The 144,179-nt window shown below is 40.0% G+C and overlaps 1 protein-coding gene across 1 annotated transcript; it reads right to left on the bottom strand.

Annotated features, from left to right (window-relative positions):
• Positions 1-51,902: 51,902 nt before the first annotated feature.
• htr2aa (5-hydroxytryptamine (serotonin) receptor 2A, genome duplicate a) lies at positions 51,903-140,170 on the bottom strand. The gene is made up of 4 exons (XM_059343190.1): positions 139,485-140,170; positions 138,825-139,337; positions 88,895-89,095; positions 51,903-57,391 (listed from the first exon to the last, which is right to left on the bottom strand). Exons 2-4 carry the CDS (start codon positions 139,279-139,281, stop codon positions 56,559-56,561), a joined length of 1,491 nt encoding a protein of 496 aa, XP_059199173.1. The 5' UTR covers positions 139,282-139,337; positions 139,485-140,170; the 3' UTR covers positions 51,903-56,558.
• Between the last annotated feature and the right edge of the window lie 4,009 nt (positions 140,171-144,179).

Here is a 144,179-nt window from a genome sequence, read left to right as displayed (position 1 = left end):
ACGATGTGGGACCAGGATCCTGAGGCTATATGAACCACTGGCCAGCTACTTCAAGTCTGCTAGTATGGTCATCAATTTTCAATTTCATTATGCAGCGACTACATGGATTGTTAGTCACATACTTATTGACAACCTCTTGTTTTATGTTATTTATTGATTGATTCAAGATGAGTCACAGGCAAGATTCAAGAGGCTTGTGCAGGCATTTACTGACCCCATGACGGCAGTGTACCTGCTGTTCTTCCAAGCCACCATACCAACCTTCACCGATTTCAACTTGCTTCTGCAGAGAGAGAAGTCAGCAATATATTTGTTACATGATGAGGTGGGTTTGGATCTTGCTGTTTTTTTTCCATTCTATGTTTCTTGCCGATATCTGCAGGGATCTAATACTATTTTTGTAAATGTCTGTCATAGATGGTGAAATTCGTACGCAAGCTGTGCTCCAAATTTATGGTTCCAGCAGCTCTGCAAGGCCATGGGGATCCATGTGAAATAGCCTATAAGGAGAAGGCAAACCATTTGCCAGGTTAGAGTTTGACTATTATTATGATCATACACTGTGATATGTAATAGATAAAATATGATATTTAGCCTTGTATCTAGCCTTTTGGGTAGAAACCTATGGTTTGTGGCAGTCCTTCCAACAGTGAGCCTCTGGTTGGATTTAATGCCCTATGTGTCAACCTGATATTGCTGCATCAGTATGTTAAACCATTTATGTTAACCTGATGTTGTATCTGTTCAGGAAAAAAGTTGAACATTGGGTTCACAACCAGGGCTAAACTCAACAGACTACTCGACGAAGGTGATGTCACACCACAGCAGGTGGTTTCATTCCATGAAGCTGCGTTGGGTTTCCTAACAAGTGCTGTGGACTATGCACTTAAGAAGCTACCACTTAAAGAGCCACTGATCAAACACACACAATTTGTAGATGTACGGCAGAGGACTGAAAGTGGCATTGAAGATGTCCTCTACTTTGTTGAAAGGTTAGTTTTTTTCTTAAATTATTGTCTATCATCTTAGCTAAAATACATTTTATGATGAGGTATGTTCACTCCTAAACTGCACATGAGTTATTCCTATATAGCTTTTCCTCAAAGATGTGTATGAACTGCTGCTGGTTGATGACAGTTTACCTAAAACTTAACAACCTGTAACTCTACTTTCATAAATAGGTTTCCCCATCTCCTCCCATACCATGGGCCAGAGGAGCATGACAGGCTGGGTGAGGAGTTCCTGAACTTTCAGACCATGCCAATTACCTCTCTTCAGGATGAATCAGAGATGGAAAGCTTCTGGGCTGAAATGGCAACGCGGATACATAAGGTACACATTTTATTTGTCTTTCTTTTTGGCAGGTGTGGCTTATTGGCTACATCTGTTGCTTTTAAAATTGATGCATGCATATATGATGCAAACTATGCATGCTGTACTGTATCTGAACTTTGTTACAATATGCTTACAGTATTAATTAATGAAAAATATGGTATGTTTCTCCATTTTGTTCTTGGTTCATTTTCCATAGGTGACAGGAGCCAAAGAATTTAAGAGGCTTGCTGCCGTCGCCAAGCTGGTGCTGGTGTTGCCCCACTCGAATGCAGATGATGAGAGGGTGTTTTCACTTGTGGGGCTCAACAAAACCAAAACCAGAAATAGCCTGGCATTGGATGGCACCCTGTCCTCCATCATGGCCACAAAGATGGCAGGCCTGGAGCCCTGCTTCCGATGGGAGCCCCCCACAGAGATCATCAAGGCCTCCAAGAAGGCCACAGGCCAGTACAACCTGGCCCACAGATCTCATTTTTAGTTATTTTCATGTGTTATTCCGTTGTATCTTTTAAGCACGTTAAGCACCTTATTTGTTGTTTTGTTGTTGTGGGAGGCTTTGAATAATGAAAAATATTTCTCCCTAACTTATCTTGTGTCATTTTTTTGCTACACATAAATCATTAAGTGCTCTTAAGAAAACAATTAATAACAATATAGGTTAGGTTTCAGTGAAGAATTAGTTGAGTACCATTGTAATCAAAATGTCAATCAACCTACCTTGGTCAAATCTTAAACACAAGTCTATAATTTAATAAGGCTATATTGTGGTACATAGACATTCATTGAGGCACAACAATAGTTTTCTGGTTGACTGTTCAGCTCAAGTTTAGAAGGCCCTACAAGTCATGATCAGATGAACAAGTTCAGGTATGACACATCTTTAGCATACCACCCAAAAATCCACTTGAATGCAGGAAATCACATCAACTTAAACCAAAATTTCCTGGGGGTGGACCTTCAGCTATGTCTTTGCTTCACAGAACGTAACCAATGTTGTCCATCTCCAGTAGGCCGCCCCTATCAATGGCTTTGGGCCCCACAAACCACCAGAGTGACATGGGTACAACGCCAAATTAATTCTAATTCCCTGATATTTGAGCCACCAACATGTGTGGCTGCGTGCAGGGAAAAATTTTGGTCACCCCCGACAAAATCTCACTCCAAGGTTTTTTGAAAAGTTGGCAGCTCTGGAAAAAGGAAATGTCATGACGCAAAAGTGGCGTCGCGTCTTCACTTTTTATTCCGCGTTTAGATTTTTCAGGAGGAAATCTGCGTACATACGGTGACGCAAAAGTGTGTGGAATTCAATTGGGTATGCATGCCAGACGGCTAGCTGGCGCTGTGATAAACTCGACACACAACGCCGCCATGTCCGCGCACATGCGTAGAATCCACCATGTTTGTTTATTTCCCTGTACTGGCACATGTATGTGACGTAAACGCATACGCGACATGAGCAGATCTGAGCAGAGTTTTGCGTCTTGGCAGTGTAGATGGACAGGCTACGGCGGAGCATATTTAACTTTTCCACTTTGGAGGGTGGTTTCAGATTTTTGCGTTTTTAAGCCCCAAAAACGTCGTCACCGTCTAAACGAAAGGCACGTCCGATAAAATATTTTGTCATTTTTACCCGCAAGCGTCCTCGTGTAAACGGGGCCTAAGAAGTGAAAGCAGCTTTGTGCATTTCCCCTCCTGGCCAACCAGGGTGTGGTGATGCCCTTTCCTGAGGGCTTAACAGAGGTGGAGGATTGTGCACCAATGGCACTCTGATCTTTTCCTCTACTAAATACAGACCTTGCTGTATTTAGTGGATAGCAGCTGGTCTTTACACTGCAAAAAAAGAAAAGTTGGTTGAACTCAAAATTTCAGGGCAACAAACTTCGATAAAATTGTAAGTTGGACAATTAAAGTAAATATTTTAAGTTTTGTTTTTGAGTTTGCTTAACTCTGAATTATGATTTTTGTCAACCTAACTGTAAGTTGCACTAACTTATAATTTACATTAATAACTTGTCAGCTAATATTGCGACCACAATTTTGAGTTAGCATTGATACGCTAATGGCTACTCTTGTAGCTGTAACATGCAGTGCCGCTAGCATCAGTTAGCCGCTAGCATCAGTTAGCCACTTGCATCAGTTAGCCGCTAGCATTAGTTAGCCGCTAGCTTTCGCTAATGACCGAATTTCACCGCTTTCCTGCATTTCTCAACAAAGAAATAAGAGTTAGCAGAACTATTGTCCTTTGTTGTGAACCCCAACTTAAAGATATAAGTAACAATAACTCACAAACATGTTTTTGAGCATACAACTGGCTTCCTTTGTTGTGCTAACTTACAATATTGCCCTAAATGTCAATAATTTATATTTCCAAGTTTTACCAAGTTAAATCACTGTTTTAGGCCAAAAAATACAAGTTGGCTTTCTTGCAGTGTAGGCCCTTTTATGAGTTTTGCTGTCTTCTGCTTTTCTAATTGAGGGTGATTTTGAGTGTTCAGGAATATTAAAGGAACACCTTTCCACCTGCTTGTTTTCTCATACATAATGATAACCGCCAGGCTTTATTTAATAATTATTATTTCTTTGTTCCACAAAGCAACACCAACTACATCCTCAGAAACTACCAAAGAACAAATTGCTTTCTGAAAGTGTGTTCAGGACATGAATGCATTGCATCTTTACACTAAAGTCAGTCACCATTTTGACTACCCTAACCAACTATTATCAAGATACTTTCTCCTCAAAAATAATTATTTTTAAAAGAATCACTAGAGCCACAAAAACAATCATCAGTTCAGTAGTTAGCAGAATTACAAAAATTCTTTCCCACAAGACAGCTTGAATTAGTGGGTACTCTTTTTCCTGCACTTGAAAAATGTTCAGAAAAATTGGCCTCATTCCACAAAAAAGGCGTTTTTGCTGCATGATATTTGCATTCCGTGTGAAAACAGAACAGTTAAAAAAAAAAAAAAAAAAAAAAATATATATATATATATATATATATATATATATATATACACATACATATATACATATATATATATATATATATATATATATCAGTGGCGGTCGGTGCATTTCACACTTAGGCCTTCAGTGATGTCCAACTTAGTAAATAAATACTTTTCATTTTGCCAGCATTTATAACACCAGGACTGGAGAGTAGTTAGAAACACACTTAAGCACTACTAGGCATTGCATCACCTCAGTTGTGTAGCCTACAAAATGGGCTATTATCCGGAGCATCAGCAATTAAAACATATCTGATATGCTACTGTCAAAACTTCAAAATAAAATGGTCTTTAAAATTATCTTTCCAAAAAGTTTTATTAAATGAGTCCACAAAGAATATGCAAGCTTTAACAAGATTGTACAATACATTGCAAAATCGCAGTTTAATATCAGAAAGACACTAACAAGACGGCCATACTTTGACGACAGCGACACAATAAACAAGTCTCTTTGTAAAAAAAACTTTTTCATGTCAAAACGTGACGTATCACGACTTTCTGTGACCTGTTGCTTTGAGTACAACCACACAGCTGCGCCAATGCGCCAGATTATTTACATACCGTTAACAGTCCTGGCCGGGTGTGACTCTGTTGATCTGCATAGCACTGCCGTGGCTCAAACTAGTAAGTATCCATATCCAATCACAGGACGCGTAAATGTCACGTTCAACGTGAGGCCAGCTAGAGGGCCTTACTGACACAACTCGTGATCTGATTGGCTATCGCAACTATCTATCAACTGTATTTGCCCGTTCACTTACAGTGCACAGACGCCCGCATTGTTGATTCTGAAGGCCCGGGCAGATTTCATACAGCCTGGCAACATAAGATAGCTGAATTCTGATTGGATAAAAACTCTAACCTAAAAACAACAGCACTGGAAGGAGCATAATATGACATGAAGAGAATATGAATACTTTTAGATATTTAGGGAAAGAAAATTAAAAATTAAATTAACCTTTATCATAATTATGATCATGATTTCTGGTTATGTTAGGCCAGCAGAGAAGGCCTTGCTGGCCCTGACGGCCCACCACTGATATATATATATATATATATATATATATATAAACACCATGAAGGACTACAAAATGTTAACCATAAAGACATTTTGCTTAATCATCATTTTATTTAGACATCTTCACATTTGAAATAATTTTTATCCCTCAAACTGAAATTGATCTGTTTTTATAAACATCCACAAACTGGCTGTACAGCAGATGTCCTCAAGCCTGAAAAATGTAAAGATACTAAAGTTTTCTTTCTGTTGCACATACTTCTTAAACTGAGGTCCAGGACCCCAAGTAGCAGGTTATCTGAAAACCCTGTTTCCGCGGTAACTGACTCTGAGAACCTAACCTGCTTGTGAGCAGGTTTTCTTCAGTCTCCTCCCTCGTTCAGAGACAGACACAATGTTTCATTTCCTCATTGATTCAAAGCACCGAAACACATTATTCAGCAGGTTACTGTATGTCAGAATTACAACCCTGTTTGGATATTAGTTTGTCACTTAGTGCCTGTCTAAGGTTTACACTTTCATGCCATGTATATGAACCCTCCACTCTGACTAGGGCCCTTTTTACACTGCAAATGAATACGCAGGTTTTCTATTAAAAAAAAAAGATCTTTTCCCGTCTCCTAACTCTAACTGATCCTAAAGAAGCTCGCTGCTGTCATGGGCTGTCCTTTTCTCTTGTCCTGTTGATAAGGAGCTGTTTATTCGCACATAGCCTTATGTCGGGAGAGGACCTGAAATCCATAATTAATGTGCTTGGTACTCTGATAGTTTCCTTTTGGAACGTTGCTGTTTTTCCTCACAATCTATAATTTGTCTCAACATTCTCCAGCCTCACATCTGCAACTCAACACACATGGACATTCTCTCACATCAGAACTAATTATTTGCTTTGTGGTTTTTTAAATTTTTTTTATTGGTGATGCAGAGCATATCAGAAAAGCTATAGTTTGCAAAGTGAAAAAAAGAACGTGACCCTGGCACTGAAACATCTACGGCACATTGAAATAGCCACTAAATTATATTTACTTAAATCAGTCAATTATGAATCAAATGAAATAAGCCACGAGCCTATTACACCTCAGTCCTACCTGATGTTGTTATATTCCATTTTAAGCTGATCCATATCCGTCTTTCGTTGGCAGGATTACAACTAAATTAATAAAATTTAGGTTCAATACCATTTCACCAGTTATTATCTGTATCATTATACTTGTGATTAAATTTAATTATTCTCTCTCCTTTGCAGCTGCAACAATGTTGCTTTTTCCCCCTAAAAAAATGTGTTCCAACTTACCTACGTTCGCGTGAGGATCTATAATTCAACCATTTGTTTTAGCTTAGATAGCTAAGATTTAGCTAAGATTAATAATGCCTTTTTATAGTTGTAGTGCACGCACGTAACTCAGAGTGAACCTACTCTGAGTTGATTGAACTCAGATCAGCTTTTCTGGAAACGAAAACTCGTAGTTTCTGAGGGTAAATCAACTCAAAGTTCAGGTATAGATTCAGAGTTTGTTGAACATTCTACTTGTAACGGGGCCCTGGAGTTAATAGGTAGAGGTGAGGTGAGATATAATCTCTGCAGGAATGCATAAGTTTCAAGTTCACTCACTTTTATTTAAGGGCCACTGCTGCAGCCCTCCGCCTGAAAAAGCCCAGAGCCAGCTTAGAGGTGAGACCAACTATATTTTGCTGTTATTGCTCCACCTTCCGCAAATGCTCCAGTTCCTTTCTTTCCAGAGAGGTGATGTTCCACATTGCTGTTTCGGGCTGAGCCCAACAGGCCCGGCCGGCAGCTTGCTGGCGAGCTTGCCTCCTGGGTTTAGCTCCAGAAGGGAGCCTCGGTTTCCCCTTACCTTGCGAGGTTTACAGATTGTTATGGTTCCCTTTCAGCAGAACGACTCTAAACTATATCATAAATGTTGAATAAAAAAGGCCCTTAATTTATTAGCATTTCCAGTGGTCATTGAAATTGTATTCGGGCCATGACTGAGCCGGAACCCAGCTGGATCCACTGTACATTCAATGTTAAGTTGATAGTAAAGGATCAGGGCCTCACCTGAACCCCAGTAATTCCAACCCATCTCTCACACTGTTGTTTGGTGGTAGGACCAGGTGCTCAATCAGCAGATAAAAGCTCTCAAGGTTGCTGCCGGTTTTTCTTCATTGCTGTTAAAATATAAACACAGAGAGAAATTGAACCGAACAACTTCAGGGATGAAGGTTATAATTAATCTTCTACCATGGTCTCAAGGTTGCTGAGACACCACTTAGTATTCCACAGTGCTGCCCTCTGAAAAGCTCATCAATAGGACAACAACCATGTGAACGCGACAATATTTTCAGTATTTTTATTTTTCCTTTCACAGCATGCATGCAGCAGTAAACCTGAAGCTAGAGTCCTTACAAACAATTATCTTCCAGCTGCTCTTGTATCTCAATTTGCAGAAAACAGCAGCAAGGATGGAAATGAGGATACTTTGTCAACTTTTTCTTCAAAAAACATGGAAGAAAAAACTATATCAAAAGAACGATGCCCAGGTTATCCCAATTTGGAGATTTACTACCATCAACCTTTCATTCAGCTGAATTTGGTCTTCAGAGAGATGATTTCCTCACATTTTACACAGAAGTAAAAGGATGAGCTGACTGTGTGTTGAGGCTGAGAGGACCCAGGCTTTTCATGAGGTCACTGCGCTGCTGAGTTTGTAAACACATCCATCAAACTGCTGACACCCAGACCTGACCCATCATCAGAGCAGAACATCATCACCATGCGTCCTCCCGGCTCTGACTGATACACAGGGTTTAAAGTCTGCAACACGAGGACCTTATACGTCACAATATGAGTCTCACTGTTATGTCGTCGTGTGACGCATGAAAGATGTCTTTGCCTCTTCGCCGTCTGTGACACACAGAAACATGATGGATGGATTTAATTCTTAAAAAAGATTACAGTGGCCTCTAAAGGGTGTTTGTCATCATGGAGTTTCAGTCCTTTATTTCCTTTTTTTCTACAGCAATGCCAGTCCGTCCGTCCGCCACTTTGGTCCAGACTGAAATGTCTCAACAACCAATTGTTTTTGTGCAGATATCCACGTCTCCCAGATGATGAATCCTGACAACTTTGGTGATCCCTTAACTTTACCTCCAGCAGCTTGAGGTTCATTTATGAAATGCATTATGATGAAACGTGGTTCAGCAGCCAGATGGCAATGTCTGCACTCACAGGGTGGTACATTCCTTGTAAAGTCGTGATGTAACCGACACTGCCCACATACTTCCATGCATCCCTGAGAGTTTTTTTGAAAATGTCCAAAGATGCAGCATTGCAAATTTAGGCCAGGATAGAGTTTGAAAATGCCAAGGTTCCAAGACGGGGTACAGGGATGGATGAGATCAGTGAGGTACAGGGGAGCGAGGGGGCGTGGAGGAGTTTGTAGATGAGGAGGAGTAGTTTGTAGTGGATATATGACTTGCATATAGACAGAGCGCACTTAAGCCCCGCCCCCACCGGAGGGGAAAACACTCCAGAGTTCTCCATTGACTTTGTATTGAAAGAAGGAACCTCCTTGTCAATTCCATCTGCTACAAACAACAGAAAAATGTCTAAAAGCTGCTGTGTGGTGAAATGCACATGGTGAAGAACGCATAACTAAGTTTTTAGAAGCTGACAAACCAAAAAATTTAACTTTAAAGAGGACAAAAGTAAATGGACCTGCACCTTTTGAAGTCGCTTTGTGACAACTCAAAGCACTTTACACTACAGACTGTGCTCATTCACCCATTCAGACCGTTCATACTGGTGGCAGAGGCTACCCTAAACGGTGCCACCTGCCACCATTGGGAATTCATTCACACATCAATGAACGCAGCATCGGGAGCAATTTGGGGTTCAGTATCTTGCTCAAGGATACTTCGACATGTAGGCTCATGGTCAAGAATCGAACCACCGACCTTCCGATCAATGGTCGACCGCTCTATGACTAAGCCACAGCGACCCATGGACATCAGCCGTTACAACAGGGAAAATTGTGCAAACCTGAAACACAGTATATTTAACAAATGCACAGCATGTTAACATACATCCAAAGTCAGTTTTAGGCTAACTAAGTAAATTTCTGTAACTTGAGCTAAAGTATTTGACACGATGTAACTTGTAGAATGCGTTTAAGTTCAGAATTATATGTAGTATTAAGTGCCTTAGCTTGCTAACATAAAGCTACCATTAGTTTGCTAACAGCCAACTTGCCCTCTCTGGTTGATACAGAGAGCTTTTACAACCCAAAGTTTAGTCCCTTTCAACTGAAGTCGAGACAGGGTATAGGGGTGGAGGAGATCAGTACGGTACAGTGGGGCGAGACCGTGGAGGAGTTTGTAAGTGAGGATGAGTAGTTTGTAGTCGATACGTGACTTGCACATAGACAGAGCGCACATAAGTACGGTGGCCCTGAAGTGCAAACCACACCAGCAATTCACACAACACACCAGCAATTCACACATGCTTCAATAGTGTAGTTATTAAATATTTTCCACCTAAAAGATTCACATAAGTTACATAAAAGCATATTTTCCCAAAACAATAGTTGTAGTATTACCAGCTGGGATGGATTATTGTGTGGATGGATAATTTTTACCCTACACCCTTCCATGGTAACATGCACTTTGCAAACGGTCCCTGCACATTCGAGCCACAGCCGACAGCGCATAGTAGTGTTGCATTTCAAAATCCTTCTCAGAATACACATTTATATCATCCACTGTGCTCAATAACTGTAGAGTCTCACCATGTCTCAAATCAAGCTTAAAGTAGGATTTAATTGGGTCCTGTAAACAAGCCATAGCCCAATCTTGCCTCACGTTTTTTGTTATAATGAAATAACGTGAAACTATTATGTTATAACCTGATAAATATATTGTTATAACAATAAACTTTTCACGTAATTACATGATACTGAGTCTATTTTTTTTAGTGTAGCAGTAATACATTTCTGTAGCTTTCCCCTTCACTGCAGATGGAGAAACTGCCGTTGCCGAACATTATATTAAGCATTGTTAATGACAGTCCGTGCAACCAATCAGGAGGAATATCAGTGTCCATAATGTACCTACCCTTTCCGTAGTGCAGATCACTGTGTTAGTGTTTTATTGCATTCTTGTCATGTTGGTTAATAAACCAGGTTGTGAGTACTAACCCTGCGTCATACATGAGAACACAAAACATGGTGTCAGAAATAGAGGATTTTGGAATTCTTGCACGCATTTTTTCCGGCCGAATTTTTTATTTATTTTTCAAGTGAGGACAACTGAGCCACCTAGGCTACAGAGCTAGTCAGCGAACATGGCGGACAGATTTCGGCGGCCCGACCCTCTCGTCTTTGATGGCAACATCAGTGAAAACTGGCGTATCTTGGAACATTACTCACAAGGACACAGCATGGACATGGCATGAGCAGCAGCTAAATGCTTTTGAACAGCTAAAACCACATGTGTCTAATCCACCAGTTCTGTCATACTACGCTGTCGATACTACGATTAAATCTCAGAAATATACCACGTGACACAAAACTTGGATACCCTGCACCTGGTTGGATCCTGTAAACTGAGTGGCCCATTTTTTGCTGTGTGATGATCTGGCAGCCATTTTGCTTCATGATTACAAATATCCAAGTAGAAGGAGCTGATGGGAATGCATTTTGGAGTTTTATCTTGGGTGATTTCAGGTGGCACAAAAAATAGATTGACATTTAGAGTGAAGCAAACATTTAGGCACACATAAGGTAATTTACATATAGATACCATCGCAACACAATGTTGTACTTTTGTATCCGTCCACCTGCCAGCGTCCATTAATAATAATTAAGTCATTTTCCAATCACCTGTGTCTGAGGGCAAATTAAAAGTTTCATTCGAGTGCTGAAACAGTTCTGACCTCTGTCACTGGAGGTGAGACGCTGTTAATAAAGGTTAATTGACAGTGTAATTGTGTTCTCCACATAGAGATGTGTCCTTAACAAGGTGAAGACATCATTGCACCAAAGTAATTTGCTTATCTTTATTCTCCATTCCCACTGCTTGTCACAAACCATGTGAGTCTATAACAACAATTGCACAGGCCATTAAACCCTGTGGGAGCATCATTGGGTTTTTTCACGTCGCTGCTCATGGATGTTTTTTTTTCCTTCGCTGTTAATTTATCTTTCAGAGCATAGCGCTGTTTTGCTCTGATGACTAAAAGAGAAGTCTGGATGCCAGAGGGTCTAACTTTAATAACGCATAGACACCAGCGCAGAGGTGGAGCACCGTAGAAAATAACACTGGAGGGGAATGGAGTGTGACAGTACTGTACTATTAACCCAGGAAGGTGGCACACCTCTCTTTTTAGACTCTGGAGGTGTGAAAAGGCTGAAAGATGTGTCTTGGAAGGCACCTGGAGAGGACAGAGTCCCCACACTGTTCAAGAAAAGAGGACAACCTCAGTGACCTGCAGGTGATGTGACTGTCAGCTGACAGCCTAATATTAGAAATTGTCAATAGTGATATTTTCATGTCTTCTTTTTATATCGCAAAACAAGTCTAGAAGCTTACTGTGAACATATAAAAACACTCAAACCACATAGAACTACTCACATACAGAAGAGGATTGGGGCCAGGTAGGAGAATAAAAATAATGAGAGGACATTTTTTCCCATTATGCAGTTAGAGGAAAAAGTAAGAATGTCAAGAATAAAGTCGAAATAAAGTTTAGAGGAAAAAAAAGTAAATTTGTCAGGGAAAGTCAACTTTTTGAGTTTGATAAAGTTGGGAAGAAATTCACAGATTAGTTGTTCCCGTGTCAATATCATAAAATGAGCAATAACCACAATATTTTAGAAGTATTGAGGAAAATCAAGTTGTAGCTTTCAGTCCACTTTACCCAAATCAAAACATTGACTCTACTGTCGACATTTCAACTTTTTTTCTCGAACTGCATAATGCAAACTTCTTTTCCTCTCAATATTTTTTCTCTCCTACCTGTATGGAAGAATTATCCTATCTTTATTCAAGAGCGTAGATTTTCAGTTTGAGAGCATAATTTGTCTTTCTCGTGCTCAGATTTGTTCTCCTCATGCTCACATTTTGCGCTCGCACTCAGATTTCTGCTGCTTTCTTTCAAAATGTGTGCGTGCACTTAAAAATCACATGCTTGTGCTCACATTTCTTCTTCTTGGACACAAACATTTCGCTCGCACTCAAATATGTCCTGTGCACGCTCAAATCTAAAGTCTACGCGCTCAGATCTCAACTCTGCGCTCTCAAAACTTTTGTGCTCACACCCAGAACACGCACGTCCTCTCAGATTGAGGTGTCTGCTCAGACTGAACGATGTCCCGCCCTGCGCTTAAAATAGTGTGTTTCACCAGCCAATAGGGAGACAGCTAGATTGTGGCCCCGTCTTGGGTGCGTTCCCTCGCCTTTTTGAGCGCTCCGTCAGGGCGGGTATATGGTCTGTTTGTAAAACTGCTTCTCTCTTAAAATACACCAATTTACTATATTAGCCAGCTATTTGCATTGTCACCTATTTAATACGCAGCATATTTATGTAGAATTTATCTTAAGTAGTCCTAAAAAGAGTGGTGAAGGACGCTACCATCTGTTGCATTTTAAACCATGGGACGCCGGTTCGCATCCCATCCGCTGCACTCTTGCTACATGTCTTATTATGATTTACATTTTTAATTGATAAATTAATGTAACAGTAATACAATCCGTGTAACCAGCTGCTTCTCTTATTGAAACGTTTAACAAGAGATGATGGGTAAATAGACTTGGCTACGTGATTAAAAAGGTATAATGAAAAATACGCTATGATGATGATAATGATTTGAGGATAACATTTGTGCGTGTAATGCAGTGTATCACCGTCCTATTTACGGGGTCAAAGCCAGGGAGCGCGTAATAAGGCTAATGTTGGTAATGCTTTCACAAGAAGGAGACTTTGAGCAGGATTCGGAGCGCGGCAGCGAATGAATGGGAGACGAGATAGATCGCCAAAGACCTCAAGTAAGTTCATTGCTAAATGTTGCTACAACTCAAAACACATCGACCATATACAGTAGTTTCAATAACAGTACCGTAATCATTTTGACACTCATACTTATCAACATATATAGCGGGCCTTCATTGTAACATGTGCAACGAAAGTACAATAATTGGCAACGTATGATCGTACCAGCGGCAGGTAGGCACACATAATGATGCGCGAGCTGAAGGGAATCCCCGCTGACGTCACTTCATTCATAATGAGTTGCTGTCCCTAGTGCCGACAAAGGCCCGCTATATATGTTGATAAGTACGAGTGTTTTGAGTTGTAGCAACATTTAGCAATGAACTTACTTGAGGTCTTTGGCCATACATCTCATCTCCCATTCATTCGCTGCCGCGCTCCGAATCCTGCTCAAAGTCTCCTTCTTGTGAAAGCATTACCAACATTAGCCTAATTACGCGCTCCCTGGCTTTGACCCCGTAAATAGGACGGTGATACACTGCATTACACGCACAAATGTTATCCTCAAATCATTATCATCATCATAGTGTATTTTTCATTATACCTTTTTAATCACGTAGCCAAGTCTATTTACCCATCATCTCTTGTTAAACGTTTCAATAAGAGAAGCAGCTGGTTACACGGATTGTATTAGTTACATTAATTTATCAATTAAAAATGTAAATCATAATAAGACATGAAGCAAGAGTGCAGCGGATGGGATGCGAACCGGTGTCCCATGGTTTAAAATGCAACAGATGGTAGCGTCCTTCACCACTGGACTATCGTGACACCACTGTACAGGTGAATATATATATATATAAATAATAATTAAAAAAAAATATATATATATAATCTAAACTACGATAACTCTTTTTAGGACTACTTAAGATAAATTCTACATAAATATGCTGCGTCTTAAATAGGTGACAATGCAAATAGCTGGCTAATATGGTAAATTGGTGTATTTTAAGAGCGAAGCAGTTTTACAAACAGTCCATATACCCGCCCCGACGGAGCGCTCAAAAAGGCGAGGGAACGCACCCAAGACGGGGCCACAATCTAGCTGTCTCCCTATTGGCTGGTGAAACACACTATTTTAAGCGCAGGGCGGGACATCGTTCAGTCTGAGCAGACACCTCAACCTGAGAGGACGTGCGTGTTCTGGGTGCGAGCACAAAAGTTTTGAGAGCGCAGAGTTGAGATCTGAGCGCATAGACTTTAGATTTGAGTGCGCACAGGACATATTTGAGTGCGAGCGAAATGTTTGTGTCCAAGAAGAAGAAATGTGAGCACAAGCATGTGATTTTTAAGTGCACGCACACATTTTGAAAGAAAGCAGCAGAAATCTGAGTGCGAGCGCAAAATGTGAGCATGAGGAGAACAAATCTGAGCACGAGAAAGACAAATTATGCTCTCAAACTGAAAATCTACGCTCTTGAATAAAGATAGGATAATTCTTCCATATACCTGGCCCTAATTCTCCTCGGTATCTCACATGCTATATTAAGAAAATGGGGCATTAAACACGCCATCAGGACTCCTGTAAGGTTGAGATGTCACATCTCTTCTACACAGAGTTATAAAGTGAACCTACAGTGGTGTTACAGTCATTCACCAGCTGCAGTGACAATGAAGAGATGCGGAAAAGATGAATAGCTGGCAATGTTAGTAGGCGTCCACTTCCCTGCTGTTTTTTTTGGACCATGAAGGTGTTGTGTTGTGGATAATCCAGGTATTTCAAGATGGACTCGAACATCTTGACAGGTCATCCCTCCACCACCTCCTCCAGTGTGTCCAACCTGGCTCCAACCACAGAACCAGCTCTTTAGACCAGTCTGTCCAACCGCCTTGCATCTCTGTGTTTGATGCTGCCTCCCCAGCAGAATGCAGCATAAAACAACACACTTGCCACCACAGACTGATAAAACATCTGCAGCATCTTACTACAATGATAATACATTTCATGCATGTTGTATGTGAACAGAAGACTGTTAAATGTGATAAAGAAGCTGTGTCTTCATGCTGCTCTATCTCCTTATGTCCTCTACATGCACTACTGGCTTAGATTTGTATCTCAACTTTAATACATCCCTCATGTTGTACTTGTTCTCTTCTGCTGTAGTTTTATCTGTCTTTATATTCTTTTGTTGAAACCCCCCCCCCCCCCCCAAAGCTTCTTATCTTATCTCTCTTCTCAGTTTGTAAATTTTACTGTAACTTTATAAAAAATGCACCCAAAAAGAAATCCAAGGCTGACTTATATTGTGCTGGTCATTATGCAAAAACTGGAATTGACTGCTGCAAGTCTCGGCAGCCAAGAAAAGTAGCATTGATTTTTTTTTTTTTTTTGCTTATTACATATTTTTTTGCAGCCATGCTGTTGGTCCACCTCTTTGGTCCAGACAAAAACATCTTAACTAAGCATTGTGCCTGCAGCCTCCTAGAGCTGCTAGATCAGATCTGGGCATTGGGCAGCCCGCGGGCCAAATCCGGCCTGTTGGCTGTCGTTGTCTGGCCCGTGTGAGGTTACCCAGAAATTAGAAATCAATACAACCGCAGTGCTTTTATTTTGAAGGCGGTTTACGTATATATGCCCGATGTAAGGTACCTTAAAACACATGTTGCTATTGCATTAAGTTAACAAATTACTGGTTTACTGCATAACATACATGCTTTATATTGTTTTAGTGGTCTGAATGTATGTTTAGCAGAATTTCTGGCTGAATGACGGTCGACTCTTTAACTGATAGTTCATTTATTTAAAAACGTTTCTGCATGAAAATGAAAATCACCTTGTGAATCCACCGTAAGAGCTACGAGGTGGGGAAAAATAGCTAGCATTAGCACTTGAGCAAACAAGCACTTTACTATAGTTAAGACAACAAATATAGCTACTAATATATATGACAAAAGAAAAGAAACTTTAACAAACCTTGTGCCCTGTCAGCCAGTCACTATAGAAGCCTTTTTCATATTTTATATCAACTTTATATGAATTACGACACACTCATTACTTACCTGTCGTTTTTTCATTTTACCGTTCCACCGGTTATTTCCTGTCACTACCTTGCAAAATTAAAGCACCCGTTTCACACTGGACGGCACCTTTTCAAAATAACAGCATCACAACATTGTAAAACACCTAGAAGATTTACAAACATGAAAAACAAGCTAAATAATAATAAAAAAAACCCAATAGAAACCTTGCTAAAGGTCATTTACAGTTGTGTTTAAAATAAATGGAAAAGTGATATAGGTATTGGTGTATTTACTACTTTTTACTGCTATATTTGATTTACTCCACATTAGCGGTCTTATCATAACATGTATTCCTATCAGTAGCAGCTCAAAACCAGATAATTTACTGTATTTTATAAAGCGATTACATTAATATTGAGCAGAATTTAGTTCAGAGTTTTGGTCCGGCTCCCGCAACCTAAATTAACAGGCAATAATGGTGCGAAAGCTACAACAGATACACCAACAGGGACAGTGTGTAGCTGTGAGGCTAATAAGCAGTTGAGGGGGTCAGGTTGGCCACAGAGGAGGGAGAGTCAGAGGAGGTGACAGATAACGTAAGAATCTGAACCATTTCAGGAAACACATTGTGAGACAAAAGAACCAGAGCCCTGTTGTGTATTTTCGCTCTCTCTCTGTAACACATGAAATCTGAAACAGCTGAAGGCTCTCATGTCGCTGTCTCATTAACACATCATATACTCAAAATTACCTTTACAGCTGAGTCTGTGTGCTGTGTGATCTGGTCTGGCAGTAATTAGGAAAACACAAAGAGTCCTGAGCTTTAAACATGAACTGGGAACACAGAATATACAGAAAGACATCAAACACACACAGGTTTTTCAGCTATCTTTTTAAGGACATTGCATTGACTTCCATTCATTTGGACAGCCTAACTCAAACCCCAACTCTAACCCTAACGAAGTCATGCCGAACCCTAACTTTAATCACAACCTCAAAATTATGAATTGGCATTCAAGAACTTGTCTTTGGTCCCCATGAGGACTTATGGTCCCAACAAGGTCATCTTTATACAGAATTAGTACAATTAAGAGCATATCTATATTTACTAAATAATAATCATAATAATAATAATAATAATAATAATAAAGCTTTAGCCTAGTTTTCATTGGTTTTCATCATAGAAAAAAGCAGAAATTGCACAAGAAGTCACAGAACTATAACAAGCCGGAAAGCAAGAAAATTTCCAAATAGAGCAGAAAAACCCCATGTTATTAAATGTAAATTTAATATATAAGTAAGCAAGTCATGAACGTTTACCTTGCACTGCAGCTCTGAACTTTGAGTGAGTTGTAGTGTGAAGTTCAGAATGTTATCTTACGTGCAGGGAGTGTTTTCTGCTTTCTGTCCACAGGGGGCAGTGATGAGCTTTTACAGCTTGGTGCACCAGAATGAGGTTATGACTTACAGTTTTTCTCAATTGCTAAAATCCTCCTGTCCTTTTCTCAGAATTCTAAATATCTTTTTTCTCACACTACATTCACAAAACCTCTGATTCCTTTAGCAAAACCATCCCATCGCCTCAAAATTGTTTTTAACTCTTCTCAAAACCAAACAATGTTGTCAGATCTTGAACTAATTAGTCAAAATAGAAAAACTGCTGAGCAGTCATTACACACTACACCAAAACATTGAAAACACAGTGTTCAAGGCATGTAGCTAATGGAGAAATGTTTATTGGTTTTGAATCTCAAAAGTAAAAAAAAAAAAAAAAAAAGATTGCACAACCCAGTGGATTCAGCATTTACTCTGCATTGAAACATAGGTACTGTGGAAAAAATCATCCTGAAATTGACAATTACAAATGAAAGTGTACAGCCTACAATGTACTGTATAAGGTAAAAAAAAAAAAAAACACAGGTCTTTGGCCTGCCTCCCTCATGGTCGTGCCATGCACCAGTACATGGTCAATGACAGTAGCCCAAATTTCGTCAGAAATGGCCACTCTTTGTCTCTCCCTCCTCTTACACGTGTTCATGTTTTGTCACCTGTTGTTACCATTATGTATCACAAGTGCATCACAGTGACAACTGTGTCTTATTGCATGAGAATTGTGTTTAGAGTTTTGCAAAAGGAATGACTCAGATCTGCAAATAGTGTTTTACTAGATGAGCTTAGATAGTTTATGGTTTTGTCAAAAGGATGTTCGATTCGGGGAATGAGTTTAGACAACTGAGCAATTGATTCACACAACAGGAATTAGTGTTTTAGCAATTGAGAAAAACTGTAAAAAAACAAACTTTGACAAGATTGGTAATATGGTAAGCTCCATGCTTAATTGGAAGTGTTATAACACAGTATGTTTTGTTTTTTACAAGAGAAGACTTGAACTATGAGAACAAACAAGTCAGTTGAGGAAATGCATGTTTGGTTAACTTTCTCACCTGTAATAAAGGGCCTTCCAGGATTATCCTCCATTCGTACAGTTTGAAACAGCAGGTTTCTGTCCCTTACCTGATGGACGATACAGTTAATAAAATATAAATCCTCTCATAATGAATGAGCTCCTCTTCTCTCTCCATCACAGTCCTTCTTGTTTCTCTCTCAGCACATGTTGGCTTGATTCCCTGCGGGCCGACACATTTCCTTCCAAACCAGCGATTTGCAACATGAACTCATGACCTTTGTAATATCTGAGTCAGACTGAGTCACTTAATAGAATGAGTGGAACGTAGACAGCATTGCTCCCTGAACCCCGTGAGTCATGATTTACACTTTGTGTGCTGCTGTGAATATTCATTCACAAGCAAATAATAGCAACTCATTTAAAAAATGGAGCTGGACTGAACCAGCACAGAGCATGACGACAGCCAAACACACAATGAATATAAACATAAATGCGTTTAATCCTGCAGGTGGTATGGGTTGAAACGCTTGGTGAGCTGATTGGCAAGAATTAAATCAAAAGGAAGTTCTCTGAAATGAAAAAGCTTTTGGGCTTTGAATATAAATGATGTCAGCATTTAGCTCAAAGCACCTATGTCTATGCAGCCTCACAGAGCTGCATGAAGACTCTTATGTTGTTTTCACACCGAAGATTTTTGCCTCGCATTACTCTTGTTAGTCTTTACATCATCAACCACAATAGCAGACACACTGTTCATAGCATCATCCTGAAACGCACACAGATAGATGAATTTATCTACCATTTCCAGGAACTACGTCTGGCTGACTGCAGGTACCGCGGTATAAACCTGAAATAAACACATTTTGCTGTGATTTAATTGTCATAATGGATCAAACATATGCCGAAATAACAACACAATGGTAGCCTGGGTATACCCAGACTGCCTTGCGCGCTCGAATTTAATTTCGAACTGCGGCGGGGTCTGGAAACTAGGAAGCATTCTTAGCCCTGTTTTAGGGATCCAATCACAGAGCGGGGAGGGACGGCAAGATGATGACGCGTACTACTCGGCACTTGGAAGCTTGTAGTTTTCCGGATCCAACATGGCTGCTGCAGACGCGAAACTCTCTTTAGCTGTAGATGGTGTTTTAAATAGTTTAGAGCGAAAGTTGAAAGGCGAAAGGTCTCTCGACGGCTCCGCTGAGATCACCGGCGTTATGGTAGCGGGGCTATCAGCGTCGCTAGCGGCTATTAGCGCTAATAGCTAATAGCCGCGGACAGCGGAGCCGCCGAGAGTCCCGCAGCAGCTTGTTTATTGCCCATAAAATCAGTGGATGTGTGTGGCTGAATGACATGAGGGGGAATAAAGCGTGAAAATAAATAATCGTGCAGAAAGCGAGAACTGGAGGAGCAAAGCAGCAAACAACACTCTCTCACAGACACACACACAACAAACATCCATTTCTGTTGCTCTACTACGTCATCTGGTATAACTGATCTGATTGGCTAAGAGCTACCTACAGACGCTTTTGATAGACATTCTAAGCGTCCAATAAACGGCTCTGGAGGATCGTAAACCACACCTCCTCTACGGAGAAATCCATTGCTAGTTGCCAGACTAGACCTCATTTGAGAATAGTCTGGTGTTAGCCAGGCTAACACAATGGTGCTTATTTGTAAAATGCTTGGTTTTTGAATGGAGTTTGGCTAGGACTTTCTATAAAGAGTGCAAAAGTCCACTTAGTGATAGTGGGTGTAGTGAAGGGGTAAAACAAAGCTGTTGCAATTTTAATCTTAAAGTCAATTAATTTCACATACTACGTCATGTTCTATGTCATCTACGTCACTTGCATAACTAAATCATGCACGGCAATAGTTTTTAAGCCTCATCCCGTTTCTTTTGTCCTTAACCAGTAGTTTCATTGCCTAAACCTAACCATTTCTCAATTTGGAAGTTTACTTTGAAAGCCACTATGCAAGCTTCTGTATCTGACAATTTGGTAGTGAGAATATGTTTGCTATGCAGGTGAATCTCAACTTTGATAGGCTTTGTGACACAGCATCACAATATTCTTGCTCAAGTAAAAAATGTTTTTGAAAATGCCTAAAAATGTGAATGACGCATCTAGTTTCCATTGACGTTCTATGTTATTGTCTATGTAAATCTGTATTTCTTAGCTAAAAGATTCACATTATTTACATTAATATCATATTGTATTTTATTTGAATACATTAAAAATTAAAGTAGAAAGAACTGGACATGTTCATTATTCACATTACAGCACCAAATCATCATGTCCACACCTGTGTGTGTGTATGTGTGTGTGCGTGTGTGTGTGTGTATGTGTGCGATCTTAATTTTCAGCTGATGTATTGTTCTTATTCCCTTTTTATTTAAAGGGCTATTTATGTTGCATTTCCCAGCAGCCATCAGCAGGCCGAAGAACTGATTAGAGAGTCACCATGACAACTTCTCGCTCTCCCTCTTTATCTCACTATGGTCACATCAGCAGTTCTGTCCACACATTGTTGCATCTATTCCAGTTATCCTCTGTCGGTGGATTTCCTCTCTGCAGCGAAGTGCTTTTTTGTTTTGATTTCAACTCTTGATGAACTTTTAAGACATTAATTTTAGCTCCTGGCTCTTTCAGTTTCATACAGTTTTTTATTCTCTGTGGAGGCAGAGACTCATTCCTTTGGGATTTTTGTCCCCTTTCTTGTCAATTAACAAAAAATATGATGTTTTATTTTCCATGTTTTTCTGCTTTTCCATTTTTCACCCTCCTTGATTTGTTTTCTCTATTAATTGTTTCTGTTTTTTCTTGTTTTGTTCTTTGTTTGCATCTTACTTCCCTAATATTCCTCCCTTAGACTCTCCTTTTCTTCCTTCCTTTACCTGATCTGTCATGCTGTCTTTCGCTGATTTCCTTTTTTGCTTTCTTTGTTATTTAGTGCACAACAATTGCAGGGAAGCAGTTGTTGGCAATAAAAATCATAAAGCGCAGGAACCCTTCCAACAACACTTTTTAAATAACATACAGTAATTGCAAACTGAATAAACTGTAATCTATCAGTTGTAAAAGTATATAAAGGTGAAGCATTTCTTTCTCTAACATGCAGTAAATTCAGCATGCTGCACTGTTGGAATCTGTCAGCCAGCATGTGGGCATGCTGGATTTCCCAGGGCATTATTTATCTGGAAAGTGCTGGTAATGCTATGAATTGTGGGTAAACAGGAGGTAAAGATGGCTGGATTAATGTAATCTGGAGGGAAATCACAGCGGGGGCTTTGCAGGCAGCAGCAGGGGGACGAAGAGGCTCAGAGCTCTGTTGGATGATGACATAAAATCTGAGAAAATGGCTTTAGATAATAAGTCAAACATCACCAAAGAGATGACAGTTTATCCAGAGATTAGCATGAATGCCTTTCAAAATTTAATGATAATTCATTCAATATTTGTCAAAATATTTTGGCCTGGACCAAACCACTGAGCCATGTGAAACAGTTCTATTTGAACTAGACGTCTAAAAACGTTCTCTTTTCAACATGCACAATGACGTTTGCAGCAGTTCAAACATGGATAGTTTTTTTAGTTAAAACATTTAGATATTCAACGTTATCTGTGGTTTGCAGAAACATACAATAGCAAAATTTATTCTGGGAACTTGGTTGGAAATATAAGGTTTTATTTGATCACCTTTGAATAAACAACAATTTTCTACTTCTATTCTACATTTATCTGCCAGATTTTATTACAAATTCTGATTCTGACAGAAGTTTATAAAATCTGATGTATATAAATTGAATTACCCAATACAACAGAAAATTAATTGGAAACTATTTTAATGGTTAAAGTTGTTGAAAGTTGGACAAAATAAACATTATGAAGGTGTCACTTTGGGTTCTAGGTAATTGTGACACCATTTCTCACTGTTTTCACACTTTTTTTTTACAAACCAAACAATTGATTAACGGAGAAAATAATCACTGGATTAATTCATAATGAAAATAAATATTAGTTAATTGCTGAAAATGAGCTCCATCTGTACTAACTGCAACAGTCACACAATCCCAGAACTTTCACCGCGGATATCAGGGTTTGTGTCTCATGTGAAACCAAAAGTAAATGTCTTTTGAATTAACATTGCTTAACTTCAGTGCGTCACATTTTTATGTAACCAAATTCTTGCATTAACGTTGCCCAACTACATGACTTTTGGCATTAATGTGGGTGAAAAATCACTCCCAAAAACGAGGATCTTGAAGTCAAAGTGTCTCTTTATTCAAACAGTGCACAAAATCACACAACCCAAAAGAGCTATGGGAGAGGAGCTCCCCAAACAGTGAAATTCAAACAGTATTTAAGCATAATACAGGATACGTATCACTGAGCTTAGCAACAGATAAGTTATCTCCAGTCATTTCTGTGGCATGGGGGAGACACATCGCCTGGTTTTGTTTGAAAACTCACCTGACCGTGGCTGGTGTGCAACTGGGTATAAGGCACAATTATTTCTCCACTGACCTTCAGACTTCTGCAGACTCAACACTTTTCAGCACAGTGTGAAGATTACAAAGTCAAAGAGCATCAGAGTTACAATCAATGAATGTTAATCCATCAATTAACATGCATTTATTTTACATTTTAAACGATCTTTTATGTCAGGAATCACAAAATGGCAGGCAAGAACCCAATAGCACGACACAGGGAACAGTTCAGGTGAAGAATAAACGTTTAATACAAGCAGAGGTCAAACCAGGAAGTCAGTCCACGTGGCAAACAAATCCAGAAGGAGCAGGCAAAAAGGAAGGTCCAAAGTCCAAAACAGGCAGGTCAGTACACGAGCAAGCACGATCAGAAACAGGGTAACAGGGTAACAGGATGCTGGAGAGCTAGGTTCACACACTAGACAATCTGGCAAAGAACTGAGAGAAATGGACCGGTATATATACTGAGGGACTGATTGGCAGATGAGGAGCAGGTGAGTATGGGGGTGGGGCAGGCCAGGTGAATGAAATCAGCAGGTGACGCAGAGCAGGAGGGAGTGGCCGAGTCTGAAATGATATGAAAGTTAGTGGGGTAAAAACAGGAAATAGACAAATGAAAAACTAAAGCCTGGCAGAAGTTGTGACAGAACCCCCCCCCCTCTAGGGACAGCTCCTGACGTCCCACTGGGCTGGTCAGGATGGTCCCTATGGAAAGCAGAGATGAGGTCAGGGTCCAAGATGTGACGAGCCGGAACCCATGAGCGCTCCTCAGGGCCATAACCCTCCCAATCAACAAGGTATTGAAAACCCCTTCCCCGCCGTCGTGACTTGATGAGGCGATGGACAATGTAAGCAGGGCCCCCGTCAATGAGCAGGGGGGGTGGCGGGGGTCTGGAGGGGGGCTGGAGCTGGCTCTCCTTAACAGGTTTGACCTTGGAGACATGGAAGGTGGGATGAATCCTCATGGAGCGAGGAAGGCGGGGACGGACTGCAGCAGGGTTGATGACCTTAGTGATGGGGAACGGGCCCACAAACCTTGGGGCCAACTTCCTAGATTCTACCCGGAGTGGGAGATCCTGTGTGGACAGCCAAACCTTCTGACCAGGAGTGTAGCAGGGTGCAGGGATCCGACGGCGGTTGGCATTCCTCTGGTACCGGCTGGATGAACGCAGGAGAGCAGAACGGGCCCGCCACCAGGTGCGCCGACAGCGCTGGATAAACGCCTGGACAGACGGGACACTGGCCTCTCGCTCCTGCTCCGGGAACAGTGGAGGTTGATATCCCCGGGAGCACTGGAAAGGAGAAAGGCCCGTTGCCGAACTTGGAAGCGTATTGTGAGCATACTCAACCCACAGAAGCTGTTTGGACCAGGAGGACGGTTCCTGGGACGCGATGCAACGCAAGGCAGTCTCCATTTCCTGGTTCATCCGTTCAGTCTGTCCGTTGGATTGAGGATGGAAACCAGAGGATAGGCTGACCGTTGCCCCCAACAGTTGGCAAAACTCTGTCCAGAAATGAGAAGTGAACTGTGGCCCCCGGTCCGAGACAATGTCACAGGGGAGGCCGTGCAGACGGAAAACATGATGCAACATAAGTTCAGCTGTTTCTTTGGCAGATGGTAATTTGGGCAATGGAACAAACTGAGCAGATTTAGAAAACCTGTCCACAATGGTAAGAATGGTGGTGTTACCTTCTGAGGGAGGCAGTCCGGTGACAAAGTCGAGAGAGACGTGGGACCATGGGCGACGAGGAATAGGCAGTGGCTGAAGAAGGCCAGAAGGGGCATGGCGAGCAGTCTTGTTCTGAGAGCAAATCTGACAAGCAGCGATAAACCCCTTGGTGTCCTCTTCAATGGAAGCCCACCAGAAACGTTGCTTCAGCAGAGCTAGGGTGCGCCTAACCCCCGGGTGACAGGCAAGGCGAGAGGAATGTCCCCACTGGAGGACCTGAGAGTGGAGATTCACAGGCACATACAGACGATTATCAGGGCAAGCACTGGGAGCCGGGTGGTCGGCCTGAGACTGTTTTACCTTATCCACAATGTCCCAGGTAACCGCGCCGATGACCACCTTAGTGGGGAGTATATTCTCAGGTTGTGTGGGACAGTTGTCAGACTGGAACTGACGGGACAGGGCATCTGGTTTGACGTTCCTTGTACCTGGGCGATAAGACAGGGTAAAATCAAAACGATTAAAGAATAATGCCCATCTGGCCTGACGGGAGTTCAACCGTTTGGCTGACCGGATGTACTCCAGGTTTTTGTGGTCTGTCCATACCACAAACGGATGCTTTGCCCCCTCTAACCAGTGCCTCCACTCCTCAAGAGCCATCTTGACAGCCAATAACTCCCGGTTTCCAACGTCGTAATTTCTTTCTGCTGGGGACAACTTGCGGGAGAAAAAGGCACATGGATGTAATTTTTGATCCTCTGCTGACCACTGAGACAGGACTGCCCCCACCCCGGAGTCTGACGCATCCACTTCCACAACAAACTGGCATTCTGGGTCTGGAAGGATGAGAATGGGAGCAGAAGAGAACCGTGATTTTAACTCTTTGAACCTCTTTTCTGCAGCAGGGGACCACTGGAAGGCCACCTTCTGGGAGGTGAGGGCTGTCAGGGGAGCTGCCACAGAACTGTAGTTACGGATAAACCTACGGTAGAAATTGGCAAACCCGAGGAACTGTTGAAGTTTTTTCCGAGTGGTGGGAACTGCCCAATCCACCACAGCTTTGACTTTGGTGGGATCCATGTGAATACGTCCGACTGAAATGATGTATCCCAGGAACGACACCTCAGTGGCATGGAACTCAGACTTCTCCGCCTTCACGAACAGCTGGTTCTCTAGGAGTCTCTGGAGAACACTGCGGACATGCTGCACATGTTCCTGTTCAGACTTGGAGAAGATGAGGATATCGTCAAGATATACAAACAAACATGTTGAGAAAATCCCGGAGCACATCATTGACTAAGGCTTGGAATATGGCAGGAGCATTAGTGAGTCCGAACGGCATAACCAGGTACTCATAGTGGCCCCTAGGGGTGTTGAATGCCGTTTTCCACTCATCCCCCTCCCGGATGTGAACAAGGTGATAGGCATTCCTGAGATCAAGCTTGGTAAACACAGAAGCCCCTTGCAACAGTTCAAATGCAGAAGAGATGAGTGGGAGGGGGTACCTGTTTTTAATGGTGACGTCATTCAGACCGCGGTAATCGATGCAGGGTCCGAGGGTTTTGTCCTTCTTATCCACAAAGAAAAATCCAGCTCCAGCAGGAGATGAAGAGGGACGGATGATGCCTGCTGCCAGTGAGTTGTTAATGTATTCATCCATGGCCTTAGTTTCAGGGGCTGACAGAGAAAAGAGTCTCCCCCTCGGCGGAGATGTGCCAGGGAGGAGGTCAATGGCACAATCGTACGGGCGGTGTGGGGGAAGCGACGTGGCCCGTACCTTGTTAAACACCTCCTTTAAGTCATCATACTCGGATGGGACACCTGAGAGATCTGAGAACTCATTAGAGGGAGAGGTGTTGAAGGCAGGTAACAAAGCAGATTTCAGACAGACCGCATGACAATGTTCACTCCATTGTAGAATGGAACCAGTTCTCCAGTCAATATGTGGATTATGTTTAATTAACCAAGGAAACCCCAGGATGACTGGCTGCTGAGGAGCATTCATCAGGTGAAAGGTAAGTGATTCAGTGTGGTTACCTGATATGCCCAGATGAAGAGGAACAGTGCGGTGGGTTACTGTGCAGAGGAGGCGCCCATCCAGAGCAGTAGCCTTGATAGGCTTGACCAAGGGTTCCTGGTTAATACCCAGCTGCATGGCAAAACCACGATCCAGAAGGTTGGTGTCAGCCCCAGAGTCAATGAGGACAGAGACAGTGTGTGATTGTCCATTACAGTTGAGCTGGGCTTGAAGTAGTGAACGAGAGGGCATTTCAGAGGTCATGATATGGCTCACCAGCGCCCTCTGGATTCCTGGTGAGCCCTGTCTTTTACTGGACAGGAAGACACGTAATGACCTCCCTGCCCACAGTACATGCAGCAGTTCTCCCTTTGGCGCCGCTGTCGTTCAGCAGCTGACAGCCTGGTCCAGCCAAGTTGCATGGGCTCAACCGTGTCTCTAGGGGCAGCAGCGGAAGGAGAAAACATAGAAGTGGGAGGTGACGCTGGAGGACGTGCAAGACTCTGGGGAGTACTGGTAAGCGCTTTCTCTCGTCTCCTTTCCTGGAGACGTCCATCGATGCGGATGGCCGTGGCAACGAGAGCGTCTAAATCTGTCGGAGGGTCCCGAGCCGCCAGCTCATCCTTGATGCAATCAGAAAGGCCGTTGTAGAAAGCATCAGTCAGGGAGGAAGTGTTCCAGTCGCTCTCCGCAGCAAGTGTCCGGAACTCAATGGAATAATCAGTCACTCTCCGGCTCCCCTGAACCAGGTTTAATAGTCCACGAGCAGCCTCTCGACCAGGGGTAGCATGATCAAACACCTTCCGAAGACCCTCAGAGAAGGCAGTCACAGAAGAACAGAAAGCCGACTGCCTCTCCCACTCAGCGGTGCCCCAGTCCCGAGCCCGCCCAGTAAGCTGGGTGATCATGAAAGCCACTCTTGACCTCTCAGTGGGATATGTGAGAGGCCGAAGCTCAAAAGTCAAGTTGCACAAAGTCAGAAAAGAGCGGCAGGTACCTGGAGCTCCAGAAAAGCGCTCCAGAGCACTTAATCGGGGTTCTGGACCCGGGACAGTGGGAACAGAAGGACTGGTGGGAGGTGAAACCGCTGGCGTTTGACTGGCCTGCATGAGCTGCTGGAGCCGATCGTTCAGAGTCTCCAAATGTTGGTTGTGGCGTGCAGAAGATTCCCGGAAAGCCACCTCCATAGCGGTGAATTGTTTCTCATGATGGTGTAGAGCAGCAGCTTGTGCTGCCATTTGCTGCTTGATTTTCTCAACGTCGGCTGGGTTCATATTTGGCCAGATTGTAATGTCAGGAATCACAAAATGGCAGGCAAGAACCCAATAGCACGACACAGGGAACAGTTCAGGTGAAGAATAAACGTTTAATACAAGCAGAGGTCAAACCAGGAAGTCAGTCCACGTGGCAAACAAATCCAGAAGGAGCAGGCAAAAAGGAAGGTCCAAAGTCCAAAACAGGCAGGTCAGTACACGAGCAAGCAAGCAAGATCAGATACAGAGTAACAGGGTAACAGGATGCTGGAGAGCTAGGTTCACACACTAGACAATCTGGCAAAGAACTGAGAGAAATGGACCAGTATATATACTGAGGGACTGATTGGCAGATGAGGAGCAGGTGAGTATGGGGGTGGGGCAGGCCAGGTGAATGAAATCAGCAGGTGACGCAGAGCAGGAGGGAGTGGCCGAGTCTGAAATGATATGAAAGTTAGTGGGGTAAAAACAGGAAATAGACAAATGAAAAACTAAAGCCTGGCAGAAGTTGTGACATTTTAGGGCATCAAACCAGGAACTTTTAGCCCGAACCTTAGAGAAGTACTTTTGTGGCCTAAACCAAATAAAACTGCTGCCTTTTTTCGGGTTCCTAAACCTAACAAAATGAAATGTAACAAAACAGCGAGCAGCCATTAAATAGGCTGATAACAACCTAGTAGGCCACTACTTGCTGATACTTACAGTATGAGATGATAAGTGCCATTAATTGATAAATTAATGGCCATGATGATAAATGGCCATTCAATAGTGTAAAAAAAAACATCCCGATTGGGTGACTTTTAATACTTTACCTGATGATACTTAAATTCATACTTATATTTATAGCAATGTGAGATTTTCAATGTAGGACTTTTGCTTGTACCAGAGTATTTTTCCAGCGTGCTTCTACTGAAGTACAGGATTTTTCCACCGCTGGTTGTGAGGATTCATGAAGACTGCAGATAAAAAGAGCTGACGGTCCATCCAGACGAGAATAAAGAGACAGCTTTGTTTTTGTGTTGCAGGGTGGAGCTGAAGTTAAAATAAACTTGAGGAAAGTGACCAACATGTCCTCACACACACTGAAGCATCTCTTGTGTGTGTGTGTGTGTGTGTGTGTGTGTGTGTGTGAACGCTTGCCTGCCTGTGGGTGCGAGAGTGTGGGTGTGAGAGGTTCAGTTTAGTGAAGCAAGCTCTTTCTTTTTTCTCCTCGTGTTGATGAGTTGTTTTATTAAAGCATGTCAGTCTCTCTTCCTCCTCCTCCTCTTCCTCCCACCTCGTCCCGCTTCACTTATTTCTCTCTCCACGGATAATAAAAGTTGAGCTGTGTGAAGAGGAGTTTTCTCCGGGGAAACATGTTCACATGAAGATATATGCTGGTATAAAAATGTGATAATCAACACTTAAGAAATGTCCTCGAGCTCTGTCCAGAAATCTCATTTCACTGAGGACCATTTCCCAGTTAATGATAGATTTTACATTTTTGCACAGTCACTTCTCAAATATTTAGGGAAATTTAGTTGTCATACAAGAAATTCAACCAAGACTTCAACAATGAAAGAAGATGACCTACTGTAAAATATGAGAGAAGGAGAAAATTATTAATATACAATCATGCACATGCAATTATAATAATGGACTGTCACTAAATTAACTATTTAGTCATTTTCTATAGAAAATGTTGCCTTTTGCCATAAAATAAACTATTAATAAGTAAGGACAGACATTTTGAAGCTTTCTACTTCAGCACATGATATCTATTTATTTAAGCTGGATTTAGTCACTCACCATCGAGCACCCGGAGCTCCTTTCACAAGTAAATTAAATAGTGTTTTTATGTAACTTAATTTGTTTAATGTCTTATGATATCTTAATGTACAGTTTTTCTGCACAAACCAAAGACAATATTTCTGCCAGAAGGTAAACAAGTATTTTCTATTATATTCAGTTTTTTTTGTGACATCAGTTGTGCATGAACAGTCAAAGAGGAATTGTGCAGTGGAACCTTTGGTCCTAAAATGTCACCAAACATTAAAAAAAATTCCAAAAATTATAATATGAGGTCATGAGAAGGGATTTTGATAAATATTTTGTTAGTTTTTCTTTTATAAGTTATTATGCTGTTATTGTTACTGCCACTGGAGAAACACAAGCAACACCAAAGTGCAGGGACTTTATCAACATGAATTTGCCAACTGAAATGCTGTAGAAAACAAATGCAAATTCGGCATGTTCCATCAACTGGTTTGGAGTAAATAAACAAAGCTCCAGGGTAGATTCGTCAGTAGTCTGCACTATCAGCACAACACTCAATGGCTACTTTATTAGCTAGCAAGGTGTACCTAATAAAGTGTCGGTATGGTCGTCTGCTGCTTCAAGGTTGGACATGATGTGTGTTCCGAGATGGTTTCTTGGTTGTAACGAGTGGTTATTTTAGTTCCTGTTGAACCACTCTGTCTGGATATTTTCTCTTTTTCACACCGTTCTCTGCAAACCCTAGAAATGGTTGTTAGATCAGCAGTTCGTGAAACACTCAGACCAACAACCATGCCACGTTCAAAGTCACTTTAATCACATTTCTTCCCAATCCTGATACTTGCTTTGAACTCCACCAGCTTGACTTCACCATGTCTACATGCCTACATGCGTTGCTGCCATCTGATTGGGTGATTAGATATTTGCGTTGAACAGTTGAACAGGCGTACCTAATTAATTGGCTGGTGAGTGTAGGGACAAAACAACTTGCCATGTCCATTTAACAATCTACGACAGAAAAGTAGAGCGAGGTTATCAGGCATCAAGTTGTGACTTTACTTTTTTTTTTATCACTTGGTGGTTTTTGCAGTTGCAAAACTTTTCAAACACAACACATTTCTGTGCTGGATTGGTGTTTTACAGAAGAGTTAAACTGATTTACACATTCAAAAACACTTTGCAGTGGGCACTGAATTAATCGTAGTATCGGATCAATGCTCTATGAGCGATAAAGAAACAGCCGCCGATTTGTCGCCATCACAATGATGAACAGCCGCTCTGCAGCAACAGCTTATATCGAGTCAGAAAATCGTCTTCTCAGAGTGTAAAAACTGGAGTAAAACCAGCAGCAGATGCTAATCAATAAACCTGCAGAGCCTGAACGCTGAGGCAAATATATAAAAAAAATCCCTGTTAGATCTCCTTGGGGAAAAGACGAGAAGAAAAGATCAGGAGACAGTAAATGAGTCAAATGTTGGGGATCAATTTTGTGGTATCTTCCCCTGCCTACACGCCCTCTGGTTCCGTTTAATATCTGCTCTTGTTATTTTTGTTTACTCAGAGAAGTTTCCTTTGGGGGATTCACTGAAGGTACACAGAGATCCTCAGAGTCGATATTTAACCTTAAAAAGCTTTTGATAAACTTATGGCTTCAGATACAGTAATGAATTTAACTTCAGTAAGCACAGCAGAGAGATTAATTCTTAGAGTTTTATTTGTTGCTTGAAGGAGGATTGGAGTACACAGAAACTGCATCAACATTGTAAAGTTTGTTTGTGCTGATTACAAAGAGTTGAATTATGACCCTGCAGGAAATAAATAACTCAGACTAAAAGCTACAAGGAGAAAACAATCAACAACCACAGACTGTAATAATCATCATCAGACCTATGTTAATTGACTTGAGGATGTTAGAGGCCCGTCACTGTCAGGAGACGAGTAATCATTGGACACTAAGTGCAGACTGACAGCAAAACAACTGACTTCAGTGTCATCGCTCTTTCTCTTTCAAGGGAATAACAAGGGACTCATGTGGTGGGTTTCTTCACAGTATTGATCCAGTGTTTTAAAGTTTTACACTGCACAGCATTCTTATATGCTTCCACAGAAAAATAACAATGCTTTTTGTGCATTTTTAGTGTCTTTGTTGCATGAAGGACCAAGCAAAGTGAGCAACTGCCCCAAACAACTAGAGCCTGAAAGCCCCTGAGTTCACTGTGATTTGATTAATTTCTAATTTTCTGTTTTAGATATTTTTGCATTTTTGTGTCAGGATGGACTTTGGTAGCCTGGAAATCAGAAGGATCTGCGAGCGCATTCACATTTGTCATTCAAACAGGTTTGATGTCCAGCGCAACTCACTACATATGCATTTACAAATCAGTCTGGCAGTAACTGGTGTCCTGGCCTTTGAAAATGGTCAAAGCACTGTAGCTTATTAGCTGTGTGTCAATATCTAGTATTTAATCTCCTCTGTGGGAGTAGAACTGCTCCACAGGTAACAGATGCCTGTTGATGGTAATGAGACAGGAAGCAATTATACACATATGCGTGTTTACATTAACTGTGAGCACTTTTATTACAATATGTTACACTATTGTAAATTGTGACCAAGCTTGCAAAGTCAGCTAAAGAAAAGGTGAGGCATACCAGGAAGTGTCTTAAGCTGCATTCTACCAAAATTTCCAGCAGGGGGTGCTGACGGCAGCTGCAGAAGCATATGCGTCCATTCATTTCAATACAAATTGAGAAAAATTCTCTCTTGATTTATTACCTCAGAATTTTTTTTTAGGACACTAGTCTCAATCGCTAGTAAAAAAATCTTTTTCAAGACAATTTGATATAATGTAAATAATGGCCCCATTTAGAAGAAAATAGAAAATAAAGAATCGTAGTATTTGGGGCGTGGCTACCTTTGATAGGTGGCTAACAAGGTGAGCCGTCATCAGGAGAGAAGAACAATGCGTATCCACAACAACATCTCAATAAAGTTATATATATTTAAAAAAAAAGGAAATTTACCGGTTTGGTGTCCTAACTTTGATCCTTCCGCACTGTATTTTCACTTAATGACAGTTTATATGAACATTTTGTTCATTAAAAATGTCTTGTTCAGCATTTGGTTGGACTAACTGCCACTCCAAGGAGTCGCTGTTCATATTTCTTAGGTAAGTAACAAACATTTTGTTTTTGTTTTTTGCTAGCCAAAATTAACATCACAGTTAATGCTACAGTTAAGGCTAACATGAATTAGCAGCGACTTTACTCAGTCAGGTTGCCTGTTTAGAGAGGCGGGTAGTCAGTGTGTAATATTCCTCTCGCTCCTCCAAAGTCCAAATATGGTCTGCTCCCCGTTTCCGAAAGCAAGATGGCGACACAAGATGGCGACGAGTGTAACGCTGAACTCGATGCCTCAAACGGGAAGTTCACAAACCAATGGGTTACGTCGCATTTGCTACGTCCATTATTTAGTCTATGGGTGTAACTGGTGGATGTCACACAATAAATTGTCATGCGTGAGAGATACAATGTGTGGCAGGATTGCGTGACAAAAGACCAAAATGAGTGATTGTCACGCTCAATGCATGACACTTGAGAGCCCCGTTAACATTAATATGTGGCTATAAGGAAAAACCACATCCTGCTATGTTTAAGGCTTGGTTCAAAGCGCTAACGGGATCACCAGAAATTAGACAGCGCCAGCCTGTTGGGGCTCCAGTTTCCAGTTTTCATAATGTTGCAGACTTAAAAAAATAAACTTGCTCAAACAGCTACTTGCAATTATTTATGTATAAACAGGAGAACTGTTATTTTGTTCAAGCAATGGCCAGAGGTCATAAAAAGTAATGTGGAATCACTCATGGGGCAAAAATTAGATTCACTGTTCACTCATGGACAAAAAGTTTGATATATAAAAGTATATATTTTATGTGTGTAATTCACCCATAACTAGAAGTGGAAAAAATTAGCAGTATTCTTGCACTCCCGGTGCAGTATCCCTTAACACTTAAATGTCGATTTAAGTGAAGTATTTGGATGAATTTTTCTGTGTTTTTTTCCTTCTATGTCTTATTCTGTTTCTCTTGCCCATGTATGTCTGTAATTCTTTTCTCTCTGCAGCTCATCATGTTTCTACATCTATATGTTGCTCTCTTGGTCTCTCTCAGATCCGCAGGATCACACTGAAGCCACTGCAGTCCACATTCCTGAGCAAGTTGGACCAATACACACCTAAGAGGAAGGGTGGAGCCGTTGGGAAGAAACTTGATGAGACCCTTGACATGTTATATGAGGCATGTTTTTACAAAAATGTAGTAGTAGTTAGTTTTATGTAGTTGCTTTTCTGACATCTGCAATCTCATATTTTATATTAATCTCATATTTATTATATTAATGAGTAACCTCTTTTCATATTTTTGTTCAAAGTATACAGTGTGCCAAATCAATTTGTAGTGTGGTCCATACAATGTAAGACAATTGTGAAAAAATCCATCACTGCTTCCCAAGCCCAAAGAAGCAACCTAATGTCTTGTTTTGTCCTGATTAACAGTCTACAATTTAAAACAGTGACATCAGAGAATCTGGGATTTTTCCTCTTAAAAATGACTCAAAGAAAAGTATCAAAATTGTTGACAATTAATGTAGTTGTTAGGAACTAAGTGAATAATTAACTGATCATTGCAGCTCCTGTCTATTTGTCAGTATGGTCAACACTTAACAGCATATCTTGACATGTGATAAGAGGATTGTTTTTTCCAACACATAGATGACACATACTAAACTTAAGTAGACCAAGCATGATACAAAATATTGTGCCAGATCTACTTAAAAGGGAAGGCAACTTTTTGCATCAGATTATTATGTAGATGAAGCAAGGCTAGTCTTTGTATAGGCTGCTTAATTTCTTGAATGTAAGAAATGCGTTTTTGAAGTAAAGTCTATTCAATCTAGTAAGTAAAGTCTACTTAACTTTGCAAGTAAAGTCCATTTTAATTTTGCAAGTAAAGTCAACTAAGCTTAATTAAATAGACTTTATTTGCAAAACTAAGTTGACATTACTTGACAAATTAACACTGACTTTACTTGCAAGACTCATTTCTTTCAAGAAGGCCCAGAATGTGACTTTGAGCTACTTTCAGCTAATCTTTGAGTCTAAACCAATATCACTGATGTGGATGGACGTAGAAGATAGTGGTACCAAACTTTATGACTTTTGAGAGCTTTTTAACGGCTTTCTGAGTATTTTCAAACTTGGTCTAAGCTCTCCTCGTTGTCCTGCCTCTTATTCCATTTCCACTTGTATCCTCTCATCTCCCTCTCCACTTCTTCTTTTCCCTGCTCCTCCCTCCCCCTTTCCTCTGCTTCTGTCACTCCTACACCCTCTTCTCCTCCCTTTCACACCACCATCTCTCCTCCTATCCCCTTCCCTGTCGTCCCTCCACCACTTTCTTCTTTTACCCCTAATTTTTGTTATGTCTTGACGCCACTTTTTTTCTTTTTGTACCCCAAAACCCCTCTCTCATTTCATATACCTCCTCTCCTCCTGTGTTCTCCCTCCTTCCCCTCCTCTAATTTGTAATTAATCCCCTCTTCTGCCTACGCCTATCTCCGAAGGGATTTGTGAGGAATCCTTTAATTACCTCATGCTTACTAAAACCACTTAAAAACTTTTTAGTCCCGATAACAACCTTGCCTAAGATGGCCGTACCTCAGAGGAAAGTCTGGAAGGACATTTAGATTTATGCACTTTGGACAAAAGTGTTGCCGTCTCCTCATTTAGCACTATTTATCCGATGTTTAAAGGCTTTAAACTTTCCCAGTAAGTAAAGTATTAACTAAACGTTGCCCTTAAAGATTCTTCTCTGTGGTTGGTTTTGCCTCATCTGTGTTTTTTTTTTTGTGAGTGGAGAATATTTAAGTGATCGCCTGTTTAAATAATTTATGGCTCAAATAGAGCAAGCTTGAAAATAAGTTTGTATTTAAAGGGTAATGATGTGTGTGTGTGTGCGTGCGTGTGCGCAGCAGCAGATGCACCAATCAGAGCAGTCATGCTGACTGACATTTCACGACCATGATTTGCACACAGAAAGCAGGCTGATGGATTATGACCCATCCAGAGGATTATACATTCACAGCCTTCATGATCCCCTCAACACAAACACACTCTGCCATTAGTTCAGACACCAGGGGGGGGAGGTGGAGACGGGACGGGAGGCAGGAGGTTTGTGTCAGAAATACGTCAACCTAATGAGTGTGTAACAAGTCACAAAATTCTCACTTGATTTCCGTGGGTTTATTTATTACTTTCTATCAAGTTTTGCTCCCAGCGGAGCTGTAGGCATGCCAGTTTCAGTACATCAATTTGGATGACACAGATAATTATAACTATTTAATGGACTGCTTTGGGAACCATTAATATATGTACAAAAATGTAGGAAAAAAGTTTTATTCCTACTCACTTTGGTGATCATCTGAATTCTGTTCTCACGCCACCACAAGGTTGGCACCGATCGATGATCATGTTATCTCTAGATTAAAAGCCACAGTGTGCTTAGTGCACTCTACAGGTTATAGTGTTCATCAACGTCTTTTTTCCTGAGGCCAGTGTATTTTTGTAATCATCAATAAGCAGTGCTCCCATTGCAAACTCCAGCAGCGTGACGAGGTGCTGGGGTCTATTCTAGCTGAGTGCTGCAAGTTCAGTGTTTATTTTTAGTTGCAGAGAGTTAAAAAATGTTCAACTTTTGGTAAATCGTGCAGCCCATCACTGTCACCTAGCTGTTAAATCATAATGAAAGAGGGGCGGGACAAATACCACAAAGACCAACATCACACACAAAGATTGACAGCAGACCGGTCCTCTCTTCCTATGTGCTTCGGCCTTTCCTTTATTCAGAGCAAGTACTTTATCTTGTGCCGACATTTTTACTTTCGTTATTCTATTAATAGCAACCAGCTGAGCTCCAAGCTGGGAGCACCTCGTGTTTTCAGCTAGGAAAAATGCTTTGTTGGACACAAAACCTTATGAAAGTAACACCAGCGATCATCTGAACAATGAGAATTTGATCAGACAAGAAAGAGCATATTGACCAAACAACAAGTAGGTATCAGCTTTATTTTTTCTTCTCATGCTTTATTTATAGTGATAGAGACAAAGTGGGAAAGGAATAGAGAGGGGAAGACATGCAGCAAAGGACCTCGGGCTGGATTTGAACCCGGGTCGCAGCAACAAGAACTCAGCCTAAGGGGCGCCACGGTGGCTCACTGGTGGAGCACGTACCACTACCTGTTTAAGTTTTGAGTGAGACTGATCCACCAGTGACTTCTCTGCCAAGACGATTATCTTAAGCCCTGTAGTAAAATCACTGGACCTCCTTGGAGGTCTCTCTGTTGTGTCCTTATCCACTCATTGAAACATTACCTCTGGATTTGTCAAGGAGCTTCACTAGCAGCTGGGTCTCCTTCACGGTGCAGCTTTAGTGCAGACACATAGCCTGGGTATACCCACACTGCCTTGCGCGATCGATTTCATTTCGAACCTGCAGGCAGTCTGGAAACTATGGCCGTTTCTTAGACCTGTTTTAGGGATCCAATCACAGAACGGGGAGGGACGGCAAGACGATGACAGAACGGCAGACGGAAGCTTGTAGTTTTGTAGTTTTCTTACGGATCCAACATGGCTGCAGCTGACGCGAAACTCTCTTTCTATCTAACTGTAGACAGCGTTTTAAATAGTTTAGAGCGAAAGTTGATTTTAAAAGAAGAACAACGTTTGACTTTACACTCCTGTTTCACCACGAAAAAGGATGTTTTAGCCTTGCTTCCAACAGGATTTGGCAAAAGCCTAATCTACCAACTAGCCCCGCTACCGCTCACTGCTGTCACGCCGGTGATCTCGTTACAAGCCGGGGGACAGCAGAGCCGGCGAGAGACCAGCAGCTGCTTGTCTATTACCCATAAAATCAGTGGATGTGTGTGGCTGAATGAAAAGCAAAGCAGCAAGCAACACTCTCCCACAGACACAGACACAGACACACAGACACACACTGCTGGTAGACGGTGAGCAGCCAGAGCCACAACATGCTGCAGAAAAACGTTGCAGAAGCAGAATTGAGCACTTTAGTCTCAAAGTAGAGATTGGCTAGTCTGGCTATGTAAACATAAATTTCTGTCGCTCTACATACGTCATCTGGTATAACTGATATGATTGGCTAAGAGCTACGTACACTTTTGATAGACATTCGTAGCACCCAATAAACGGCTCTGGAGGATCGTAAACCACGCGTCCTCTACGGAAAAATTAATTGCTGGTGTCCAGACTACATCTAATTTGTAATATAGTCTGGCGTTAGCCAGGCTAGCAGATACATCTACTGGCCAGCAGACCTGACACTGCAGGACTTGTAAAGTCAGCTAAAACACTCACAGCTCTGCTCAGCACTATAACAAGTAGGCAACATCCACTTCTCCCATGTGATGAATTTGTCGACTGAAATGAATCCCCGTAGAGCAGCTGATTGCTGTAGCGTCTCACTGTTTTTCTCAATAATTAAATCACTGCTTCACATCACTATCACCCACTGTGTTAAGGTTATCTAACCATTTAAAATTGTATTCTCTTGTTGATTATTTTCATTATCATGTACTCATTGTTAATGCTTCATTTATGTAGTACTACTATTTGGCATTTAGATATAAACAAATGACGTAAATAATTCAAACCCTGCTCATGAAACTGATTCATTAGATTTAATTATTTTGATCATGTCCCAAACTTAACGAGTGCAAAACTTGATTCTAAAAGTAGTCATACTGCTACATAAATAACCATGCACATTGACGGTTATAATTTATTGCCATAGTCTTCATTTCAACACTGTTCAGCACTCATTTACAAATGTGTGCTGGAGTCCACCAGTAGCTTGAACTCTAACTTCTGTTGTTTTATGACTCATAAATCATTGTCAGGCCTGATGAAAGATGTGTGGCATTTTCCTCTTTGGTTAAAGCTCGCTGCATGCTATCTTGTGAAAAAGGTCAGTGCGTTATGTAAGCAGCAGTCGACCAATCCTTTAAGACAGATTTTTCTGAAATCATAAATAACCACTGACTCGCTCACTTGAAAGGGGGACAAATTGCTTCTGTACTCAGGTATGGTCCCTGTGAAATATACGTACTGTACATATATATATAGTTTACAACACAATAATGCCTTGTTTGTTTATTTCCTCAGTCCTGAGCCATTTCAACCCACAGTCCCCACTTTCAAGCATGTCCTCTTAAGGCACTGAAAGTAATGTGGTCCCCACAAAAATAGATATACAGGCGCACACTCAGATGCACTTGTTGCTTGTTGACCAATGACATTAATGGATCAACAAATAAAAATAAGCATATTGCTGCATTCAGACTCAGATGGAAGCTGACTTTGTAATTACTGGTATGCTGCTTGTGTGCGTGCATGTGTGCGCGCGTGCGTGTGTGTGTGTGTGAACTGCTCTTGGCCTGTGCTATTTTAAAACAGCAGAAGACAGATGGGGCAAAGATAAATTCTTCACGAAGACAAATTGGATGGTTGGACCGTACTTGCCGTGGGCGAATCAGATTAGTACGATATCAGACTATCTCTCTCTCTTTCCTCTCCTCTCAAAATTTCCTCACAAGTTCCAAGTTTTTTATGTGCTGTTTTGACTTGATTTCAGTCTGGAGATGAATAATTAGTAATGAAGCAAGGGAAAAGTAGGGTGTTATTATAAATGCATTGGTGGACAGGGAGCGGTGGTGTTATTGTTATAACACCACCTTGTATTGGAGACAGGGGCGCAGATTGGATTCTTGAACTGGGGGGGACGAAGCTGTCAGCAAATGATTTTAACTCAATGATTTTTCCACACCGGGGCTTAACCCAAATTTGTTTTATATAAACATTTTCACCAAACTATATAAACAACAACCAACATATTTACATAAATAAAAAGAAGTTTGTACATGAAATTCCCAGTGCAGCCAAACAAATGTACTGACTTGAAGCTGACTCAATGAAGGACCCAAAAACATCTCTCCTCCTTTGCCCTGAACATACTGCTAGGCAATTTCTTGTCTGTCCAGTCTGTCAAGCCCGTAGAACCAGTGTTTCCCACAGGATTTTCTGAGACTATGATGGGGGGACCCAAACAAAGTAGGGCGGTCCGGGGGCATGGTGCCCCAGATAATTTTTTTGCCCTAGAAGCATTAGTCTGCTCTTGCAGATTCTAACACCACTATTCCATTTTAATCATTGCATATTTTTAATGAATTATTGTAAAGGAGAATCAGGGTTCTGTTTTATTTAAGGCATCATATTTTGACAGTCTTCTTGTAAATTCTGTGGTGGACTCTTATAACACATCCATGTGCTCTTATTATGAAAGCTACATGTGTTTGCTTTTAATTTTGAAGGCTGATCTTTTTACCGTAACGTCTTATGGTGTGTTCAATTTACACTGAAAGTCGGAAGTTGGAGCTCGGGACAATGTGGAAAATTCTGACATTTGTGAAGACCTGAACGCACCATTAGCCGTACCACACAAACGCCGCATGTGCACTGCAATGTAAATTAGTCAAGTAATGGAACATTAAATTCTCTGTTTTACCGGAAATGTCGCCTTATGTAGTGAAAATGGGGGGGACGGATCGGAATCACTATGAATCTGGGGAAGACATACCCCCCCCCCCCCCCCCCCTGCCATCTGCGCACATGTTTGGAGAGGACATTCTGTTGTTCATAATGCAGGAAAAATATAGAGAAATTGTGACTGACTCAGTTCTTTATGTTTGGAGTTTACAGCTGCAATATTTACAAATAAAACTTGACAATAGTCTCAGTGCTAACAAGATAATATAAGTACTGTACAGGTTCATAGATTTTTTTGAGGAATATAGCATTTTTAATTTAACTGCTGAATTTACAAAAAAATATACATTTGTTTGGAGTTCAGTTCAGCGATGGAAAATATAGGGTCCAGCTTTTTTTTTAGTCAGACTGCCACTAGAGACTAGAATTCCCCTTTTAAACATGTGTCAGAGTTCGTACACCTTTTCCAAGGTCAACATACATGCAAAACGTCTCCCCTCCAGTCCAGGAGGTGGTAGGCACCCAAAGTTGTATATAAACTGACAAAAAGAATTAAGGAATAATATTAAAAGAAAAACTATGAATGAATTGTATAGCCTACAATAGAACAGAACAGTCTAACTCATTCATCCCCTCACAGCACCTGATCGTCTCTGCTGATAGCTGTGAAAGACACTTTTTCACATCACAGCTTAAAGACTCCTAGTGTTATCACATGGGTTTTTACAGACTGCGAACACTAAAGATTAGGTATGAGTCATTGGACAAGTGAAAATGCAGCCATCTCTCCACATTTGCAATCAAATAACAGTCTGTCTCTAATGTTTCCTGGCTGAATTTACACTTGTGCTATCAGACAGCTATGTGATCCACTAAAGACACAAGAATGGGGTCAAATTCAGGATACCTGGACCTCTGCTGCCTTGACTGTGACTTCTGTCTTTAAAATTCTGTCTTGTTAGCGTGTTTTGGCATTGGAGCAACCTGAACTCATTTTAGGCACATATAACAAAGAGAAAAAAAGAAAATTCAAAGAAAAGTAAATGGTTTTATATATATATTATATATATATATATATATATATATATATATATATATATATATAAAAGAATGGTTTGGGGCGAGTGTCAACATTGTGGAAAATTTCTTGTGTTGTGCCGGCACCAAAAATACAATGTCCTTACAACTTACAACTTAATGACTACAGACCAGTAGCCCTCACTTCTCATGAAGACCTTGGAGAGGTTGATTCTACGCCTACTGAGAGCTGAAGTCAGAGACAAACTCGACCCCTTGCAGTTTTCATACAAACAACACATTGGAGTGAACGGTGCTGTCCTCTACAAGCTTCACCGTGCCTTTGCTCATCTGGAGGAAACTGGTGCATATGTGAGAATCATGTTCTTTGATTTTTCAAGCGCATTCAACACCATCCAACACAACATACTCAAAAACAAGCTCACAGAGATGGGAGTGGATCTTTCATTTATCTCCTGGATCACAGATTACCTGACAGGAAGACCACAGTATGTCAGGTTTGGGAACTGTAGCTGTGTCCCAATGTCAAGGATCCTTCCTTGGTAGGATCCTTCCTTCAGAGTCGGGTCCTCCGGAGGCGAGGCCAGAGTCCTTCCTTTCACTGGTGTAACGCATAAATGGGACAGCCTTCGGAGTGTGCAGCTGTGCGTCATTGCATAATTGGACGTCCTGCTTAAATTCAGCGCCGCTCTCGGCCTCTAGTATCTGTTCTTATCAGTTTAATAAAAATAAATAAATACATAAATAAATTCAGCGCCGTAATTTCAAAATCAGTTCACGACATGTATGTGTCTTTGGCATCAGCACTCTGACATATATTTGTAAAAATGGAAGAAGATGCTTTAAGGTTGAATCTCCACGATTTATCAAGTAAAAGCCACAAAGTGGATTAAACCTGAATATTTAACTGATCCTGGCTGAATTTGGCCGCTACTTAGTTTCATAAAAGCAGCGGAGCATAATTCATCATGGAAATATATTCTGTGATTTTTTATTTTTTATTTTACAGTACAGTACAATAGCAGTTATTTATAAATAACAATAACGGATAATATCGGACTTTCGGTCCCTGTAAACACAATAAAGAAACGTATAACTTTCTGAATGGCATAGTTGCACATAGTACATCATCATCGGACGTATATAAATTAATTAACAATAACTTTAGCGACTGAGACGGCATTCATTCACTTAACCGGCAATGTATCAAGATGACGTTTATTATCTTTAGCTTAATATTCTGGCATTTGTTTATGTATATGTTTTTGCTTGACTTTAAACACACGTTTTGTAAGTTATGTGACAACATTCAGTATAAACTGAAAATACTTATATATTTAAATGCATATTGCGCCGCCGGCGTCGCTGTTTCTACGCTCGCCATTTTTAAATCTCCCGGTAGACCGGTGTGCGCAATGCTTTATGGGTAATGGGAGCGCACGGAGGATACACACATGCATCCTTGGAATTTGGGCAAAAGAAGGACTCTGTCCTCCGGAGCATCCTCGACATTGGGACAGTCCTTCGGTGGATGTCGATGACGTGGCATCCTTCAAATCCAGCCGTTTGAGCATCCTTCCTTGACATTGGGACACAGCTCGTGTTTCTTGGACATTAATGAGCAGCACAGGGGCTCCACAAGGGACTGTTCTGGCTCCATTCCTGTTCACACTTTAGACAGGGGACTTCAAATACAACTCTGAGTCCTGCCACATCCAGAAGTACTCAGACGACACTGCTATTGTGGCGTGCATCAGGAATGTACAGGAATCTGAATATAGGGATCTGATAAAAGCCTTCAGTGACTGGAGTCACAAGAACAATCTCCTACTGAACTACATAAAGACTAAGGAAATGATCATAGATTTCCGCAGGTTCAAGCCCCCTCTATAGACAGTGAATACCTGTGGGGTGGACATCGAGGTGGTGCCAAATATCTAGGTGTATACCTGGATAATAAGTTAGACTGGTCACTAAACACAGACGCTCTTTACAAAAAGGGGCAGACCCGCCTCTTTTTCTTCAGGGAGCTCAGTTCTCTTGCCATCTTTAGTAAGATGCTGCAGATTAATTCAGACTCAGAGATACAAGGCGGTTGGACAGACTGGACTAAAGAGAAGCACTGTCAAGATGTTCGAGGCCATCCTGAAATACCCGGATCATCCGCTACACAAAACCTAAATGTACAGAATAACAGCAGTGGATGGCTCCTGTCTCTCCATTGCAGGACGGAGAGATTCAAAAGATCTTTCGCTCCTATAGTCTCATTCTTCAAGATTTGAACTAACGGAATTCCCCCCTCAGGGATAAATAAAGTAATTTTGATATGATTTTTGATAATATTAATGTTTCTTCCAATAAAATTTGTACTTGACCCATTGTTACAGTTTTGTTTTCATTTCATGAAAATCACAGTTGACGTTTGTCCTTAATCCTGTTGAAAAACACACAAACTGCATCGAGGGAATGACCTCTTTGGTGGAGGAAATAGACCAAATATTTGGTGACTTCAGGCCCAATCAAAAATACAAACTGAGATGGTAGAAACTTCATACGGACAGGTGAATTCACGGAGGTATAGCAGTTGAGATGTGCTAAAGTATGGAGGCAATGTAGTAAAATTGCTGCTTTTCTGGAGAGTATATCTGTGTTGACATAGGAAGCCAGTTTTAGCTCATATGTTTACATGTCTAAACCTGATCTACAAACTGTGAGGCAGATTTTCACACATCCACACTGTGAGGAGAAACTGTCTTCCCCAAAGAAACAAAAATAAATAAATAAGGCTGAAGCGTCATACATGAACTATAAATACACTACAAAATGTCAGTCCTGGTGGGGAGTGTAGGATGAATGTAAACACAGGTTTTACAGTAACTGTGTTGCTTCAGTCCAAGTAAACAATGCCTGTGATTTCCTGCCTCAGACTGGTTGCTCCCAGTAACCCACTTTATTCTGCGAATGTAAATGTGATGCTGCTGCTGTCGTCTCAGGGGACCTGTGCTGGCAGGTATTTAAGTTCAGGGACTTCAAAGACCTCGGGCTAAGCAGGAGAACTGTGTTATGTACAGCAGAGGTTCCCCAAATCCTTACAGTCTTACAGCACAGAACCATGCCGCAGGATATCTGCTACCCAGTGATTCAGCAAATTATATAACTTTATTATGCACTATATCTGCAGGTAATACTTTGAACTTTTTGTGCTGCATTTTCCCCTGTTGTTCAACAAACACAAATATATGAATTTTAATTAAATCGGATCATCAGTACACAAGGTAACCAGCTGGTTATTAACACCTTTCTGTATTCAGCAGTACAAAATATGTGTGATGAGTGTTGCTGAGGGACCTGCACATGTTTATTTTTAAGTTTACATTTTTAGAAGACTCATTGTTTGTTCTAAATGATTCAGCTGGACTAATTAAGTTTTAATTTCCCTCCCCCTCAAATACCAAGAAACTTTAATTAAGTGTCTGGAATGACACATTCATTTCACAGTCTGTACAGCTTGAATTTAGTATATACCAGTGGAGGAAAAATTATTCAGATATTTTACTTAAGCAAAAGTAGTAGTTGATTATTTTTCTGCAAAATGATTCGTTGAATATATTTTGTATTTTTTTAATTTAAATCTGCAAAGTAACTGAAGCTGTGGAGGAGTTAAAAGTAGTCCCAAAGAAGGGGGAGGTCAAGGTGGATGGATTGGTCAACAAGACATTGGATGACAGTCAACTTTGGTTTATAAAGTAGTCATTTTAACTCAAACAAATGTTTTCATCATGGTTTCATTGCAGATTCTGGTTGGTTTGCAAGTGCAACTGAGGAACTAACTAAGGAACTTTTACCAACATGCTGTTTTTTACAGTCTATGAAACGCACTTTCTTGATGAAAAAAACGTCACAGTTGACAAGATGACAGACGTCCTTTAATTCATAATGCTGGCTGTTGCTCTTCCTGCGGTGGACTGGTCTCCCCTCAAAAACATAACTATAAGTTGTTTGTACAGGCCTCTTGCTGACGTAGTTGTGACCGACATGAGATGCAAAGTAGAAATGGCGGATGCAGGCTTCGGGATGTACATTTATTTTAGAACGTGCCACTTAACCACGAAACGCAAGCCGCGATTCATACATACGTACTGTACTGGGTGATTCTGACACACAACCTATTCTGTCATTAAGGTTGGTGATTTTGTTGATGTGCACATACAGTAGTGTTCAATATAATAGCAGTCGAATGAGACTGACCAAATTAATCCAGGTTTTTAGTATATATTTTTTTATTGCTACATGGTAAACAAGGTACCAGTAGGTGCAGTAGATTCTCAGAAAACCAACAAGACCCAGCATTCGTGATATGCAGCTCTTAAGGCTGTGCATTTGGGCAATTAGTTGAAAGGGGTGTGTTAAAAAATATAGCAGTGTCTGCCGTTGACTTTACAAACTCAAAACTATTTTGTACAGACTTTTTCTCAGACTTTTGCTCTTCCTGTCGCTTCGCGGACACGTCATCAGAGCGCCGCCACCGCAGTAAGGAGCATCGCTGGGAACATCGTGAGACTGTGCCATGCTGCGTGTGATAGAAAGAGAGGTGTGGATCCCAGCCTGCTCTGTCCCATCCAGAGGTCTACTGATCAAACCCATATTAAAACAGAAGACCTTCTCATCTCTGCCGATTCTGGATCCCCCTCCCTGCTCATCCTCCTCGACCTTTCAGCAGCTTTTGACACTGTCGACCACCACATCCTCCTAAGCCGCCTCCGCACCGACATTGGTCTCCATCACTCCACACTGGACTGGTTCACCTCTTACGTCACTGACAGGAAGGAGTACGTCAGCCTGGGATCTGCCAGGTAACCTCCACTCCCAAAGCATAAAACCTCGTCCATCAGCCCCGCACACGACTCCGCACCATGGGAGCCTTCTGCTCCGCTGCCCCCCACATCTGGAACTCCCTCCCTGAACATCTACGTCAACCCCAGTCTGTGGACACCTTTAAAAATGGGCCTAAAACTTTTTTGTTCAGGGAGGCATTTTTAGGTTGTCCCTAGATGTTTTTATTATTGTCTCTGCACCTTAATCTCTTCATAATGCACTGTGTCTTTTTTATCTACTGCTGATTTTAATGTGTCTGAGTTTTCTCATAGTCTTTTGTCTATTTTGTTTCTGGTTTCTGTAGCACTTTGAGATTTCCTTATGAAAAGTGCTTTACAAATAAAATGTAGCACTGAAGGTGAGAGGACCCTATTGTAGTTGATCCATCTATTATTATTATTTCAACAAATGAATCGCCTTTTTTATGCCTTTATCATATTCAAAAACTCACCAAACTCGCACCAAAATTCAGTCGTGTCGAAAATGTACGTATTTTATAGGTTTCAGAAATGGGCGTGGCAAAATGACCGACTAGCACCCCCTAGAATGCAGCCCCGTCGTAGTGACACAAAATTTGGTACACACATGTATCATGGGAAGATACACCAAAAAGTCTCAAGAAGCCATACCCAAAAATGTACAGGAAGTCGGCCATCTTGGATCATCCAGACATCTTTCACTCGAGGAGTGTAGTGGACAGGAGGGTTTTTTGAATCTGAACAAAGGAGTTTAGATAAGAAGGGGCTGTGCCCATTGCTATTTTGTAGGCAAGAGACCAAGCTTTGAATTTGATGCGGGTGAGTGCAGAGAGATGAGGAGCGGAGTGACATGTGCTCTCCTGGGCTGGTTGAAGACCAGACGTGCAGCCGCGTTCTGGATCATCTGCAGAGGCTTGGTGGTGCATGCAGGAAGACCCGCCAGTAGCGAGTTGCAGTAGTCTAAATGGGATAACACAAGGGCCTGAACCAGGAGGTTTGTCGATTGCTCGGTCAGATAGGGTCTGATTTTCCTGATGTTCAGGGAGAATCGACAAGATCGGGCAATTGAAGGTCAGTTGGTCATCAATCATGACACCCAAGTTTCGTGCAGAGCTTGTGGGTCCAAGCTGATCCAAGCTGAAGATTGGTAGGCTGATATAAGGTCGGACGGGGTGGGATGACAAGGAGCTCCGTCTTTGAAAGGTTAAGCTGAAGGTGGTGTTCTGTCATCCATGTGGAGATGTCCACAAGACAAGCGGAGATGCGGGCCGAGACTGTGGGATCGTTTGGTGGGAAGGAAAAGAACAGCTGGGTGTCATGGGCATAACAATGGTATGAGAATCCATGATTGCGGATGATTGTGCCAAGTGAGGTGGTGTAAATTGAGAAGAGAAGGGGGCCAAGCACTGATACTTGGGGCACCCCAGTGGAAAGGTTTTGTAGTTTGGACACTTCTCCCTTCCAAGATACTCTAAAAGATCTCCCTGATAGGTAGGACGCAAACCATCGGAGGGCAGAAGATACCAAGTTCTGCGAGTGAAGAGAGGAGGATATGGTGGTTAACCGTGTCGAAAGCTGCAGAGAGGTCTAGCAACAAAAGAACTGATGATTGACCAGCTGCTCGAGCCAGACACAGTGATTCTGTTACAGACAGGGGTGCAGTCTCAGTAGAGTGACCCTGTTTGAAGCCAGACTGATTTGGATCGTACAGGTGGTTCTCTGAAAGGAACCTGGAGACTTGGTTCAAGACTTTGCGCTCCAGAATTTTTGAAAGGAATGGTAGGAGTGAGACAGGTCTGTAGTTGCTCACTTGTGTCGGGTCCAGTGATGTTTTTTTGAGCAGTGGAGTCACCTGGGCCCGTCTGAAGGTGGTAGGAAACACGCCAGCTGTAAGTGAGGAGTTGATGATGTGTGTGATTGAGGTATTTACTGCCGAGGAAATGGTTTGAAGGAGATTGGATGATATCGGATCCAGTGTACAGGTGGTTGGTCGGCTTCATACTTAAATAGAGGCCACCTGATTCACACCAGTTTTTTCACAAAATTGATGACCTCACTGATTGAATGCCACACTGCTAACACACCCCTTTCAACTAAATGCCCAATTGCACAGCCTTCAGAGCGTGCATATCATGAATGCTGGGTCTTGTTGGTTTTCTGAGAATCTACTGCACCTACTGGTACCTTGTTTGCCATGTAGCAATAAAAAATATACTAAAAACCTGGATTAATCTGGTTAGTCACATTGGACTGCTATTATATTGAACACTATTGTAGGATTTGATCAGTATCAAGGCCGCTTTAATGCACGGGCTTACCTGGGCTGAAGCCCAGGGGCCTCCCAAGTTAAGGGGCCTCCCTTGATGAGCTGAAAAGGTCACAATGTTTTGTAACTTGTCAGGTTTTCTGTCAATCACTCTAATCGCACGTTACGTCACGCAATGTAACGTAACTTACGTGGCTGCTGATTGATCTAAATAAGGGGTGACCCACGTGCCCCCATAGCCTATGGCGGGTGGGCTTACCTATCAGAATGTCTATAGTTAGTTCTGGGGCGTGTCCCTCTATGACTGTCAATCAAAGATTGAGTGGAAAAATTAAGCACCGGAGGTAGGTCGCTGTCCCACACACCGGAGGGAGCGGAGGAAGACGTGCAGGTGGATGTAGCGGGAGAGGAGCAGGGCACCGCCCGCAGCAGTGGAGGGGAGGAGGAGGGGGGAGCACACGAGCCCCAGAGAGAGGACCAGGCTGCAAACCAGTCAGGGGGAGACCGAGACGAGTCAGATGACCCGTACAACAGTGACCCGGGCCGCTGGGGAAACAACAATGACCCAAAAGTGCGCGCTTTTAGGGCGAAAATGGGACCGGAGTCCTGTCAAAATGAAGACGCTAACGTGTCAGCATCGGAACGCCAGTATAAACAGCAGAAGATTTTTCTCAAAAATGCATTTTAAACGGAAACTGAGTAACGGAGAGTGTGTTCCCAGAGAATGGCTCTGTTATTCAACATCAGCAGGTACTGCGTTTGATAGCTTGTGCAGGTTTTAAACTGTTGTGGTTGTCAGTGGTGGAAAAAGTATTCAGATCCCTTACTTAAGTAAAAGTACTAATACCACACTGTGAAATTACTCCACTACAAGTAAAAGTTCTGCATCCAAATCTTACTGAAGTAAAAGTAGAAAAGTATCAGCATCAAAATCTACTCAAAGTACTCGGGTTATGCAGAATGGACCCACTATGATTGTTTTATATATTCTAAATATATTATTACATTATTTGTATTGGTGATTTAAAGTATGCAGTGTTTTAATTTTGTAAAGATTGGGCTCACTTAATTACTTGATATACTGTTAAAAGATTTAATTAAAAAACGTCTAATCACTTTACATTGATCATATATATTATGTTAAATCTCGACCTGAAAAGTAACTAAAGCTGGCAGCTTTATCCTAGAGTAAAAAGTACAATATCTGCCTAAAAATTTAGTGGAGTAGAAGTAGAAAGTTACATAAAATGGAAATACTCAAGTAAAGTACAAATACCTAAAAATTGTACTTAAGTACAGTACTTGAGTAAATGTACTTAGTTACATTCCACTACTGGTGGTTGTGCATTGTTTTTGAAATGCATATTTGCTTAGATGTTTGTCTAGATTATACTGCAAATCTTCTATTAATGTTGCTCAGTTTAATCTTTTTGGTACCTGGCATTAGGCCATGGTGCTGAATGGAGTGTGTTTGTGTGTCTTTGTAGGTGCATGTGATTGTTCACAGGGCCCACTGAGGCCAGAGAAGAGGCTCCTACTTTGATCTGTTGCTGTTCTTATGCTTATGCTGTTGTTATTAAGTTAATAAGTTATTGTTTGATTGTATGTTTGTGCAGACAGGTGATGGATGGTGATATTTTTCATAACATTGTTTAAAATCATCCTTTCACACATTTTGGTTTTATTATCACCATAAGTTGCTGTGTGTGGTTGTTAAATAAAGTGTCTTGTGTTTATTCTCAAGTGGGCTCAGTGATATGTTAATAACAATATTATTGTGTTTTCTGACTCAAAGAGGGAAAACTCACTGTTGTATGTCTCGAAAGAAACTAATGCATTTTGTGGTGTAGATTACCTAGATATCACACTTTTTTTAAAATGAGACTCTATAAATCGAGGGGATGGGGGGCCTACAAATCTCTCAGCCCCGGGGCCTAACATTAGGATAAGGTGGCCCTGATCAGTATGGATTACTCATGCATGCAGTATTATTGTCCATCGTGATGTTTCACTAGACATTGCTATATGTCAATTCAAGAGACATCACTAAATCCTATTGAGGACATAAATCTAACCAAACCTTCACCAAAGCGGTGTAAGATCAGTTTTATAAAGTCTTCCTGTTGATAGTAGGATAAGGCTGGTTTTCATTCTTGAGAACATGGACCAACAATGCCTTTTTCTCATTTAATTTGGAGGACTTGTTGGAACCCCTGTTGTGAAAATTTTGAATAAATAAAACTGTTAATTTTGGCAGAAATTAAGCCTTGTGCCTTGATTCTCTCTTTATCTACACAGACATTTATTCATCCACTTGAATCAATGAAACTGTTACACTCATGGAAATGATTCAACTCCAGTTTTCTTTTTACTTTGTTTCAAAAACAATGAGACAAAAAGAAATATTTTACATACAGTTGACATACAAAAGAAATATGACTGTCACCATCAAACATCAAGTTCCAAAATAGACACTAGTTTAAAAAAAACACCTCCAAAAGTTTGTGGATCCAAAGTTACGTCAGCAGAAGGGTGTCAATGGTGTTCACATCACTGCAACAGCAACAGAACTACACACAGAGAGCAGCTACATCATCTGAGTGGTTCCAGATCCATTTAAAAAACCAGACCGGGACCAGTCAGCCACCAGGATGAACAACACGAAGAAGGCAAACAAAATGGTTCTTCACCTACTGTGGCTGTGCTCACAGAGATACAGAGAAGGCAGATTATCAAGGTGGAATCAGTTTGTTTTTCTTTTACAACCTGTGTTTTATTTTCATGTTTTTGATGATAATAATAATTCCTGGAGGCTCAGGGTCAAGCAGTCTATGACAGTATAATTCAATAGAACAGGAACACAAACCATTAAATGATAGCCAAGTCCAACGGAAAAAAAATCAAGCCTATTGAATTTGTGTTATGAGCTCATAACCATGGGCTAGTAATGTCCTGCTCTGCCTGCTAGTAGGCCAGCAGGTTATTATCTGCCCATTGAATAGGCAGCTATGTTAACGTCTGTTGTTTAGCGGCGCAAAGGGGAATGCAAGGAAATGGGGTATAAAGCACAGAAAGCCCGCAAAGCTCTTTGTGTAGGTGGGAGAGTAGGTGCAAGGTTCAAACAAACCCAGGACTTTCACCCAGCAGACCAGGATTTGTGTCCCTGTATGGAACAAAAAGTAGGGGTTCTAGTAGTAGTTTGAAGTGACTTAACATGACCTAACTTCAGTGTGTCACGTTTTTACTTAACCAGCATTTCTACGTCACTTCCGGTATAAACATTGTCCTTCATTTTTAGCATTTATGTGCAGTTCTTTTACTCTTTTTTTTCTTTCACAATGACAAACCAGGAATTTTTAAACCTAACCTCAGAGAAGTAGTTTTGAAGCCTAAACTGAACTGAACCTGCCCTTTTCCGTGCCCAAAACTGACGAAAGCGAAATCGAAATATAAGGAAAGGTACAGTCAGTGAATCGGAAGATTATCTTACTAGAAGGTAGAATAGGCCCCTATTCATCCACAGTTATGGGAAGATAAAGCACTAATTACGCCAATTCAATAGAATTTAGCCTAATTAACCTAAATGTAATTATTTTATTTTTCTAGCCTGACAATCAAAACATTTTGAAAAAGTGCAATTGTGTACTTGCACATTTTTTCAATACAATATAATTCGATCAACTTTCTACATTTCAGCTTCACCTTCAAGTGGTTTTAATAATTTGGCTGCTGCATTTCCAGATGTTTTTCTTCATAATGGATAGAATTCAAGCCCCGAAACTATGAAAATAAGACCCAGGTGAAATGAAATAAAACTGAATGTTCTGTCCACCAACCGTCACCGTTCATTTCGAGAAAGAGAAGCTGAAGAACCAGACTTTTCTGTTTCCATGTTAACACAGGTTGTGACTCAGCAGGTATGAGAAAAAGCATCAATGCTAAATGTTGGTGTCGAGCTAAAAGCAGCCACCTGCTGAGCCAATATTTCTCCTCCTTCATTACTGTTGTTTATGAGCAGCCTAACTGTTGTTGCCTGGATTCTTCTCCGAGCAACAGCTCCTCACCTGCTGCTGTAAATAACAGCTGCGGTCACGATAAATATCCTGCCTGCTGCATGCTTTGGCTGAAAAAGCTCTATTTTTCTACAAAAAGCGTTACCTTGGATTCACTCTACTTCATTTAGTGCAACAATCATCTTTCTTTAACTCTTAATAGAAACCCTGAGCTTGCTGCAGCCTTTTCCTCACATGTAAAGACTTCTGCTCCAAAACTAAATACTCCAAAAAGTGATGCAGATATGATTTACAGTATAAAACTAACAAACATCATTGTTTTTAAAAAGGTTATTACCCTAGTAAAATTATAAATCCTTCACAAGCTGGATCCTGTCAGTGGATATTTAGCATATTGGCCGTGAACTCCTAATTACATCCCAGATATCAAAGACACAGTAAACATTTTAAGGAAACATCTGCACACATATTTGAAGTGTATTTTGGCCAAAAATATCATGATATTGTTCTTCACATTCATTTCCAGCTCTACCCTATTGGTTTGGTCAGTTTTCAAGGCTCTTATGGTCGTCACTGTATGATCCATGAATGTATCAACAAAGCTGGAAAGTCAGTGTTGCAACAAAAATAAATCCTGTCCCCAAGCTTCTAAAAAAGCTGTTTAATCACCTGTTTTGCATGTTTTCAGATGATTGAATGGGCGTTAGCGGTAATCAGCACATAAGAATGGGTGAGTAGGGTCCTGCTCCACTTACTTGCAGGTTGAGAAGGTTGTTATCAGCACATTTAAAGGCTGCTCACTGAAAACAAAGCAGTTATGTTTAGTTAAAAGGCAGAAGTTTCCTTAAGACTACCCCATAAAACCACTTCAATAGGCTGATAACAATCTCTGTGTGAGAGTATGTAAATGCATGTTTTTATGTAGTTTTGTTGTTGTTAAAGTCAAAGTCAGTATTGCCACAGAAATAAATCCTGTCCCCAGAAAGCACTTTCTGTGCAGAATAGAACTAGAAAAGAGACACCTGTGAAACTGTTGACATGAACCAATGTCAGTTATTACTAATTGTGCTACACATTTTAAGATTTATTATTTTGCATCACTTTTCCAGGGCCTAAAAAAAAGTTAAATCACTTGTTTTGCATGTTTTCAGCCCATAAGAATGTGTGAGCTCCACCTACTTGCAGATTGAGAAGTTTGTTATCAGCACATTTAACGGCCACTTGCTGAAAACAAAGTGTTTACGTTCAGTTAAAAGGCAGCAGTTTCCTTAAGACTGCCCCATAAAACCACTTCAATAGGCTGGTAACAATCTACTAGCCTACCAGCAGGTGCAGCTGGATTCTATTCACCCATGCTTATCGGCTGATAACCTCTGATAATGCCCATTCAATCATCTAATAACAGGAGTTGTATGAGAGGACGTAAATGCATGTTTTTATGTAGTTTTGTTGTTGTTAAAGTTAGTCAGTATTGCAACAAAAATAAATCCTGTCCCCAGAAAACATTTTCTGTGCAGAATACAATTATAAAAGAGACACATGTGAACCTGTTGACATGAACCAATGTCAGTTATTACTAATTGTGCTACACATTTTAAGATTTATTATTTTGCATCACTTTTCCAGGGCCTAAAAAAAAGTTAAATCACTTGTTTTGCATGTTTTCAGCCCATAAGAATGTGTGAGCTCCACCTACTTGCAGATTGAGAAGTTTGTTATCAGCACATTTAACGGCCACTTGCTGAAAACAAAGTGTTTACGTTCAGTTAAAAGGCAGCAGTTTCCTTAAGACTGCCCCATAAAACCACTTCAATAGGCTGGTAACGATCTACTAGCCTACCAGCAGGTGCAGCTGGATTCTATTCACCCATGCTTATCGGCTGATAACCGCTGATAATGCCCATTCAATCATCTAATAACAGGAGTTGTATGAGAGGACGTAAATGCATGTTTTTATGTAGTTTTGTTGTTGTTAAAGTTAGTCAGTATTGCAACAAAAATAAATCCTGTCCCCAGAAAACATTTTCTGTGCAGAATACAATTATAAAAGAGACACATGTGAACCTGTTGACATGAACCAATGTCAGTTATTACTAATTGTGCTATACATTTTAAGATTTATTATTTTACATTGAATATCAGCAGCAATCAGCCAATAATTACTGTTGTCAAATACAACCCCCAGAAAGTAACTGATATACAAATAGTAATTTTGCACTTTAAGTATTACTTTAAGTAAATGAAGTAAGGAGTACTGGTGATAATAACAGCACTAGTAATGATACTGCAAAGGCAGTTAGGCCGACAAACATAAACAAAGTATAACTTATAATATAAAAATATAGCTTATGAGACAGATAATGTATTTGTGTTGCATCCACTGAAGTTATTCCTTCAACTGTTTGCAATAATGTAGAATCTAATATTCATGCAGCGTTCAGTCTACAGCTGTGGTCTGAGTGCACCTTGTTAATACATCCATGCTTCAAGACAACCTTCACGCATTAATCCAGCTTCTGGCCTTCCTCCTGTTGATTCTGTGTTCAGTCTCAGATAGCAGAGTCATATTGCACATTTTAAAACGATATTTTGAACATTTGGCAACCAACTACCAGATAATTTGTTACAAGTGTAAAGATAAAAAAAACAACAAAAAACTTGATGTTTCTGGGAAACAAATACAAATTTGTGCACTGGTAGAGTGAGAAAAACACAATGAAAAATTTGTCTTTTACAAGACACATCTGCAGATAACTTCATACCAATGTAATCTCCTTTTACATTCTTCATACTGCATCATATCAGTGACAATAATCATCACTCGCTCGTAAATAACAAAAACATTTTAACCTCAACAATCATATACATTTATTCACATATATTTGCACAAAATACAAATATAGATTTATTAACGTCATCTCTCTGTAACATTAGCACACAATATTTATCCTCCTTGTTATTTTCAACAGAAAATACAGAAGCAGCAGGAGACTTCACTCCTTCTTTCCCCCTGTTTGGCAGCTTTATCTGACCTCTGCAAGAGCCTGGTATCCCGGTGTGCCAGGCTCTGGATCTTGCTCCTCCACTCTAACATCTGATAAGGTGGCAGGAAATCCAGTCTAATCCCCACTGATCCACCCAAAGGTATGATGGGAGGTAGAGGCCACCTGACTGAGCCGGGCAGAAAGAAGGGGTAGCTGAGGTCACCGCAGCTGAGGAGCCGTGAAAATTGAAATTTTATGAAGAACTTTTATGTTTACCCTTTTGTCCAAAGAGTTTGCAAACGTTAATACATTGTGTCAGTTTTTGTTGTGGCAACATGCCAAAAAGTGTCTCGTATCATTTACATGAGTGTCCCTCATTGTCATCTCATTTGACTTTAATAATGGGAGATACTGATTGACACAAAATGACAAATAAAGTGATATGTCTTCCATGACTAGTTTAATTTGCTGGCAGTGTGGAGGAGGCTCTGAAACATTAATCAAAAGGTGTTTTTTGTGGTAATCAGGAACTCAAAAACTTGATTCAGCTGATCCAGAACTGGTTGATGAGGCATTGATCAGAAGCTTAATAAATCTGAGGACTCAGTTAGCTCTGAAAATGCTCCAAATGCACTGAAATGTAAAAAGACTATATTTTCATTTTTCTTGACAGGTTGGGGAACTGTTTCTAATATCCTGACTGGGAGGCACTTTGTCTTTGGCACTTTGACTGTAAACCTTGCTCCCACATATGATGTGACTACAGAAGTTAAAGGTTTAATATAATCCGTGAGTTGCACAGGATTGACTTTGCAGCAGGCTTTTCATTTCCTTACACACAGCTCTCATCCTTGTCTCCGTGAGTTTTGTCCGGCCCACACTTTTTCACTGGGTCACTACAGTGCGCCACTCCATTTCGTAACCTCCCGACATCTCCCAGGGGCAGCTGGGTGGAGCTGTAAGCCAGCGGCGGGATGGTGTTCACCAGTATGAGCTGAAGAGGCTTCTTCTCCGGCTGGTAGCGGCAGCGTACGTAGCGCAGGAAAGCTGCTCGGTATGTTTTGTTAAACAGTGTGTAAACCAGCGGATTGACTGCGGATGATAAATATCCGACCCACACGAAAACGTTCAGCAGACCTCCCATGAGTCCTGCGTCACACACCGCCGGGTCGCACACCACCACCAGCACATTGGTGATGAAAAACGGACACCACATTACCACAAAGAGAAAAAACACCACCCCGAGGACCTTCGAGGCCTTCTGCTCATTGCTGATGGACTGCATGGTGCGGCGTCCAAACAGCGAGCCGGAGATGCTCCCGCGAGCGCCTGTCAGGCCACCACTGCTTCGCCTGCCCCCGGCCTCTCGGCTTATCGAGCGTCTGAAGAGTTTCTCGGAGGACAGCGAGGTTTGCGGCAAGAAGCTCAGGGTGAAAGTCGTACTCCATTTGGGCCGCGGGACCAGCTGGTCCAAGCAGAGTGTGGCTTCGTTTTGCAGGGCTTTGATGGTCAGGAAGTAGGTGACGACCATGATGGTGAGGGGCACGAAGAAGGCCACGAAGGAGCCGACCAGCACAAAGTTGTTATCTGTCAGCAGGCAGCTGCCATCTTTGAAGACCTTGGAGTGGTCTCTGAGTCCCAGCACAGGGATCGGCATGGAGATCCCTGCAGAGAGACGGGAAGCAGCACTCAGATGAGAAGACAATTACAATCTCTGTGATTCATATCAACATTTGTTGTTTGATTTCCTGCAGTAGTAGAAGGGTTCGGGTTAAATATTAAAATATTTAAAGTGGGAAAATCAAATGCAGTTTTATTTCAACATGGAAAAGACTATGGGGACAAGTTTTACAGGTAAACATATGTGAAGAAAATTAGTCAAACTCGTGGCCACAATGCAAAAATGTATTAATAATGTAAATAATGTAATAAATGATATAATTTACTGATCATTGACATAAACACATGGCCTTTATACTTAATCTTGAGGTCTGTTGCGTAAAGCATGGGTTTTTCTGACTTTCTTTCAGATACTTTAATTCCATAAAGCAAATTCAAGATAGTTTTGATTATGCTGGGATAGAAATGCATTTTACAATTTCAATCCCCAAAGATATTTCATTTAAATCCACAGATTCTGAAGCTCATGGTGGTGCAAGAGGAAGACCCAGAGGATTATCAAAGTCAGAGTGATTTATCCTCTGGGAGCCATGAACGTTTTCACAGCAGTCCATCCAATAGCTGTTGAGATATTTCAGCAACAACTTGAATTCTGAAATCTAAAATTTTGCTCCTGGGCCTTAAAATAAATACATTACCATGATATTTTCAATCTTTGGTTAATTTGATTTGAATTAAAAGCTCTTTTTCCCCAGAAAATTGAAATTCTTGGGATGTTTTTTTCCTTTGGCATGCAGCAGATACCAGCATGCAGTGCAGTTACAGAGTGTCAAATATTTCACCAGTCACACTCTCCTATTTGGCACTACCTGCTAACTTTCAAATGTGTCAAATTTTCCATTAACATTGGAGCTAAAGCTCTATTTTTCTATTTCCCTGTCCATCACTATGTAGGAGGAAAGTCTCGCCTCTGTGGTTTGTGTCAGTGGTCCAACCGCATCTCACCTCCTCTCTCTGCGGCCTAGCCTGCAGTCAATACAGCAGTCCAGAAAATAGCATAGCTTTCAGTCCTGATCTCCCTGAGGAAATGTGCTGCCTGTTATTTAGTTTCCTCAGCCTAAATTCCAATTTTCATTGTTGCTTTTCTTGTGATTTTTTTATATACTGCTTCTGCTGTCACACTTTATGATAAAACTAATAAAAAAATAGTTTAAAAACTGTTCTGGGTGAGGAGAAAGATAGCTGTAAATACACGTTCCATCTCAACAGAAACTGGGTAGGAGGAGATAAAATGAGCAATCTCCCTCATGTCGTGTTCTCATTACCTGCTTGTAAAAAAAATAGGAAGGAAGTGAGAGAAAGAGATATAGGCAGCACAGGGGAGAGGAAGAGGAGGAGGAAGGCGAGAAGGTTGGAGATTGGCAGACACAGCGAGGGTGGACAGACACTGCTGCTGCAAGTCGGGAGCAGAAGGGTCAAAGACGGATAATTCTCATTAAGTGTGGAAGGTTTGACAGAAAAGCAGTTGGAGGGATTCAGTCTGAAGGTGTTTCAGTTTCTAGCCTCATAAACAAATATTTACTATCCACCTTAAGCTTCTCTCACTCTCTACAGAAGGACACATAATGAGTCAAACAATAAATCAGTTTACAAGATTTCTAATAGAATAATCGTGTTAGACATATTAGGCAAAATTACTTTTGTGAGAATTTGTTGATTGTTCATTTTCAATGATATCAAACATAAAAATTATGTTTGATATCATTGAAAATGAAATATATTTGGACATAACAAAACATGTTAAAGAGTCATTATGGGCTTAGGGAACTTGTAACTGTCATCCTATAGAATAAACAATGAATCAGTTATGAAGAATAACTGTTAGTTCCTTAGAAAGCTCACAGTAGCACAACACAGGGCTGCCTGCGCTCTGCTCCTTGCACCGTCTGCAGCTGCACATAAAACTTTTGCAGGCACTCATTCATTCTCCTTTACTGCTTATCTGAATTGTAGTTGCAGGAGGCTGGAGCCGATCCCAGCTGATATTGGACAAGAGGTAGGGTACACCCCTGGACAAGTCTCCAGGCTATCACAGGGCTGACACGTAGAGAAACACAAATCATTCAGTGCTACGGGCAATTTAGAGTCACCAATTAACCCTAAGCTGCATGTCTGGACTGTGGGAGGAAGTCGGAGGAGAGAACTCACGCTGACTCAGGAGAAACATGAGGCACGTTTCCATTAGGTACTTTTCCCTCTAGTGAGCCGCTATGGGTGTGGCTTGGGAGAGAGGATCCACCCAAGATCTGCCCAACTTCACCTGTTAGTGGCTCAGGTAGCGGCTCAGAAAGTACCTGCCTTGGGTAGGTACCTCCTGCTCTGCTGACTGCAGATGGGAGAGACTGCTGCCGGAGGACTGAGCCGCTTGTGAGCGCTTTGGGACAGCGCTATTCGTTAAGAAGAATAGGAACGAGTCTCCAATAATACCAGAGGAAGTTTCTAGATTTGTCGCTAGTTGCTTTTTTGAAAAAGAGTCACTAGAGGGCAGTGGCGGTTCTACACAGGGGCCTCCAGGGGCCACTGCCCCTGTGAAGAAGCCCTTGGCCCCTGCTGTGGCCCCTGTGTCAAATTAATAATAAAATGATCAATTTAAAACAATGAATGACGGAACAATTCTTACCTATTTTTTTCTTCAAACAATATTGCATTGTACACAAAAGGAACCCAAAATGTGTACATTGTGTAGTTAAATAAAAGCAATAAAAGCTTGTGTATATTAAAAAAAACGATCATTCTCACTGTACTGCACTTTCAAAACAAATAAAAAGTAATTGTGCACAAAGATGAGAAATACCATTGTCGTACAAAAATAACTGTTCTTGTTGGTAAGTCTCATTGTTTCAATCAATGTATTTGTATCTTCCAAATATACTTAAATTAGATTTTTAAATAAGGTAAAATAAAGGTTTTGAATGCTTAAATATCATCTTTGCAGTTTTTAAAAATGCCCCTCTGATAAAACACTGGCCCCTCCTTGGCCCCCACAGTAAAACTGGTCTAGAACCGCCACTGCTAGAGGGGTCTGAATAGTCGCTAAATATAGCAACAAAGTCGCTACATTGGCAACACTGCTTGCTGTGTTGGTCTGTTGTTACATTTGAACTCCGTTGGTTCGCTGCTACAAAAGTACTTGTATGGGAACAGAGGCCGAGGGGAACTAACGAGTGGGCGGAGCCAAAACACTCAGCCTCTTTCCAAAAAGTACTTAGAAAGTACTCAATGGAAACACGCCTATACAAACTCCACATGTGACCCTCTTGCTGTGAGGTGGAAGTGCTAACTACGCCCAATTTGCAAGAATCATTACTCAAAATTTACAAATGTGCACCTTGGTGTGTCAAACTGAACTTTGGTTCATGGAGGAATACATTAAAATGCTGATGACTTAATGACAAACATTAAGTTAAGCAACAACTTCTAATGGCTATAATGATTCTGACAGGAGGAAATCAGGTGATGTAGTGTAAAGAGCAAGAAGTCTGCATAGGGAGGAGGTCAAGTTGTTTTTTCCCCCTGAGAAACCAACAGTCAAATTGTTATTTCCTTGAATGTTTATTACATTCACAAGTAAACTTGTAACTTTGTTAATCAGTTTAGAGCTGCAGGGAGGCAGATTAGCTACGAGCTATTTCCACCTGTTTTCAGTCTTTATACTCCAAAAACTGATACTGACCTTCTGATCTCGCTGATGAATACATCTTAATACTCTTTGAATAACCATCTCAATGTGACAACAGTGTCACATTCCCACCTACACAGTTTGATGGACAGGTGATCTCTCTTACAGAGATGAGAGCCGCCAGACCCTGAATCTCAGGGACAAAACACCTTTCTGGCATCTGGTGTTATAAAAGCTCAATGGTGATAATATTCAGAGTGGCCATCAGGATACTCATTGCAAAATGAGATTTAGAGGCTGAATGCAGGCTGTCTGCTGTGAATATGAGGATCTGTGTGTGATTAAAAAGGCAGGTGATTGCTTTCCAAACTAATCACGGTCATGTTATTCATCACCAGTCTTCAAATGTGCTGTGTCTGACAGACTGAAGGTGAGAGAGAAGGAAGGGAACACAAGGAAACACTTTCCATGAGGATTAAAGAGACACAAAATATCATGACTGTCTGCTTGATATTCAGCTGATCAAATGTTATTTGTCGAGGTGTTGATACGAGGGCCTGGATTCTTTGTGTTCTTCAGATAAACCCTCCCTGAGCATCCATCTCCCAGCACATCTAGAGAATCCACAAATCAAAAGCTGTTTTTTGTCAGTTTTTTTGGTCTTCCTCTCTTTCTCCCTGATGGCAACTCTCTGCTCTAAATACATGAAATCAGAGACATGAGAAGGAAGAGAGGGAAAAAAAACTTGACAGAAGTGGGGGAGAAGATGAAAGGGGATCAAGTGAGAGACAACAGAGATGAGGGAGACACTTTTGACACAAAGAAGATGAAGAGGGAGGGAGAGAAGATGGAGACTTTGAGGGTTTCATTTAAAAAATGTAACAAAGGAACTTTAAGAGAAAAGCAGCCATAAAAGTGATCGGATGTTTCAGACATTCAGTCTTTACTCGGAACTCCTCATTCTGAGAAAATTACTTTAAAAGTGCCTTGTATCATGCTGCAATCATGTAGTAAAAGCAGCAGTGTCTTTCAATAGTTCATACCTGGTGTAGCTGTGGAATGATGCACATATTGTTAGATTCAGTATGACTTATACTTTCCAAGGATGTCATTATCTCTGATGTCTGTTTTAAATCCACTTAAAAATATATTTATACGCTCAGAAATTGCCTGAGAATCACAATGTTTGAAGATTTCTTCACTATCAAAGTAATGCAGTGATAGTTGTCTCTACATTCACAATAATCTGTGGACCTAGATTGTTCTGCAGACAATTTAACAAAATGTGAACAAATACATTGTAAAAAAAAACAAAAAAACCCAACAAAAAACAAACAAACACCAACAGCAAAAAAAAATAGATTGATTTTTTGATTGTGTATTTGGTAGAAGTAAGATAAATAACATGTATATTGTAAAGTGGCTTTTCACCAATGCCGTAATTGTATTAATATAAAATTGAAATCTCCTCATGTCCCACTAATATACTGATAAAAAAATAACTGGTCATGTAAAAACTTCCTGGGTGAAAGTCATGGCTTTGTTTGACTCATCCACCTCAAATCCTGCCTGCCCCAAAAGTGACTTTCAATCTTCCCTTCACTCTGTAATGTTACATCTACCTTGGAGTCCTTCACAGTTACTATTATTACTATGTGAAGTTAAGTCAAGTCAAATGTAGTTATAAGGCACATTGAAAAACAACTCATGTTTACCAAAATGCTGTACAGACCAGGTAGTTCACAAATAAAAGAGGCACAGATACAAGAGACAAATACAGAAATCATAGACATGACAACACCGCAACACTGCAGAATAATGGTATGTTTTAAGCCTGGACTTGAAAGAGTCAATGGAGGGTGCAGATCTGCTCAGGAAGGGGGGACACTGTTTGACAATCTAGGGGCTGTAACAGCAAAAACGTGATTCACGTAACTTATGTTAAAAATCGCTTACTTCTGTTTTCACACGCAACGTGAACCCCACTCTCCTGGTTTTTTTTAAACTTTTTAACTTTGCTTTGCCGTCAAAATTTCACTTTTTTCGCTGCCTGTACATGTGACATTTATTGACGTTCTTGAGGGGAGACCAGGCTGGGAGGAAGAATAAAGAGGTTAAAAAAATCTGCGATAGAGTAAGGGGCCAGCCGTTTAGGTCTTTATTATAATAATAATAATAATAATAATTATTATTATTATTATTATTATTATTATTATTATTAATAATAATGACCTACTGGCCTACCTACTTGCTCATACTTATGGGATGATAAACGTCCATTAAATGATCTGATAACATTCAAATTTGGTGACAGATAATAAACTTCAGCGGTACAAGAGATGACTTAACACTTCTTGGTATAATAATCATTGGCAGTCAGATCAGAAACAGTTAATAATCCTTTCCTGAACATCATGACAAAAAACAACCAGACCAAATTCAGACTTACTTCCCTTTGTTGACCTCATGGGTACAACCTTGCTTGAAAAGAATCAGTAAACAAATCTGATTTCTAGGAGACAGGGATGCATTTTGTGACTAAAAACACATTACACTGATAAGAATCATATTTTAGCATCCTGTCATACAGGAGTTGGTTGGGGCAACCTGCTCACTGCTGCCGTGTTTCATCTGTAAGTCATGATCTATCAGCTCGTCCTTTAGGGTTTTGGAGAGTGTTATCCTGTTTGTGTCTCTCTGCTCAGGCCTGGAGGGAAATCCAGCGTTCTGCTCTACCAGAGCTGCAGTGATTGAGGGTGAAATGACGGATGGTGAAAGAAGTGATTCAGCCGGAAGATCCGGTCCTGAGGCGTTTAACCTGAAACTACTGTACGGCTCTGACAGCTCGCACCTGCTGCGATGCTGTCAAAGATTCTGTCACTGCGTCTCTGCAGTGTATGTAAAGATGCTGTTCAACCCTAATTTCAGAAAAGTTTTGATGTTGTTTAACGCTTCAGGGTTTTGGGCTATTTTGTCCTTTTTTTATTCCCTTCCATTCTGCCTCTATCTCTTTATATATGCCATGTAACAAATGTTCACCATGCCATGTTGGTATCACGTTTTTTTACTTTCAGAAACGCAATCAGGCTCAATGAAGAATTTTAAAGTGTTGGTTAGAAATATTACAAATTATCCAGTTATTATTCAGAGGTCCCACCGGCAAACTCATCCGTTTTTTTTTCCAGAGGAGGTAGCAGGCTCAATTTCAGGAATATACTGGAGATAATGATATCATATGAAACTAGAAGATCTAAGGAATCTATAGACTCCAAGAATCTTATGGATTCAATTAGCCCAGTTTTCTTCATTTGGAATGATGTTAGTCATCAGTAGTAGCCAGTTCAGTGAGGGCAGTGTATAAAATGAGCTGCTGTGACCTCTAGGATGATCACAGCCTCATGAAACTTTACAGCCACAAACTAGAGACCTAGTGCTTTCAGAAGATATGCAGTTTCCTAGGTATTGACAATAAGGGGGTTCAGCAGTTTGAAGAACAAAAGTGCTTATTATCCAATAGTTGAAAAAAAAACAGAAATCTCCAAATTGACCAATGTTTTTGAACCCAAATCTCAGCATGGATTCTTCTATGTTGTTCCAAAGATCTTGGCATATTGATGTTATTTTCTGGAGGGTTTTTCTGACCATTTGTATCCATTCTCGATATTAATAAAATTGCATTATTCAGCACCAAATGTGTAACAAATGGTATCAACCCAAAAATTGCTGCAACTTATGGGACGCAGTTGAACATAGACTGGACTTTAGAAAGTGTACCCTACTGTTAAGACCCTTTATACACCAAATAATTAATTCATTAAGTAATTTTTATTACATATTTTTGACCAGAACAACTTGACACACAGTGCTGAGCTGCATCAAATTAATTGCTCAAATTAATCTTCAGATTCACAGCTTTCTGAAGATGTACACCACTTCTATGTGGCATTTATTGTTGACCTGCTATCTCCCCCTAAACATCCCAAACTGCCCACAACCACCAATTATCAAAAAGAAAGGACCTTGTTGGTAACTGGTTATATTAAATATATTTGACATTATCTACGCTTTACTTGGTCTATCATCATCAAACAAAAACTTGTATGGAGTTTGAAGCCAGAACTTTAGAGGGAAGCTGACGGCAGGAGACACGCTGCTGACATTTTCAAAGCGTGATGTCATGAAGAAGTCATGTAATTTGATCCAAAAGAATATGAAAGAAATGCATTTGATAAGAAGATGAATCTCATTCAAAATTATTGAATAAAGTTTCCAGTTGGAGAATTATTTTTTCACAGTGTCCCAACTTTTTTGGAATCTGGGTTGTATTATTATAGCTGTGAGGACCTTTATAGATGACATGGTGTAATTCCCACTGGAGAACCCCTTCATCACCTACATATTTACATACATAAACACACGCTGACACCTGAAGCACATTATGCAAACTTACACTGCTGCAAATGTGTGTCTATTTCCGTCAAACTTCAATTCAACTTCCTCCTCTGAGTTTCTGGGTCATAGAATGAGGGGGAGGAAAGAAGAGGGTAGAGGGAAGGAGGATTTAAACCTCACACAAACATAAAACTCTCGAGAGTCGAGCAACAAGTGAAGACACACACACACACACACACACACACACACACACACAATGGCCTTCTTTCGCCCGTTAACAGCGTTTGATGCCAACCTTCAGCTCTGTGTTGTATCTGCCAGGCTGTGTGATTATTAGACTGTGGGGGTTCAGATCACAACAGCAGCTCTGGATGGATTAGAGTTTTAATTCCTGCTGTAAAATTGTGTTCTCTCACAGTGCTTTTAAAAAGACACTTTGAACGCGGAGTGTTTTGGTGACAGAGAGCCAGTGCTGGTCCTTGCTGCGGGGCTGTTATTGTTTCAGTGGAAGTAAAGAGCTGGCAGCCTCCACTTCATCTTTTTAATGAAAAATCCATCCAAGACTCGGCTTGTTTACTGTCCTTGTATGCACGGCTGCAAATGCACAAACTGTACTGCCAGACGTGACTGTCGATGCTGGACGGTTCTGTGAAGCCTTCATGTGCTGAAGAATGATGAAGTTTGGGGAACGATTGAATTTAGGGCAAAAAAACTAAAGGGAATGTTCAACATTTTGGGGCATACTGCATAATTTACTGGAAGCAGTCTGTTATTATGTTTTATTGTCATCATTTTTACTCTTGTTTTGTCTCTTCATCTATGTCTTTAATTTTGTTTTTATTTCATTCGGTTTTACTGCTATAACTTTTCTTACTTTTAAATCTAGATTATTAATATGTAATCGTTAATTGTCTTGAGTTCATCGGCTTATTTTGTTAAATTGCTTTTGTCTTTGGTTATCATGGACCACACTTTTTATTAGCTTTTCAATCATTTATCAGCCATTTATCATTAACCTGTATTAAAGATTGTATACAAGTTTGTTGTTGGGTTTGAAACAAGGGAAACAGCTGGAACACTGTTACCTAAGCTAAATGTAGCAGAGAAAAATACACAATACTTTCCCCCAAAATGTAGTGAAGAAGTATCATTAAGTAGCAATAAAATGTCAAATACTCAATTGAAGTAAGTTCTTCAAAATTGTACTTCAGTACTGTAAAATGACATGCTTTACACCACTGGTCTTCTTAATAACGTACATCAAATGTGCTTCCAACAATTGTAATTAGTGAAAATATTAACCATCTCTCTGCCTGTATCTGTCAGAGATTGTGTGTGTCTTTGTGTACATGTGTGTCTTTGTTCTTGTACTTCTTACATAGTAGGGACCAAGTTTTTGGGGTGCTGCTTCCAACACTTTTATTTAGCAACACAACACTGGAGCGTTTGTTTTTATTGATTTGAACACCTCTGAGCTGCTGCATGCAGAGTTTGACTCTATTTATTGACAGAAGTAGAAATACCATGGTCTAAAAATATTCTATTACAAGCAAAAGGCTTAGAGGTATGTGTCATGGTAAAGGTGGTATACATCTTTAAGATGAAAGAAAATAAAACATGGTTTCAGCAGGCACATGTTCTGTGTGTCAGCACAGTCTCTTTATTTCTCGACCTGTGATCACTTGTTTAAATAAACTCAGGTTAATTCTTCAGCAGGAAGTAAAATAATAACAGAACAGACTTCATTACAGAGAGACGCAGATGTCTTCCTTTAGACTTCACCGAGCGGAAAAGTGAAAACAATCCTCGTAGGAAATGGTTTGTAATGAATGTGGTTTGTGTCAAAAGACGTTTCCACTCCAGTGAATCAATATTTGTCGTGTTCAACAAGCAAATTCACAGCAGTGTTTACACTTTGTTGTTTATGCTGCAGAAGCAGATGGAGTCTCACATTCAAACACTTTCACACATGAACACGTTGAGTTACAGACTCCGTTTATTACTGTCGGCCACCGGGAGCTTCATATCTCCTGTTTACTGCACTTCCCTCTATTTCTTTTCACTTTATTTAATTTGCTGTCTTCAGGTATTCCATTATTAGGGACATTAAAACATCTCCGTCTCAACTAAGATGCTGAACATGGTAAACATTGAACATTGTTAGCAGGCTGATGTTAGATAAGATAAAACTTTATTTAGGGAACTTGTTGTGTAGCAGTTGCAAGGTAGGAGGTAGGAAACAGTGTGAAGATAAAATATCAATAAAAACAATCCAAAATATACAAAAAGATGAACAATATGAACAAGGAGTAGTCAGGATCATAAGGTGTTCATATCTCAAGTTGCTTCTTGGTAAGTTGCATATGTTAGACTATGTATTAAAAGTGGTATTTAGGCTATTTGTCCTCTTTGATTTCAAACAAGCATGCATTTTATTTGGGTCTTAACACACTGTGGAGAGCTCTAGTGGGCTTTCTAACAGATCACATTTTCTGTGTTTTCAAAAAGGGGGGATTTGCAGTAGTAGTAAATTGGCAGTAAAGGAGATAAGTGTTCAAATGGACAGCACTGTGTAAAAGACGGCAGGTGTAAAAAAAAAATGCCTAGAAGAATTGATGCTGGTTTGAAAGAAATCTAATTTTACAGCATTTTTTCACACCTGCCTAAAACTTTTGCACAATACTGTATATAATCATTATATTACAATCTAAGAGGTGAAATGAGATGTGCATTTAATAAGAACTTGGTCGTATGAAGGCAACAAAAGGACGTGGTTAAGGTTAGGAAAAAGATCAGGATTTGGTTTGAAATGAAAACGGCTTCAGTTAACAAAAACTACTACTGGATGCAGTTTCAATAAAGATTTGAAACTACTGGACGAAGTTATGTAGGTGACTTTTAGCATGAGGTAAGAATGTGATGTGTTATCTGTGCAGACAATGATGCTTCTTATGCCGGCTCAAGAGCCCGTCCTAAAACTAAAGGCCGTCCAAAATGTTTCATATCACCATCTGTGGTTTGCAGAATCAAAATATGCATACATAATTTTTTTGGCTACTGGGCTGGTTGATAACGTCCTTTCTATGATGCATCCCATAATGTCCAAGAAGTCAGAAAGTTTTTTTTTTTTTTTTTTTGTTAAATCTTTTTATTTCAAAGGACATTCAAACACATTTTCTTTGACTTTTGTTTGTATAGTTTACAAGTCCTTTTCGATTATTTCCCCATACCACCCCCCCCCCCCCCCAAACACACACACACACAGGGATAATCCAATACATATAACAAATTAGAAATACTATTACCATTAATAAAAAAATAGAAAAAGAGATTAAGAAGAACAGAAAATACATTCATATATCTATACACACACACACACTCGCGCGCACACCCGCCGACACGCACATGCACACACATACACACATACACACCTACACACACACCCATTGAGAACATAAAAAGTAGGGCTAAGTTATAAAGAAAACAAAGAGAAAAAAAAAAAAAGAAAAAGAAATGTTGAGGGCATTGCTTTCAATCTCAATATGTACATATAATTAACAACCAACATAAGATTTATTATTATTATTATTATTATTTAATTATTTATTTATTTTAATGTGGAATACCAGCCTCATGTCAAGGCTTAGAATCTACCTGTTCAAATTTATCAAACCAGAAATTATAGGGCACCAGAGCTCATCAAATAGATAGCCTTTGTTATAGTTCTCCAAAGTCATTTTCTCTAAAGGCAAGAAAGAAGATATTTGGTCCACAAAAGTCTTAAAAGATGGTGGTAATGCATTCTTCCAAAATAAAAGTATACATTTCTTTGCAAAATAAGTACTCAAAATGAATATTCTTCTTTTAGACTGATCTAGGACTAAGGCCTTTGTATCATTAAGTAGATATAGACTACTGGTAGGTTCAAACTGTCTATCTAAGACTACTTCAATAAATGAATGGATTGAGCCCCAGAAGTTTTTTAACAGGCTACAATCCCAAAACATATGTGTGAACGTCCCTTCGGCCTTATTACATCTTTGACACACAGCTGTGATGTCTTTTGATATTTTGTGCATTTTTGAAGGGGTTAAGTAGGTTTTGTAGATAAATTTGAAATTTGCTTCTTTGATTTTATTGCTAGTGAAGGGGAAATGAATGTTATTACAAATATTTAACCAAGCATTATCATCAAATATTTTCCCTATATCATTCTCCCATATCTTTCTCAACCCCACAAATGATGATGGGCCTTCTTTTGTCATAAGGTTGTAAAATATACTTATTTTCCCTTTTAAAGTTTCTGAAGAAAATAACAACTCCTCTATTTCCGATAAGTCAAACCTTAATTGTCTTTCTTTAATAAATGTTGTGATAAGACTTCTTAGTTGTAAGTACTTAAAGAATAGCTTATCTGGGAGCTCAAACTGTAGCTTTAAATCCATGAATGATTTAATCTTGAGATCCATATTTAACACATCTTTAAATTGTACTATACCAAGATTAGTCCATTGCCTTGTATTAGATAAGGTAATTTGGGATCTAAGGTCTGGATTTAGAAATATAGGTGAGTGAACAGAGGTAACAAAGGATATTCCCATTTTCTTTCTACACTTTTTCCAAGTTTGTAAGGTATTAACGACAGTAAAACACTTATCTATGTTCTTAATTTTTTCAAAATGATTTATGAATATGAGGGAGCTAAGGGTCAGCGGTTCGACTATTTTTGACTCAATATTCACCCACAACGATTCTTGTCTCATTGTTGTCCATGAGACTAGGTTCCTTATTTGAGCTGCCCAAAAGTAGTATTGAAGATTTGGTAATACCAGGCCTCCTAAGGCTTCTGGCTTCATAAGAGTAGAGAGACTAACACGAGGTTTTTTATTACTCCAAATAAATCTCGAGAAAGAGTTATTAATTAGCTTGAAAAAATCAACTGGGAGCGAGCAAGGAAGCATCTGAAAAAGAAAAAGAAATCTTGGGAGAACGTTCATTTTAATTAAATTTATTCTTCCCAAGAGTGATAATGGTAGTGAGGTCCACCTTGATAATTCTGATCTGACCTTGGAAGAAAGGAGAGTGTAGTTTTCTTGAAATAAATTCTCCAGTTCTGGGGTAATGAAAATGCCTAGGTACTTAAAACCTAGTAGGGTTGAATCCACTCGAGGCAAGCATTTTTTCAGTTGGTGTCATGTGTAGAAAAATCGCATTGGACTTATTAAGATTAATCTTATATCCTGAATATCTACCAAATTCATTAATTGTATTTAGCAGATGAGGAACGGAGTGCTCCGGATCTAAAATATATAAGAGAATATCATCTGCAAATAGTGACAATTTGTGTTCAGTAGTATTCAACTTATAGCCTCGGATGTTACTATTACTTCTAATAAGTGTGGCGAGCGGCTCAATCATTATAGCAAAGAGTAAGGGTGACAATGGGCATCCCTGCCTGGTTCCTCTAGTTAGAGAGAACAAGTTTGAACAGTGCCCGTTTGTGATAACTGCTGCTTTGGGGCTCTTATAAATATCTTTAATCCAATTCATGAAATTATCACCAAATTTACATTTATCAAGGACAGAGAAAAGAAAATTAAACTCCACCCCATCAAATGCTTTCTCTGCATCTAAAGATAGAAGCAGAGAGGGTTTTTGCTGATTATTAAGGCAGTTTATTATATTTAATGTTCTTCTTATATTGTCAGCTGCATATCTTCCTTTTATGAAGCCTGACTGATCAGGATTGATAAGTGTGGGTAGGATAGACTCCAGCCTTCTAGCTAAGAGTTTGGTGATAATTTTGTAATCATGATCCAAAAGACTTATAGGTCGATAAGAGGAGCATTGCAATGGGTCTTTACCACCTTTAAGTAGGACACTAATATGCGCAAGGTTCATTGTCTGAGGAAGTGTGTTTTCCTTGCAGAAATGATTTACCATTGCCATGAAGATTGTGCGGATCTCAGGCCAGAACTCCCTGTAGAAATCTACAGAGAAGCCATCTGGTCCTGGACTTTTATTTAAGGACATTGAATTAATTGTAGCCAGTACTTCTTCTTCTGTAAATGGAGGATTTAACATTTGCCTATCTAAAGAAGAAATTTCTGGTAATTTAATTAGACTTAAATACTCATCCAAGCTTTCTTGAGAAAGGACCTGTTGTGATTTATAAAGATTGTTATAGAAGTTGAAAAATGTGTGATTAATCTCCTGAGGATGGTATGTTATTTTGTTTTCTGATTTGTATATAGCTTTTATGGTCTTTTCCGCTTGCTCCTTCTTTATTTGATATGCTAGTAGTTTCCCTGGTTTGTTACCAAATTCATAATTTTTTTGTTTGGTCAAGTTGATTTTATGAAGAATTTCTTCAGATATTAAAGTGTTTAATTTTGCTTTGGCAGTAGTTAGTTGGATCCAGTTATCCTCTGTGGGTGCGATTTTATGTAGGCTTTCTTTTAAACGTACTTCTTCCTCTATAACTTTTCTTTTCCTTAGTTTGTCCCGATTTTTAAATGAGACGTATGAGATAAGTAGTCCTCTAAGCGTAGCTTTTGCTGCTTCCCAGATGATATTAGGTTCTAAAGAGGGATTGTTATTTTCTTTAATATAGTTTAATATCCACTCCCGTACACTTGATTTAAGTTCCTTGTCCTTAAGCAAAGAAGGGTTAAATCTCCATCTTATGAATGTTTTTTTTTTCAAATCCCATTGAACTTTTAGGTGGATTCTAGAATGATCTGAGAGAATGATTGGATGTATAATGCACTTAGATGTCATGTATATATAGTTTGTAGGAACAAAGAAATAATCTAACCGAGAGTAGGAGTTATGCACATGAGAATAAAATGTATAGTCCCTGGTCTCTGAATTTAGTTCCCGCCAGACGTCAATTAAATCACAGTCAGCGGCCAGTCCACGAAGAACCTTAGCAGATTTGGGATTGGAGGCCTTAGCTTGGTTTGATTTATCTTTCAGGCCCAACGTAACATTCAGGTCACCTCCCATGATGCCAAACCCTTTACACTTTTCATTAAATAGAAATACCATTTCAGAAATGAAGGATGGTTCGTCTGAGTTAGGCGCATAAATATTCAGAAATGTCATTAAAGTACCATTAATAGTGCCCGAGATTAAAACAAACCTACCATTCGGATCTGTTACTAATTTATCCAAAATGAAGTGGACATCTCTATTTACTAAAATACAAGTGCCTCTGCTATGTGATTTATATGAGGAGAAGTAAACTTGGTCGACCCAGTCTGTTTTAAGTCTACAATGTTCAATATCCGAAAGGTAGGTTTCTTGTAGAAATACTATATCTGCTTTATCAGCCTTTAACACAGATAATATTTTCCTCCTTTTTGAGGGGTTGCCTAAACCTTTGACATTCCACGAGATAATATTCAAGTCATTCATGTTGGGTCACCATTCAACATCATCCTTAATATATGCACATGAAAAAAGATAACTGCGTCACTGTCTGTGTACTTATTAGCAATTGCCCCAAAGAAATAAGCAAAACAAGTCAAATTGAAAAAACAAAAAAACATCAAGCCCTTAAAGTAGGCAAAAAATAATCTATAATAAATCAAAAATTGTATTGGGAAATCCCTATACCCTCCCATAACTTTTTTAGTAGGCCAAAGGAAGTTAAGATACCATAGGAGCAAAATTGCCCCATATAAACAAAAAAGTAAACAAAAATGGAAAAACATAATAATGTTTTCCTAAATTTCAGGCAGCTTGGAGCACCTTACCACAGTGCTAATTACTAAACAAATAAAGACCTTTAAAATAAATATAGGCCTATAATTACATAATCACGAGGCATGTAGGTTATATTAAGGGATATATAAAAGGTTATCTTAGTAATTAATTATTAAAAAAAAAAATATATATATATATCCCTTTACTTAAATTACTTATTCTGTAACCTACTCTGCCTAAAAAGGTCCATTCATATTGTCCTTCACCCCTAAGGTATTAGAGAAACACATATAGAGACCAAGGCAAAACATGAAAACAGCATACTAATGTCCAATAAAGTCAGTTTTTTCCCCAAAAAGATTCCAGATCTGTATCGACCAGCGAGAAGGGAGAAAAATAACACAAAAATGCCCCCCCAAAAATAAAGGAAGAATCGAATTCTCCCACTTTCAAAACTTTCTGTGAAGTAAGCCCATCAGCCTCCTCCTGTGAAGGGTTAATCACCCCGTAACGCTATGACGTATGTGACGTAGTGCTGTGTTTACGGAAGGAGGCCGGCACACGCCTGGGAAAGTTACTTTAGCATTCCAACTAATGAAAGTCTTTAGCGAACATAAAACAATTTGCTGCTTTGCCGTAGTCATTGCATAAACAAAAGTAAACAAAAGTAAGTCCATACCGGAACTGAAGTTGTGCATAATTCATGGACTACGGACTCCAAAGTTCAAAGAAAACTCCGTTGGGGAATCGATATTCTCGCCAGTCAATGAGAAACAAGTACCTACTCCATTCAGGTTATCAATCATCCGAGCCCCGCTCCGTGTCGGTGAGTTGCATGTTCAGCTCGTCGATGAAAGTTTTCACCTCCGGAGGACTGTCAAAAAGTTTGATCTTGCCGTCATGGAAAGCACGGAGTCGATGAGGATATTTAAAGCCTCTAAACATATCCTTCTGGCGGAGATGGTCTATCACTTCCGAAAATTCCCTGCGTTTACGGCGGACTTCTGCTGACAGATCCTGGCGAAAGGTAAGCTCCGATTCTCCCTCGCTTATTGCAGTTGTCTTCTTTTTTGCTGCTTGAAGGATCTTGTCACAGTCCCGGAATCGCAAAAAGCGGATCATAATTGGTCTGGGGGGATTCTTCGGTTTGCCCGGCTTAGGGGGAGGCAACAGCTGACCCACGCGATGGATGCGTTCAAACTCCAAAATTTGGCGATTCTGGATGCTCAGCCACTCCGGTAGCTTTCGTTGAATGAAATCGAAGATATTTCCACCCTCAGTCTTTTCCGGTAGACCCAGCAAGACCAAATTCTTTCTCCTGCCCCTGTTTTCCAGGTTGTCTGTCTTTGCTTCGAGAGTTTCGATCAACTTTTGGGCCCGGTGTAACTCTCGGTTGGTTGTTTGCAGCTTATCCTCGAGGTCTGAGATTCTTTGTTCAGCTGCGCTCAAACGCTGATCATGTTTGTCGAGTGCTTCGTTAGCCTGCGATATTTCCTCTTTCATTACTGCACTTTCAGCGATAACATCATCCAAACGGCTATCAATGCTTTCAAGCCGGCTTATGATGTCCCGACGCTGGGTTTTTAATTCGGCCATTATATCGGCCAGGTGGAATTCTTCTTCGGCGTCTTGGTCTTCACCTGCTTTGTTTTTGTCCTTTTTCCGTCCATCTTTTTTCTGTTTCCCATCATTTGGCATGGTCGTTGAAGTTTAGAGAATTAGAACCAGATAGGCCTAAATCTTCCCTGAAACAGTTGGGTGAAGTTTGTGAAACTTGAAATAAAGCACTGCAGAAATGTGGAGCTCTGAGCTCAAGCGGCCATCTTAGTTCCGTGACCCCATCTTAGTTCCGTGACCCTCAGAAAGGACTCAGAAAGTCAGAAAGTTTTGATGCCTATAGTCCAAAAAGTGTTTAGCTCAAAGCAACAGAAGGACCTCTTTTCTGTGAGTCAGAAGTGCTAACCAGAGAGCATCTTGCTGCACCAGCAACAACCATAATGAGCTCAACTCGCTCTCTACCTGGCGTGACCTACAGGCAGCAGCCTCACGGGAGCAGAATCTAGCTGCAAACTAAATCAATTACAGGAAATATTTGAAGGAGAAGAATGCACTTTTACAACAGCACTGCCCTTTTTTGTTGTTGTGCTGGAGTAAAAGAACTCATTGAACAAGTACGTATCATGTTATATAGTGTTAAATACTTTCCCACCACTGATTAAACAAACATTTCTCTTTATTGCATGAAAGACAATGAAGAATTTATGATCTCCTATAAATTATTAAAAAGGAAACAATGCAACAATATCCTTCTTTATCTTTCTGCATGGTGTTCTCCAGCTGCCGCTGTCGCCCTAAGCTATGAAAAGAAGTTAATAAAGTGCAGCAAAGAAGTGAAGTGTGTGTGTGTGTGTGTGTGTGTGTGTGTGTGTGTGTGAGAGAGAGAGAGAGAGAGAGTTGCAGGGTTTTTGGTAGAGAAACAAATAAGTGAAGAAGAAACACATTTCAGAGTGGATTATGTAATATTTGGGATGTTCACACACACACACACACACACACACACACACACACACACACACACATTACCAGCATGCATTGATGCGTGCCAGTGGGTGCATGTACACCCCCTCTCCTCCTCTGTGCAACAATGTGTAAGTCCTGATGCTACGTCCAATCAGATCAGAGCGTAACCACGATTCACCGCAGGAACATTAGCAGTCTTGACTTCACGCCAGACTCCCACGAGGACACATCGTTTCTCGTCACCTCACAACAACCCCGAGGACCAAACCAACGCGTTCTTAGTGAGTAAAAATAAAAAGTGAACCCTGATAAGTAAATCCTGAGATAATCTCATTGGGTTTGTGGGCGGCTCAGCATACCGCGGCCCTGAGGCCTGCTGTGGCACCGCCTGAGGGCGGGACCTGCTGCCCGCCACGCTGACATCACTTCCTTCTATCAGCTCCATGGAGTTCGGCTTAGCTGCGTTTTGAAGCTTCCGCCTTGGGTTATTTAAATATACATGTTAAAAATGTACAAAGAATCCTGTGGGAGCAGCGAACAAAATGCTCACAGCGAGGGTTAAAGAGAGAGAAAACGTTAAATTAACATGTTTGAAACTGACTTCCTCCGCTAAAATAGTAAATTATAAAAACTCTTCCTACTGAAGCCAGGAGAACATTACTCTGGAGCAAACTGTGATCTGTAGAAGAGAAATGCTACTGTTTTGCACAAACAAACTGTCCTCTTCACTGCTCACAGTTTCACGGAGAATAACTTGTTATTTATTTATTTATAGTTTTTAGACTGATGGCTTACCTTTCAGGTAGCCAGTTTTACTTAATTTCAGCACACAGAACACTTTATCTCTTCATTTATATTATAATCTCTTTACACAGTTTTGATCATGAACAGTCTCACGGGGGAACTGCACTGAATTTACACAATCAGATCAGTTTAATCATCATGGTTTGTACTATTCAGATCTTTTAAAAGTGGCAATACCACAATGCAGAAATACTCTGCAACTGTTACAAGTTAAAGTCCTTCATCCAAAAATGCACTTAAAGTAAAAGTATGCAGATGAATATTGGCATTAAAAAATACAAACCCAATACCCCTGTAACTGTCATATTAACAATATAAACAGAATGTTTTAAATTTAGAATGTGTGTACATTATATATTATATATATATTATATATTATTGGGTTATATTTGTTGATGCTTGAGTGTCACTTTAATGTTGCAGCTGGTAAATGTGGAGCAACTTTCAACTAGTTTATTACCTGGTAATTTATTAGTTGATTCCATTTTGTACTAATAATCTAGAAAGTAACCAAAGCTTTTAAAACAAGACTAAGAGTCTACAATCTTTGTCACATTTCGCTTTTTACACTTGAGGGTAAAATGTGTGTTTTCCTTTGATATTTTAGCTTTTTCTTTGTTTGTTTCTAGCATTTCAAATCTTTTTTTTTAATTATTTGATTTAAAAGGCGCATTAAACCAGTGGTTCTTAAAGCAAATACATCTACTTCCTTATTTTTAGCAATATATGCACTTTACTTCAGCATCACGTCACACAGGGAGACCCATAGATCATTTCTCATAATATCAGATATAAAAATATACAAACACAAAACACCAATACACACATGTTGTCCTGCAGTTTGGTATTTAGAGTATGTTAATAATACCATTAAAAGATGTACAGATATAAGAGAAGGAAAACTCTTTCAGCAGGTGGATTTTCTTAATATTCTGACTCTGCTCTGAAGTTCTTTTGTGCGAATTGAAAATGCATATAAATGCATGAATAATATTAATTCCTCATATATTTTTAATTTATTAAATAAATCAGCTTAGCAGAGATGGTGTAACCATTGTAAAATACTAACTGTGCATAAGAAAAAGTAAACATAATATTCTTAATATTTGACTGTGTTTCTTCAAGTGAGTAGGTTAACATGCACACAGCACTCCAACTAATACTAATCCCAATTATAGCTTCCTCTGCTGAAGCTCTTTATTCGCTGATCACAAATATCCCTGCACGCATGAATTAACTGAGTACACGGCAGAGGCTCCGCTCAGCTGAATGCTTAACAGGCTGATGTTGCAGCACCAAAACAAACTGTAACGTCTCAGAGACATTTCTGCTTGAAGCCTCTTAAGGCTCAAAACAACACACAGCTTGTTTCCTGTCAGACATGAAGCAGGAGCGGAGATGAGAAACAGAAGGTGGGAAGAAAAGTAGGCAACACGATCACACTGAGGAAAAGAATCAACTCGTCCTGCTTACATGACAAAATACATAAGCATGCAATCATAACAATGGATTAAAGGTCAAAACGACTTTAACTACAGTTTAACTTGCAATTGGTGAGGCAAACCAGGACGTGCCTTAAGCTGCATTCTACCAAAAATTCAGGGGGTGCTGACGGCAGTTGCAGATGCATTTGTGTCCAATCTTTCCAATACTAAATGAGAAAACTTCTCACTTGATTTATTACTTCAGAAATTGTTTTTAGGACAACACTATGGTCTCAATCCCTAGTGAAAAAATCTTCTCCAAGACAATTTGATGATAATAGTGTAAATAATGACTCCATTTATAAGAAAATATTTTGGGCCTGGCTACCTTTGATTGACAGGTGGCTAACAAGGCGAGCCGTCATCAGGAGAGAAGAAAATCATTGTGTATCAATGGCACTGTGTCAATAAAGTATATATATATAAAAAAAGGACATTTACCGGTTTGGTTTCATAACTTTGATCCTTTCACACTGTATTTTGACTTAATGACAGTATATTTGAACGTTTTTGTTCATTAAACATATCTTGTTCAGCGTTCGGTTGGACTAACCGACACTCCAAGGAGTCGCTGTTCATTTTTTCAGGTAAGTAAAGTATTGTTTTTGTTTTTTGCTAGCCAAAATTAACATCAGTTAATGTTTACATGAATTAGCAGCAACTTCGCTCAGTCAGGTTGCCGGCCTATAAAAGCGTGTAGTCAGTGTCGTCACATCCCTCTCGCTCCTCCACAGTCCAAATTATGGTCTACTCCCAGTTCCAGAAAACAAGATGGCGCTTACATAAAGAAAGATGGCGATGAGTGTAACGTTGAACTCAATGCCTCAAACGGGCAGTCCACAAACCAATGGGTGACATCACGGTCACAACGTCCATTATTTATACAGTTTATGGGTCAGAGCCAGTTTTATACTGGACTAGAGCAACCTGTCAGTCTATTCTGTGGGAAGACTTTCTGGGTAAATTATTGTTCAATTCATCTCAATCAGACAAGACCAGAGAGTGAAAAGTGCTGTTCAAATACATTTTATTATTATTAATAATAATAGCATATGAGTCTTCATGTCATTAGACAACTCATGACTGTTATATGATGTTAGAGTCAAATATTAATTTGGCTTAACAATATAACATTATCCATTAAATTGGGTCATCGTCTTGAACAAAAGACTTTAATGAGGCAATGAGGTCTCCATATTTGTTTGCATGTTGAGGCACTTCAATTAAAATTTTGTCTGATATCTGAGTGCTTCCAGAAGACTCCAGTTGTGATAAAAATTGGATTTTGCAGTGTTGCAGCAGAGGACGGAAGGAGCTCAGTTTACTTTGATCTGACCCTGCATTTAGAATAATTGGAATAATAAGTTCCTGACAGCAAAAATGAATGTGGATGTCCCCTCAAGCAACCTTGGAATGTTGCCTAAAATTTTTAGTACATGACTTTCTGAGTAAACATCATATTTAGCAAAAAAATGGCAGATTAAAGTAAATGTTTGGTTGACGTGAGAAACGTTTTAGTAATCCACATATTGCATATAGATTTTTTGCTAACCTGTATTTGTAATAGGGTATTAGTTTTAAGTTTACAGGGTTTTTTTTGCAGTTAATTGAATTCCACATAGAATGACCTACAGGTCAAGAGGTCACCTACAAGATTATTTTTTAGCATTAACTAAATAAATAAAAAAATTCAGGTAACGCAATATTCTATTGGTTGTAGGGAATTAATGTGCTGTTTTATTTTAATTGTGTGCAACTGATGCATAGATTCCCTAGGTTTGATAATTGTTGGAAACATTTGAGATAATTTAAGTAAACAGCTAAACTAAATATATAATATTATATTGATTTTATCGATCTAATTGCTATTTGTTTGTGTTAATTTGCTTGTTTTTCAGTAGCCAGTAGATTGTTGTAGATTGTAGACTGGTGATTGTTGCACCAGCCCTCCGGTGCCGATTTAACAAAGTAAAAACAAACAAACTTATCTCTAGATCCCAAATAGATTACATAACTGCATGAATTTATTGGGAAGAGAATGTAAATGACGAGCGAAATCCCAGCTATCGTGCTTTGTATCTGGTCTAGGAAGGAAGGCTAAATTAGCTATCTGCAGCTCCGGCATGGCTCGGTCATTAGCAGCCTCAGTGCGGAATGACAGAGCTAATGAAGTGGAGGCAACAGGAAGCAAACACAGACCTCGGGGCTGCTGGGGAGCTCAGAGGCATTAGGCAAGGCTGACAACTCACTCCACATAAATTAGTGCCTTTGTTTTTGGTCAATAAAGTTCGGAGAAAACACAGTGAGTGTAGGAAGGGTTATTTGGTTTAATGAAAAAAGAGGAGGGGGGGAGGTGTTTCAGATTGCTTACCCTTCCTCCACCTCACTGACCTCATCCTGCAAACACCCACACACCTGATCCACCTCTTTGACTGCTAACAATGTAAAGAACGTATTCACACAATAATGTATTTCAAGTATACGATAATTGGACTTATAATGTTGTAATGACTTATAATGTTCCTGTCTTATGGAGAGACTTGCGGACTGCTGTAAAGTATATAAATGTTAATTGTTACAATAATTATTTGTTGTAATCTACCTTTTTCCAACGTACAGCTCTTATTGCACCCCCAGCAACCAGGGAGAAAAGATCTGCCCTAAATTTTTTCTCACTGTTTTCTTGTTCAGTTTGAAATCTTGCAAAAGTCAGGAGCACTTTCTGTTGTGGGCCCACTGAGACATAAAGAAATTGGGCTATATAAATAACCCTTACTCATTTCTTCCACCACAATAAATTGCTTGTTTTTTAAATGAGGTTCCACTAATTATAAGCAGATTGGGGGCTTGAAAACAAGGGCTTGTATTACAGCACAGTTGCATTAAAACATAATGTGGAAATATATGTGAAGAAATGACACAATGTCCCACACATCAGACAGGCTTTTGTGCATCCTTAACACTAACAACACTAACTGCATATTAGCCACTGTATTCATACACTGTCAAACATTGCTAATATTTACGACCAAGATCAATTTACCATTATTACTTATTCAAAATTTCAGTCTATTATTGCTAAGTTTGTCATGACAAAATGGGTGCTTGTCTGTTTAAAAGATAATGCGGGGTATCTAGGTAGTTCAATCATAGACTCCAGTTTTGAAGCCTTCAATTCAGCATTTTGGCCTTTTGGACAGACTGTCTTTTAATCCAACAGGACAAAACATTTTTTGGGAAACAATTCACTTTGATGAAGTAAAAGCACACTATAAGTTATATAGAGGAAAACACTGTGCAATGTGGTAGCGACCTGTCAATCATATGATTACCAAGCTCAACAGCATACCCTGCTTTATCATTTGTTTTACTCTAAATGGGACCATAATTTACTAAATTAACAGCATGCTCTATTGAAGAAGACTTGAGTCTAACGATTGAGACCATAAAGTCATTGCGAGAATGTTTATATAACTGAGGTAATAAATCAAGTGAGAAGTGAGTCACATTCCTATTGACTTACAGACTTCATTTTGCATCAGTCGAGTCGCCCCCTGCTGGCCATTAGAAATAATGCATATTGAAAGCGCTCCCACATTGGCTTCAGAGTTCAGGCCCAGAGGTTGCTGCTTTAGTCCAATTAGTTACTGTACAAGAGCATGCTTAAAGGATTTGCTCCTTTAATTTGCTTATAGATGCAGGTCATTCTTTATTGTCTCTTTGACTCTTTTGCATCCAAGAGTCTGAACAGCATGAATTGGAAAATATGATAAAAACATTTGGGAGTTGCTCTTTAAGATAGTGATGCCATGACAAGCATCTAAATGGCAGACATTGATATATCAACCACTGACTTTTAGTAGAAAGTAGAGAAGAAGGGCAATCATTTTTTCTAACATCTTTTACTTCTACCATTAGAAGATTGTTCAACCGGACAATGTATTTTGTTCTGGTTGTAATGTTCCATTAAAGGTTATCGAGACCTTTATGCATTCTCTCTTTGGTGAGTTAAAGTTGCACTTTAAACTCACGTTAAACTTTGATTAAGTTTAAAGTATGTGAACCCTTTGAAATTACCTAGTTTTCTGCATTAATTTGTCATAAATTGGGATCTGATCTGCATCTAAGTCCCAAGTATAGAAATACAAACACAAAGAGCTTAACCTAATACCAATTATAATGTTTCATGTTTTTATTGAGCATATATGTTTTTATATATATTTTTATCGAAACATTCGTAATGCTGGTAACCAGAGCCAAACCTTGAGTCCTAACAATGAAATGAGATTTGAGTGAGATGTAGATACTGTAAAAAACACTCAAACTTTTTGAGTTTGCTATTCACAAGAAACATCTGCTCATGTAAACCATGCCACACAAAAAAGACATATCTGAAGACCTGTGATCAAGAACTGTTGATTTGCATCAGACTGGAAGGGGTTACAAAGTAATCTCAAAGACTTTAGGTATTCACCAGTCCACAGTTAGACAAATGGTCCACAAACAGAGATGATTTAGTACTGTGGCTACTCTCCCTACAAATGGGCGCCCAGCCAAGTTCACACCAAAGGCCCAACGCAGAAAGCTCAGTGAGGTAAAAAAGAACTCCAGGTTAACAAGTAAGACTTGAAGGAGTCATCAGAACTGGTTAGCATCTCTAGTCATGAGTCTACCACACACACAAGATTGTACAGGTGTGGCGTCCATGGCAGGCCGCTGCTTTCTATAAAAACATCACTGCATGCCTGAAGTTTGCCAAAGAGCACCTTGACGCTCCACAACACTACTGGGAAAATATTTTGTGGATTGACGAAACTAAGGCTACGTTTACATGATGACGGTCTGAACAGAAGGCGCAAAAGTGGCGTCACGTCTTCACTTTTTATTCCACGTTTAGACGAGCGTTTTCGGGAGGAAATCTGCTGCATACGGGGACGCAAAAGTGTGTGAATTGGATTGTATGCATGCCAGTCGGAATCACTTAAAGTGATAAGAGCATCTTTGGGCATGTGGATGTTTTCACACCACACATTTTCATCAGCTACTCCTTCCACAAAGTTCTCCACCATCCACTAGATCTCCCAGGTCTCGTCCAAAGCCGTCTGGCTCGCCTCCCACCAATTGGTGCATCCAAAATGTGATAGAGGTAATTACTGATCCTTCTCTGTTCACTAATACTATCTGTACATATCCTGTACATTTGGTGGAAAGACTCCTGTAAGTTTATTAGAGCTGCCAGAGCAGCTTGAAGGTCCCACGCATGGAAATAATCCCACATGTTTGTTTATTTTCCTGTACAGGAGCATGTATGTGACGTAAACACATACGTGACGTGAGCAGATCTGAGCAGAGTTTTGCGTCTTGGCAGTGTAGACGGACACGCTACGGCGGAGCGGATTCAACTTTTCCACTGGGGGTGGTTTCAGATTTTTGCGTTTATACCCGCAAGCGTCCTCATGTAAACGGCCTAAGGCTGAATTGTTCATGAAGAACAAGCAGCACTACACATGGTGTAAGAATGGCCCAGCATCCAATATGAGAACATAATTCCAACAGTGAAGTATGACGGAGGGAGCATCATGATTTGCGGCTGCTTTGATGGCTTAGGGCCTGGGCCACTTACTATCATTGAGGGGAAATTAATTCCCAATTTTAACAAGGAACCCTACAGGTTAATGTCAGGGTGGCTGTCTGCCAGCTGAAGCTCAGCAGAAGTTGGGTGATGAAGCAGGACAATGACCTAAAACATCAAAGTAAATCTACTATAGAATGACTTCAAAAGAAGAAAATCCGCCTTTTGGAGTGGCCAAGACCTCAATCCAATAGAGATGCTGTGGAATGACCTCAAGAGAGCCATTCACACAGACATCCTCAAAATATGGTTGAACTGAAGCAGCTCTGTCAGGAATAATGGTCCAGAATTCCTCCTGAACGTTGTGCAGGTCTGATCAGCTGCTATCAGAAACGTTCGGTTGAGGTTATTGCTGCAAGAGGAGGCTCGACCAGTTATTAAATCAAGGGTTCACTTACTTTTCCCACTATCACTATGAATGTTTAATGGATGTATTCAATAAAACATGGGACAGTATAATTGTTTGTGTGGTATTAGGTTAAGCACATTGGCCCTCATTTATCAAACGAGCATACGACAGAAAGTGAGCGTAAAGTGGGCGTAAGATGATTTCTACGCAAGCCTCGGCATTTATCAATTTGGACGTGAGTGGAGGGTACGATCAGATCTCTCGTCTGCTCTCAGCTCGTGTACACAAATTTGAGTCAGCGTGAAGTCCACACGTCTGAGTCGGAGAATTGATCTTAGACTATTGTATTGATGCCTGGAGCTGATAAAACTCTGTGGTGCTTTGATTTTTAATAGTGACAAAGCAAAACATGTTTGGACAACATCATTTATCATTAAAACATAATCCAAAATAAATACACCCTCCGATCGTGAAATTCTTTAAACAGAACACCAGCCGAGGATATTAAATGTTGTTGTATTCTGCTGTTTACTGTTAACCAGCTCCGACACGTCAGCGTCTCTTTTACCAGCGGTGCTGCCCGAATAGAAACATTTCCTATCAGTGCTGCCACACGCTCCTCTGACTAGGACATCATTATTAGTAAATGTAAAGAGGTGAATAATATATCTCCATCATAATAATAGCAATATTCGGATATTATATAGATTATTAGGCTTTATATATCACGATGTAATTACTCCAACCTCGTTGGGAGTTTAATGGTCCGCTACTCTGCTGACAGCACCACTGATTTCCTTCTTTTTCAAGTTTTAAGCTGCCAAACAAAACCAGTTTGTTGTGTTGCAGCTGTTGGACGTCAGCGTTTCACTTTCTGCCTCTGAGAAATTCCTCTTCTTTTTGAATTAAAACTTACTTTAAATTAAAACTTACTTTAAAACATTGTTTACCTCCTTCAACCAAAGTCAAAGTCCGTGCTCCAAATGTAAAATATTCAGTGAACTTATTTCATAAACCTCTGTCGCTGCGTATTTCTTTATTATGTCTATATTGCCCCTATTGTTAATTGTAACGGTGCACTTTGCTAATAAAGCTGACTTCAGAGGGTGAAAAAATCCTCTTTTTGGCTGCATTGCGCCCTTCGGTGTCGTAAACTCTGAAGGCGAGTCATCTGAATCGGGTATATATTAGGGCGTGGTATTTAAATTACGCATGTTTCGAGCCGCCACATTTATCAACAGCCGATCATTCTTACGCTGTGGTCAGATCAGATCAAATCCTATGACAAATTAATGCAGAAAACTAGGTAATTTCAAATGGTTCACATACTTTTTCTTGCAACTGTATGTCTTTTGCTGTAGACAGATGATTTGTTATTCGCCAAAAAGTGACACTTCACCCCCTGACAGCAGTATCTTTACGGATCAATCATTTGTTTCTACTTCACATTTGTTGGGGGATTTCTAACAGCTTTGGCCTGAAGGTCAGAAAGTCTTCTCTTTATTTGGGAGACAATAAAACCAAAATGACACTAACCTATTTATGTTTTCCCCAGTTCATGATGAAATATTAATCATGTCTAAAACTTATTTTTTATTTTATTTTTGCAGTTTCCTTCTATTCCCAGTAAATAGAAATGTACATCTAAGCACACACTGGTACAGGACCTGTTCTTAAATAGCGCAGTACAGTATTAAATTATCGTAAAGTGACAAAAAAGGCTTAGAAAAGGGTTGTCTAACTGAAATCCTACAGGATCTGTTCAACATTCAGATTAATACCACTCTTACAGCCAGCTGCTGGTTAGCTCATCTTAGCATAAATCCTGGAAACGGGGAGAAAAAAGCTGTCATTACAATATCCACCTAAAGCTCACCTCTAAAGCTTAATCATTACCAAGCTCACCTCTAAAGATCACCTCTAAAGCTTAATCATTACCAAGTTATAATTTGTTAGTTTAATCCATGCCAAAACTAAAGTCTAAAACAAGTAGATTTAGTCTCACTGCTGGTTATGTGGTGGATTAGTATTTCTTGGCAGGGACCAGTTATGTCTTCAGGAAGTCAATGGAAAATAATGCAAGGTTAGGTTGCTACTGCTGCTCTCTGTAGTTTTAGGTTTCTTTGTTATTTTAGTTTTGTGCTTCTTAAAGGTGGTTTTAAGTCTCTTTTCAGTCATTTGTGTCTGTTGTGAAGGATTTCTAACTCCTCTCTGTTTTTGTTTGTTTATTTTTGTTTCTTATCTGGCGTATTGACAATCATTTTGCACTCGTTTTTGTGGCTGTGTTTGTCTCTTTTTAGTTCATTTGTGTATGTTTGCTCCTGACTCCAACTGCTGCCACATCAGCAAATCCACACTGTCCTCTTCACAGATATTATACTAATATTAGTACACATTTTATGAAATATTATGGAAACAATCATAGAAAGCCTGACACACATATTCTTTATCTTTCTTTTTGAGAGCAGAGCTATTGTGTATTGTGTAGTTTATTCTTAAGTATTTTAAAGAGATGTGACTGTTGTTGCAGGAAGAAAAGAAAAGAAAGCAATGACTGGATTAAGTTTGTTTGTCATAAAGTAATATTAAATAAAAAAGGACACTTTTGACTGAGCTCTGAGACTTTCGAACAAGAAATATCCGCAGTCACTTCAAACAGTCCCACAGACTCTCTCGACCCATTCAGAACTAAAACATACAAAAGTGACATTGGATTTTTCAAGGTGACATTTCAAGTTCATCACTTTGCTTCCTGTTGATTTGACATTTGCGTCACTGTCATGAACAAAGTGCTGCTCGTCTTTTATCTAATAAAATCAGGATAACTAATGTCGGTTGTAAATCATTAACAGCACTGCTGGTGAGCTGTAGTGTTCCTGCCATCTATTCATTTGATAAGATCTAAGGACCGGGCAGCATGCCACCTGGATAAAAATGAACTATTCCACCATTTCTCATCTTAATTAGCTTAGCATGAAAGCATAACAACGAGAAAAACAAATCAATCTGGGCAGAAAGTGGAAAAGTTTTTGGATTATTCAACTTCAGCCGAACAATAAGCGACGGTTTGTTTTTATGACTTACTTATTCAAATGTGATCAGGTATAACTGAAATACATTTCCTACTATTCTTCATTTTTCCCCCCCTTTGTGTTTATAATGGCAGTGCAGAGCTAATGTGCACTCTGTTCGTCCCTCCCACCCTCTTCGTCGTCTGTAGCCCCATCATTACATTTCCTGCCCATCGAGCTCCATTGACTTGAGCAGCTGGATAGCAGCCAGGCAGGCAGAAGCCAATTATCAGGACCTGATTGTTCCCTCACCTCCATAAAAATTATATGGAGTTATAAAAGTCACTTTTGTCTTGAATAGGGGAAAATTACATCTCATGATTGGCTGAATGGCCTCCTTCTCTCGTGGTGAGTAGCCTTGCTTTCTCAACACTCTGTTTTGCCTCACAGATTTAAACTGTAGCAAGAATTTGTGAAGAGTTTGTGAAGTCAAAGGATGGAATTTGCATTATTTTATTCATCCAAAGCATTTCTGAATAACTCATGTCCATTTTCCAAGTGCAGAGCTGCACAATGAACAAGGATGCACACGTCAGACGTGGACCATTTCATCCTTGGCCACACGGCACAAACTGTTATTTTCAGAGCCTTGGATCGGCGAATTCACAATGTTCCTCAAAGTTGTCTCAGTATGTGTTCAGAAAGGTGTACACAACCTTCAAATCAAATCAAACAGCCAGTCTTCACCTTATCAGTATTTTCTAGTTTTCTCAAACATACTAATAACATAATAAATAAACTAAAAAAGAATTTTAGTTTTATCCTCTTTAACACATATGGGGATATACACAGATTTTAAAACAGGGTTACTCTTTTTTTGTATATATACAGTGCTTAGGTGTCATAACAATGAGAAAACATACATATTTTATAAATCTTTTAAAAGCTTGTTTGAAATTTGAATTTTTTTTTTTTTTTTTGGCAAATAACAAACTGAATTTACCTTTTTATAGCCTGATTGTAGCCGGCTCACTTGGCTTCTTCAAGGAGTCAGAAAAGAATCAGGTAAATAACTACAACTTGACATCTTAATCAAAAAATAATAATGTACTATTTTTTGCAGCTTTTTTGTAGAAAAAAGTAAATTTGAAAATTCATGCATAACAATAATTATTATATTTTAGCATTAAAAATATAATTTGGGTTAAAGAGCTTCTACATACTGGTGTATTAACTATTACAGAAACATAAAAAATGATTTAGGTTATTACCAATGCTGTTAATTTAGGACACAAACTCCGTCACAAAGCGGTGGTCTAATACATTTGTTAAGCATTGCATTTCTTTTTCTGTACCCCTTTAAAGGGCACTCATTAAATTACTTGCAAATTCCAAATTTCAACACACCCCCCCCCCCCCCCCCCCCCCCCCCCCGTTTTTTTTTAACTTTTAATTTTTATGTTGTAATTCAAGGTCAGTACAGTTATTATAATTAGATTATTGTCATTCTAATTGGTCAGATGTTATGGTGTCATTGTCTGTGACTTAGCTGATCTTTGCTGATTGGCTGGGAGAAATTCATCTCACCTCACAGAGAGTAAGGGGACCCCTTTTTATATGTCGGCTGAGGTTACCAAATATGGTTCTTTCCCGATAAAGGGTTATATAACACTTTCAGAGCTGTGATTGGCTCCAGCTCCCCAATGACCTGAGTTCCAATGAGCAGTTCAGGATAATGAATAAATTAATGTATAGCACTTTCACATTACTCCGCTGGTAAAAGCTCCCTGTAGATATCTCACAATGCCCCAACTGATGCAGATTAACTCTAAAAGATACACCATAAACAATGTAAGGCATGGGAATGTACAATATACTTCATATGTATTGTTCTAAACTGAATTAAATCATCATACTTTCCTTTTAATATCTAAATGTGTGGTGTTTTCCTCTGTGTGTGTTCTTACCCACTGAGATCGTCCACACTGCCATGATCTTGATGCGGGCCTTGGTGTGGGAGTTGAATCGGCTGTGATGGATCGGGTTCCGTATGCCAATGTATCGATCCAGAGATATGGCGCAGAGGTGCATGATGGACGCTGTGGAGAACAGGACGTCCAGGTAGATCCAGATGGGACAGAGGTCTGAGGGCAGCGGCCACCCGTAATCTGCAGGTGGAGGGGACAGATGGAAAGGTGGAGAAGAGGAAGACAGTGGAAGGGAAATACTGTTAGTGTTCTGGTTCTGTGAAACCTGTTTAATTAATCAAAAGCTTTGTTCTATTTCACACAAAACATTTAAACAAGAGGTGGTAGAAAAAGGTTGACAGTGAAAACAAGTTTGAATATCACTTTATCGATGGTGTATCGATAAAAACTAATTATGACAAAATAGATTTAGTGAAAAAGTTATAAGATACAAGAAGCATGTGATTAAAAGGGAAGAGATGAAAACATCAGATCTGTGTGGACGTCATGAGAAGACTGTTACCTTGTTCACATTAACATATGAAATAAACAGAAATTTCATATTTCCATCATGTTTTGCACATGGTTCAACTTTGACTGGAGCTCTTGAACAACATCATCTTGTGTCCTCTTCTTCTGCAGTGGTTTAATGAGAATTTGCTCAACCAGCTGTTTATCTCCATCAACAATTAACTCACTTTCACACAAAACGAGTGGATGGCAACAAACATTATTATGTATTTTTCATCTGAAGATAATCTGATTGAAAATTTGTCAAAATCAGTTTACATGCAACTAAACAGTATTGTCAATCACATTTTGATCATCAGATTCAATTTGTTCTTGATAAAATTATGAAAACGTTTGTCAAAGGAGACTGGTTCAAACAAACACAGGACGTTCACCCAGGACAGCACTGTTCCTGTTCCCTGTCAAACCAAATGTTTATATAACATTATAACCTAATCTTTAAATTATGCTTCACTAAACCTTACTGAGTAGTTTTAGGCGTGTTGCAACTGAGTACTTTTTGGAAAGCGGCTGAATGTTTTGGCTATGCCCACTAGTTAGTTCCCCTCAGCCTCTGGTCCCATACAGCTTTTGTAGTGGCTAACCAATGGAGTTCGTGACAATGCCGATCTGTTGTCACAGACGGACATTGACAGCTTAGCGACTTTGTATATTTAGCGACTATTCAGACCCCTCTAGCGTCTCTTTTTTTAAAAAGCGACTAGCGACAAATCTAGCAACTTTTTCTGGTGTTATTGGAGACTTTTGGAGACTCGTTACTCTTCGTAATGAGTAGCAGGCGCCGTCCCAAAGCACTCACAAGCGGCACAGTCCTCCCATAGCAGTCTTCCCCAGCTGCATTCAGCAGAGCAGGAGCTGTTTGCACCAGTCTGCAAATGAATCACGCATGTGCGAAATCGCTGCTTCAACTGTATCCAATCAGCTACGACTAGTTAGTAGCTGCTCAGTAGCGGCTCAGAAAAGTACCTACCTGAGGCAGGTAATTTCTGAGTCGCTACCTCTGCTGTTGTCATGTAAACCTAAACTGTGATGATTTCATTTCATAACGTTAACCACATGTTTAAAAGTGTGACTGTATAAAAATGATCGGCTGTTGATAAATGTGGCAGCTCGAAATGAGCGTCATTTAAATATCACGCCCTAATATATACCTGATTCAGAAGGCTCGCCTCCAGAGTTTATGACACCGAAGGACGCAATACGTCCAAAAAGAGGATTTTCCCCTCTAAAGTCAGCTTTATTAGCAACGTGCACCGTTACAAATAACAACAGGAGCGAAATAGACATATTACAGAAATACGCAGCGACGGAGGTTTATGAAATAAAAGTATAGTTATGAACCTCAAACAAGTTTGGTAAATATTTTACATTTGGAGCACGGACTTAAAAGTTTTCACAGCTTTTTGGTTGAAGGAGGTAAACAATGCTTTAAAGTAAGTTTTAATACAAAAAGAAGAGGAATTTCTCAGAGTCAGAAAGTGAAACGCTGACGTCCAACAGCTGCAACACAACAAACTGTCAGCAGAGTAGCAGTGGACAATCCAACTCCCGGCGAGGTTTAAGTAATTAATCTATACATTGTGATATATAAAGCCTAATAATCTATATAATATCCAAATATTGTTATTATTATGATGGAGAGATATAATTAACCTCTTTACATTTACTAAGAATGCTGCCCTAGTTAGAGGAGCGTGTGGCAGCGCTGATTGGAAATGTTTCTATTCGGGCAGCACCGCTGGTAAAGGAGACGCTGACGCTCCGGTGTCCAGCAGGATAACAGTAAACATTTAATAGCAGAAGACAACAACATTTAATATCCTCGGCTGGTATTCTGGTTAAAGAATTTCACGATCGCAGGGTGTATTTATTTTGGATTATGTTGTAATGATAAATGATGTAGTCTAAACATGTTTTGCTTTGTCACCATTAAAAAACAAAACACCAGGCATCGATTCAATAGTCTTAGATCAATTCTCCTCAGACATGTGGACTTCACGCTGACTCAAATTTGTGTACACTACACGAGCTGAGAGCAGACGTAAGATCTGATCGTACCCTCTGCTCACGTCCAAATTGATAAATTCTTTCTGTCTTTTTAACATGAATGGACAGTAATGTCGTGCTAAAGCAACATTTGCTTTTGTCCCTGACTGTATTTGTCTTAATGTAACTGTGATAAAAAAGCATTAGCGGTGCCACTCTGATGCTTCTCATGGACTCGCTGCCCGTCTGTAGCCGCTGAAAAGCTAATTACACAGTGACCACACAGTGATAAATGGAGTGAGTCATACAGATGAAACATGGCCGAAGGCTTTAAACCTGGGAACATGCTCCAAATATATCCTCGCTGTTCGAGCTGCAGGTGCACAATGGGCTGGAACTACGCATGCACACACATGTTACCTTCACATATCACACACACCAGCACATCTCCCTCATGGCCGCCTACAGCAGCACATCTCTATATTTAGTCCTGCAAATTGGTCTTGAAACCATTCAGCTGCAAATGACTTTATACAATATTCTGAATATAAGATGTGAATGGAGGCAGATTCTATACATCATGTCGCAGCAGGTTTATTTATAGAGGCCATTACAAGAGGCAGTTCAAAGGCGCAAAGCATAAAATCAGAGAATAAGATCGTAAGAAACAGATAAAGAAAGACAAACTATTATTGCCTTCTAAAAAAAGAAAATGGATTCAACAAGTCTAAAAGTCACAGCCACGCTAACAGCCCCATGAGGAAGTAGTAATCACTACACGACAGGAAAAAAAGTTGGAATAAGAGATATATTAAAAATGAAGAGACACACTTTCAACTATTCTTAGGTCCAAATCCCTAGAGGGGTAAAAGAACAAAAAGAAATCCTGGCAGATGAAAGTTCAAAGAAAGTTTATCCTCTCTATGGTGCCCATCTTAGTACAGTTTTCATAAGTCTAAAGGCATAGTGACATAAACAATATGGGTGTTATCGATTTACAAACAACAAGTAACAGGGAAAACATTTGAAAAGTAAAAAAATAAAGTAAGCTAAAGGACAAACAAAGTTATCAGTACATCCAAATATAAAGAAAAACAAAAGTAATAGATGTAAATAAAAAGCATGGGGCAGAGAACAAATACAAAGTAAAATGAGTGATTTAAAAAACTTGGAAGTGCCGTAAACGTCAAGCCACTAATATTTCCTTTTGTTTACATTATATAGTTACAAAGCCAGCAGCCATATTTAGAATAAGGATAATAAGTTGGCCAGGGAATTAGTTCATATCAGTCGGCAACCTCCTGGTCTGAGCAGTGAGGCAAACCAGGAAGTGCCTTAAGCTGCATTCTACCTGAAAATTCCAACAGCGGGCACTGGTGGCAGCTGCAAAAGCACTTCAGTCTATTTATTTCAATACAAAATGAGAAAACTTCTCACTTGATTTATTACCTCAGCATTTTTTAGGACAACACTTTGGTCTCAATTGCTAGTAAAAATCTTCTTCAAGACATTATGATGTTAATAGTGTAAATAATGTCCCCATTTAGAAGAAAATTGAAGATAAAGGTAGCCACACCCCAAATCATATGATTCTTTGATTGATAGGTCACTAACAAGGCAAGCCGTCATCCGAAATTAAGCAGAACAATGCATATCCATGGCAATGTGTCAATGAAGTTATATATATATCTATATCTATATATCTATATATATATATAACTAGCAGCAGCTTCTCTCTGTCAGGTTGCAGTTGCAGTGTCGTCAGATCCCTCTCGCTCCTCCACAGTCCAAATATGTGCCACCACGGCTCGTCACCCGCGAAAAACTTACGGCTTTGAACGCCGAAAAAATGATCTTTTGTGTTGTTTAATGCGCCGGCATCGTCGGCCGCCATTACAAACATTTTTTTCAAGCTGAGCGGCTCTGCCTGGCTCCGCCTCTTCCGCTACCTAGACAAGATGGCGGCCGTTGAGTGCGTATAGTGTACATCGTTCCACACTCCACTTTGACCGTTATGAGGGCAACATCCGGGTACACTTCTTTTCGCCGCGATCGGAATTGGAACACCCTGCGTACTCAAACTAAGTATAGTAAGTACGGGAAGTATGGGTATTGGAACACAGCAATAGTCTGCTCCCCGTATAGGAAACAAGATGGCGACACAAGATGGCGACACAAGATGGCGACACAAGATGGCGGCGAGTGTATCGATGAACTCGATGCCTCAAATGGGCAGTCCACAAACCAACGGGTGACGACATGGTAACTACGTTCATTATTTATACATGGTTCACATAAACTTAACATTCAGACAGAGCCGGACTAACGTTAAAACTATCTGTGTAGTCAGATGTTGTGTGTTGCTGAAACATAGACACGTCTCAAGCAAATACATTAAATACAAATTATTGCTCCATCTGAAAAAATAAAATGCCATTTTGGCACCACAATGTTCAGAAGATGTATGTTGCATTTTGATTCATCCGATGTGTAAATGCCTTAAGTTGGACCCACTCAGTCTGTGTGGGACCATGACTTTCAATCATTTTGACATTAGAAGAATGACATTAGAAGTATCAACTCCTCTGGATTAAATGGGGCAAGAACAGGTTGTACTTGGAATCAAACTGCCTGTTCTGTCTCGCTCAAAGGCCTCCAAATGTTTTACAGGGTTGTCTTTATGCTCTGCATGGAGGATTTGAGATTTAGACTGCTGAAGGCTAGGACTCTTGCAGAGAATAATTATCTTACCTTTCAGGCCACCAAATAACTCCGTTGATAAGTTTCCTGTATAACAGGTTAGGTTAATTGGTGATTTTGGGATGTTTTATTTATTTTACAATGTTTTATGTACCTCAATCTGTGTGCCTAAGTCTTAAGATGAAGAAAGATTCACTCTCAGAGGTTAAAGGAGGATAAAGTTGAACTTGAACTTGAAGATAGGTGATTCTGCACTATCTGATGCAATACTGATGGTCAGTGTGTCCATCCCTCTCTGTCCTCTGTCCCCCTGTAACCCTCTAACTAACTGCGTCGCCACACAATATGCTACAGATCCTGTTTTTGCTCTGATATGACCTCCACTGCTGCAGATGCATCTCCGGTAAATTGAAAATAACAAAAGCATCCATCCATCTATTTTTCTGCCACTTATCTGAGGCCGGGATTCAGTGGAAGCAGAAGCAAAGCAAGGCAACAATTTTCCAGCTACTCCTCAGGGACCCCGAGGTGTCCCCAGGCCAGATGAGATATATTATCTCCCTGCATGCTCTGGGTCCAATGCAAAGTCTCCTACCAGAAGGAAGGCGCCCAAGAGGATCCTGATCAGATGACCGAACCACCTCATGTGCCCCCTCTACCTCACGCCCCCCCCGGGTGTCCGAGCTCAGGCTGAGCACAGCCACTCTGCTCTATCTGCGACCTCATTCTTTTGGTCACTACCTAAAGCTCATGGGCTTTGGGAATAATAAACCTGTTTGACTTGACTTTTTTTATCTTCACACTTGCAATATACTCTATGCACAGAGAGGGGGCTCATTAAAGAAAGTGTAAAATCCTACCGTATAACAGGCTGAGATGACATTTACGATTTTTTCTTTTACAGAAACATGTTTTCTCACTGCATTAAAGCAAACTCCTTACACCTTATCTTGGATAGGAATTTAGTTTCAACACAACTATCCTACCTTACCAAGTCAAGTTCTAAGTTTGTGGCATAGACCATGTTCTGAAATTAAAGTATTTGCCAAAAAAGGCAGCAGCACTGTTGTTGGGTCTGTATGGCTGTGAGAACAATGGCTAATTAATTCTCATAAAAATGAATTTAATAAAAAAAAAATGCTTCCACTGACACAATAAGTGCCTCTGACTCCTCCTTGCTAAAACTGAACGTGCTTCTTTTCTTTGTACATCACAGCCAGCTCAACCTTGCAAAATGATGTGAAATGACCCTGACTTCTTAACGCTTAAAAAATAGCACACACGTCATTATACATACACGTACGGTCTGTGGTTGTGAAAAAGGCTGCAGTTTCTATGAATTTACGCAACAAAACCACTGACCTCCATTTAGGGCAAAAAAACGTCTTGGTTAGGCATTATAAAAGACAGTCAATTAAAGAACATAGAAGTGAAGTTACGTTAAAAAAAAAAAAAAAACGATTACTTTTTTCTTCACATGGGACACAAACACCATTCTCCTGGGTGAAAGTCAGTTTGCTCGGGATGGAATTAAGAAGTCGTGATCATTTCACATAATTTTGTGAGATCAGGCTGACCAGCTGGTTAGCCAGTAACAAATCTCTTGGAGTAGAGTAAAAGAAAGGATAAATCAGCCTAGGCTTTATGTCTTGGCTAGCTTAGATTGACCAACGGTTGTGCATTGTGTATTTTCATCTTACACCTGTTACCCTTTTGACAGTGTGTTTTCACACAAAAGATGTCTGTTTCAGCAATTGTTAAAAGACACTTTAAGGATAGACAGCCTTACTTACCAACTCAACCCATACGTCCAAATATGGTCACTTATGGTTAAAAAAAAAAACAAGATCAAGAAAACTAAAGGCTTCAAAACATCAGTCCATAAACCGAGGGGTCAAGCCACAGTCATTATGTTCACTTCTTTTATATGGTCTATGACTGAGGCATGACATGACGAGTGCTGATGAAAAATCAAATTTACATTTATAGTTTCTTAATTAAAGACAAGGTAGGAGATTTGAGGGAGAATTGCACACAGCTATAGGAAGTGAAATATCCAGATTCAAATACAGATGTCTTTATTTGACGACCTGAATGAGACTCCAGATTCAATACTGCACCTTCAAGTTAAGATAGGGAAAAAAGTGGATATGATTTTTGATATTGAGGCCCCAGAGTGGGGCACAGGAGGGTAAACACACAGAAATGGCAATGACTCAGAACATATGAGTGAAGTCAGACTCAGTCCAAGCAGGTAAATGAACCCTCTGTCTGCAGTCAGGAGGCTCCACCAAAAATAGACCCGGAGCTGAGGGGATAAGAGGCAGACCGTAGTGTTCAGGGTCAGGGTGAAGCATTTCCTTTCTCCTCTTCCTGATTCTCTGTCATTCCCTTTATGCAAAAGGTGAGGGACGACCTGATCAAGGCTTTTATTATTTAGGAGGAGATGACTCATCCGTGTTGTTCGATGTCACCATGGTCACCGCAAGTCTCTCAGCCTCCTCCTCCTCCTCTCCTCCTCTTTATCGCTCCTGTGGTTTTCTCTTTTCTTTCAGCTTTTTATTTCAGTGTCCTCTTCTCAAACTGAGTTTGTCCTCAGTCTCTCCATCTGTCCTGCTCTGTCTCTTTCACCTTGTTTTCTATTTGTGAATCTCTCACATTTAGTCACAAACAGCCTCCTTCTCTCTTTGTGCCCTCTATTTCTCCTGCACTAAACTTTCCATTCAGTCAGTGTTCAGTTTGTTGGAAACTAAAAAGATCTCTGCCACTTTGTCTTCTCTGTACTTCAAGTTAACTAAAGACTTTTAGAACAAAGTACACAAGTAGGAATGTTAAGCTGGTGTTGTTAGATGAAAAGTTAGAGGAAGTCATTAGTACTCATCCCCTGGGGACCATAAAAATATGTGCAATGTTTATGGCAATGTATCAAATAAATGTAGATTTTTTACTATGCATCAAATGTTGGATAAAGAGACTGACTCCACATTACAAACTCTATCTGACTCGTCTTCCTGAAATCTTTAAAAAGTGCATTCAAAAGGTGCTCACTTTTTCACAATTTGTTATGCTGCTGGACTTTAGACACTGTTGCAAATGTATTATAAAAAAAAAACTGAATTATCACATTAATATAAGCATTCAGACCATTTTAAATCTATAGCTCAGGTGCCTCCCATTTCACTTGATCATTTTTGAGATGTTTCTACATGATTGGACTTCCCCTGTGGTCCATACAATTGATTGGACATGATTTGGAAAGGCACACACCTGTCTATATAAAGCTCTCACAGCCATGAGGAGTCACTGCCTGCAGCGCTTACAGCCAAGAAGGACAAAAACCAGTCTGTTCCCGAGAGCATAGTGGCCTCCATATTTCTTAAATGGAAGAACCATATCAGAGGTTGAAAACCCCTGTTGCAGAGGGACAGTCTTAAATTGCTATTGTTAAAAAGGTTAGACTGCCACATTCTGCCTCTCTGTCTCTCCCTCCAGCTACAGCCTGTTAATATCCATTCTGTCCATCAGATTCCTCACTCTCTCCCACCTGACTCCCTCCACCTGCTCACCTGTTAGGACTTCCTCTCGTCAGTCCTGCAGTACAAAACACATTTCCACTCGCTGTCTGACAGATTGTTGCCATGTTTTCTTGCCTTTTGCTTCCAATCCCCAGTGATTTGTTACCTGAACACCTGGAATCTGGAACATGTAAGCTGCCTGTTTTGAACATCTGCCAGACTTTTGGAATTTAGATTTCCCGTTTGTCCATTTAGATTTGTCTGTCCTCCCAGTTTGACATTTGCCTGCCTCACGATTCCTGTACCTGCAAGCTTATGTACAGTATGTCTTTACTTTGGCAGTTAATCATTAAAACACTCATTGTTTTGCAGTTGCATTGGCTGTGTACATTTCCTTCTTGACAAAGGTCAAAGGTCAAACGATAGAAAAGCATGTTGGAAATATGACGTTGTTTTTTTTTTGCATTAAAATGTCTAATTTTAATCAAGAACACATCAGTATATGTTGCCCATGAATGGCATCAAATCCCTTCTGCACATATGTTGTTTTGATGTGAAATGGCTTTATTCTGCATTTTAACCAGGTAAATCATTACATTCATTTGTTTTGGAGTGGGGGAGACCTCTTTGGATAAACCAGCTACTGATAAAGTCAAAGTCTCCAAAGTTTTCTGTGAAACAAGTTCAGCCTCTTCTTGCAGCCCCTTCAGGATGCCAAACAGCGTCTGAGAAATACTGATTATTTTTACTTGAACCAGTTAAATTTAGTATAATTTTTTCTGGTTTTAATCATTTTTTTGTATCATTTATAGGACAGGATATGATAGAATATGTCTTTAAATGTCTTTAAATGAAGATACAAAAAGGTTGATTGAAACACATTTAGATAAAAAGATAGTTTCATCCTATTTTCAAATATGGAAAATTCTATACAAAACGGCTCCAGCTATATCATATTTTCTTCCACTAAAATTAGGACAATTCAAATTTGTGATTGAACTTAAACCTTGAATGTAAGAATAGGTACATTGTTATCTTTGTGTAGAGTTTAAAGCCTCCACATGTAGATCTTTTTACAAGATTAAGTGAAATAACTGGCTGCCCAGGCAGGAGGAAATCAATTTAAAGTTGTTGGGTTAAAAACAAGCATTAACAGGTAACTGGTTTGTTTCCACCTAAAAAACTCCAGCAGGGATGCTGCTCTGCTGTTGATCCTGTTTTCTCAGTTCCCCTGTGGAGAACCACAAAGAGAAAGGAGAATTTCCCCTTAGGGAGCGATAGAGTATCACGTTATCACCGGCTTCACAACCTCTGATGGCGATGACCTGGAACCAGAGTGAATTATCCCTTGCGGAGAAATTTCCCTCCCACCAAAACACACGCACACAAACGAAAAAAAGGCCACAGAAAAACTCCCACAGGACCTGCTGAGATGTGACTTTTTGCTCCTCTGCCTGCTGCTGCTGTCTGTATGAAACTGCTGCTGTGGTTTCACACTCAACATGTTCTGGCATTGTCACCTCGGCCTTGTTCCTCTTAAAGAACCAGAAGCCGACGTTTCTGCTTCCCCGGCTGGTAAAACTTCAACACAGGAAAGGCTGCGGCTGTGACATTATTCCTCAGTACCTGACACCAATTAGACCCAGCCAGCACTGCAGCGGGGTTCAATCTGTGAAAAGGTACTCCAATTTCCTCCTGTTCAAAACCATCTTAAGAAGTTGGCGCGTTACAGAAATAAGAGGTTTTATGGAGAATGAATCATTTCATTCAGTGATGATAATACAGACACCCGAGCAGATTACCCGCTCTCATCAGGACACTGAGGTTGTGTAACTTTCAATTCTGCTGGAAATCCCCCCCAACTTTTTATGTCCTGCAGCCAGTCAAATAAAGTGAATTGCCTAACTTTGGAGCATTGCTTCACACCCTTCCCGACAAGATATCAGGACAAGGACAAGGACAATATTGACAAGGGATTTCTTCATATGATACCAGTAGCTTTAAAACTCAGTCCACTGAAAGCTCTGAATGTCCGCAAATTATTCATTTTTTGAGCAAGTATATCCTAAGTTTACCAAGCCGACAGGCTCTCTCACATTTTTATTACATGTCTAAAGTTTTGGACTGTCGGTGGGACAAAAGGATTCATTTTATAGTCCACACAATCAGTTAATTCTTAAAATAATCTGTTAAATGTGCTGGATAAGTAAATGTTACATTAAATTTGGAACAAAGCAACCAGCTGCAGGCCTATTGTTCAAATGTCTTTCTCTGTTTTTTTACAAGAAGTGAGTGATGAGTTGTGAGTGACACCACATAATTAAAAATCACTGAATCTGAAAAAGATGAAAAAAGGAATTCGAGCTGAAAACTATTCAGTGCAAGACAGCATGCACACACCTGCACTGAATATATAATTTCCTAATTTAATCAAACACAGCATTAATCACTTCATCAAGTACTGAAATACCTTTTTATTTGGTCAAATTAAGCGATTTCAGATGATCCCAGCTGTTAAAAGACGTCATGATCTTTATCAAAACATTCACACTGACAATCATAAGAAACTGAACAATTTAGCAGAAATGTGCAGCAAACATGAGCGTATGCGCTTTAATGTTGTGAATGATTTATGCAAGCTGATGTACTTAATCCAACTATAACTGGACAACTCCGATTAAGACACCCAGATAATGCGATTGGAATTGGAACTGACCGAAACGTGTCCGAAACGTTTCGGTCAGTTACTCAATTTTCTCAGATGCATGTAAACTGGGACAAAGACAGAAATCCGATTAGATGCCAAAATCTAATTTTTAAGCATAGCTCGATTAAACTGTGCATGTTAACACTGACTGATGCTTCCACCTGAGTGTTCTCAAAGAGATTCTCTCCATGTGCTTTATCCAACACATCACTCACTTGCACCAATGACTTGGAAATGAGCCATCCACAGCTCGTTTCTGCTGCAATATATACAAATTTGGTTCTATTAATCAAGCTGATCCTGACATCTTTATTCTAAAAATGCAATCAATCCAGTAGAAATATGAAATCGCAAGTCCCCAGAGCCCTATGTGGTGTCTTCAGGTTGCTCACTGTCACCACTTCAAACCAAAGGTGAACATTTTTTACAGTAATATGAAACCTGAAAAAAAAAGTCACTCCTTTGTCACTGAACCCTCAGTCTTTTATTTCACTCGTGTTGAATGTGGTCAAACATGTCCTGCAGCCGAACAATAGAGCAGGTTCAGATAGGATAAACCGGAAGATTTTTGGGGTTTCATTGTGTAACAGTGCAGATGAAGAATTAGTCAGGCTTTTCAAGTCTCCTCCAGGTTTTGATGTGGTGAGTCCAGCGAGGGGAGCTTAATATCGATCGTCTGAGACTTGAAGAGATTCGATCACTTTGGTCGTCTCTCAGGGAGGTAAACTGTGGGTGACTGAATGCTGCATACTGTTCATCACAATCAGAGCTTTCAAGTGACACAATCTGCTGTACACTTCGGCTGCCATACTGGAAATCTGCAGTGGTTTGGAGTCCCGAGGTACAAAAACAAAGAACTGGAAGACTTGTACTTTTAGTTCTCTGTCTGACAGGTTCAGTGGATTTTACCTCGGACTTGAGCCAGCTCTTGGTTAACATCTGACTCTTTTATACAAAGCCAAAACTGCACGAAACAAAATGGCACTCATGCATTTTTAAACCCATTGAACTTGTGTTGCACTCTCAGTCTGACTCTGATCCCACAGTGGGATCTGTAAGGCAAAGCAATGATGCACCAAGACATTTAAAGTGAAAATGGGGACAAAACAAACAAAAAATAAAAAATGTAAAACATTTTAGCTTTTCCTCTCCAACATCGATCAGCGAGCCATTTTTTTAATGAACATTTGTCTGACAATTATCTGCAAAACAATACACAGCGGGTAAGCAATGCTTCGAAATCACTTTTAAGAATTTGGCCCAGGAGCTCTGAACATGAAGCAGCATGAATTAAGCCATCATTAATTTTATTATGTACATATGGGACATGTCAATATATCCACCACAAAAAAGGCTTATTATTGTGTCTCATTAATCACATAATTCAAGAGAGAAAGAGTGAATAATATACAGACTAACACATCATCTCCACCACCTGCATGTGTGTCACAGGTCATGCAGGGACTGATTATTCTCAGAAGTACCTAAAAGCAAAAAAATTATGAACCCGTCTCTAATAATTAGAACAAACAAACAAGAAAATGTGCAAAAACACCCAAAACATATCTGTTTGTAACTTGGCATTTGTTGAAACACACATTTTATTGGACCAGATTCCACTGGACTAAAAATCTAAAAAATAAACAATGTTTTCTATATCGAGCCATTCAGCCAAGCAGTTTCTGATTTCTATGCAAGATCTACAAACATAGCAGACTCTCAGAGAGGAAGGGGTGGAGCTCTTTGTTCTGTTTTTTATACAAGAAGAGGATTGTTGAGTCCTGATTTAAGAAGAAAAGAGAATCTGAATACTGTTTCTGATGCATTTCAACAGAGAGATGGAACCGAGTGTGAATGCTCTTTGCCTTTTGCATGCTTTCAAAGGCAAAGAAATTTGAAAATAATTGAAAGAAGAAGGGTGAGTGGAAATGGAGAGCGGGAAAATGACTTCCCAAGAGGGCAGAGCTGCTCACAGAAAGGGTGATTGGATGAAAGAGAAGCAGAGAAAAGAAATCTGTAGAGAGAAGAGGAGGAGGAGAGGAAGAGAGAGTTTGTGGAGCTATGATGAGGATAGATAATCACACACACACGCACACACACACACGCACACACAACATGGTGTGTAGTCTTTGTTTTAAAGAGTGACACCAGTTAACAGACACATACACACACAGACATGATTCACAAGCCATCAGATTGATGAACTCTTAAAGCAGACCCGGCTTAATGTTCATGTCTTCTCAAATCTGACCTGTCTACCTCGTCAGAAATGATGCCAGATGTCAGAAGATGAAGCAAAGTCCAGTAAGATCAAACATTCCTTATAAATCTGGAATTCCCTTCAAAGAAGAATCTAATTAAATACAATAAGGTCCACTAATACATTTATTTTCTTTATAGATATATATATATATATATATATATATATATATATGACTTGGATACATTGATCTGGGACTTAATCACAGCATGATCTCCAGCCTAAAAGACGGAATAGGTTGTTCGTCAATTCTACCCATAATGACCGATATGAGCTTTTGCGAATCACAGTACATAGTGGAGAGTTCTAAAAATAGCACACAGGTGATTATACATACATGTATGGTTCACAGTTGTTAAAAAAGGCTGCAGTTTGGTTAAATATAGGCTACAAAACCACTAGGTTTAGGTCAAAAAATGTCCTGGTTAGGCGTTATAAAACACAGTTTAAACAGTAAATAAATGTACATAAATGCTGGAAGGGAAGTAGTTACATGGACATGACATAGTTCAGAACGTGAGGCGTGGAAGTTCTGTTATGTTTAAATCGCATCATTAACTTGTGTTTTCACATGTGACGTTCTCCTTGGTGAAAGTCTGATGTTAGTTTTACTTCATGTTACTTTTTAAATTGAAGTCAAGGAGTCGTTTCACCAACTTAATGAACACAAACTAAACATCTGTCTGCATCACAAGCAGGACGAAAAAAATTGTGTTTCTGTGAGTTAACTGCTAGCTTGTTCATGCACAGTTGAAAACAGAAACGGAACATGTTTGGAGTGAACCTGCGTAAATATATCTGGTAGTTAAGTGCTGAAATTATATTATATTATTAGGGCCTCGGGGCAATCGCACCTTCGGGGCGAAGCGAACTACTGTTATACTGTGGATTTTTTTTTCTTCCTCTTCCAGACGCAATTTCGTCCTGCTACTAGTCCTACAATTTGAAGAGTTGCAGGACAAATTATATATCAAAACGTGCGGTTTGATCGGGATCGGTGTGCTATTACTTTTCTCTACAGAATACAAATTTTTCCCGACGTAAGTCGCGAAAAATTCGATTTTTAAACGTCTACTCCTCCGGCATAATTTCACCTAGAAAATTCAGACACAAGTCTTGTGTATCGGTGTATTAATCCACATTTTGATAGATCATATCGTTTTTTATCAATCCCTGTTCAATGACCATGATCATTTTGGAGAAATTCTGAGATTATAATGGGTGTGTATTGCACGGAATGTTCATGTCACAGTGTGTGACATCATCGCCAGAGTGTAGAGGGAGAGAAGAAATTGTCAAAAAATAAATTTGAAAACTGCGCTCCAGGCCGCAAATTTCACTCTACAGAGATAATTTATACATAGAAACGTAGGAAAATTTGTCTTCTCCCTCACAATCCTCTGGTAAAGCTGTCAGAGTTATAGTTTGGGCGTAGGACGCACAGATGCGCCACCAACACCACCAACAGCCTCATTGGCTCCCATATTAAAAACGCAGAAGATTTCAGAAAAAGGGACATTTAACAGTTTTTGTAGATCGCTCTAACAAAGCTATTTTTTTTATTTTTCTTAAAAAAAAACATATCTAGACGTTCAGGAAGAACTCAGGACGCTCAAAGTGAAGTCGGATCAATGATAGGTATTATGATTTTGCCAAAAATGCTTTCTGTTCGAGGCCAGAAATTCCAGTCCACCTCTGGCTGCTGTCACTTTTTCATTAACAGGTGTCAGTTAATTCTGTTGATTGCTTTGACCTGATTGCCTTTGATCTTTGATGTGATTACAGTTACAGATACACACACACACACATGCGCGAAACACGCACACTCCTCACACATGCATACACATGCTTCAAACACACGCACACACGCACACACACACACACACACACACACACACACATTTTGAGGTTAAAGGGCATAGTTTGAAATCTCTGAAGAATCTCATCATAGTGTACACACACCGGCAGTAGCCCCCGTGGCCCTTTCAAAATTTCCCCAGAGGAAATTTTCTAGTTATATTTGTTTTTTTGTGTTTGCCCAACCCTGTTCTTGTGACCACGGCAATTGATTTTGAAAAGCCAAGATGCATGTAAATAGTGGAATGTGCTGCACCGTCCCCAACACTATTAATTTAAAATGGACAACTAGAATAGACAACTCACCCCTGACTGCTATAGAAGTTAAGTGCAGTGGCAGTCAGTTGTCAGCTTTACATTCAGCAGCTTTTTTCCTCAAAAGTCAGGGTGGAAGAAAGTTAGATGAAAATCTTTTCTTTTTTTTTAATCGTTCACTCCCACAGAGACACAGCACCCAACAGAGCTGAAAGACTGTCTCAGCTGGGTGGAAAGTGCTGGTAATTATTGCCAACGCTCCATCCAAACTATGTTTGTGGTGATAAAATAAGCTGATTGTGTTCGTCCTCAAGAGCTCTCTGTCTCCTGAGGCGGCAGGATGACGGCGCTGGAGACAAGACGGCAGCCGAACAATAGACGGCAAAGAGCTGAGTGTGAAGAGAGGAGGCAGGAAAATTGCCAAAGTGCTATCTTCTTTTCTGTGAGTTCACATCCAGGTGGCAAACTAAAGCCACAATCAAAATAACAAAATGATGACGGCCGCCACAAAAGGTAGAAACAATGCAGATGATTAAAAACTAGAACAAGTGAAAGCGGAGAGAGGGACGAGTGAGGGCTGAAGACAAAAAACACTAACTAGATAAAGTAGAGAGTGAATAAAAACAATTTCCTCCACCTTGTGAAGACTTTTTTGAGCAGCAGGGTGACTGATTGAAACAAAAAGATTTGGGTCTTTTTTAAACGATAAGTCTATATTTGTCTGATTCTCAAGAGTTCCTGTGAACAATGTGTTTCAAAACGTCCAGTGTGTGGCCCATTGGTTCCAACTGAACATGTAAATCTTTATAAACACATCACAGATGCATGGTTTTATTTTTAAAGGCTGGGAAATTTCCTGCTTGTCACCATAGTTTTTATCAAACCAACGAGAGGAAATAGTGCATTTGTTGGGGACTATTTTCAGCAGCGGATTAATCCACATTTGTCACTCTAGAACAGGGGTGGGCAATTAATTTTCCCAAGGGGCCACATGACCAATACCACGAAGGTTGTGGGGGCCGGACCAAAACTCGGAACTAAATTCTGCTCAATATTAATGTAATCGCTTTATAAAATATAGTAAATTATCTGGTTTTGAGCTGCTACTGATAGGAACACATGTTATGATGAGACTGTTAATGTGGAGTAAATCAAAAATTCTTCCTGCTTTCTTTCAGTGTGAAGCTCAGGGCTAGGACTCATGGCATGTATTATTGCTGAATAAAACAAATGCAATGATATAAAGGACTGTCCCTCTACAGTTAAAGACATGGAACAACCTGTATGTCTTGTGTTGCTTCTTAAATTTCTCAAGTTGGCTTCAACAAGCTGTGAGCATTAATGGAGCCAGTAGGGCAAATCCTCTTTAATCAAGGCTGATTGCTTGTTCTGGCTTATTTATTTTACTGCTTTGTCATATTGTTGTAAATTGGTTTAATACAAACAAGGTTATTCCTCAGGTACATCTTATAAAATGTGTTTGAGAATCAGCTGCTGTGGCGACATCAACACAGACAAAAAGTAATGAGAAAACCAAGGGACAAAAATAAGTTTAGCCAACCATCTGTCCATGTAGTCTTCATGGGCCCAGATGACAAAGGTTTAAAGACATTTGAAAGGCAGAATGTCAAACTCTGGTTGTATTTTCACTGATGAGAGTCCCTGACATTAACCGGTTGCACCAGCTGCCTCAGTTTGAGAGTAAAGACAGGAGGTCAATGAGAATATAAAGTCAGAAAGAGACTCAGTGAGCTGCAAAGAACAGCTAGTGATCCAATAACGGCCTTAAAGCTAATTAATGCTTTTAGAGGAGGACAAGCTTTTCATACATGAAGGACGGACTGAGGATGCATATGCATTTAATAACTCCTCCAATTCACACCAATTCCTTCATCAGAAGCTGGAGACCTGATTGGATGACTCAGCTCTACGTCAGCATCTCACAGATTTAACAATTCATCTTTATGAAAGAGCAGCCACGAATACTGATCACACAAGATTTAAACAACCGAATGAGACATGGAAGGTTATGAAACGAAACAGAACTACAGTGATTCATGATCCCAAGAAATTATTTAGCCAGTTGTGGAACAAATTAGAGGAACTTCCTTTTATTTAACTTATTTTGCTCCACTACATCTCAGGCACAAATGCACTACATTCATCTGACAGCTTTATTCAGAATACCAACATGTTAACAGTTAACCCTATGGAGTCACCAAAGCACCGGTAAACGACTTCCTCATGATGTAAAAACTTCAGCAGCGTGTTTCCTGCCGCTAGCTTCCCTCTAAAGTTCTGGCTTGAAACTCCATGCCAGCTTGATGATAGGCCAAGTAAAACAGGAGATATGGTCAAATATATTTGGTATGAAGAACTAGATGTTTCTCCTCATTTACCTCTTATATGTTATATTTGTAACAAACATTTAAAATCCTTCTTGAAAATTTTAATTAGGTCATATAGATGAGGTTGTGCTGGAAAAATTATACCAACATGACACGGTAAAACTTTTTCAAAGTGGTATAAACAGGCAGAATGAAAAAGAATAAAAAACAGGCAAAATAGAAAAAAAAACTGCAAAGTGCTAGGCTAAATCAACTTATTAGAAAACACTTGGATTAGCTGGAGAATGCATCGTTACAAACCCGAAAAAAGCTGTTTCTGTTTCTGACTCTACGAAAAGTTGACTTTGTAGAGATACCTGGTTCTCACAGGACAGCATAGCTACAAATATGATGATCTTATAGAATGTGATGCATTGCTTCAGATTAAACTACCCAACAGGATAAAAAAAAGAGTTAAAATAAGCACAACGCATACAGCCGCAAAATGCAACCTCCACATTAATACAGGAATATTCATGCAAAAACATCATATTTTATGGTAAAACAATGACAGAACATTTTACTACATAAGCAATGTTAGAGATGAATACAATTTAGCATTATCAGCATTATGACCACTAGTAAATGCTGCTTAAAAATGTATTTAGCAAAGCATAACACACAGATAGAATATAACAAGAGCACACACACAGTTCACACTTTTCCACACCTTCTTGAGGGAAAGCAGATATAAGACAGAGACTCATTCATGGAACAGGGACACATTTGTGGAGATATTTTCAAGGTTATGGGCTCGGTGGGAGTAAAGCACTGAGGAACACTAGGTATAGTTAGAGAGGGCCGGGTACAAAGAAATGTGTGTAGAATGTATTCCTTCAACAGACCGGAAGCTGTAACACCAAGAGGCTAAGGACTTAGCCTAGGGTGTCATCAAGGGCAGGCCGAGTCTAAACCAGGGTGCTGCCCCAACAGTTTTGACCAATTAGATAGTTACACATTCACATTATAAAACTCTGTGTAACAGTAAGATAGGCATCCTTTCTCTGGAGGTGGTTGCAGCTAACTGTCTTACAGACGGATTTCTGATCAGATTAAGGTTCATGTATAGCCTGGGTATACCAAGACTGCCTTGCGCGCTCGATTTCATTTCGAACTGCGAAAGGGTCTGGAAACTACGGAGGTTTCTTAGCCCTGTTTTAGGGATCCAATCACAGAGCGGGGAAGGACGGCAAGACGATGACGCATACTACTCGGCAGACATAAGCTTGTAGTCTTGTAGTTTTCTTACGGATCCAACATGGCTGCAGCTGACGCGAAGCTCTCTTTCGATCTAGCTGACGGCATTTTAAATAGTTTAGAGTGAAAGTTTATTTTAAAAGAAGAAAAACAATTGACTTTACACTCTTATTTCACCGCGAAAAAGTATGTTTTAGCCTTGCTTCCGACAGGATTTGGGCCAAAGCCTAATCTACCAACTAGCCCCGCTACTGCTCGCTGCTGTAACGCCGGTGATCTGGACAGCGGAGCCGGCCAGAGACCCACAGCAGCTCGTCTATTGGCCATAAAATCAGTGGATGTGTGTGGCTGAATGACGTGAGGGGGGGATAGGGGGTAAAAATAAATAATCTTGCAGAAATCGAGAACTGGAGAAGCAACGCAGCAAGCAACACTCTCTCACAGACACACACACACACACACACACACACCAACACTACCGGAAGACTGTGAGCTGAAACTATTGAGCAGCCAGAGCCAGAACATGCTGCAGAAAAACGTTACAGAAGCACAACTGAGTATTTTAGTCTCAAAGTAGAGATGCTAGAGGGCTAGCCTGGCTATGTAAACATTCATTTCTGTCGCTCTACATACGTCATCTGGTAATAACTGATACGATTGGCTAAGAGCTACTTACAGACGCTTTTGATAGACAATAGTAGCGCCCAATAAACGGCTCTGGAGGATCGTAAACCACGCCTCCTCTACGGAAAAACGAATGGCTGGTTTCCAGACTAATCTCATTTGTGATTAGTCTGACGTTAGCCAGGCTAGTTCATGTACATGCCAACTCTTTCATTACTGGCTTAATAAATAGTTAAAACGAACTCTAACAGCAACTTTTACTTTTCAAACTTTAGGTAAATTTGGTTTCCATACGTTTACTTCAGTAAAGCTTTGTATGCATGACTTTTGCTTGTTTTCACATTTTGGTTTCATTTCTGAATATTTCTTCTACTTGATGAACTCTTGCTCACCGCCTTTGGTAAAAATGCAGGAAAATCCTCCTTTCATTTTTTAACCTGTGTTCAGGTATTTCATTCCATTAGCTTTTCAGTTTTTATTCATAAGTATTTTGTAACTAAGTGAGCCTCAACAGAAAAAGATATGTTTGAAAACACATCTCGATGTCTTTTGACCTGAAAATCACCAAAAACCTGTTTTCACTTTCACAAGGTCTCTGCAAATTATCAACCTTCTGCCTTGCTTCTTCTCTTCATCATTTCCTTCTAGATCTTAAGTTAAAACTAGTTGTGTGCTAAAGGTTCACGGCCCACTCTCTAAGTGTTAATGTAATTGCACAAATAACAGCTGTGATGACTGTAATCAGCACACAGCTAGCCGTGGCAGCAGCAACAACAAAGACGTGGTAACAGTGCTGTGATGAGAGATTAATGTTTTCCACCCACACTGACCACATAATGTACACATTCAGCAGGAAAACACAAACCCCTCCAGCTTTCTCCACAGATTCTAAAAGGTGATTTCTTTTCTAACAGCATGCACTTTATAGTTACTGAGAAATGTCATGCAAACCAAGTTGGATCCAAGCAGCAACCTTTCAGGTCTGATAAGGGAAGCCAATGCAGAAGTGCCTGAAAGCCCAGTGTCAGTACTCTGCTTATTCGCATGTTTTCTGCAAAATTTTTGTCTTTTCTCCAATAATTTATGTTGGGAATGTCTTCATTTATGTGAAGGAAAACACAAAATCCATATGCTAAGTCACAAAAGAAGGTATAAAAATATAATGGAATATCATGTAGTATTTTCCTGTCACTGCACTAGTTGCTCATCCTCAAAATGGAGAGAGAGTGGACGACCATCTCTTTGAGTTCAGTGCAGCAGACAGCCCAAAATGTATAAATGTGAGACACTGCAGTGTATTTACAGTAGGGTCCAGAAAGCCTGATATAGAGTTGGCAGAATAGAGTCCCTGCAGCTCGTAAATAGTGTGTAAGAAAAATACTTTTGTAGTAACCACTTTGAGCGCTGCTTAAATCTGCGTTCTTTCTAATAGCCAGCAGGGGGCGACTCCACTGGTTGCAAAAATGAAGTGTGTTGGTGTAGAAGTCTTTTTGAAAATGACCCTATTTCTTACTTGGTTTTATTATGTCACTAAACATTTTCCTACCGGGTTTATGGTCTCAATTGTTAGTTTCAATTCTTCTTCAATACAGTATGATGTTCATTTTGTAAATTATGGTCCCATTGAGAATAAATAGACAATAAAATAGTTACCACAGCCACATGTTTGGAGTTAGAACTTTTACTCTCTTTCACAGTGTGTTTTCATCAAAGTTAATTGTACAATTTTGGTTACCTAAAAAGCTTTCAGTTGTGCTAAAAGACGCTTTCAGGGTGGTAATTTTTGCACTTTGCCAGCCAAGTTAAATGGGAAGCTATAGGCCCCGCTTCCCATCTTGCCAAAAAAACAAGATGGCGAAGGCCAAACACACAGGTGTCAGCAGCCAAAATGCCAAACAAGAGACTTCAAAATGGTTGTCCACAAACCAGTTGGCTAAATCCAGTTCTTTTACATTGTCGATGGAGCTGGAATCTGTAACTTTGGCATTAAAATCCAAATGTTATCTCCTTTCAATGGAGTAAATGATATTCACACTGATACTCTAGTGAATCTTTGGGTGTTTTAACATTTCTTCCATTTATTTCCACACCTTTGTTTCTGTGTCAGTGATGTTCTGACAGCGCCGTCTGTTCCTGTCATTACATTACAGCTTCTTAATAAAAGGCAGAGTTGTTTTTCTGTCAGTTCGCTGTCTCATCTAATGACATCAGTTTCCTCTGGCTTTGTTGGAGTGGAGACAAAGAAGATAAGAGATGATTTCAAACTCGTTCAATGCAAAAATGTTTCACCAGGTACCTCTGGTATTTCTGGAGGAACAGGAATATGTAGAAGAAAGTTTTTCTGACATGTGGCCTTGCTGACAGCAGAACATGGTCTTTATGTGATGTTTGATGTAATGCAGTGCCTCCTACTGGTTGCTTTAAACACTGCTGCTGTTGAATGCACTTCTTTTTTATTGGTCATTTTAAGGTCACATGGGAAGGGGGTGAAGTTTAAAATCAGCCATTTTGCTTTGAGATTTGCACAGCAAGAAGCTCCAGAACTTTCTTTGTTTGATCATTTCCATTTGCCTGTGCTTTGGTTGTACGTTTTTAATACATTACATCTTTATCGGAAATAATGTGTGTATATTTTATGGTTTAATTTCATATTCGGGCAGACTTATGGATACCTTTTTTCATGTGTAGTGCAGCCTTAGTCAAATTATGTTGTGTTAAACAAGTAGTTATCTTGCTACAATCTTGTTACTTACATATTCCTGTGTATTTACTTTCAGTTTTACAAAAACATTGGTGTCATTAGAGCATCACCAGTGAATTTATGCTTTCTAACAAAGTATCTACTTCCGGTGAAGCACACGGTTACATTGTTGTCAATGATGCTGTAACACGAAAGCTACAAATGTTTCTGGTGCTTCATTAGTTTTGCAGCTTCACATAGTGGTGCATTCAGATAAATGGTATTATTTTAGATCAGGTACAACTTGGTAAAATACCCAGATTTTTTTTTAGTTTATTTGATTGACTACTCTGCAAACAAGAACTGGTGACATATACAATCAGGTTTTAACACAGCTACACAATTGTTAATAAGACTGAAATGTTTTTTGTGAAGATGCTCAGTTATGTTCAGTCAAAGTACTGTACCAAAGTCTCCAAACAGCCAAATTTAATATTAGCGGGAGGGTACTCATGACAAAAGGGAGGAAGCAGGAAGTCCCTGCTTAAATATTTATCTACTGTTCATCGTGTCAATTTCAGTTCTTCTTCCACATCTGTTTCTTTTATTTTGTTGTTTAGTTTTTGCCATCTGTGGTGCACCACTGCTGTTCACCTCATTATTAAACCACACTCAGGGCATCTGACTCTCCCAACTATTTTCCAGATTTTTTCTTAAAATACAAAAAAAAAAGGTTTTCTTTTTCACACAGACCCCCAATTTAGCTTTTTCTCTCCTCTTTTGGAGATTAGGATTATCCTAAAGACTTTCACTTTAAAATAAAGCCTTTACTTTTGGTGTAATTATGGATGTACTAAAGGAACAATCCAGAGCTCTACTAAACAATGTTTTAATTGAATGGAATTGTTTAAATTTCATTTTTAGTATAATTTTTAAAAAATGCAATGACATGAATGACATGAATTATAATCTTGATTTTGTAGTCATTTCTGCTTTGATTTATTCAATTCTCTTTTAAAGATATTTAGAAAACAATTTAAGATTTCTTCAGTTTGTTCTCACTTGTTTTTCTAAAATTGCCCGTAAATTGCTTTTAAATCATCTTGAACTGCGCAGTAAAAACAAGTGTGCTTTTCCCCTCAGTACACTCAGTCAACTAGCTGACCAGTTTGCAAAATAACCAGGCGAGACATGGAACTAAACATGTTGTATTTAGTTTGGATCCTCTTCTTCTACCTTCCAGTTTGTATCTGAGTGTATCAGTGTGTGCAGAGCTGCAGGGAACTCTGTCATCATGGTGGTCTCTTAATTGTCTTTGTAGCAGAACAGTTCAGAGTAGCTCAGAAAAAGATTTAAATAGATGTTTAATTAGCAGGCAAAGAGAATCTGTACTGCACATGAGAGGGTTTGGCAATAAACAGTGAGATCACACGGAGCAGACACATGGACACACAAAAACAGGACAACAAAGGTAAATAAAGGAAAAGAACTAAAAAAAATGAGACATGAGGAGATTAGATATAATATAGTTCATATATAACTAGGGTTGCAAAGGGGTGGAAATTTTCCGGTAAATTTCCAGAAACTTTCTATGGGAAGTTATTTTGGGGAATTTCGATATATTCAAAATAAAAAAAACCCATGACATTTCAAAAGATATATTTGTACGTAGAACTTCTATCAAATTTCTATCTAACTATTAAGACGCCCCCTCCAGAAATCCCAAAAAACTGCATGTGATTGATAGCAGCAGCTAAAATATATTTTCCCCAACTATATTTAAGTTCCCTGTTCAATTTTGTAAATTCCCAGTTTATTCCCGTTTATTTCAATAAATTCCCATGCAAAGTTTCCAACTTTGAAAATTCACCCTTTATAAGCCATGTTTTCCTTTCCCCTCTTCTGATACAAAATGAGGTTTGAGGTCCCTCCAGGTTTCCCTGTGCAGGAAGTATAATCTTTCCAGTTCTGCCCCCTGAGTTCTCTGCTCAGTTTAACCTGTTTGGTGTCTGATTCTGACTTATTCTTTATGCAGAAGCCTTCCAACCAGTGTAAATTAGTTACATTTTGTTCATTTCATGAGAGAACAATAGCTCTTCTTCAGGTGGAGCACTGAAGTTTGCACTTGTGTTGGCTGTTTGTATCATTAATTCATTATCCTTAACTGTTTATCCCAACTCGGGTTTCTGGGGGCTGGAGCTGATCCCAGCTGACAATGGGAACACAATCATTGGCTCATTCACAGCAGCTAATGTAACTAGATTATGAACTTTTATTTTGATGTTTATTATTTTATTTTGAAGGCGTAAACTGAGAATGATGGATTTTGCCTTTGTTAGGGGTAACTTCCTGTTTTTATATTTCTTTTTTACAAAGGATTGTGATGCTAATTTGTGGCGAAATTATTTTCTGCATCATTAAGATGTAAACAGGCAATTACATGTAAGTTATAGTAAGTATTTTTCCCTGGTAAAAAGTTAAAGAAATGGATTCTGCCATTGTGGACGGAAGTTATTTTCCCGCGTTGTGTTCGCTCTCTGTGTTTTGGGACTTTGAGAGCTAAGGTAAGTAGTTCTGTGCCCCGCTATTTTATTTTAGTTATTTTACTTTACTTTAATACTGTGTATATAGTGTTCCTTACCATCGTTGGTATTGAGAGAAGTGATGTTTAATGATGTCTTGTGTTGCAATTTTCACATATTCTGTAATTTATTTTCATGCCATACTCTGTAAATAACTATTAGTCGGACACACTGAAGTAGAGTTAAGGTGCATTGTTAAAAAGACGCCATTCCTTGTGTAGTGAAAGACTGTTGTTGTTGGTTGACAGGTGGTGACAATAGGAGGTGATCTGTATTGCTCACTACTGTACTGTATTCCAGGTATGTGCATTTGCATTATATTTATTTCATTTTGGTTGCACACAAAATTGCACACTATTATAAAGATGTAAATACTGTTTTGAATGAAAAGTACTACTGTTACTGTGAATATTATATATTTCTCCTCTCTGTGTTTTGGGACTTTGAGAGTGAAGGTGGTGACAATAGGAGGTGATCTGTATTGCTCACTACTGTACTGTATTACAGAGCGAAGACCTTGAGAGCAAAGATAAGGAGCCAATAAACAAGCTTCAACTGTCCCGTCGTTATGGTGTCCTCATTTACCAAAAAAATTCAACACAACGCAGAGTGACACCAGCTATACTAACATCAAGTCATATTCATGCAATTGTGCTAATTTGCTGCTGCAGCTGCCTCCAGCACCCAAACCCTCTTATTAAATCTGCCAAGGAGGGTATGTTTTCAGTTCCATTTCTGTTGGATGGTCTGTTTGTCAGCAGGATTGTGGAAAAACAACGGCCCTGATTTGTATTACATTTAGTGGAAAGTTGGAGCTTGGGTCAAGGAAGAACCAATTATATTTTGGAGTGAATCTGAAGGACAGGGCTCCAATATTTTTTACTTTAGTAAATACTGGAAGATACGGCATTGCCTTTGCCGAGGTCTGTGCTATGAGTTTTAATTGTTCTGTCTAGCTGTTCTGTTGTTTTTTGGCGTGCGTGTTTTTACTTAATGGGATTAGCTCTCCTCAGAGAACCTTATCACTGTTCAGATTCTTTAAAGGCTCAAACTGCCTTTTCTTACTATGCTAGCCATTTGCTATCATGAAAATAAAACATAAAAATGACAAATAAAAGCTTTTCCTAGTTACTATTTTAGTAAGGTTCAGGCAACAAAGGTGAAATATTTAAATGTCAAAAAATTTAGATAGTTATCAGGCTGAAATTGGAGATTTTTGTCATTGTCGCTGATTATTTTTTCATGAATGAGTAAACTGACTGATTGTTTGAACTTTAGCTTTGAACAGTCAGTCAGTTAATATATAGATGTGTCTCTGACTGAAGTGCACATAATGGTTGGAACATAAATCAGCTATGAATCATCACCACAGCAGTCAGCTAATCCTCCTTTTGACCAGCTCTCCTTTTCTGTTTGTCACATTTCGACGCTTTGACAAAACCTATCCCTTTTTCTTAACACACGGTTAATGATGTCTTTAAACAATTTGGTTCAATTAAACTAGGTTTGGGGAAAGATCATGAGAGAAAGGTGAGATTTTTTGCAGTCAGACAAAAGTTCTTCCCCTCAAAGACGGGGACATTTTTAAAACATGAGCTCCATTAAAAGTGTAAGAAGTGTTCTCTGGTTATTAATGAGTCGCTGGTTGCTCTTTTGAAAGTTTTGTAAAGAAACTCCTTCAGCTGCTCAGCTCTTTCTCTGTAAACAAAGGGCGGCAGCCAACATGAGCTTCATCTGTAAAGCTTAACAGATCTATGTAATGCTACATTAGAAAACAGCTCAAAATAGTTCACACAATACGGGCATAAACACATTATTTAAGCAGCGAATACAATTACTTAACCCATTACATGGCATTGCACTAACTACCTCATTAATGAGGACCAATTAAAAGGGAAACAGACAAACTGTGTTACCTATGTTTTCAGGCAAAGGAACCACAACTGCAGAGTTAATCCCAGAAAATAAAATACAACAAAGACAGGAGAAAAGTGTAGAACAAGAGGAGGTGCAGAGGTTAAATCACTGAAGGAAAGATGTGGTTGTTTACAACCTTTTTTTTTCCAATCGTAATTAGTAGAGTAACAGCAGCAACGGTGGTAATTATAATAATAAAGTCAATATTTATTAGAACAGAAGGGAAGAAGCCAAAAGGGAGCGAAGTGGAAGGTTTTTAGGAACTAAAGTCGATGTAGTCGGTCGTTCCAGAAGCAAAACAAGAACACAAACCATCAGGGAGGCACAGGACTGGGCAGCAGAGAGCAATATAACTGAAAAATACATTGTTAGCAGATTCCAGAGATGTTAAATGGCAAAATAAAAATTTGGCAGTGTTAAAGTGAGTGCAACAAGACTGCTATAAAGAGAGAAGCTGCTCCAGGCCTGAGGAAAGAACACATTCACTGGGTTCAGTCAACATGTCTGCTGCATGTTTACATGATCAATTATCTGTTTAGATGCTCATGCACGGAAGCAGCATGGGTGTCTTCATTGGATTCGGATAGAAAAGTGAGTTTCGCCCCCCCCCCCCCCCCCGAGATTGAACCAAATGTATTCGATCCAAATTACAGCGTGCCAAAGCAGTGTGTCATCATAAACCCTAATTATTCAACATTAATTACATGCTGCTCTCAGGAGTAAGTAGAAAAGTTTTCATGAGTGAACTCTACAACCACTGACAGCCGGGAATGAGAAAGTTTATGATTTCACTATAATTTACACTTCAGATTAAAGGACACTTCAATACTTTCAAACAGTTTCTTTTTTAGGTTTTGTTGCTGCTGACTTTTCTTTAAGGTTGGATTTATCATAACCTGGACTATTATGACCAAACTATCTGGATAGTTGAATAAAACCTTAGTTTCTTCAATTATGCAAGAATGCCAGCGTCCTTGGCTGACTTTCTGTCTTTCAGAGGTTGCAGCAGGCTCAGTTTTAATGCTACAGTGAAGATACTATTGGTATCCATTTGTGGCATATGCTATGCTGGCAGGATGGAAGCTAAATAATGCTCCAAACTCAGGCTAAATGTTGCTGAGGGAAAAACTGGCATTTCAAAGAGTTGCATTGACCTCAAAACCTATTGTCATTCAGATATCTTGAGGTCAGTGTGTACAAATATATGCATTAAAATAAAATTATGTTTTTCTTATTCACCAAAAATATGTGCATCTCCTTAAAGAATAAATACAAATAAATAAATCAATAATACGGCACTTTTCGTATAACCACTGGCTCTCCAGATAGGGGGTCTGGCACAGGGCTACCCTATCCCATAAAACAATTACGTTACTAAAATGGCAACGGAAGGAATCAACAAGACTGAGTGTGATGGACTTCCAGGGTTAATGACAGATGCTAGTATGAAAGCCAATTGTGAAAGCCGAAAGGACAGGAAGGCGGAAGTCCTGAAACATAAAACCAGAATAGGATTTTGGAACATACGAACAATGTATGACACAGGAAAACTAGCACAAGTGACCTCAGAGATGAGGAGATACAGGTACAACCTATACATACTTGGAGTGTGTGAAAGCAGGTGGACAGGATCAGGAGAGCCAAGACAACCACAGGAGAAACCGTGTTATACTCGGGAAGAGATGCTGATCACCACAGTAAAGAGTTGCCTTTATTCTGAAGAAAGGAGTGGAGAAAAGCTTGATCGAGTGGAAACCTGTTAACAGTAGGCTCACGACAATCAGAGTAAGAGGGAAGCAAATTAACACCACACTGTGAAAACGGATCTGATCAATAAGTTATGATAACATATTTATTTCAACAACTCTAACATAAAATAATGTTTTAGGAAATTTCTTTTCAAATGTATGAGTTTTCAATCTTCCAATTTAGGTTCATAAGTTACTTCAATGAATCACAAATTCCAGGTGCTTAAATGAACTTACTTTTTTAAATTGAGTGGGGTGTGTGCATGTGCGCATGTGCGAGTTGCGACACCAGCATCAACACGTTGAGAATTTGAGATTGAATTTGAAGTTTAACAAACAGGTTTGTTTGCTGGTCCCAAGTGATAGAAGATCTCAGCATATTTAGGGTGTTTTTTACTCTCTTTTTGTCTTTCCCACAACGTTATTCCTCTCTCCCACAGCTTCCATTACAAATACATACACATGGTAAATTATGCAAATTAAGTGATGATGTCATTTAGCGACTTTTAGGACAGCCAATAGCTACTTTCCTTACTGAGGAGTTGGCAGCACTGTTCGTGAGGCACATTCCGAGTTGGCTGGCTAGCTAGCTTCATTAACACTTAAGCTAGCTAGACTAGTTTTCTATCTAATGTACCTAACACTAACAAGGCAGACAACATTTGCACTTGCCCTCCTACTGTCTGTCGGTGTTTCCCCCGGAGGCGGTGCCCGGCCAGTGCCCAATTGTGAGCAATTTTTGGTTTTCCACTGGCAAAGAACTGGCTCCCGGCCAGGAAAACGGGTTCCACAGCGGAATGAACAGGGGGGTTTCGTAGAGGACTAGCATGTATCAATCAGATTTGCTCTTCGAAACATTATTGAGCAATGCACTGAATGGCAGAGACAGCTCTATGTCAACTTTGAAGAATAGGCCCAATAGGCTGTCTCGATGAAGGCCTTTGACAGCCTCCATCGAGACAGCCTATGGGGGATTTTAAGGATGTTTGGGATACCACAGCCCATAGGTCTGCTATGCCAACTTCACCTGCAGAGTCGGGAACGGCAGCCTTGCAATACATGTGAGGACAGGAGTAAGACAACGCTGTGCGATGTCGGCACCGCTCTTTAATATTGCTATTGATTGGGTGATGTGTTGGACAACCGAAGACCAGAAATGATGGATGCCATTCTCAACACTGGAGGACCTCAATTTAGCTGACAACCTCACTCATGAACACATGCAAGACAAAAACATCCCGTCTAAGCCACTTCGCACAGCAAATTGGACTTAAAATAAACCTGAATAAAACTGGAGTCATGGCATCAAACACCCCAAACCCATAACCAATCCAAGTAAATGACAGTAACCTTCCTACAACAGAGGAGTTCACTTATCTGGGAAACACAGTCAGACATGATGGTGGAAAACATAATGACATCACCAACAGAATCAATAAGGCTAGGAATGCATTCAGAATGCTTAGCAACACATAGAGGTCCAAATAATAAAGCAAAGAAACAAAACTAAGACTATATCAGAGCTGTGTTCTCTCCACCCTCCTGTATGGCTCTGAGTCCTGGAGTATGACGGCAAATGACATCAACCGCCTGTCAGTGTTCCATACAAAGAACCTGAGAAGAATCTGCAGAATATTTTGGCCAAACACCATATCAAACCAAGCTCTTCTCACTAAATGTCAACTAGATAGCATTAGTACCATCATAACTAGACGGCGCTGGAACTGGATTGGACATCTACTGAGGAGCGAAGGCAACAGCATCCCAAAAGTAGCTATGCACTGGACATTTGACAGGAAAATGAAGAGAGGAAGACTCAAAACCACCAGGCGTCGAACTGTGGAAGAGGAGATGAAAGAAATTAAGAGTCCAGAAATTGGCCCAGAACAGACAGCAGTGGAGAACCTTCGTTGCTGGCCTTCATGCCACAACAGGCAGTAAGTAAGTAAGTTTCATATGACCTGTTCTTTCTTTTGTGTGACTTGCCTTGAACCCGAAATGCTTCCACACAATGGATGACGATCCGATTCTGGGGACAAGCCCTTTGGCCTCAGTTGTGTTTTTATGTGCGTCTCACAGATCAAACAGGATTCCATTCTAATCCATGTGTCAATCACGCTGCCACACTGCCTCTGTTCCTGTTTGACCACACACAGATTCCCCTCACTCGCAACAGTGGGAGGAGAATTATATCAATCAATATATTGTTGATTTCTGAAAATGTCCGAAAAGTATGTTGGTCCACAAAAGCGCTTTTATACGTCTGACCAGCCGTGCAAAATAATTTATTTTGACCATGCATGCGCACCTGGGCACCAGTTATGTTCACCCCAAACTATTGTGTTTTATTGTGTTGTTGTCCTATTAAACAGCTTCAGTGTAACTACTTCCTGGTGAGTCATTGAGTCCACGATTCATTCTGATGTTAATAAAGTGCATTTATTCTTCTGGACATGTAAATGGACATCTTCATTGAACACCGTGAAAACTAAAAATGAGATGAAAAATCTCAATGAATATTTATAACAGACAGCAGATTTTCCATTCAAAAATACATGTAACACAATTAGGCTACAGTAAAACTTTCTGATTACCTCTACATTACTTACAAAGCAAGAATTAACACTATTAGCTTATTAAACCAATTAAATGTCAGATTCAAGCTCTTGAGGTGAATTATGAACAAACCAAACTTCTCATGTAGTGCAGAACTAGCATACAAAGTGAAGCATGTGGTAATGTGACAACAGCCTCATACACAGTAATGTAATGCAAATGAACTATTGTTATGCAAATTAATGTTTCCCACCACAAACCACTCGGTACAGTTTCATCAAGAGATTAATACAGAACAAAATAAACAATTTACCGTGTGCTCCGTTGACCAGTTATAGAATGACGGTAACTCAACTCTTTCTTTCACTCGTGTCTCTCTCTCTCTCTAGCTCACGCTCGTCCCTCTCTCTAGTCTCTCTACTTCTTAACTTTTAGCGTTTTGCTCTGTGCCCACCTAGCGGACAACAACATCCAGGTTAAACTTGCTCTGTGCCCGCCTAGCGGACAACAACATCCGGGTTAAACTTGCTCTGTGCCCACCTAGCGGACAACAACATCCAGGTTAAACTTGCTCTGTGCCCGCCTAGCGGACAACAACATCCAGGTTAAACTTGCTCTGTGCCCGCCTAGCGGACAACAACATCCGGGTTAAAGTTGCTCTTTGCCCACCTAGCGGACAACCGGGTTAGATTATGAACAGAAATATATTATAAATATATTTATGGCATCATTTACATTCAGAGCCGGCACATGCCTCACTATCTTTACTCCCCTGTGTTCATGTGCTAGCCTGCCTGTTATCCTACCCTCCATGCTCTTATTTCGGCATTTTCCTTCCATATCTTGACCTTTTTGCCCTGCTGCCTCACATCTGGCCAGCAGAGCCTGATAATGGCTCTGCCCTTTTGTTTGCATCTGTTTCATTTTGTTCCGTCTGGTCATGCGAGAGAGGAGAAGGTTGATGATTTGAATGCCTGCCTGCCTGCCTGCTGCTGCGTCTCATGCTTTTTTGTTCAGGCTGCTTTGTGCTTCGCTCTGCAGCTCAGAGACACACAAAAAGAGAAATCTCCTATCTCTCATGCAGTTGAGCACAAATGGATGAGCACAACACTGGCTATTTTCCACTTGGGACTCTCTATCTCACTTTCTGCCCGGATCCCTTCCTCATCCTTTCTTCTATCAAGCGAGGAATTAGAGGTTATTTTTGCCCGGGGCGACTGCCTCATCAAGACGTCCGCGAAAACAGCGTCTGAGGACTATTCCACTGTTGTGTAAGACTTGTTACCCCTGCCCTACTTCTCAGGCTCTGGACTCTGCCTGAGTTTTAATAATCTTAGCTCACTTTTTGCCCTGTCAGAGGACTTAACTATAATGTTGATAGACTCCAGAGCAACCAGCCATGTTTGATCTGTTTAACCTTTCTGCTTCAATGGTGGCATTTAGTCTCGGTTATTGATTCACCTCTTTCACAATCATATCATCATGTAATCACTTTATCTATAACCATCCTGCTGGCAGGAGGCCCAGCGAGGGCGAAGGTGTGTGCTTGTGCATCACTGCAGTGTCTCGCTAATTACCAATTCAATCTAAAGAGACTTTAACTTCCAATCTTGCAATGAAATCATCACAGTGGCGGGAAAATGTGGATCTGAAACAAAGAATCTTTCTCTTCAGGCTTTATGTTCTTCCATCTCTCTCTGTCTCTACTTCACAAAATGAGACTAAATGTGTTCAGTCCTTCTGTCTCCGCTGTGTTTCAGTCATGGATGTATAAAGAGAGCTAGCTACAGTTTTGGAGGCGCGGCTCCGCTTATTCTTTATGAAAATTGCTCAGTGGTGCATGAAGCCAAAAAAGTTTGACTTCCACCTGCCGAGCCAGCTACTTCTGGATTAGTGCTCACTTGAATGTGAATAAAAATATTTAATCTCACTTCTACACTTTCCAAATGTTTTTAAAAAAAAAAAGATCTGACAATGTAAGTCTGTGGGGAAAGTCTTTCTGGAAATGAACCTGGAAATTCTAATTCCACTGTTTAGCCGCTGCGCCGTACCTGGAGAAAACAGTGGTCTAGCTCTTTTTGTCAAACGTGCATTTAAATAGTAACAACCACAATTAAAACTGCACGACCCTACTTTGTTTAAAAGAGTTGTGCTCTTCCTTGCACTTGTAACCCCAAAAGTGAGGTTTGCACTTTGGATTACATTTATAGATCACAATTGCACGATGAGAACTTAAACCAGTGGAGGTCAGAAAAAAAAGAGGTTTTCAGGGGATCTTCTTTTTCTTGAGAGATATATTTAAGAGCATTTTCTAGCAAGAGGTTTAGCATTTGTCAAGATTTTCTAAATATAATGTGGACTTTTCCAGACTGTGTGTTGTGTTTTTGTTGGTTTGGACCTCGGTCACATTAGGGGATTTACCTCCTTATTAGTCTCCTTAGAAAACTGTTTTCTCAGTAAAGGTGGGCCACTTTGTCCTGATAATCAATACATCTATCAGTATAGCATTACACTCCTAGCAGTTAGCATGGGGAGTAAAGGGCTAAAATAAAATAAATTCCAAAGAAAATGTAACAGTATTTGACTGACAGGTGATCCACAAAGTTTATATGTGTTTTGCTTCACATGACATTGTTTTAAGGCAGCACTTGTGTTGAAAATATATAGACCTGGATTTGATTTCAGAGATATCCAGAGAGGAAACAGATCCTAATCTTTTAAGTAAATCTCATCCTGCACAGCTGCTCGTCCAGAGAAAGAGGACAAAACCCAAGAGCTTTGAAAACACGAGTGCTTGTCTTCTGTCTGTCATACACCCTGAGAGCGAGAGGAGAGGAGGAGTGATGGACAGATGGTGGTGTTAAAGTCTTCAAAGTAAAAAAAAAAGAGGAAAGACATTACCCAGCTGCAGACATCAGAAGCTTAGAGAGAGGTAAACAAGGGAGAAAATGAACCCAGAATTCAGAACTGTGTTATGTGACTGCCTCTAAAAAGCAGAGGTGGGACTGAAACAGGAACAGAGATCGGAGCTGGCACACTTCGGGCGCCTCGGCAAGCTTCCACCGGGCTCAGACTGGAATACTCTGTCCTCAGAGGTCCTCTGTTTTTCACTGTTGCCTCTAGTGACCAAAGCACCAATGGCTGAGAGAGGCTTTACAGCAAGAGCCATTGATTACTGAGCAACTGAATGACAAAAGCCTCGTCCTGAGTAGAACGAGTCGTCAGGAAAGAGCAGAGGTTGATGCCCGCTAAAAGCAAACTGTGTGTGGAGAGGTTTGCAAGTGCACATCAAACAGATACACTCATGTCAAGCCCACTCAAACCACTTAAGCTGTTTGTATTCTCCTCAAGGTATCAATCAATCAGCCAGGCGGGAGGTTGTGTAACATTTAATGACGTTAGACTGAAGGTCACTGAAAAAAAACCAAGTAAGAGACATAAATGTACTCTGCAAATCTTACAGCTGCTGCAGCAATCTGATGGCACAAACAAAAAATAGGATTCCATAATTAAAACTAAGACAATTAATATGTTAATCTTTTTAACGGATTAAGAATAACCTCATCAACACATTTAGATTACAGCTGGAGAAAAATAAAATACTGTACAAATGTAATGGAAGTACACCGAGCAGTTGTTGAGATATTTCAGTCTGGACTGACAGACAGGCCCACATCACCATCACTGCAGCCACAGCGATGCTACCACGACTAAAAACAGGACTGTCTCCAGATTTTCCTCCAAAGTTGTAACTTCTGTGGAGGCGAGACAACTCCACATGCAGAAACACAGCCTGTTCCAACAAGATGCTTCATGCTTTACTCACAAAATGCGGCTAAAAAAATACAGATTCTGGCTTGTTTTGTGGTGCTGAACAGACAGCTCCTGTACAATTGCTTAAGAAATTTTAATTTGCTGCAGCTGCTCTTCTTCGTTGCTGTAATTTAGCTGTTTTTTGTTGTTGATCAAAGAGTGGGCTAGGTAACAAAATGTAAAAACATGAACTGAACTACATCTCAAGATATTGTATGAGGCTTGGGACGTGGGTAGCTTTAAAAGTCTTGTCAGTACAAAAGTCCTTTCTTGAGTTTCATGTTGATTCAGACTGCTGAAGCCATGTAATAAACTTTGGGGTGTGTTTTTACACACTGAGGATTTTGTCCCCCATCACTCACATTGGATGCATGTTAGGAAGAGAAATTTTAACTCTGAACCTCGAGCAGGTTCGGGGTGTTTTTTGCTCCTGTCACATTTTCCTGACTGTGGCCTCATTTTTTACTGTAATATACTGGGTGAGTCATGCACTGTGGAAACATCCCAATCATGGCTAGAAGTAGGGACAAGCTTAATGTGTTATGCAGTATAACACGGTTAATTTGACGATAAAGCAAACATTTCTTTGATGAATACAGTACTGTGCAAAAGTCTTAGGCCGGTGTGGAAAAATGCCAAGAAGACCTGATGTTGGTTTCAAGGCAAGGCAAATATTGACTTGATTTAAGTTTTTTTTTCTTTTCACTCACTTTGCATTTTGTTAATTGATAAAAAAAATGTGATTTATTCTTGATGTTTGATAAGGTGTGCATCTTCTCAAAACTATATTAATCAAACTCTTCCAAACATATCACAATGCAAATGAAACCACAATTAACAGAGGATTGTTTCTGAAAACAAGATTTGGGGGAAAAGGGAATTTATATACAATATGGTTCCAGGTGTCTAAGAAAATGGGGACTCCAAATTGTACACATTATTATTTTACCAACACCTCTTGTCCTTTCCTCTCTGCTCTGTGTAAAATACGTGCAGCTCAGCCAAAATGTTCTGAATTTTTGTAAGCTAAGTCATCCATGTCTTCCCAGTTGTAAAGTTATTTTTAATTATTTTAATGGAGACATGTAAAATAAGGTAATAAGTGAAATGGCACGAACAGGAGGAACAATAACAGCCTGCATAATCTGTTTCCATGTAAAAAATAAAATAAAAAATGAGCACCTGGATATTGCTTTAGGACAGAATTGAAAAACTGTGACTCTATTCTTGAAGATACTCAGTTTTATGCCTTTGTCTGTTTGTCCCTGTGCTAGTTTCTAATGTTTTAATTTGCACTGTACTTGTTGCTGTTGGCGACAGTCTTAGTCATTAGTCAGTCAGTAAAAAGCACAATGGAGGGGAAAAAAGTGATTTTAAACCAACGCATTAGAGGAATGTTATTTCAGATGACCTTCCAACACAATGAATCGAGAACACCAACACCACTTCTTTTTGTGAGTTTGTTTTACAGTCCAAGTTTGCTAATTAGCTTAAGTTTCTCTAATGATTCTGCCAGTTTTTAAACTTTTCCCACTGCAGTAAATTTAACTTTGGCTGAGTGACATTATTTATTCCTCCAGAGCAGCTCAGCTACTGACAAAAGTTGACATGTGATAAACTGCAAAAATCAGCTTAGGGTCTAAATCTGCTGTGTGATTATCTGAGTGACAGTATCCTCACCTTTAAACCCATATTGCATTGTGAGATTTTCAGACTCCAAGGGGCAGGTGTCCTTTCTTTATAACTTGTTTGTAAGTAAATCCAAAGAGTCATCACAAAACATATTATAATCATGGAGATCCGATGTGCAAGAAAATCTAACAGAGGAAGAATGGGCTGCAGCTTGTTTAACAGCTCAAACTCAAACAGTGAATCCATCCATTCTCGTCCGCTTATCCAGGGCTGGGTCGCGGGGGCAGCAGGCTAAGCAGGGCATTTCAGGCTCCCCTCTCCCCAGCCACAACGTCCAGCTCCTCCTGGGGAACCCCGAGGCGTTCCCAGGCCAGGAGAGAGATGTAATCCCTCCACCGTGTTCTGGGTCTTCCTACCAGTTGGAACAAACAGTGAATACAAACTCTAAATTACTACAATACAAATGGATAAGCAGACAGTATATAACCCCAAGTAAGCTGCACCTTTTCAACCCAAATATTCCAGATACTTGCATTAAATGTAAGCAACAAATAGGTTTTATTAGTTTTATTTTATTATTTATTATAGGCTTTATTCCATTGCATGTGGGAATGCCCTCTTATACTTTCCTTTTGGGAAAAAGTGTTGAACCTGGCCAGTCGAATCATCGAAAAAGAAATACCTCTCAAACCAAAGTTATGTTTACTGAATATTTACCCGGACAACTTTGTGACCTCCAAAAATGAAAAATCCTTACTCAATATTTGTTTTCTGCAAGTTAAAAGATGTATAGCCTGCGCATGGAAAAGGGATAAACCTTGTACTACTTCACAGTGGTTAACAGGGATGTCTTTCTATTTGGCTTTAGAAAAATTAAGCTACACCTCGAAAAACAAGCTTGACAAGTTTTGGAAAATCTGGAAGGTTTTCTGTAATTTCCTCGAGAAAAATGATATTGAAGTAGATGGCTGGAATGATGAGCTGAACTGAAGATTTATTTATCTTTTTATTTTATCTTGATTTAGCATACATATTTAGAGCTTTACGGACATGTATATGTATCAGCAATATTTATGATAAAATTAATAAATAAATAACTATCATTATTATTTTTCTTGTATGTGCCTTCTTGTTCTATGTTGTTCACTGTTTGTAAATTAACAAAATGTGCAATAAACAAATGTTTAAAAAAATAGTTGCATTGTATTGTTAGTGTTGTTGATTTATTTTGGGACAATAAATGTGGATCTTGAATACCTCCACAGAAATCTGCCAAATATGCTGGAACCATCTGTTAAAAGGAGGCGATCACAATCATTTTCTATGTTTAAAGATGGTATGTATTTCAAGTAGAAGCCATCAACTTTACATCTTCAACTATCTTGGGTGCAACTTCTCTTCAAGTGAAACTCCAAGCTTTTTAATCAGTGAAAAGAGTATCAGGAGGAAAGTGTTAGGTGAGAAAGTGCATCAGTCTGTTGAGTTTATTTTGACAGCTCGTCTCCGGGGGAATGCACGACAAAAACAAAGCGAAGAGGAGAAACAAATCAAAACCTCACAGGAGGAATGCTATCTGCCTTCTGTATGTTCAAGTATAACAGACAGGAATCAAGCTCTTTGTCCACAGTGTCCACACAGCAAAAGCCAATGCTTAGGCTAATCCCAAATTTCCCAAGACACTTGACATGTTTGTTTTAGCCAAATAGATTTATAGAATTGAGCTGGATCTCTAAATCATCACTGGGCCACCTGACAAGATAAGAACACCAGCCAAAACTTATCAGCTTACCGGCCAAATGCTGATAAGTATTTCAGATGCTCAATATGCCCCCTCACACCATATATTTAACTGAACTCCCGGAGCGGGTAAAGTAACAGTGACTCATTGGAGAAAGTCCTGACAACACTTCTAATGTGTCGCAAAGTGAGATTAATAAAGAAATTACACAGTTTGAGAGCGTAGAAGGTTTGTGGGGTCGTTGTTTGACAAGAGAAATCTATTAAATGTTAGCGCTAGAGATAGTGTCATTGTATCCTGAGTCGACCGGTTTTGGGCAAGCATTCTATCAAAATTTCACATTTACTACTAGTATAAATGATCATATTATGTTTTCAGTTATTTGAGTGGTATGAATTAGCTGCGTGCTATCTTTGTCATGGATCTGTCACTTTCATCTCTCGCACTTTTTTTCAGGGGAAATTGGTTGTTTCTGGGTACGCCAAATTAATATTACCGGCAACCATAGTTATCAGCACTCCCAGACCATTCTTCCACCTTTCACAATAAAATACAGCACAGTAAAAATACAGATGTACTTTTTAAGATTGTCGCCCAAATGTTCTTTCTGTTTTCTCTCATTAGAATTACTTATATAGATATTGCAATTAGACATGTAAATCTGCACGTACATGAATGAAATTCTCACATAGACTGTTGAATATGTAAATAAATTTATTCTACCTACACTGGTGGTGGAGAAAATGGCCGCAAAACACCGGAAAGAGCGAAGCACTTTGGATTGTGGATGTGCCTGGATAGGGCCAAAATTAGGCCCAACTGGTGAAATAGTCACTGTAACAGTTCCTCTCCTGGTCCACTCACCATCACTACTGGCCAATGGTGGCGCATCATCACCTGCTGCTGTGCCCCCCCAACCCCCCCAACCCCCCCCCCCCCCCCAGAACTCCTGCTCCTCTCTCTCTCTCTCTCTCTCTCTCTCTCTCTCTCCCTCTCTCTCTCTCTCTCCCTCGCTCCCCCCCCCCCCCCCCCCCAACCTCTATCTACTCTATTCTACTCTGTTGACCTGCCCTGTACAACGACATCTATTGCACGTCTGTCCGTCCTGGGAGATGGATCCCTCCTCTGTCGCTCTCCCTGAGGTTTCTTCTTCTTTTTCCCCTGCTAAAAGGGTTTTTTAAAGGAGTTTTTCCCTGGCCGATGTGAGGGTCTAAGGACAGAGGGTGTCGTACCATGTACAGTCTGTGAAGCCCTTTGAGGCAAATCTGTGATTTGTGATTTTGGGCTATATAAATAAAATTGATTTGATTTGATTTGATTAACAGTTGCAGTGTTTTACTTAAGCCAGAGTCGGACTACAGGGACTTTGGGCCGATGTTACCCTGATTCACGCCTCCCAACAATCGAGAAATCCTCTCTAGAACCTTGTCAGTACCGATGTGATCCTGTCTTAGTTCTCCCGATCTGTTTGCAGACTCTTCGGGAATGCTTCAAGTTATTATCAAACATGTTGGATACTTAGGATCTAAAATCGGGATCTGTACTTTCCAAGCAGAATCACAATAGCCTATGAGACATATTTGACATTATAGAACAGCATTGTGAAATGGATGCAGAGTTACAATTTCAACTTTCATGTGGTAATTTCACCTTGGTTAATGCTGTAAAAGTACTTGGTTAGATTTAAGTAAAGATTGTGGTTTGGATAAGCATTGTACTGTAATAAAGTTAGGTTAAATTACCTTTTATTGCACAGGGGACACACACACCAGTCTTTTGGGTATAAATCCTGTTTCGTTTGACCCATCTGACCACCCAAACCTCATCTCTCTACAGATTTTGTTGATCTTTATACTACGTTACCTGACTTTCTACTTTGCCGTTTGTACAGACAACCTCTATGGACAATTTTTTAGGTGAGGACAGTCTGGCCTTTCCTGATAAAATCATTTGAACTTGACTATACCAAATGTAGGGCCATCCATCATATCGTTGTTTGGATACAGTATTTTAGTCTGGACCAAAGCAGTCACCAGTCGACCAACTGACGGACAGACCAGCATTTCTTTCTCTTAAAAGAACATTTTGTGCTTGGCCACTCAAGAAAAGTATAATTACCAGTAGCTACAGTTTCAAAAAAGAACTCAGTGTCACATATTTTCATGATCAGCTGCATTTCCCAACATTTCCATTGGTGGACAAAATTTAAAATGTCGTCCAGCTGATAAGGCACTTAGCCTCCATTTCCCTCAGCAGGTGTTCTCCTAACAACTATACTGGACTGTACATGCCTCATGTCTTTTCTATAAAACTATGGAGAGCATGATTTAGAGTGCAGCTCTCTAAGTAATTGTTCAGAAATCTTAACTCTTGCTGCTCAAAAAGTCATACTGAGTTTTCATTCAGAGTGCGCCACGGGGCGGTTTCTATGGAAAAATGATCTGAAAATGTCCTGTAAAGTAACTTTATTCAGTCATCACAAGTATAAACAGCAGTTATTCAATCTAGTATGCGGTAAATATATACCCTACAAGGGCCTACAGCAAGGACTTCCAGTTTGGCCTTGGATAGATGTAGACGCGCGTCTCTGAGCTCCCCCATATTAACCTTTTATTTATGTCAAGGAGCCCAACCCACACATGTTTATGACAGATTGAGTGTCATATAAGCAGAGTGTAGATCGAAAGACGGTGAAAATGTGAGTTTTTATTCAATTTTGTTACGATTTTTCGACGATACAAGATGCCGGATCTGAGGAGCGGCGCTAAGGCCCCAGAGCACGGGCCCTAGTCAATCAGCTATACTCGATGCGTTTACGTCTTAGAAGGCTGAACTGCTGGCAAGAATAGATGACAAAGTGGAGACTCAGAACGCTGAAATATGCATGCAAATAAGCATTGTTAAAGACAAAATAAAAATGGCCATTGAGCGTGCTAATGCTAAGGCTAACGCTCTGGAGCAGCGCACTGCTAGCTTGGAAGATGCGGCCAACAATCACTCTGACACCATCACTGAACTAGAGCAACAGGTGTCCCAGCTGAGGAAAGAAGTGGTGAGTCTCACGGCAAAAACCGAGGACATTTTCAGTATCAAAGAAAGACGTGAAGAGGGCACATGCCAAACTACATTTGTCGCTGGAATACTACAGAAAGCACTGAAGCTGGACAAACCACCCGTCTTAGACAGAGCACACCGCACCCTCCAACAAGCGCCGGATGAAGGGCTGCAACCAAGAGCCTTTGTGGTCAAGTGTCACTATTACCAGGAGAAAGAAGCGATCCTCCGTAAATCACTTGCGGCACAAAATCTATATACGATTATACAGAGTCAGTGGCACGGCAGCGGGCTGCATTCAAGCAGGTGAGACAACTTCTGCAACACTGTAATACGGGATGTGGTACAGAGCCAAGCTGAGGATTACAACGTGGGATAGAGTGCAGTTAAGCTTCACGGATCCAGTCAAAACTGAAGCGTTTGTAAAAGAACTCTCAATGGTGTTGTTATTACGCACCGGGGCATCAACTATGTTGGGGTATCTGGTTACAGATACCAGTTGCCTTCATCAAGGATCACCAAAAATGTTGGGAATTAAGGATGGCTCTTTTATGAATAAATGATGACCTTGCACAGGGCGTCGAATATATTAATAAAAGGGCGTTATCATAAATGCTATCCCTTCCATAAGGATACCAAATATGCAGGGGTGAACCTGAGCACACTGGTGTGGATCTCACGGTTCAAAAGTGTGGTTAGATGGCTATAAGAATTATTAATAATTATCATAAACAATTATTAATTATAAGAAATGATATGACTTGATTTACTCTAAGTCAGCTCGTAAAAAGGGGCACCACTCTGTAAACAGAGAAAATATAGCCAATTCACCTAAATCAGTCTCATAAAGTTATTAAACTATCAATTTGGAACACTGATTATTAATTATGAATATAATTATAATCAAATTACCATATTAATATTTAATAGTGGTTGAAGGAATCGTGAATTCTTGTCACAGCAGAGGTTAGAATATCGTTCATAATGTACAACATTAAATAGACAGCATTCGTAATCAAAAGGTATTTATTCTAAACAAGTAAAGCAAATAAAAGCACACATCTATAAAATAGAGAATACATTACAAAAGAGAAGGAAACGTGTTTGTGTGTGTGTGTGTGTGTGTGTGTGTGTGAGGGGGTTTACCACTCCTCACACAATGAGCTGTGTTCAGCTCCAGTTAATTTAATCAGTGTGTGAGCAGGTCAAAGGTTAGTATAGTTAGTTGCAGTAAGACTGACTGTCTGTATAAAGCAAGATTAACATACAACTTTGATCATAACACGAACGTCACATAAATATACTTAAAACACACATATAAACCAAATCATTAATCACAGGTCAAATCCTTGTTGCTAAAGTCCTTGCTGATTTCTTATCTAAGCCCAGTTACATTACTCACGAGTCCGGTGAAAAAGGGGGGAAAGCCTTTTCAGCAGAAGAGTGGAAGAAGGAAGTTGAGTTCAATAATTTGCCGTCTTGCAAATTAAGTTGCTGGTTGTCCTTGTTGTTGAATTCGAGCTTTCTCTGACAAATGCAATGAACTTTGTGTTCATTAATGCAGCCTTGGTGTGTAGAGAAGGTCAGAGTTGGCGTTGGTTCAGAATTCCTTATGGAAAGGAGATTCTGGTTGTTGGAGCCACACCTCAGCTACAGAGGATCTCAGCAGGGAGTGAGGGAGGAGGGGGGCTGGTGGATCCAGGCCTCTGGATCCCCTCCTGGAGATGCTTCCAAGCAGGAACGGTGGAGAGAGCAGCGATGGAGAGAGAGGGAGGGACAGAGAGGACTGTCTCCTTTATAGCAGGCCAGTGGACCTCCTGTGGGGTCAAAGGTGCCTTGACCAATGACATGACACCTGGAAGGTGTCATAAATGCAGTGCATTCTGGGAACTGAAGTTCTTGAGAGGGGACAAAATGGAGGTTCTGCCATTTTGTTGAGTTGACTCAAGAAAATGTTCCATTTAGTCCACAAATGTTAAAGTCCACAAATGTTAAAGTCCACAAATGAACCCAAAATTCACCTGTGGTAGAATCCCAACAATGGGCACATCATTTCGACAGAAATCAGACACTTTCGCCACTCTATGCTGAGATTGCCATAGCAATCTGAGGTAAAAAGCAGGTACGGTTGACATGGAAAGACATTGAAATTATTTAGGAAATTAAATAGGAAAATTGTTGTTGTTATTGATTCCTCTTCTGCCATCAAACTATTCAATAAGATCATTTCCTTTACAGCGTCATTCTAACTGGGCAGTAAGTGAAGGTGTGGTTGTTAAGTAAAGAGTACTTTATTTGTGTGAAGTTGTGGATGGTACTGCACAAACAGTGCCATGTTTTATTCTTCTCATATAAGCCCCTGATGCTGATGGTAGAGACATTTAACTTTTTCAGTAAACATGGTTGCTGTTAGCTAGTTTTTTGTTTGTTTGTTTGTTTGTTTTTAAAATCCCAACTGGTATAGATCCATATGGATGTTATGTCATACAGTACAGTTCGCTTTACCCCTTGTGAATGCCAAGGCTGATAACAGTGTCACTGAATTGGTTCATATATTGTTGTTGACATTGTTTTCTTGAGTAATGATTGTTTGGGATGGATAATATTCTTTACAATATTGTTTTACGGGGTAATATGACATGGGGTTTGAAAGTTTGTGAGCTCTCATACTGTTATACCTACGGACATTTTTATTTTGTTTCAGTTGCACAGACTCAGGCACATTCATACATCATTGACTTCACAGACATATGGGCACGCATATACACACTCACACACACACACACACACACACACACACACACACACACACATTCATAGATATGACTACAGACACTAATGCGACACAATGAAAAGGTCTCCTTGACCTGAAATTTTACAGCTGTTAAGCTAAATTCTTGGTACATAAGGTTCTTATGGGGCCTCAGCCCCGATAGGTAAGGTGTTGAACAGGTTTCTCCATAATGGCTTAGGAGGGAGGGAGGGTGCAGCCTCTCAGTTGGGGAGAGGCCAGCAATTGGGGTTACAAGTTACATTAGGGGTTCTTTATGTGTTTTGTGTTATTGTTTTTTTTTTTTTCTCTTGCTGTGCACTTTGTCTTTCTCTCTTTCTCCCACCCCCCTTCTCTCCAGGGCTAGAGATGTGGATCTAATGCCGGGTGAATCTTTCTGGACATCAGTCAGTCCCCTTTTCCCATGGCCTTCCTAGATGGGTTGACAACAATTTTAATCTGGAATGTGAGGGGACTCAATCACCCCATAAAGCGAAGCAAAGTACTTTCCCACCTGATGAAACTTAAGGCAGAGTTAATTTTCCTACAGGAAACAGCACGTCAGATATTTCCAGATTACAAAGAGGTTGTGTATCACAAGTCTTTCATTCAAAATTTAACTCTCAAGTGTCGAAGAACAGCTATCTTGACAGGAAAAAATGTGCAGTTTGTATCTTTAAAAGTTGTGGCTGATATAAATGGGCGCTTTGTTATCGTTCAGGGCATACAAAAATCCTTGCCCTACAATTAGAATCTGTTTTACCAACTATTGTGCACCCTGACCAAACAGGTTTCATAAAGGGCAGGCAGTTATATCATAACGTGCACCGCCTCTTTAATATAGTATATTCTGAACACTCAACCTAACTTCCAGAGATAGTAATTTCCATGGGCGCACACAACGCTTTAAGTTGTAAGCCCCACATACCAGGCTGTGTGTCTCAGTTATATAGTATTTCACAGGACATAGAAGGTAACTCTCTCCACCATCTGAAAGAACGGTGGGGTGAAGACTTGAGCATGGAGCTTTCTGAAGAAACCTGGCAAAGAGCTATGAAAAAGTACATACATCCTCAATTTGTGTTAGGCACGGATTGGTTCAATTTAAGATACTCAACTGCCTCAACTGCCTGAGTCAGACTGGCCCAGATATACCAGATACCCAGATCCAAATGCCATCAGGCCCACTCTGGGACACATGTTTTGGACTACACACTACACACATTCTGGTCAGAGATTTTCAATACATTCTGTAATTTTTTTTTTTTTTTTAGAAACACCTTAAAAGTAATAGTGGACTTCCTTCCTTCAGTAGTTATTGTTTGTATGATATTACATGAGCATGGCACTTATTGATATGCAAAATACAAAATAATTGCCAATTTATTCAACTAAAAATGTTGGATGAAGTACAATGAAATAGTGGATGACTTCTCTCCATGCCTTTTGAAAGTAAATAAATAAAAAAGACAAATACTATTGTTTGCATTATCCTGTTTGTAACAGCAGCTTAAGAATTAATGAGATGGTCAAATTTTACTGCCCATTACAAGATCATTATTCTTTGAATGTGGACAGAAAACTACAGTGTAGTATTCCAACTTTTCAGATAGCAACAACACTTTTCTCTAGTTTGCGCTTTCCTGCTGCTATCATTTAGTGGTACATTGACAAACTTTATTTGGCTTTATTTATCTTACTCACATTATATTGTAATGCATCACCTTAACTAGTCAAACATATGATGACATTATGAGTTGCCCACCTGTGATATCACCTGTTATTTCAAGCATGACCTTAATAACAACCCTAATAATGATCTAATCTTCACAGCCATGACATCAACCACAAACTAATTTATGACCTCATTCATACCCATTCACAACTTCACAAATCTCCTGATTTCCCCTTTAATCTTCTTTTTGACATCAATAATAACCCCTCTCATGGCCACCGCCTCACTCCGTGATATTTTCGCCGCGCCCTCTCACCCCGACACATTGCTGTGTTTGCGCTCCAACTTAGTAAATGACTGTGAGATACCGCAGCCGCTCAGCCACACAAGGAAATAAATGCAGCGTGTGTGTTTGTGTTTGGTGTTGGCGTGGCTAATGACTTCTTTTGTCTTCTCATTAAAGAGCGGGGAAGGCGAGTAATAAGCACCGGAGGTCGTTCTTTTGGAAGCGCTCTTCCTTCTGACTAATTTACTGCCACTCGTTTTCATGCAAATGAATTTGCTACTTAGGGCTTAAAGCTCCTTATGTAAGCAGCGGCTCGTGACATTTCCAGAGACACAGAGGGAAGCTCAGGGAGGCAGAGGAGCGAGGATCAGCTGGAAATGGGCGACAGTGAAGGACAGATAAACAAAGAAAATCAAGGTGAGCAGAGCTCCTCTCTCAAACACCTTCCACTGTCAGTCTCACACACACACACACGCACAAAGGAAACGTTCAGCTTGCTAAAGCTGACCGGGAGAAGCAACCAGCAGCTACCTGAACAACTGAGAGAGTGACAGTAGTGTTCAGATACAATAGACACAATGTTCAAGACTGTAAATTAGAACTTTATAGATCCGTAAGCACTGCTATTGGTCTGTTTTTAAGGATTGCAGTGTTGTACAGGCACATTCATGCCAGAGGAAGAATCTAATTGAGTATCTCTTACAAAGATTGCCTAACCTGGTCAGACCGTCCTATGATGTGAGCTCATTTCTGTTGGCTCTACTCTTGTCTGGCCTTTTCCCCTGTTCCAAATGCTGTCCGTCGGTGGGAGCTGAGCGGAGGTACTAGGCTTGAGAGACAAACTCCTTCAGCCGATCAGCGTGCCAAAACATGACGCCATCACAGTGCTCTGTTCATTGAATACAGTGGATAAATGTTAGCATGTTTGCTAAATCAGACTTCAGTTATGGCTAGTTTTTCTGTACCAATGCTGATATTAACGCTGGTTTCTGGAGACCACATCACTGTTAAGGATGCAGCAGCCTGTATTTTGTCATCGTATATAAAGCAGTCTCTGACTGGCCAGTTATGTTGAAGACTGAGTACCTTTCTTGAAATGAGGTGGAGTGGATCATGTAGAGCCAACAGAAATATTGATCACATGTCATGTGTCACATGGGATGGAGATTTTTCCCCCTAGGACGGTAGTGATGTCCAAATGAAGCTCCATGAACCACTAGTTGTAGTTGTTAACTCCACTAGATGACACTCTTGGTTAAAGGTAAACCTCTCAAGAAATGGCAATTAAGTGTGCTTTTAACCCAAGAAGATGGTCCATGAAGCTTCATGTGGCCATCACCATCATGATCAAGTCATGACCTGCTTACTCTGCCTCTGATTGGCTAGTTGCATTGAATTTGCTCATTGCATTTGTTGGTTGGATTGGTTGGGTAATGGCATGAAGAGCGAGATTGGTTAAGGTTTTGGTTTGAATATCAGGTCTAGTAAATTGGATGATATTAAGTCATGTTACAATACTTTGGTTCATGACTAAAAAACTACCTCAGCTGTACTTTGTGTTCCTAGTACAGTGACATGCAAAAGTAAAATGGTACACATTATACCATGAACATGATAACACTGTAATTGCCTTTTTCCCTTCATAACACCAGATGGTAAATTCCAGTTAGGTCATTTATTCAGACATGAAATATGACAAAAAATGAAGCATCTGTGCTTCTTACTCATACTTGCAACAATGGACTGATACATTATTTGAAGGTCTTAAGGTCTCTTTCAAATGCTGCATCAGTATATCACCTCTGTTCTCTAATTTAAACATTGTCACTGCCGTTACCCCTCGGGTAAATACTGACCTCGGACAGAATGTCTCCCACTTTACAACTCATGAATCACATAAATTACAAAGGAATTTCTAATTTAACTGTGTCGTTGCACTTTTGACTTGTGATTTATTTACTGTGATTGTCTCTGTTGCTGTGTGCTAGTCTCAATGAAATTACCTGATTAAATGAAGGGTAAATATATGCTTTTTGATTTCTAATGCAAAGGCAGAGTGAAAAAAAAAACCCCACATGGTGCATTGTTGCCCTGAGGCAAGAAAACAAACATCTGGTTGCTGGAACGGGAACCTGCATTATTAACTGATAACCTATGTTGTCTTGTAGTGGGGTCATGTGTATTGTTAACTTTGTCAGCATTTTTCAAAATTAATTCAAAGGCTTAGTCCGATGTCGAATGCCTCTTTTAAATTTAAATCATATTTAGCCAACCTCATCCTGTTTTCAGTTAATGTAATCATGCCAAAACCACAAATTTTTCCATTTTAGTCAAACTTATCATACAAAAGATTTTATCTTATCATTATCTGATGAAAAGGTAATGCAGCTTTGCAGAAAGTGTCTGAGTTTGTGAACTCATGTTAACGTTAACTTGACTGCAACAACCTAATTTTAGTGTTGTCTTCATTCATTCAATACTAACTGTCACTATATCACTGTGCAATATTGTTAATGGCATTGGTGCTGTGCCATCATTGTCTCATTTTTTTTAGCTCTTGTTAAAATATGAGTCAAACCTCATTTTCTGTAAAGAGGAGCACTTTTAAAACCAGTCAACATTGCTGTAGCCAGGATTCAAAATTAAAAAACAAAGTAAAAACCTACATTTGCAAATTAAATAAATTACATAAGCAGCCACTGGTGGGTTGCTGAAATAGAGTTCACCACAAACACATTTACTACCACTTGACAACTTTACTGCTAATTTCTTCTCTGCTCTGTTAGCTAAAACCAATCTGCTGTGAGCATTAACAAACATTTTGATGTGACAGCATCACAGCTCATCTCTGCACGCTGTCGTGTGTGTTACAACATTTTGGTCTATGGCTATTAAACACCCTTTGGGTATCTACAATGAACAGAGGGATTCCAGACTAATTCATTTTTTGCAATTTGGTCTATCAGGCTCCAGGAGGCATGCACATTTCATTTTACACAAATATTTTTTCCTTTTAATTTGCCGCCACATTGTCCTCTGGTCCCTTCCATTCATCTGGTTCTGCCTACTTCTTTATGCATTGCAGCATCAATCCAAATAAACACATCACCGTCAACAGCACTGAACACCTCCATCACTGCTGCTCTCCATCTGCACACATATTCATGCATAAAATCTCATACCACTGAGGTCACATCACCTCACTTCAAACACCTGATCCAAACTTGATCCAAAAGATTGACACAGAGCAGAAAAAAGAAAATGTCAGATTTTATATATTTCCTTCATGCTGTGATTAACACTAGCTCTGGGCCACTTTCTTCTGCAGAGAAGCCTTAAACATGCAGGCAGGTGCAGCTTGTTTTGTCAGTTCAAGCACTGTGTGCCTGTTCGATTCAATTCAGCAACACGCCAAATGTCAAGTTAATAAAGTACAAAATCAGTGTCACTCAAGGCTTACCGTAGAGAATAGTCACCATGGAGACCGGCATGACCAGGATGCCTAGGAGCATGTCAGCGACTGCCAGTGACATCAGGAAATAGTTGGTGGCATTCTGCAGCTTCTTCTCCAGGGAGACGGCCAGGATCACCAGGATGTTTCCCATTACTGTGACGGCAATGACGACTAGAATTAGCAGCGCTGCCCAGTTCTTCTGCACCGCCATGTCTTGTTGAGGACAGTGGGACCCGTAAATCCTGCTGCTTTCCTCGCCGTAAACTCCTCCGATGTTACGGTAAGACCAGTTCCCTAAGTGTACATTGATGCCATTCCCGTGACAACCCGGGTTTGTCAAGTTATTGATTCGCAGGGTGCCTTCCTCGAATCCACGTGGAAACCAGGTGTTGGACTCCAGAGTGGTAACGACTCTGACGGTGTTAGAGATCAACTCTGACACGTTGCCGCCACGCAGGTTCATGTTGTCAGCTCGGGAACTCCGTCACAGCCGAGACAGAAACGCCTCAGGACTGCCGCCTGGAAAATGGGTCAGAGTGGAGGAAGAAAGAGGAAAGTCTTGTCATCATTTACTCGCTCTCCCTTTCCTTACCCCAGGTGAATGTTGCAAATATAACACCATTTATCACTTCAATTGTATTTCAATGTGTGTTGTCAGTTATTTACATCTCAGAGCAAACTCTGAAGCTTCCAATCGTCTGTCAAAGGATCAACAAATGATGATCTTCTCCACACAGGGAACAAAAATAGCAGACTGCTGAATTCAGCACAACAAAAAGAGCAGCTGTTCAATCTCAAAGGACAATGCTGAATGGATAAAAATTTAATCGTTTGGATAATACTGTGATTGTGTGCAGCCCGTCCGAAAGTACTGGAAATACAGACCCGAAGAAGAGTTCCAGTTGCTCGAAAATATTCCAAACCAAATGTTAGAGTCAGTTTGACTCACATGTTTTCAGTCATTTCTTTCGTGAAAACCCGTCTCATCTTCTTATTACTGAATCCATTTGAAGCCTGAGTGATGGGAGACACAGTCGCAGGTTTCTCATCCTTGAAGTCTTGGCTCCTCAAAGCTGCACTCATGATAAAAACATTAGCCCCATGTGAAGTCTCGGATCTTACAAATCTGAATTTCATCTCCTCCAAGTCTCTGTTACTTCTCAAACAGAAAAAGTCTGACCTTTTAGTCTTTGATTTTATGCAAACCTTTGCTTTTCTATCCTTAAACGACTGAATTAACACATCATTTATATCAGTTTGATGCAGATCTTGCAGAAGTATACCTTTGTAAAGGTGGGTTTACCCTTCACTACATACCTGCACACATGTAATTACTGTGTGTGTGGTGTGTGTGTGTGTGTGTGTGTGTGGAAATCCTCGAGTGTCCTTGCTCTCTTGTCTCAACTCATCCCTGCACCTGTGTCGGCAGCCGACAGAGATTGATGATGAACATGATGATATTTGACGTGTGTGTGTGTGTGTGTGTGTGTGTGTGTGCGCGCGCGTAACCCAAAGACAACCTCGCTAACTTTCTCCTCTGTCTTTGCTCTTCACACACACACACACACAGTTTGGCGATAAGAAAGTCCTGACTCGTGGTAAAAAATATTCCTCTATTCCAGAAAACAATGTCAGCCCTCTGGAGATCTGAGATATTTCTTTAATATTTCCTCCTCCTGCTGCTTGCATAAGCCCTCAGTGGAAAATGTCAGTCACTTTTCCAAATCCTCCTCAAACCAACACAGATCTGCCTCAGTATTCCTTCAGCTTCATGAATCTTGAGTTTTCCAAAAACCTCCTGGGATATTTCCATGTCTCTTTCCTAAAAGAAAACAAATAAGAGATGAAAATGTTTTATTCCTCATGTAAACCATCAGCACACAGAAGAGGTTTCATGTGGATTTTCCAATGAGTGTAAGTTGTTGAGTCGTCTTCAGTGATGATCAGGAGCTGAATGATTCTCTGCTCTCACCCTCCTCACGCTGCTCTCTCTCACTCTGCAGCTCTCTCACCGTGCTCTCTCTCTCTTCACCCAGGGTCTCTCTCCCTTGTATCGTATTGGCTTTCTCTCTCTCAATTTTAAGCGTCTCTCTTTCTCTCTCTCTCTCTCTCTCACTCTGTCTCGCTCACTCTGTCCCTCTCCCTCTCGCATTCATTGCATCCCTTTCTCTCTTTTGCTGAATCTCTAAGTCCTGCTCTCTCTGGTTTTTCTCACGCCTTAACTCAGCTGCACTCTCTGAACCAGTTTGTTGCCCTTTCTGCCTCTTTACTCAAGAGTTTCCATTTATTTTAAGTGAATTTCCAGAAAATGTGCAAAACAAAATGCTTGTAAATTAAAGGGCTCCATCATCTCTCATCACTGTTGTCTCATTAGACAGGCTTATCACCCAAACATAACTCAAATATTCCAACACAAAAGACAATTTCCGCTTGTTTAAATCTATTAGGGTTGTTACGATATAAATCACATGACAGGTACATAAATCTTTTTTTACTTTCATTAACATTGTGAGGTAGGGCATGGCCTTGCCGGAGGTCTGTGCTCTCACACTGCCCTTGTAAGGGGTTTGTTCACTGTGATGAACCTCTAAAGAAAGATCGTCTGAATCTGTAGCTCCTGTTTGCTTTATAGTGAGTTTTAGCATATTTTTAATTTGCCCTATCCACAGCTTTACTGTTCTGGTCCACTCTCATGACTCTCATAGGGAAAAACCCACTGTATACCTACAGCAGACAGACACAGTTAAAGAATCGTAGTGAACAAAGTGGAGCATTTAGCAGAGAAAGAGACAAATATGTTCCTCAGGAGTTAACAGACTAAAAAAACGGAACTAAAAGTGAGTAAATATTGGGCAACTTGTTTCTGCTGCCCCCAAGTGGCCAAACATCAGGTAAATCCTCTTTAATACATAATTCACATACTATATTGGGCCTAACTGGGACTGGTTTTCTGCTGCCTAAGTTTGTATGTGTTATGTGAAGGAGTATGTGTGTTGACTGTGTTGTGTTTTTAAAGGTTAGTAACAATTCAACAAGGACTCAGCCTAAAAAAACAAGGCATCGGTAAGCAACTCTTGCTTTTTCCGAAAGTAAAATTACTGTTTTTCCCAATGGAGTCTGGTAGCTTTGATGAGGGCACAGAACGGCTTGAGTTCCCTTAGTGTAAACTTGAACAGAGCTTTCTCGTGGCAAGCAGTGGAACTATTCGAGCATACACTTCACTTGATATTGATCTTTTTGAGCTTCCATGCAGATACTCCTGCCTGCTTCTCCACACTGGGGGGGCTTTCAGACTGCCATCTAGGTAATACACTGATTATGAAGAAAATCCTCCTACAAATCCACTTAATTCTGATCTATCCTTTTTAAGAACTAGAAGGAGCTTTAAATGCCAACCTCAGCATCTTCCTCCACTGTAGCTTTGAAAGGGAATGCAGCAAGGAAAACACAAAGAGGTGAATCAAATTGAATAATAAAAATGCTGACTCTGGAAAAAAAAACCTCATATGTATGTCTCTGATATTTAAGCAATTAAAATCTGTATATTATTAAATATTGGCTGGGGCCTTTATTAAGCTCCAACTGTAGCCCTGGTTTGTGCCTTATGCATTAAAGTCACAGAGCTAAGCATCTACACTTTATAAAATACACAGAGATCTTTGAAAAAGCCAGACAGAGGCCATTAGACATGATCAGTACAAAGTTATTTCTGCTGTTTACCTGGAGATTTTTGCACGAAAAAATTACAATTGCCACCGTACATATATATATTAGCCTGGCTAACGCCAGACTATATCACAAATGAGATATAGTCTGGATACAACCTATTCATTTTTCCGTAGAGGAGGCGGGGTTTCAGATCACCCAGAGCCATTTATTGAGCTTCGAATGTCTATCATCTCTGTCTATCAAGCGTCTGTACGTAGCTCTTAGCCAATCGTATCAGTTATACCCTATACCAGATGACGTATGTAGAGTGACAGAAATTCGAGGAAGCATTGAGCAAGAAGACGACTGATGTTTACATAGCCAGACTAGCCCATCTCTACTTTGGGAGTAAAATGCTCAATTCTGCTTCTGCAACGTTTTTCTGCAGCATGTTCTGGCTCTGGCTGCTCTGTAGTTTCAGCTCACAGTCTACCGGCAGTGTTGGTGTGTGTGTGTGTGTGTGTGTGTGTGTGTCTGTGAGAGAGTGTTGCTTGCTGCTTTGCTTCTCCAGTTCTCACTTTCTGCAAGATTATTTATTTTTACGCCTTATTCCCCACTCATGTCATTCAGCCACACACATCCACTGATTTTATGGGCAATAGACCAGCTGCTGCGGGTCTCTGGTCTCCGCTGTCCTCCGGCTCGTAGCGAGATCACCGGCGTTACAGCACTGAGCGGTAGCGGGGCTAGTTGGTAGATATTTGGCTTTTGCCAAATCCTGTCGGAAGCAAGGCTAAAACATCTTTTTTCATGGTGAAACAGGAGTGTAAAGCCAAACGTTCTTCTTTTAAAATAAACTTTGGCTCTAAACTATCTAGAACACTGTCTACAGCTAGATCCAAAGAGAGCTTGGCATCTGCTGCAGCCATGTTGGGTCCATAAGAAAACTACAAGCTTCCATTTGCCGTCCCTCCCCGTTCTGTGATTGGATCCCTAAAACAGGGCTAAGAAACGGTTATAGACACCAGACCCTTTCGCAGTTCGAAATGAAATTGAGCATGCAAGGCAGTATGGGTATACCAAGGCTACATGTATATCATAACTTTCCAGACTTGTAAAATCCTGTGACAGGGTTTTATACATAATTTAAATAAAATAAAATAATACGAGTATGACTCGATTGTAGTGTTGCCAGATTAGGCGATTTCCTGCACAATTGGACTGTATATAGGGACCACAATGGAAATGAGCCTTAGGGCTTTATTGTGCAAGCCCTGACTATTTTTATTTCTTTTTATAACGTATGGCACAGGTTGCTGTTTCATATTTTTATATCAGAATGGTCAAATAAAATCAATCAATCAATTTTGAGTTGTATTGTGTGGGCATAAATGGGCTTGGGCTGGTGGACAGAATTTAGGTTGGTTTCCAAGAGTTGGTGGGTTTAAATTATAGAATAGCATATAGATGTAAAAAAAAAAAATAGAATATATCAGTCGACAGCTTTTCCCCGTTGATTTAACCACTCATAACTACAAGGGAGCTCACTGGATTTGATACGAGTCTGTCCACGGTGCTGAAGACAAATTAACAACATTAAATGACATGATAGAAAGAAACAGACCACTTATATTATAACAGGAGGAGAAAATGAGGAGCCAAAAGGCAACAAGTGAGGGATTTACAAGAAGTTTATGTAACTCATTACAGAGT

Source organism: Centropristis striata, chromosome 10, assembly GCF_030273125.1.
Source record: "Centropristis striata isolate RG_2023a ecotype Rhode Island chromosome 10, C.striata_1.0, whole genome shotgun sequence".
Taxonomy (NCBI): Eukaryota; Metazoa; Chordata; class Actinopteri; order Perciformes; family Serranidae; genus Centropristis; species Centropristis striata.
This window is presented reverse-complemented; position numbering and strand designations above follow the sequence as displayed.

Bases quoted from the DNA above. Each gene is read 5' to 3' on its own strand.
- htr2aa (XM_059343190.1), bottom strand. From the start codon at position 139,281: ATGAACCTGCGTGGCGGCAACGTGTCAGAGTTGATCTCTAACACCGTC. The intron at 89,096-138,824 runs GTAAGCCTTGAG...CTCCACCTGCAG, and splicing joins CATGGTGACTATTCTCTACG to ATTACGGGTGGCCGCTGCCC. The intron at 57,392-88,894 runs GTAAGAACACAC...GTCTCTCTGCAG, and splicing joins AGTGTGGACGATCTCAGTGG to GGATCTCCATGCCGATCCCT.